Raw genomic sequence first — 144,179 nt, forward strand, 5'->3', positions numbered from 1 at the left:
AATCATACCAAAGCAATTACCCTCCCTGCTTGGTGCCAGTAGTGGCAGGTGGAGTTTGTACTGTATTGAATGATGCATGAAGAAGAGATGCATGGAAAGACCCCAAATCAATACAGGTTTTATTGACACACGCACACACACACACACACACACACACACACACACACACAAACACACACTCTATAATAAATTGCTTGGTCACCAGGTAGACATCCTGGCTTGGCTGAGGAATGCACAGTTTCATATATTTGAATATGTGTTCCCTATGCACAGTATTGATTTAATGCTTAATTTTGGGGGTAGGCTAACTGGAATGAGCGAAGCGATTCAGTTGCATTCTCAAGCCAGGCAGTTGAATGCAGGTGTGCTGATATGTTGGCTCATGGCAACCATAAATAAATATGACTGATGTGTTTCCAGTCAGGTGACTGCTGTCTTAAGGCTATGCAGAGAGAGATAGAACCCCACCATGATGTCAGTGTAATTCCTTTATTTCTATGTCTCTGGCGTTGAGAAGGATCCCACATATAGCGCTGAGATGACATTTAGTGTGACTGGAATATAAATAAATGGAGCGACTAGGATATGCAACGTGGATGCAATTTTTATGAAACGCATGTTTTGATGTTTATTCCTTGTCTGTTGCTGACTGTAAAACATAACAGAACCAGATTAGCTAGGGTGAACACAGGCTCATCTTACTGCTTGTGTACTAGTCCATGTCAATAAATCACTGAGAGAAATACACCCCCCAAATTGTCTATATATATTTGAATACCCTGAGATATATAGAATAGCCTTTAGAGCAGAGCAAGAAAAGGCTGTATATATTTGATTGAAGAATAACTACATTTCTGCTATATTGCAGGATTGCTGTCCTTTTCCTTTGAGGGAATCGTGGAACCGTGGAAGAGGCAAGAAGAAGCAAGACGTGACAAAAATCATTTGAAGGAATCTGCAGCTCGTGTGCCCTTACAATTGTATTTTACACACACACGGTTCTCAGCAGCCTGGTCAGTGAGAGTAGAGGAGGAGGATAGAGAGAGGCAGAGGAGGACATAACAAAGGGAGAGAGGGAGCTCTGCACCATGCTGAGCCCAGGACTGCGTGACTGGTCTGTGCTGGGTGAGGGAGGAGGCGGAGCGGGAGGGGAGGCAGATCAGTGCAACACAGTCTGACTGGATGAGTAGCAGCAGCAGCAACACTAGCAGCATCTCATTTGTGGCTGCTGGGGGCTCGGTCGCTAGAGCACCAAGCTCCGGCTCACACAGACACAGGCGCTCCCAGCGCCACCATCACACACACGCAGTGGCAGCCAAAGCCGTCGTTAGAGCCTGGGCTGGGGCAGGGACAGGTACCAATACTGTGACGACTGGAGCTACGGCGACAACAGCAGCGGCACCATGGCGCAAGCCGCCAAGCAGCTCCGCAAGAACAAGGACCTAGCGGAGCTCGCAGCTCAGGAGCTGAAGGATAAGGAGGAGGAGAAGAACAAGAAGAGGAATCGATCGAGGGACCGCAGACGCAAGGTATGGCTGTCTGAGGATGGTGTCGATTTCTCTCTGTCTTTGTTCTCCCTCTCTCTCGATCATTTACTCCTTTTCTCAACCTGTCTCCCTCCCTCCATTGTGCAGGACGGGTTAGGAACGCTTAACAATATAATTACACACACAGTCACCATGTGTTAACCAATCATTCACAGATGTTCATGCACAGGTTGTTTGTTAAGGGGGGGTCATGCTCTTTACTCTGGTCTTTTCCCCATATGTCATTTTTCTTGGAAGGTGGAGTCACAGAGGGTTGGAGGCTGTGTGGAGAGACAGGCAGGGATCCTCTCCTCTGTCTCCCTCCACTCTTCCCCTTCCTAATCTCCTGGCTGAGTGGTGTGCTGCTGGCTGGGTTTAATGTGCATGGGTCTATTGTTTTCCCCTCCTGTGGACCTGCTGCAGTACGTGCCACATATCTCTGAGAGGCTGGCTTTTACAGTCACTTTCCTAGATGAGTGTGTGAGAGAGAGTGTTTATCTGTCCTGGCTGAGAGGGAGAGAGTGATCTCTGCTCTCCCTCCCCTATTTGCTAAGCTTAATATTCTTCCTGTAAAGAACAGCCTGTTTTAATGTAAACCTCCCAGCTCTACCTGTGAGATTAAGGGTTAAAAGGATGTTCTCCAATAGGGTGCACTGCAGCTGCCTCTATCTCTTGAGTCAGTGTTCTGTGCTGTAGGCTACAGTGATATCTCCACCTGCTCCTTGCATTTTCATGGCTCATTTGCTCATTACCTGGGTGATGATGGTGACATGACACCTCACTGTTGATGTCTTGTGTGTGTATTATCATCACTATAAGACAACGTGAGGTCGGTGTGTAGAGTGGTGGGATCTTGGTGCAAGGAGAGAGAGAGAGAGAGAGAGAGAGAGAGAGAGAGAGAGAGAGAGAGAGAGAGAGAGAGAGAGAGAGAGAGAGAGAGGAGCCCGTAGCTCCACGTGACGTTGTTCATACCATGGAAACAGGCTCAGCAATGTCAGGGGTGTCTTACAGGGAGTATAACCTCTTCATATCAACACCATCCGAATGAGAGAGAGGGAGGAGATTAATAGCAACTGTTGGCTGCTATCAGTTCAATACAACACACACATTTCAAAACATCATGTTGCTTGCTGTATGTCAAGGTTGGCATTGGAATAAGGTTGAGACAGCAGCATATTGAATTAATGGTAACCCTTCCATAATGTGATGATCTACCCTGTCAGTAGTCAGTATGTGTAAAAGAAAAGGTGTCTATGCTACAAAATCTTCATATATACAGTGTGGAAAAAAAGTATTTAGTCAGCCACCAATTGTGCAAGTTCTCCCACTTAAAAAGATGAGAGAGGCCTGTAATTTTCATCATAGGTACACGTCAACTATGACAGACAAATTGAGAAAAAAAATCCAGAAAATCACATTGTATGATTTTTAATGAATTTATTTGTAAATTATGGTGGAAAATAAGTATTTGGTCACCTACAAACAAGCAAGATTTCTGGCTCTCACAGACCTGTAACTTCTTCTTTAAGAGGCTCCTCTGTCGTCCACTCGTTACCTGTATTAATGGCACCTGTTTGAACTTGTTATCAGTATAAAAGACACCTGTCCACAACCTCAAATCAAATCAAATCAAATCAAATCAATTTTTCAGACATTAGGAAATTTCCCAGTCATTTATAAAAAAACTTTCAGGGGGTACCCAAGCAGACGCTGGGTAGTTGATATTACATGTGGAGAGTTAAAGGACTATGCATAAATACTTCACCGGGGCCAGTCACACTCCAAACTCCACTATGGCCAAGACCAAAGAGCTGTCAAAGGACACCAGAAACAAAATTGTAGACCTGCACCAGGCTGGGAAGACTGAATCTGCAATAGGTAAGCAGCTTGGTTTGAAGAAATCAACTGTGGGAGCAATTATTAGGAAATGGAAGACATACAAGACCACTGATAATCTCCCTCGATCTGGGGCTCCACGCAAGATCTCACCCCGTGGGGTCAAAATGATCACAAAAATCCCAGAACCACACGGCGGGACCTAGTGAATGACCTGCAGAGAGCTGGGACCAAAGTAACAAAGCCTACCATCAGTAACACACTACGCCGCCAGGGACTCAAATCCTGCAGTGCCAGACGTGTCCCCCTGCTTAAGCCAGTACATGTCCAGGCCCGTCTGAAGTTTGCTAGAGTGCATTTGGATGATCCAGAAGAGGATTGGGAGAATGTCATATGGTCAGATGAAAACAAAATATAACTTTTTGGTAAAAACTCAACTCGTCGTGTTTGGAGGACAAATAATGCTGAGTTGCATCCAAAGAACACCATACCTACTGTGAAGCATGGGGGTGGAAACATCATGCTTTGGGGCTGTTTTTCTGCAAAGGGACCAGGACGACTGATCCGTGTAAAGGAAAGAATGAATGGGGCCATGTATCGTGAGATTTTGAGTGAAAACCTCCTTCCATCAGCAAGGGCATTGAAGATGAAACGTGGCTGGGTCTTTCAGCATGACAATGATCCCAAACACACCGCCCGGGCAACGAAGGAGTGGCTTCGTAAGAAGCATTTCAAGGTCCTGGAGTGGCCTAGCCAGTCTCCAGATCTCAACCCCATAGAAAATCTTTGGAGGGAGTTGAAAGTCCGTGTTGCCCAGCGACAGCCCCAAAACATCACTGCTCTAGAGGAGATCTGCATGGAGGAATGGGCCAAAATACCAGCAACAGTGTGTGAAAACCTTGTGAAGACTTACAGAAAACGTTTGACCTGTGTCATTGCCAACAAAGGGTATATAACAAAGTATTGAGAAACTTTTGATATTGACCAAATACTTATATTCCACCATAATTTGCAAATAAATTCATTAAAAATCCTACAATGTGATTTTCTGGATTTTATTTCCTCCATTTTTGTCTGTCATAGTTGACGTGTACCTATGATGAAAATTACAGGCCTCTCTCATCTTTTTAATTGGGAGAACTTGCACAATTGGTGGCTGACTAAATACTTTTTTCCCCCACTGTATCTTCTCAATCATCACAATCTAGTGGTTTTTAAAGATCAGTTAGGGTTTGAGGTTGACTGAGAAAAGTGGAGAAAATATGATCAAATATAGTGATGCTGTAGAATGTTTTGTGTGTTTTCATTGCACTGCATGGGGCTGTAGGACATTTTCCTATTTCCTCAGGGTGTGGACTTAATAAAATATCAGACCCAAGACCTGCTAATTCATTGAGTGTGTGTGTGTGTGTATGTGTGTGATGAGCGCGCGCCCATGTGTATGTGCACGCATGCGTGTGTATGTGTGTGTGAAATGATATGGCTTCAGGGTACCTCATTCCACTTTTATGTAACCTCCTGGATGCAGTCCTCTAATGATAAAACCATTACAGTGTGAGCTCAGAGGCATTCACTCTCTCTAGTATTGCTTTGGCTTTGAGGATGATATCTTCCTTCATAGGTGGAGGCATGACAAAATAACAAAAAAAGTGACCAGGTATGTGCACTGTCTTAGACCTTCTGTAAGTGGAATTCCAAGCTGTTAACATTTAGCTTTAACATTTTTGGTTTGGTTTAGCAGGGTTTAGCGAATGGCCAATTCACTTTTGGGCTATAGTGTGGATAGCTGATTAAAGAAGTCTATCACTCACACTACAGAGCTGGTAGTTGTAATCCACAAAGCTCACTCACTAATAACCATGCATTTGGGTATTCAATTAATTTATACTCGTGGGAATTGGCCTTTATGGATAGGGCTAAATTGAAATGTTTCTTACAGAAGAAATATGGAAAGCATATGCATAACTATGGTAGCAATTAAAAGGGAACAGTTAAGAGATTATCGGGAAATTATTAGACTAAAGGTGAGGACACCACAGTTCACCTGACAAGACTGAATCCAAACATTACACGGTTGATTTCATGTGCATGTTACATTTACTGTACTTTTCGCCGCATTTGTTGATAACGAAATCTGAAAATACTCTGGATACATTCAGTTCCATGATAAGAATATTCTTGGAATATTTGGGGTAGGTGCAACATAAGAAAAAAAATTACAAGGGTTTGAGTGAGAGGTTTAATTGTTTTTTCCAAGTGGCCACACACCTCCAAAGTGTGCACAGTTCCTAAGTAATTTCAATGCACTTTTGACTCAAAGAAGAGTATACAACTATAAGGTGCTTTTTTGATCTCTCCTAGCTATGCCGTTGAGGAAATAGAGCAAGCACACTTGTAGTTGTTTTCTTTGGAACACAGCCCTGCATCCCCGCCTTTACACAATTACTGTTGTTGTTTATGCAATCCAAAAACGTACCATTATAAATCGCAATCTGGGTCAAGTGGGCATAATTTGAAAGCTTGTTCTATTGCCAACATAACTAGCTAAATTATAAAATAGGATCTTACAGTGTTAGGCTTTCACTAGGCAATTCAGAGAAGCAGATCGTTATTTTGGTGCGCATATAATGGAGTCATGAGTGTATTCAGATGGGCTCATTCTGTTCAGGACAACCCAGGGTATAACGCCTTGTCTTCTTGTAACTGAACATCAAACATAGTGATCATACACTGAGTGTACAAAACTTTAGGAACACCTTCCTAATATTGAGTTGCACCCCTTTTTCCCTCAGAATGGCCTCAAGGTTTTGAAAGCGTTCCACAGAGATGCTGACCCATGTTGATTCCAATGCTTCCCACAGTTGTGTCAAGTTGGCTGGATACACAATCCATGTTTCAAGGCTTAAAAATCCTTCTTTAACCTGTCTCCTCCCCTTCATCTACACTGATTGAAGTGGAATTTAACAGGTGACATCAATAAGGGATCATAGCTTACACCTGGATTCACCTGGTCAGTCTATGTCATGGAAAGAGCAGCTATTCCTAATGTTTTGTACACTCAGTGTAAATGTTGACACTGTATATTACATGAGTTTTATGATATGGAAATGTGAAATGCACATTTGGACTCACGGGTCTTTGGTTTGCTTGTATGACATCAAAGCGGTATTCATTATAATCCTCAACGTCTCATCTTTCAAAATACACTGAACAAAAATATAAACGTAACATGCAACAATTTCAAAGAGTTACAGTTAATACAGTGAGGGAAAAAAGTATTTGATCCCCTGCTGATTTTGTACGTTTGCCCAAAGACATGATCAGTCTCTAATTTTAATGGTAGGTTTATTTCAACAGTGAGAGACAGAATAACAACAAAAAAATCCAGAAAAACGCATGTCAAAAATTTTATAAATTGATTTGCATTTTAATGAGGGAAATAAGTATTTGAACCCTCTGCAAAACATGACTTAGTACTTGGTGGCAAAACCCTTGTTGGCAATCACAGAGGTCAGACGTTTCTTGTAGTTTTCCACCAGGTTTGCACACATCTCAGGAGGGATTTTGTTCCACTCCTCTTTGCAGATCTTCTCCAAGTCATTAAGGTTTCGAGGCTGACGTTTAGCAACTCGAACCTTCAGCTCCCTCCACAGATTTTCTATGGGATTAAGGTCTGGAGACTGGCTAGGCCACTCCAGGACCTTAATGTGCTTCTTCTTGAGCGACTCCTTTGTTGCCTTGTCCGTGTGTTTTGGGTCATTGTCATGCTGGAATACCCATCCACGACCCATTTTCAATGCCCTGGCTGAGGGAAGGAGGTTCTCACCCAAGATTTGACGGTACATGGCCCCGTCCATCGTCCCTTTGATGCAGTGAAGTTGTCCTGTCCCCTTAGCAGAAAAACACCCCCAAAGCATAATGTTTCCACCTCCATGTTTGACGGTGGGGATGGTGTTCTTGGGGTCATAGGCAGCATTCCTCCTCCTCCAAACACAGCGAGTTGAGTTGATGCCAAAGAGCTCGATTTTGGTCTCATCTGACCACAACACTTTCACCCAGTTCTCCTCTGAATCATTCAGATGTTCATTTGCAAACTTCAGACGGCCCTGTATATGTGCTTTCTTGAGCAGGGAGACCTTGCTGGCGCTGCAGGATTTCAGTCCTTCACGGCGTACTGTGTTACCAATTGTTTTCTTGGTGACTATGGTCCCAGCTGCCTTGAGATCATTGACAAGATCCTCCCGTGTAGTTCTGGGCTGATTCCTCACCATTCTCATGATCATTGCAACTCCACAAGGTGTGATCTTGCATGGAGCCCCAGGCCGAGGGAGATTGACAGTTCTTTTGTGTTTCTTCCGTTTGCGAATAATCGCACCAACTGTTGCACCTTCTCATCAAGCTGCTTGGTGATGGTCTTGTAGCCCATTCCAGCCCTGTGTAGGTCTACAATCTTGTCCCTGACATCCTTGGAGAGCTCTTTGGTCTTGGCCATGGTGGAGAGTTTGGAATCTGATTGATTGATTGCTTCTGTGGACAAGTGTCTTTTATACAGGTAACAAGCTGAGATTAGGAGCACTCCCTTTAAGAGTGTGCTCCTAATCTCAGCTCGTTACCTGTATAAAATACACCTGGGAGCCAGGAATCTTTCTGATTGAGAGGGGGTCAAATACTTATTTCCCTCATTAAAATGCAAATCAATTTCTAACATTTTTGACATGCGTTTTTCTGGATTTTTTTGTTGTTATTCTGTCTCTCACTGTTCAAATAAACCTACCATTAAAATTATAGACTGATCATTTCTTTGTCAGTGGGCAAACATACAAAATCAGCAGGGGATCAAATACTTTTTTCCCTCACTGTATGTGTTTTACGATACGTCAAAAAGCATAGTTGACGTAAACAAAAATGCCAGATTGCACTGTTTTGTCAATGTGAATGGGGCTGTGTGTTGGTGTGTACTGTATGTCCGTACTGCGTGGCTGTGTGTTGGTGTGTACTGTAATTCCGTACTGCGTGGCTGTGTGTTGGTGTGTACTGTATTTCCGAACTGCGTGGCTGTGTGTTGGTGTGTACTGTATGTCCGTACTGCGTGGCTGTGTGTTGGTGTGTACTGTATGTCCGTACTGCGTGGCTGTGTGTTGGTGTGTACTGTATGTCCGTACTGCGTGGCTGTGTGTTGGTGTGTACTGCATGTCCGTACTGCGTGGCTGTGTGTTGGTGTGTACTGTATGTCCGTACTGCGTGGCTGTGTGTTGGTGTGTACTGTATTTCCGAACTGCGTGGCTGTGTGTTGGTGTGTACTGTATGTCCGTACTGCGTGGCTGTGTGTTGGTGTGTACTGTATGTCCGTACTGTGTGGCTGGGTGTTGGTGTGTACTGTATTTCCGTACTGCGTGGCTGTGTGTTGGTGTGTACTGTATGTCCGTACTGCGTGAGTGTGTGCACGCCTACACACATGCATGTTGTGTGTCCTTGCACACAAATAGTAGCTGGCCCAGCATCCCTTCTGTCAGACCTTGGATGTGGTTCCCCATGGCAACTGAAGGTGTGAGGGACAGATAGAAACAGGTTTGATCTACCAGGTTTTGCTGGGCAGGTTGTAGTGCCATTGCCATTTGAAACCCTCACGTGTGTGTAAATGGATAGAATGGAACATAAACTACTAGTCCGGTAGCAGATCAATTACCAATTTAGCCAAATCCCCTGTTGTGTTCGTTGTCATGCCAAACATTATGTATGGGTTGACAACGAGTGAAAAATAATTGGCTCAAGGCATGCACATACAGATCCGCGAACAGGCTAATAAACTACTCCATGTCAAATTAAACGATTAACTAGGTTGTTTAATTCAATGTTACAAAATGCCTTTGCATTTATTGGTTATGAAAAGGTGTTTTAGGCACTGTAAGGTCAAGTACCAGTATAAGCTATTTTCCCGGGACATCCAGTAGTTTTGGGTGGATTACATCTCCTACTTACCACAGCACATCAACTGGAGATCCATTATTATAAGCTCTTAGAGAGGCCTCTGTACCTTTAGGAAGGGCCATTACCACCATGTCAAGAGCTTAACCGACTGGATTAGTAATAATGTAATGGAGAGGGGGCCCTCTATGAAAGAGTACTTTTGAGACATTAGCTGGAAAACTGAAGCCGTAGCCTACCTCTGATTATGGCACCATGACTCAGTGTGAAAAGTAGGTTGACTTGACTGTGCTATATCTGTGCTGTAGTGTCTCTTCTGAAAGTCACACTCAACATACTGTATGTGGCGTGGTTAATAATTCATGTCATACCAAATCTACTGATTAATGCAAGTTGCTGTGGAGTGGGAGGTATAGAGAGAGAGAAAGGGGGGTGGGGGGAGTGGTGTGGACGGCAGATGAGAGGTGAGGAGGGTGGATGCCCAGCCTAGGGACCTCTACCACATGTTTTTATCTGCAGCTGGACACAGCTGTCTCAACCCCAGGGTTTCCACTGCATAGCGTGAGTGTCTCTTTCTGTGTGTGTGTGTGTCTTTCTGTGTGTGTGTGTGTGTGTGTGTCTATGTCTGTCTGTGTCTGTGTCTGTATGCACATCTTATCACATGTCTACATGATATGTGTCTACTTTGTTAGCTGATGGTGACATGACATGGTTTTTCTGCATGTATTGTGTGGAATGGTTCCTTGATGTGTCTTGGACCTATCCTGCTTTGGCTCGAGGTCATGTCTCTGTCTTGTCTCAGTGCTGGGTAATATGATGCAGTGAAGTCATGAAAGGAGATCCACTGACAGCTCCTAAAGACAAAAGCACTCTGTATTGGCTCATCAAAAATCAATAGCTTCATTAGAAGCGTGGAACCTCTGAAACTTTGTCTGAGCTAATTTTATACCTCAGCCTAAACTCTGGTCTGCTGCCAACATACACCCTGCCAACCTGAGGCACAGGTTGAGGGGGGTTAGGGTGGGGGGTGGGTATGGTGTCCTCCATAGCATCTGTTTGTCCCTGAGTTATCCTCTCCCCAATTACTTCCACCTCACTGTAGTATTTTAGGGACTATGGGCAAGCCTGTTTTTGGTGGAGAGTTGACCCCTCTCTTGCCATCTCTCTCCAGCCCACTGGTCTGAAAGGGACTGGATGGAGTGAGAGCACTGGGACAGAAAATATCCACCTGGAGGCTGAATGGAGAGGAGAACACCAGGGCCTATTTAAGACTGTTGGGACGTGAGACCTAGCTCTTGTGTGTTCCTGTGTGAAATGAGAGAGCCAGTCTGCCAATGCCATTCAGATAGAGATGTTCTTGTCTGAAAGCCCACCAATCAAACAGCTCATCTATAAGCCCGCCCGTTAATCAGAACATCGCCTCTCTAGAGGAACTAGCCAATCAGAGCCCCTCTAGTGCAGGGGAGGGGTAATGGCAGTAAATCGTATCTTTATAGTTTATTTTGACCTTGGGTCAAGAGGCAGGCATCTGAAGTGACTGATTTTTGCCATGGTGATTACAGTGTGACATATTGGCACTGCACACCAACCATACAGAGATTGGGTGCTGAGAGTATGCCCAAAAACAGCAGCTGCAACTGGATTCCATAGTCTTTTAATTGACCTTAATTTCAACTAACATGCTGCTACTACAAGAGAAATCGGCTCCCCACAGATTGGGGCTGTTTTAATCTGATCACATATGGAGCATTGGTCTCGATTACCATTCCCCCAGATCCGCTGCAGGGGCTGGCCATTAGACCTGTGCTACACAGCCTATCTCTCATTATGAGACTGAGACAGCAGGCTGGGTTATGTAATGGAATCAGAGCTCCTCAAGGTCTGTGTGGATCATGTGGCCCAGGGAGCCTGCTAATGTGCTGAAGCACTGCCCTTGGCAACACCCTACACCCATCAGTGACACTCCATGTACCACTCATACTGGACTCTATGTACAGTATGTGCTGCTGGGGACAAGTGGAGGCCTGGAGGCCATTGGAACAGTTGGGAAGAATTGTCCTTGGGATGTAAACAAAGTGGAATTCAATTGGTATCCCTAGAAAGGGCAGATACCTTGGGGAAGATCATTGAGAGGAGATGGATGATCTAGCAAGGGTAGAGGAAATATTGTTGAGGGGCAAAACATACTGTAGTAAAGGCATATGCAAGATATCTATAAAGTTAAAATGGAGATAATAGTTGAGGGATAGTTGGCAAGGCTGGGGCAGAGAGATGTATACAGGAATGTCCTTGCAGTGGTAGTAGAGGGTATGTGGGCAGTGCACTTTAAGTAATCATGTCTGTATCGCTGTGCTCCTCTGCAGTGTTGCTGCTGTGTTATTGATTGATGGGTTTGATCAGGGAAAGGTAGATCCATCAGCTGGCTCCCTGACAGAACAAGGAGTTTTACACACATGAACGCACACAAACAGCTCTGTCTGTCCTCGTCTCCCATCTGTCACTCGCTCCTTTCATTCCCTCTCCTCCTCATTTTTCCAACCCTCTATAATCCCTCTCTTCTCTTACCCTCCTCTGCCAACCAGCTCCCCATCCCCCTCTCCTTCATCCTCTGGTGTCATTCCCTCTTCAACCTCTCACTTTATTTCCCTCCTTGCTTCTCTCCCGCAACCTCTTCCCTTCTCCAGCCCCTTTGCCTCAATCCCCTCTTCCTCTCTCCTCCCCCTGACCCTAGCCCTGTTCTCCCTCTCTCCTCCCCCTGACCCTAGCCCTGCTCTCCCTCTCTCCTCCCCCTGACCCTAGCCCTGTTCTCCCTCTCTCCTCCCCCTGACCCTAGCCCTGCTCTCCTTCTCTCCTCCCCCTGACCCTAGCCCTGTTCTCCCTCTCTCCTCCCCCTGACCCTGACTCTAGCCCTGTTCTCCCTCTCTCCTCCCCCTGACCCTAGCCCTGTTCTCCCTCTCTCCTCCCCCTGACCCTAGCCCTGCTCTCCCTCTCTCCTCCCCCTGACCCTGACCCTAGCCCTGTTCTCCCTCTCTCCTCCCCCTGACCCTAGCCCTGTTCTCCCTCTCTCCTCCCCCTGACCCTAGCCCTGTTCTCCCTCTCTCCTCCCCCTGACCCTAGCCCTGCTCTCCCTCTCTTCTCCCCCCTGACCCTAGCCCTGTTCTCCCTCTCTCCTCCCCCTGACCCTAGCCCTGCTCTCCCTCTCTCCTCCCCCTGACCCTGACTCTAGCCCTGCTCTCCCTCTCTCCTCCCCCTGACCCTAGCCCTGTTTTCCCTCTCTCCTCCCCCTGACCCTAGCCCTGCTCTCCCTCTCTCCTCCCCCTGACCCTAGCCCTGCTCTCTGGCTATCCTCTAATGGAGTAGCATGGAGCACAGGCTCCCCTCACAGCCACTAAGGAAAACCTCTGGCGCACAGAATTACCTAACACACCACACACACACACACACACACACACACACACACACACACACACACACACACACACACACACACACACACACACACACACACACACACACACACACACACAAGGAACACACACCTCTGGTAAATACAGAAAAGCTACATCTGTGTGTTTTTTCCTTTGTAAACAGCCAGGTATGTTTCCACTCCTGTAGCTCAGTTGGTAGAGCATGGCGCTTGCAACGCAAGGGTTGTGGGTCGTTTCCCACGGGGGCCAGTATGAAAAATGTATGCACTCACTAACTGTAAGTCGCTCTGGATAAGAGTGTCTGCTAAATGACTAAAATGTCAATTGGATCACTAAAAAAAATTATGTATAGACACACCTATAGGTCAGTGTCAATAACATTCAAATGAGCTGCAATTACACAGGTATATAAACATACAATTACTGTTTGCCATTAATGGATGCCCTAATGGAGGAGTCAACAACAACACACTGTGCTTTTATTGCAAACAATAGTAGAGAGAGAGAGAGAGCGAGAAAGAGAGAGAGACACAGACTATTATATCTGGGATGTAGCACAGTTGGTTGCTCTCTTTTCATTCTTCTCTGCTTATTTGCTACAGGCGCAATAACACACGCACAAGCACACACAGACTGGAAACACTCACAGGCACAGAGAAAGAGAGAGAGGGAGAGATAGAGGGGAAGGGAGAGCAAAATGAGTGAGGCTATGGACAGACTGATAGGCGGTTTGTCTCCCCAGCTGTGTACCTCTGACAATCCTCCCTGTTTAGATACAGTTGAAGTCGGAAGTTTACATACACTTAGGTTGGAGTCATTAAAACTCAACCACAACTATAGTTTTGGCAAATCGGTTAAGACATCTACTTTGTGCATGACACAAGTAATCTTTCCAACAATTGTTTATAGACATATTATTTCACTTATAATTCACTGTATCACAATTCCAGTGGGTCAGAAGTTTACATACACTAAGTTGACTGTCCCCTTAAACAGCTAGGAAAATTCCAGAAAATGATGTCATGGCTTTAGAAACTTCTGATAGGCTAATTGACATCATTTGAGTCAATTGGAGGTGTACCTGTGGATGTATTTCAAGGTCTACCTTCAAACTCAGCCAAGACCTCAGAAAAAACATTGTAGACCTCCACAAGTCTGGTTCATCCTTGAGAGCAATTTCCAAACGCCTGAAGGTACCACGTTCATCTGTACAAACAATAGTACGCAAGTATAAACAACATGGGACCACGCAGCCGTCATACTGCTCAGGAAGGAGACGTGTTCTGTCTCCTAGAGATTAACGTACTTTGGTGCGAAAAGTGCAAATCAATCCCAGAACAACAGCAAAGGAAGATGCTGGAGGAAACAGGTACAAAGTATCTATATCCACAGTAAAACGAGTCCTATATCGACATAACCTGAAAGACCGCTCAGCAAGGAAGAAGCCACTGCTCCAAAACCGCCATAAAAAAGCCAGACTACGGTTTGCAACTGCACAAAGATCGTACTTTTTGGAGAGATGTCCTCTGGTCTGATGAAACAAAAATAGAACTGTTTGGCCATAATGACCATTGTTATGTTTGGAGGAAAAAGGGGAAGGCTTGCAAGCCGAAGAACACCATCCCAACCGTGAAGCACGGGGGTGGCAGCATCATGCTGTGGGGGTGCTTTGCTGCAGGAGGGACTGGTGCACTTCACAAAATAGATGCCATCATGAGGAAGGAAAATTATATGGATAGATTGAAGCAACATCTCAAGACATCAGTCAGGAAGTTAAAGCTTGGTCGCAAATGGGTCTTCCAAATGGACAATGACCCCAAGCATACTTCCAAAGTTGTGGCAAAATGGCTTAAGGACAACAAAGTCAAAGTATTGGAGTGGCCATCACAAAGCCCTGACCTCAATCCTATAGAAAATATGTGGGCAGAACTCAAAAAGCGTGTGCGAGCAAGGAGGCCTACAAACCTGACTCAGTTACACCAGCTCTGTCAGGAGGAATGGGCCAAAATTCACCCAACTTATAAAGGTAATGCTACCAAATACTAATTGACCCACTGGGAATGTGATGAAAGAAATAAAAGCTGAAATAAATCACTCTCTCTACTATTATTTCACATTCTTAAAATAAAGTGGTGATCCTAACTGAGCTAAGACAGGGAATTTCTACTAGGATTAAATGTCAGGAATTGTGAAAAACTGAGTTTAAATGTATTTGGCTAAGGTGTATGTAAACTTCCGACTTCAACTGTACCTGTGGTGAATGCTGATGAACACTCTCCCGTGTCAGCCAACGGGAAGTGAGATGATGAATATATAATAACTGCCACGCTTGGTGGAAACAATATGTAAGTTAAGTTGGGAATCCTCTGGCAGGAAGCTGGGTCTACTCCACCATTTGCTTGGCTTGGGATTCAACACATTTTCTGAATGATTCAAATCAAGTTTAGGAAGATAGTCTGACCATGGACGTTGATATTGATATCAATTTACATGTTATGTTAATTTGTTTGCCTGGGGTCGCTGTGTGTGTGTGTGTGTGTTTGTAGGCTACTGTAATTGTGTGTGAGTCTGATTGAGTCTGTGCCAATGTGTTGTTATCGACTGGTTAAGATGTGCGCGTTCTCTGCACCGTACCAAATGTTAATTTCCTGTGTGGTGTGCAATTTCTGCCTCATTAACTGACATGGGGATGTTTCTCAGTGGAAAGGCTAAGTACGCTGCCTCTTCCCTTCCCTGCCTCTGCTAATGGAGTTAATAATGATTATCAACCGTGGTCCATTGAACCGAGCTTAATGTTTACCCTATTTCCTGCTCATTCTGCATATTCAGGAACAGCTTCTTTTGAATTATGTACGTTTGATTTGAACCAAAGGGACTCAAAGCCAGTGAGTCAAGCGACCTTCCCATGCACCGTGAGTGTATCCCCATTGATCAGTCTCTCCTTGCACATGCCCATGCATATCTGTAATCTGAGAGAGAGACAGCGTCTGGAGAAGGAGAGAGAAAGTGGGCGAGGCAGAGCGAAGGAGACCGCTGGGTTTTTTGTCTGGTAAAGCTAATAAGGAATAAGATAGATCCTTTTATGACTCACATCTACAGAAGCGTCTGGATCTCTGAGGGGAGAGAAAATGAGGGAGAGAGGGCTAGAGGGGGTTAAATTGTGGGGTGGTGAAAATTCAAATCTAAACTTGATAGTGTGAGGTGTAGGGGAGGTTGGGTCAGGAAAGACAGTGTGAAGGAGTGAGGCAGGTACAAGGATATTTATTTTATTTAACCTTTAGTTTGACAGGGAGTCATGCTGAGACCAAGGTATCTTTTACAGATGAGCCCTATAATTTAAACAACCTTCTCAGTTCCTCACCATCTCCCTCCTCCTCTCTATTTCCCTCTCTCTCCTCCTTCCTCCCTTCCTCTTTATCTCTTTATCTCTTTATCTCTCTCTCTCTCTCTCTCTCTCTCTCTCTCTCTCTCTCTCTCTCTCTCTCTCTCTCTCTCTCTCTCTCTCTCTCTCTCTCTCTCTCTCTCCCTGTCTCTCTGTTCTGTGTGTATTAATCATTGTTTATGTGTGTGGCAGACTCTGTCATGGAGTGTGACTAACAGCGTGCCCACACTCCCTGTCCCACTCAATCCCCCTCTCTCAGCTCTCATCTCCCTCAACTGGCTGTTTACTGATGGGACCTGGGTTAGCCACCCTGCTCCAGGCCACAGAGGACCAACAGTCACCACACAGAGTCACCACAAAGCCCACACAGCCCATAGGGCAGCATCACAGGCCAGCTAAGTGCCTCCAGCTCCTCTATTTCTCTATGTAAACATCACGGTTGCTTAACCCCGAAGGACCTTAGGTCTCGTCTCGTTACAGTTATTTCATTATGACAAACAACTGACAGATCCTCTCTTTCTCACTCGATTTCCATGTTATTCACACATTTTCCATGTTATTCACACTTCCATGCTCAATTTCCATGTTATTCACACATTGGACACACATTTCTTTATTTTCGAAGATGGACACATACTGTAATAGTGTATCATGGAGTCTGACTCAGCTGGTTTGGGACAGTGACAGGGTGACAGGGTGACAGGGTGACAGGGTGACAGGGTGACAGGGTGACAGTGCAGTGCTGGCTCGACACCAGCAACCCGTGCTTCTACACCTGCATTACTAGCTGTTTGGGGTTTTAGGCTGGGTTTCTGTACAGCACTTGAATATTATTGTAAGAAGGCTATATAATAATATTTTTGAGTAGGGGGAGCAAGGTGAGAGGAACAAACACCACCATTGGTTGTCCCTGTCCCACCATACTACACCACACCTGACCACTGACTGACTGTCCTAAAGCCAGCAGTGTGTGAGAGTGAACGAACTGACTTGAAAAACATGATTTCTACACTTCTTAAGTAAAGCATCTGGAAATCCTTTAAATCAGTTTAATTATGTGCTGTATATCAGCATCAGTAGCTGGTTAGTGTGGATGTATTAAATTATTCATGGTGGACTCAATGAGAATGCTATATTTTGGGGGCATGTGTCACACTCTGGCTCCGGGACTTGTATTTTGAGTCAGGGTGTGTTCGTTTTGTTGGGTTTTTGGGTTGGCTTTGTTGTGTATTGGGTGTGTTTGGTTTGGTGTGCTTGTATTGTCATATGACTCCCAATCGGAGGTAACGAGTGTCAGCTGTCGGCTCGTTATCTCTGATTGGGAGCCATATTTAAACTGTGTGTTTTCACCTTGTGTTTGTGGGTTTTTGTTCCTGTTTAGTCTATGTACTGTTGGACTTCACGTTTCGTCGTTGTTTGTTGTTTTTTCGTGTTGCACTTTATTAAATAAAGTCATGTTCACTTCAAACGCTGCGCTTTGGTCTACTCCATTTGAAGACGACCGTGACAGAAAAACCCACCGTAAAAGGACCAAGCAGCGTGTCCAGGAGCAAGACAGCTGGACATGGGAGGAGGCGCCGGGTAAGGAGATCGAGAGGCTGGCGATGGCCCAGGTGGGCAAATCGTGGTCCTGGGAGGACATGCTCGGGGGCAAGGGACCTTGGGGGAGGATCAAGGCCCTGGCGAGAGAGGAGCAACGGCGTCAGCAGGGCCATCGTTGGAAGGACGAGAGGCAACCCCAAAAAAGTTTTGGGGGGGGGCACATGGCTTGGTCGGCTGGGCAGCAGGAGGCTGCCACAGGGAGATATGGAGAGAAGGCTATCGGAGTACGGGAGCCATTGGCGAGTAGAGGGAGGGAAGTTGTTGTGGCACGGCGTGAGAGACTGAGGTGTGTTACCAGTCCGGTCCGGCCCGTTCCTGATCCCCAGTTAAGGCCAGTGGTATGTGTTCCCGGTGCACGGACCGGCCTGTTCCTACTCCACGCACCAGGTCCACGATGTGCGTCGCCAGCCCAGCCCGGCCGGTTCCTGCTCTACGCACTACGCCTGTGGTGGGCGTCGCCAACCCAGCCCGGCCGGTTCCTGCTCCACGCACCAGGGATACGGTGCGCTCGCCAGCCTCGGCCCGGCCTGTTCCGGCCACTCGCACCAGGGATACGGTGCGCGTTGCCAGCCCAGCCCGGCCTGTTCCTGCTCCACGCACCAGGGATATGGTGTGCGTCGCCAGTCCAGACCGGCCTGTTCCTGCTCCACGCACTACGCCTGTGGGTGCGTCTCCAGCCCGGCCCGGCCTGTTCCTGCTCCACGCACCAGGGATACGGTGCGCTTCGCCAGCCCAGCCCGGCCTGTTCCTGCTCCACGCACCAGGGATATGGTGCGCTCGCCAGCCCGGCCCGGCCTGTTCCTGCTTCCCGCACTAGCCCTGAGATGCGTGTCCTCAGCCCGGTACCTCCAGTTCCGGCACCACGCATCAGGCCTACGGTGCGTCCCCAGGGCCCAGCATGCCCTGTTCCTTCTCCCCGCACTAGATCTGAGATGCGTGTCCTCAGCCCGGTACCTCCAGTTCCGGCACTACGCGCCAGGCCTAAGGTGCGCCTCAGACGGCCAGAGTCTGCCGTCTGCCCAACGGCGCCTGAACTGCCCGTCTGCCCAACGGCGCTTGAACTGCCCCGTCTGCCCAACGGCGCTTGAACTGCCCGTCTGCCCAACGGCGCCTGAACTGCCCGTCTGCCCAACGGCGCCTGAACTGCCCCGTCTGCCCAACGGCGCCTGAACTGCCCGTCTGCCCAACGGCGCCTGGACTGCCCGTCTGCCCAACGGCGCCTGAACTGCCCGTCTGCCCAACGGCGCTTGAACTGCCCGTCTGCCCAACGGGCGCTAAAGCCGCCCGTCTGTACTGAACCTGCAAAGCCGCCCCGTCTGCCGTGAGCCTTCAGAGCCGTCCGCCAGACCGGAGCCGCTAGAGCCTTCCGCCAGACAGGAGCCGCTAGAGCCTTCCGCTCAGACAGGATCAGCCAGAGCCTTCCACCAGACAGGATCAGCCAGAGCCTTCCGCCAGACAGGATCAGCCAGAGCCTTCCGCCAGACAGGATCAGCCAGAGCCTTCCGCCAGACAGGATCAGCCAGAGCCTTCCGCCAGACAGGATCAGCCAGATCCGTCAGCCAGCCATGAGCAGCCAGATCCGTCAGCCAGCCATGAGCAGCCAGGTCCGTCAGCCAGCCATGAGCAGCCAGATCCGTCAGCCAGCCATGAGCAGCCAGATCCGTCAGCCAGCCATGAGCCGTCCAGCCAGGATCCCGCCAGAGCCGTCCAGCCAGGATCCGCCAGAGCCGTCCAGCAAGGATCCGCCAGAGCCGTCCAGCCAGGATCCGCCAGAGCCGTCCAGCCAGGATCCGCCAGAGCCGTCCTAGCCAGGATCCGCCAGAGCCGTCCAGCCAGGATCCGCCAGAGCCGTCCAGCCAGGATCTGCCAGAGCCGTCCAGCCAGGATCCGCCAGCCAGCCAGGATCCGCCAGAGCCAGCCAGCCAGGATCCGCCAGAGCCGTCTAGCCAGGATCTGCCAGAGCCGTCCCAGCCAGGATCCGCCAGCCAGCCAGGATCCGCCAGAGCCAGCCAGCCAGGATCCGCCATTCAGTCCGGTGCTGCCCCTTAGCCTGGTGCTGCCTCTTATCCTGGTGCTGCCCCTTAGTCCGGTGCTACCCCTTAGTCCGGTGCTGCCCCCTTAATCCAGGTGGGTTAAATTGGAGGGTGGTCATTTGGAGGAGGCTACGAGAGTGGGTAGTGACTATAGTGGGGTGGTGGTCAAGCCCGAGCCGGAGCCGCCTCCGAGGAGCAACACCCACCCAGCCCTCCCCTATTGTGGGGTTGTGAGGCGCGGTCGCAGTCCGCGCCTTTAGGGGGTACTGTCACACTCTGGCTCGGGACTTGTATTTTGAGTCAGGGTGTGTTCGTTTTGTTGGGTTTTTGGGTTGGCTTTGTTGTGTATTGGGTGTGTTTGGTTTGGTGTGCTTGTATTGTCATATGACTCCCAATCGGAGGTAACGAGTGTCAGCTGTCGGCTCGTTATCTCTGATTGGGAGCCATATTTAAACTGTGTGTTTTCACCTTGTGTTTGTGGGTTTTTGTTCCTGTTTAGTCTATGTACTGTTGGACTTCACGTTTCGTCGTTGTTTGTTGTTTTTTCGTGTTGCACTTTATTAAATAAAGTCATGTTCACTTCAAACGCTGCGCTTTGGTCTACTCCATTTGAAGACGACCGTGACAGCATGATATGTCAACAAGTCTGTCTGGGCTATGTTCTTAGGACTCCCTTGTGTATCCAGTTTATTACAGCATGTGTCATGGAGGATGGGGGTGCTGAGTTCTCAACATGCCATCATCATAGGATATATGTCACAATAATGTTGCCACACCACTGCTCTTTTGTTAAATGGGCTGTATGATTTTGTCATGTACACATTTTACCAATGTCTTGGCTGTGATTCTGTGTTAGCTCTGCTACAGACAACAGCGAGAGAGAGTGGATTACTATAAAACATTTTGGCTGGATTATGGTAATCTCACGGTGTCTATGTGTGTGTCACTGTGATTGTCTCAGTGGCTGGTTAGGCCTGGGGGTGTTTGGCTGCTTTAAACACTAGTTTAATGAGTTTAGATCAGAACCTTATTTAGTATTCCACTCTGCCTCTCTGACTCACTGCTGCTAGATCACGTTTTAGAAAATAGCCCAAACCCCAGGGAAATGGAACTGGTGATTTCATACATCCGTTTAGAAAGCAACACAGAATGTGTTAACCCCTTGGAACTTAAGGCTTATCATTGACCCTGGCACCAACAATCTATCTGATGAATGGGACCCTAAACACCCCCCCCGGACCTGAGGATGATGCTGATTCAGAACGGCTATCGATGGTCACATGGAGTGGTCATAATCATATTGTCACCACTCCCTCCGAAGCTGCCTCATCTCCTTGTTCAGGCAGGTTTCGGTGTTCGTCGTCACCGGCCTTCTAGCCAATGCTGCTCCTCTTTTCATCATTCCATTTGTTTTGTCTTGTTTTTCACACACACCTGGTACATTTCCCCTCATCAGTCTCTGTATAATTATTCCCTCTACTCCCCCATGTCTTTATGTGTTATTGTTCCATGTGAAGGTGTCGCTAGCTCGTGTTGAGCATTATGTTACTTTTATCGCCAGGATATTCACCCGTGTGTTTTGTTTTCCCAGTACGCATTTAAGTCGCACTGTATTTGGTTTACACATTGCTGCAGACTGCTGTATTGGCCAAATAAACCCTATTCTATGATTCACACCTCCTGCGCCTGGCTCCGTCCTACTCCACTTGTTACACATTGTCACGAATTCAGCCGAGGCTGCCCCTCCTCCTTGCTAAGGCAGGCTTCGGCGTTCGTCGTCACCGGAGTACTAGCTGCCACCGATCTATGTTTCTGTGTTCCACTTGTTTTGTCTTGATTGCACACACCTGATTCCCATCACGTTATTTTGTTTCCCTATTTTACTCTCTGGTTTCCTCATGGTGTTGTGCGTGATTGTTCGTTGTTTTGCTGTCTTTCTTGTGAGCTGGTATTTTTCTTCCCTGCGTGGAAGATATGCTCTGTTACTTTTGTTTAGTAGAGTACGTTGTTTACTAAGTTCTGTGTCCTGCGCCTGACTCCGTCCTACCGCTACACACTGACGCATGACACACATATTAAAAGTCTGCTGGAGTCCCATAGAGCAAGATGGATTTGGGCTGTAGATATGACATAATTCTATGAGGAAAGTGAAGTGACGTATGATTTACTAACTGGTTTGTATGCTATTGTAGTCTCATTTGGGAGGGGTTGCAGACTATGCATGTGGGGGTGGCTTGATGTACTGATCTTGTCCTCTGCCCCACCATGCAGCCTCCTCGTGTCCCCCCTCCACTTCCCTCACCTCCCCTCTCTCTCCCCCCTCTCCCATCTCTCAGCATGGCCCTGAGTCGTAAGATAACACCCACTGGGTGATTAGTGATGACCTGCTGTCACAAACACAGACCGACGTGGTGGGATCAGCTACACATGCAAACAAACCACAGGCCTATTCCTTTTTTTTACAATAAACAAAAACATACATACAGTAGACATAAACAATAGACACTTAGCATTTACATACATAGATTTCCACAAACATTAATAACATCACACTTGCTCAGATCCACATGTTCCCACCATATCCACACCCAATGTTGTTTATTAATGCTTGTAAGACTCTACCTCAAATTACTTCAAATTGTGTTATGTTGTTTCTATGTAGCCAGATTTTTTCCAATCTTTAAATCAAAAGCGTTTGATTCTTCCATTCTCTTAATGTTGGGGTATCATTTGACTTCCAGTATTTAAGTAATAGCTTCTTCAATATAAGTGACGAAAATAATATTGTCCAACCCATTGGGTATCTCACCGCACCTCCATATGCCATGTCTTGAATTATGCAGATAGACAGATTAAAAATAAACTTACATTGTAAAACCTCTGACAGCCAGCTTTCTAACTCTGCCCATAACCTTTGGACTTCATAGCACTCCCAGAAGGCATGAATTATTGAGTCATTGTTAGATTTACACTTAAGACATGACTCTGCCGTTGTGCTGTAGAATTTGTGAATTTTGTGTTATGTATAATACATTTTATACATTAGTTTATACTGGATTAAGTGTACATTTTCGTTAACTGTCATTTTGTTTGTTATGTTCCAGCACTCGCTCCATCTTGAGCCAATATCAGTTTCTTTAAAGTCTTGGTTCCAATAGTTTATATTCTGTTTCTGACTCAGTATCTGTTTCTGACTCAAATAGGATTCCCTCAACATTGCTGTGATGTCCAAAAGATTTCAGGTCAAAATTTGGTGATATAAAACTTTTAAGTTGCATATATTTGAAAATGTCTACATTGATCAGTCCAAATTGCTTTTGAATTCTGTCATGGAAATAATTGTATTTCCTATTACCACATAATTTACGGTTTCTATGCCTTTAGTTTTCCATGTGGGCCAATTTATCGGTGAATTCTGAAAAGCTATCCAAGGATTGTTCCATAGGGGTGTGTTTTTAGGGAGTGATGATGGTTCTTGTAGAATCTGTTACATTTTCTTCCATGTTGCTATAGTGTTCTTAACTATGAAGTTGTTAATGTTCTTATCTCCATCCTTTGAAAACAGACACGTGAAAAGTTTCTGGGGATGAGCATGCACATCTTCAGTATGTACCTGTTGTTCCTCTTTAATGAATGTAACAAGGAAAAGCCTTGGGTGGCGAGTTGATACAATTCCAAATCTGGAAGGTGAAAACCACCCTCAGATTTAGGGACATGTAAAACATTCTTATTTATTCTATGAGTTTTATTTGCCCATATGAATGAAATATGTTATGGCCAATGATACTTTTTTAAAGAATGTCTTCAGTGAGTAATGGTATTCCCGAAAATAAATATAACAACTTTGGGAGCCATGCCATTCCAGGTGTATTCTACCTGTAAGATTTATGGGGAGAGTGTTCCATTGAATTAGATCAGCTTTCATGTTGTTGAGTAACGGGATAAAGTTATCTTTATATATTTGTTGTTTATTTTCACTTATTAAGCATCCAAAGTATTTTATATTTTTTGTAGTCCACTTAAAGGATTGCTGTACATCATGAGTTATTATTTTTCTTTGTCCTATTGCCATTATTTCCGTTTTTTCCACGTGAATTTTATATCCCGAGATTTAAGAGTATTCCGAAAATATTTTTAACAAGGGGGCATTGAGTTTTCAATATTAGTCAGGTATATCAGGAGCTCGTCAAATAAGTTTAGTTTATATTCATGTTTACCAATACTGATACCAAGCATGTTCCCAGGAGTGCTCCTGTCTCTAGCTGTCATATGCGATCAAAGATTTCAGAGCCTTGGCCTCAGTGAGTGAAGATTCACTTTGCAGGGTACTCATTACACGTCTCTGTTGCTCCCTCTCTCCCTTACTCCCTCTCTTCTCATTCCACCCCCTGGCTCTTACTCCCTCTTTAATATCACACTCTGTGTTTCTCTCTATACCCAGCAGGTTGGCCAACTCATTGCCCTGCACTCCTTTTCCTCTCCTCTGTCTCTTCCACACTCCCTTGCTCCTCACGCCCTGCCCCTGTTTGTGCTCCATCCATCACTTCTCCCTGTGATCCCTTCTTCCACCTTGTTTGTGAAGGCGCTAACAAGGCTATTCCTCATCCTGGGCCCTGCTGCAAGGGCGGATTGCAAGGGCTGCTGGGAGACGGGGGTGGGGGAGGGGGGCAGACAGACTGTGTGTGTGTGTGTGTGTGTGTGTTGTTAGAGGAAGGGAGGATGGGTAGTGTGTATTTTGTGTGTGATCTATGTGTAGCATGTTGTGTGTATTGTAGTTTATGTGTTATGTGGGGGGTGGGAGGACAGGTGTGCATGTGTGTGATTAGAAGTATTTTCTGCAGCGAAGAACACATGTCCTGGGACTGGCTGTTGGCAGCAGGGCTAGGTTGATGTAGTGTAGTGTGTGCTGACTGTATGATATTGTACGTGTGCCTGCTCGCACAGAAGGGTGTGTTGTGTCTGTCTTTGAATATATGTGTTAAGACTGCAGTGTGTGTGTGTGTGTGTGTGTGTGTGTGTGTGTTTTGTCTGCGTGTGCATGTGTGTGTGCTTGTGTGGGTATTTTGTGGGTATGTGTGTGTCTGTGTCAGCTTTAGAGCACTCTGCAGTGACAGGGATGTGACAGGGATGATTTGGTAGTCAGTCAGTCAATGTCAATACAGAACAGGACAGGAGAGCGTGCCCCACTGTTCTGCCTCTTTCTACAAGAAGCCACAGCGACATGGTACATCCCACAATGACCTTACATTTACATTTTAGTCATTTAGCAGACGCTCTTATTCAGAGTGACTAAGTGCATACATTTTTATTTTTGTATTTTTTTATACCTTACCAAACAAAGTCATCCAGTACTAGGGTTGGGCCGACATATGATTAAATAGAATATTGTGAATTTTTGACATTGACGATATATTGTGACGTGCAAGAAGATATATCGTGATATGCAAGACTATACTCTATTTGAACTTTACAAATCAAAACTGTGCAGTTTTATCAGTTAGGCTGTATCTATATGTCAAATGAATTAACAAAGCCTCATTTTTTCGCCACACAAAGATTCTTTAATGAGAATGTGACTATAATATTGTAAATAAGCAAAGAAAATGATTTAGTCATTAATGGCGCAAAACGATTATATCAGATATCGCGATATTTGGCGTAGAAAAGGTGTCCCCAAATATCGCCCAACCCTATCCAATACCTACGCTTTTTTCTGCCAAGTTGACTTTCTCTCCTGAGTTTTCATGACTCCCCAACTGCATGTCGTACAACAGACCTTCCCCTGTTACAGGCTAGCTGCTATACAGTAATAGAGATTGACTATGTTTTCTCCTCTGGCCTCTAACAGTATGGCAACTTACCGCTATGACCATGTTGTAGGTCACTACCATGTTGTAGCTTGATTACAACCATGTTGTAGTAGTTCATCGTCCAGTAAGCACTGCAGCTGCTAAAGGAGGCTGCTCTGGATGGGAGCATATGCTGCTACACTACTGAAAATGTAAATGAAGTACACATATTGACATTGTCACGATCGTCAGGGAGAGAAGTAGACCAATGCGCAGCGTGTTGAACGAACATGTTTAGACTTTATTTAATTAAAGCACGAACAAAACAATAAACGACTCGTAACGTCCAACGGTAACAAAGACCGACACGGAACAAAAACCCACAAACACAAAGGGAAAACAGACAGTTTAAATATGGCTCCCAATCAGAGACAACCAGCCAACAGCTGACACTCGTTGCCTCTGATTGGGAGTCACTCAGGCAAAACATAGAAATAGACGAACTAGAACCCCCAACATAGAAACACAACACATAGAACAAACACACCCTGGCTCAACAACTAGAGTCCCATAGCCAGGGTGTGACAGTACCCCCTAAAGGCGCGGACTGCGACCGCGCCTCAAAAAAGAGCAAAACAGGGGAGGGCTGGGTGGGCATACCTCCTCGGCGGCGGTTCTGGCTCCGGGCTTGCCCACCACCCTCCAACAAACCCCCCATAGCGCCCCTGGTCCGGTCTGGCCCCGCTGGCTAGAGCTGGACTGGACGTAGCAGGAGCGGTTAGCTTCAACTCCGTAGTGGAGCCGTTGACCGGTACCTGGTTAGGCACCGGTGACCCAGGCACGGGTTGTGCCGGACAGACGACGCGCACCCCTGGCTTGGTGCGTGAGGCAGGAAAGGACCGGACCTGGCTGACGATACGCACCCCTGGCTTGGTGCGTGGAGCAGCAACGGGCCTCACTGGACTGACGACTCGCACCCCTGGCTTGGTGGAGTGGGCCGAACGGGCTGGACCAGGCTGACGACTCGCACCCCTGGCTTGGTGCGAGTGGCAGGAACGGGCTGGACCAGGCTGACGACTCGCACCCCTGGCTTGGTGCGAGTAGCAGGAATGGGCTGGACCAGGCTGACGACTCGCACCATAGACTTGGTGCGAGTGGCAGGAACAGGCCGGGCCGGGCTGATGACGCGCACCGTAGACTTGGTGCGAGTGGCAGGAACAGGCCGGGCCGGGCTGGCGACGCGTACCGTAGGCTTGGTGCGTGGAGCAGCAACGGGCCTTACCGGGCTGGCGATGCGCACCGTAGGCTTGGTGCGAGGGGCAGGAACAGGCCGGGCCGGGCTGGCGACGCACACCGTAGGCTTGGTGCGGGGAGCAGGCACGGGCCGTGCCGGACTGACGAAGCGCACCACTGACTTGGTGCGGGGAGCAGGAACGGGCCGGACCGGGCTGACGAAGCGCACTACTGACTTGGTGCGGGGAGCAGGAACGGGCCGGACCGGGCTGACGAAGCGCACTACTGACTTGGTGCGGGGAGCAGGAACGGACCGGACCGGGCTGGCGAAGCGTACCACAGGCTCGATGCGGGGAGCAGGAACAGGCCGGACCGGGCTGGCGACGCGCACCACAGGCTCGATGCGAGGAACAGGAACAGACCGGACCGCACTGGGGACACACACCCCTGGCCCCTACGCGGGATCAGGAACGGGCCGGACCGGACTGGTAACACACCCCAGTACCTCTCGCCGTGCCTCCACACTTTCCTTCCCCTTAGTGACCAGTGGCCCCCTTAACATGGCGGCCTCCTCTGCCAACCCGCTGGACCGCTCTATCGCGGCCTCCTGCTGCCCCGACGTCGTGAGCCCCCCCCTAAAAATTTTCTGGGGGTCTCTCCTCCCCGTGGGCCAGGCCTCTATAGTTTTCGCCCAACTCTCGCTCTTCTGCCTCCAACTCCAGCCATTCTGCTCTTCATTAGGCTTGACCCAGTCGAGACTCTTCCTCCACTGTTCCCAAGTCCACCCTCTCTGCTCTTCACTCGGCTTAGCCCAGTCGAGACCCCTACTCCATCGATCCCAAGTCCTTCCTCTCTCCTCTTCACGCTGCTTGGTCCAGTTTTGGTGGGTTTTTCTGTCACGATCGTCAGGGAGAGAAGTAGACCAATGCGCAGCGTGTTGAACGAACATGTTTAGACTTTATTTAATTAAAGCACGAACAAAACAATAAACGACTCGTAACGTCCAACGGTAACAAAGACCGACACGGAACAAAAACCCACAAACACAAAGGGAAAACAGACAGTTTAAATATGGCTCCCAATCAGAGACAACCAGCCAACAGCTGACACTCGTTGACCCTCTGATTGGGAGTCACTCAGGCAAAACATAGAAATAGACGAACTAGAACCCCCAACATAGAAACACACCACATAGAACAAACACACCCTGGCTCAACAACTAGAGTCCCATAGCCAGGGTGTGACAGACATACAATTGTGATATTGAGTGTTCCTATTTATTTTGACGTCCTTTCCTTTTTTACATGTCAGCCCATTCCTGCTGTTAAAGTTTTTAAGTCGCTAAGTCAGAGCAAGGTTTTCTGTTAGGAAAATGTTGTGCCGGATTTAAATTTCCTGGCCATTTGAGAAATTTACCAGACCCATATGCATTAGGGCGTCAGAATGACAGAAATGTTAACAGAACATGCAACTCCTGTAACAGAACATGCAACTCCATGCAACTCCTGCCAATAAAATGTAATTTTTAAACATTTGTCAAAATGTAATTAGCGAGAAAACACCATTCTAAACGCACCTGATGAGAGCGGTTCCATATGTGACAGAGATGAAAATCTCTGTTAGAAACTTAGAAAGAGGGGGAATCTAAAGATGCAACAACTAAGATGGGTTGCTAATATGACTAGGATTGTGCCTTTGGCTTCTGGACAATGAAAGAAAGTTGATATAAAAACCAATAGAGCAGGAGAGAAATGGCGTATGAGGAAGTCTTTCATAGGCGGCGCGTCTAATAGGCTAGGGTAGTAAATTGAAATAAATTTGCCAAAATTATATAATTACTCCTGAGGATCATAGCTTCTTTAAAAATCACAAGCTTGTAGGCCTATGCCTATGGGAAGCCTGCAATTTGGGCAGAGCGCATGGCATAGGCTGAGCTGATTATTGAGTTGCTTCTGTCAGTGAAAACCATCTAAAATAAGTGTGAAGGTAATGTGTCTTGAGTATAATTTTAAATGTTGAGACAAGAAGAAGGGGAGGGGGTGTGTGGCGAAGAATGGTTAGCCCTTTGATTATAAAAAAAAAAAAATCCATTCCCCATTACATATGTCACCTGTAGTAAACATATGTAATGGGGAATTGAAATAAAGAGTAGCTCAAGTCAAGACATATAGAAAGGGAGGCAGACATTCTTAGTAGAGAGATTAATGCTATTTAAAGAACCTGAATTTATCATATTTTCTACTGTTTTTATTTCAGACTTGTCCCGAAGCCACTCCTGCGTTGTCTTGGCTGTGTGCTTACGGTCAGTCTCCTGTTGGAAGGTGCAAAGTGGTGGTGACGCGCTGATAGCCTGTTGTCTGCACTTGAAGGGGGAATGGGAGGTTCGCTTTAATTACCAGTTGAGAAATAAAGATAATGGCTATTTTTAATCGTGCACCAAACTGTTTTTAACACACACTTTCCATTTAGAATTGTTGCGCAACGAATGGGCTTATACAAGCACGTGTTTTACTCCAGCAGCAATCAGCTGAGGAGCTGCAGGAGAAATCCTGCTCAAAATAGGCTCTCTATGCTGTGCATGTGTGATAGTTGTGTTGGATAAATAAGATAGGATACATGATGACTAATGAAAATACACACAGGCCAATTTAATTCCACTTTATTATGCAAATTAACCTATAGACCGATAAGCATGATGGTCAAATTACATCGACTGGTATTTCTATCAATGAATAGAAAGCATAAGTTCCTTCTGTCATTTTGGCCGGCAACAGTTTTATTTATCGGCTTTTCATTTTTTTTATCGGCCAAAAGCCGGCTATTGCCGGCTAATGGAAACCCTTGTCAGAGCTGAATAATTCAGTGTAGTGACAGTGATCAGGTTGAGACAGTACCTGGCCTTGGCCCTGGACTGAGGTCCCCTGCACATGAACAGATGATGAATGTACAGTCACATAGAGGAGAGGATTATGGAGGGGTGATGACCTCACACCTCTCAAAAGAGGAGTGTGACAGAATCATCTGTGGGGAGACCGGCATAAAACAGCTGCAGAGGAGAGTGTGTGTCTGTGTGTATGAGTGTGTGTGTCAGTGTGTGTGAAGGGAACATACTCGATAGGACAGGAGAGAGAAAGGGGGGCTCAGATGTTACCATGACCTCTTCATTATTGATGGCATGTCAGGCAAAGTGCTGTTACCGCCCCCCTCACCAGCTCAAACTGTCAGAGATAAGTGAGTGGAGTTATTCCCACTCCCAACGATGGAAAATAAACCTTATTATAACTTGTTCCAATTTCATTGATGTAATGGATGTAAAAATTGGCCCTGGCTGTCCTCTTTAGTTTGTTTCAGAGAGATAAGCCATGATAGTAATGTATTTAAGGATTTACCTTGCCCTTGCCTTGTGTCCTCTGACACCAAAAGGTCCTCTCTTTGTCCCTCTCAATCTCTTTCCTTTCCTCCCTTTCCCTCTCTTATTTTCCTCTCCTTTAGTTTCCTTCTCTGTCATCAGCACTTTCACTTGACCTCTCTCTCCCTTTATCCCACATCGCCAACTGTTTATCTCCCCCCTCTCCATATCTTGTCTATTTACCTCCTCTCCCTCTCCCTCTTACTCCCTCTGTTTCTCCCCGCCCTCTCTCCCCTCCTCCTGCCACTACCTTTCTGTGCTCTTCCGTCCTCCTCCCCTCTATCTTATCCATCCCCCTTCTGTCCTTTCCTCCTGCCTCTCTTCTCCTCGCCCTCTCTCCCCCTTCCTCTCTCACTCCTTCTCTCCTCCTCCTCTCCCTGTCACAGTGATGATGTATTGGGCCTGTGGGAGATGGTGGAGTCATTGACCGTGTGGTGCTGAGTGCTCTGTGTAGAACCTGCTGCCACGTGACTCTCAGACACACAGACTTCCTCTCCTCCTAGCACCTGCTCGAGCACCGCTTAACCAGCCTCACTTTAGAGCCGACAGAGACACAGACTACATGCACATATAGTGTTTTTGTTATTCCAGAGTCTATATATAAGTGCTCCAGAGTCTATATATAAGCTGTACACAATACATAAATATTTGATGGCCTCGTTGTTAAACCCTCTGTTGATATGTTTTGTTATTTTACCTTTGCCTATAAACAGAGAAGGATTCTTAAGATATGTTTTTATTTGCCAGAATTGCACATGTAGCCAATAAAAAGGATAGAACCCAGTGAACATAAGTTGTGTACTGAAATGCTGGATCATGCCCTGCGCTAATCACCAGAGAGGTGAGGGAGCCGAGCGTCGGCATAGAGTGATGATGTCATAAAGAGACTCAGAGGAGCTCTACCCAGCATGCTCAGCGTCTGGAGCTCCTGTAGTACTCATGAATAATGAAAGGAAATGGAGAGAGAGGGATTGGGGAGATGGGGAGGGTCAGGGAGAGAAAGAGGGAGATGGGGAGGGTCATAGAGCGTCAGGGAAAGGGAGAAACAAAGAGGATTGGGGGGGAGAAAACTGGGGAGAAATAGAGACAGGGAGTGGTAGAGATTGAGGTAGAGGGAGAGAATGGGGGAGGAAAAATATGAATGTTGAAGGGGAACGCAGTGAGCTGCAATGTGATGAGAATGAGAAGAGCTAGTGAAGAGTAGAAGGGTAGAGAGAGGCAGAGAGATGGAGGGAAACATAGAGATAAAGAGAGAGAAGGAATGTGATCTGCAGGTTTCTTCCATGAAGCAAAAAGGGGAATATGGCATGTTTAATATAGAGGGAGAATCTGATACAGTCTGATTGGAGGTTATGGGAGCTGAGAGAATACAATGTTTCCCATGTATACAGTGCACAGTAGCTAGACATGGGTATGGAGTACCTTCTGTGTTTCATTGGTGTCCATTATGCATCTTATGAAAGATGGTTCAGACTGGAGCTGAGTCACGATCAGGTGTGTGTGTATTTGTGTGTGTGTCTATTGACTTATTCGTCTGTATGTGTGTTGTATATGCACAATGGATTATGTGCTGCAGATTCTGTATGTGTATGTATGTGACTGTGTTAAGACGGAGAGAGAAAGAGAGTGAAAGATAAAAGTAAGATAGGGTACAGTGGCTTGCGAAAGTATTCACCCCTTTTGGCATTTTTCCTATTTTTTGGCCTTTCAACCTGGAATTAAAATTGATTTTTGTATCATTTGCTTTACACAACATGCCTACCACTTTGAAGATGCAAAATATTTTTTCTTGTGAAACAAACAAGAAATAAGACAAAAAAACAGAAAACGTAACTCCCACATCCCTTTTGGCGAACACCAAACGTGTTTGCTTATTCTTTTCTTTAAGCAATGGCTTTTTTCTGGCCACTCTTCCGTAAAGCCCAGCTCTGTGAAGTGTGCGGCTTAAAGTGGTGCTATGGACAGAAACTCAAATCTCCATTGTGGAGCTTTGCAGCTCCTTCAGGGTTATCTTTGGTCTCTTTATTGCCTCTCTGATTAATGCCCTCCTTGCCTGGTCCGTGACTTTTGGTGGGCGGCCCTCTCTTGGCAGGTTTATTGTGGTGCCATATTCTTTCAATTTTTTAAATAATGGATTTAATGGTGCTCCGTGGGATGTTCAAAGTTTCTGATATTTTTTTATAACCCAACCCTGATCTGTACTTCTCCACAACTTTGTCCCTGACCTGTTTGGAGAGCTCCTTGGTCTTCATGGTACCGCTTGCTTGGTGGTGCCCCTTGCTTAGTGGTGTTGCAGACTCTGGGGCCTTTCAGAACAGGTGTATATATACATGTGACAGATCACGTGACACTTAGATTGCACACAGGTGGACTTTATTTAACTAATTATGTGACTTCTGAAGGTAATTGGTTGCACCAGATCTTATTTAGGGGCTTCATAGCAAAGGGAGTGAATACATATGCACGCACTACTTTTCCGTTATTTATTTTTTAGAATTTCTTGAAACAATTTTTTTTTTTTTTTCACTTCACCAATTTGGACTATTTTGTGTATGACCATTACATGAAATCGAAATAAAAATCCATTTAAATTACAGGTTGTAATGCAACAAAATAGGAAAAACTTTTGCAAGGCACTGTATGCTTTGATTGTAATGGAGTGCAGAGGCAGTGGCCTGACAGGGACTATAAATATTTCAGGGCCTCCATTTTAGCACAGGAGTGAGAGGAGACAACATGAAGCTCCTTATTTTGATGTGTCTCATTACTTATTCATGAGGAGGGAGGACTTTTGTGGCTATTTGGCATGCTCCTCTTTATCTTCAAATAGTTGGTTATAATGTATGTGTCTTAACTGTGCTTTTACTGCATGTTGCTCCTAGGTTAACATATGGGAGTCTGTGTGTGTGAGTGTGTCTGTCCTTGTAAGTGTGTATGACTGTGTATATATACCTGCATGCCTGTGTGTGTGTGTGTGTGTGTGTGTTTGAGTGCCACATTCCAAGACACGCACCCTCTGATACTCTTGCCGTCCATCAATATTTGATAAACTCCCACTCTTGAGCGCCTCCTGGGCCAGTTATTGATTTCTCATTCTCTAGGCCACGACTCCATCTTGCCAGTCGGGATGCAATGCTTTCTGGGAAATTAGCTCCTAAAACAAAAATGTAAGAAGTAACAAATCAGAGGTTAATCATCTCTACACAGCACACCATTTGCAGAAAATACCCATCTCCATGCCATTTACCGGCATAGGAATAGAGAACGATGCAGAGAGGACACTAGTAGGTGATGTTTTTCAATTAGACGTCTCATGATGAAAGGAAATAGAAATGTGCTGAATGGAATGAGTGAAGAATGACGGGAGGAACCAGACCAGAGTTGATAAGAACAGTGGTGATAATTATAGATAGAGTTTAGTATATTTATAGCTGAGCAGAATGACCTTCCAGATCCAACAATTTTTTTAGCAGGATGTGTATCTCTGTTTCCTTCTTCTACTGCCGAGTTCCCATAGGCTTCTGTGCTGTAGCTAAGCCTGACTGTCCAGGGACCGGTGAGACTGCCACCACTCAAAACCTCATCGCCCCGTCTACTACTAACAACTGAGCCTCATCATACTGTGTGTGTGTGTGTGTGTGTCGGTGTCTTGCTCACTGGAAGTGGGTCTTTGAGTAAACCCAGGAGGGTTATGCTAACACTGCATGAGGTCTGTGCGTCTATTTTTGGTGTATGTATGTGTGTGTGTGGGTATAGGTATGTGTTGTGTGTGTGTCTTCAGGGGGAATATTTGTGTGTGGATTTGTGTATGCATGTTACTACATGTCAGAACATTCACAGCTTTCACAGTTTATGAAAAATGTGCCAGACCTGGGTTGGAGCAGGGATAACTTACTACTACATCAATCATATAACAAATCCCAGTCAATAACCTACATTACCTCCAACCACAAGCACTTCATCCTGGAATCATTATGGGTTTGGTTGATTCCGTAATTGAATGGCCCTCTCCACTATGCTCTCGTCTGTGGAGATTAAGGTGGAGTGGCGTCTGCCTTAAGAGTTTTGTCTGTCTGCATGTCCCCCTCTCTCTGCTGCCTAAGTGGAACTGAGCTGAGAGAAGCTGGAGGATGTCCATCTATTTTAAAGCATCCAAATTCTTGACCTGAGAACCAGTTACCTCTGTGTTACTGTATTCCAAAGACATGTTCACTGCTGTCTGTGTTCTTCTTTAATCCATTTTATCCTAGCAGGCTGCTCTCAGTTTCCTGTCGAAGATTTGCTGCTGACAATAGGCTAGATGTGAGAGGAACACATATAAAAGATCTGTCTCAGATGTTGAAAGTCAATCTACTTATCTCAATTGTACCTTTTCTGAACTAACTCTACAGTACCTGAAGTTTAAATATAAAGTGTAACTCTAACTTGAATTTGGTGAGGAAGTCTTTCTAAGTGATGTGAGGACACGTTTCTGAATCTAAATCACCAGTGACAAGTGCTGTCGCTACAGTAACGACTTCTGACCACTCTTCTGTCAATGTGTTTTGACATCCCAGACCGAGACAGTGTTTAAAGATTTGTTTTGGCTATCAAATTGTTTAACTTTTCCTATAATTTTGAATGTTATGATTAATAGGCTAAACTTACTGAATGGACAGTTTTGACTCCCCCAGGGGAGATTGTATAGCAATGGGGGATGCTCCACACTGGTATGGCTCCAACGACTGGCCAAGGAAACACATGACTCTTACCTTTTGGAAAAATAAATAATGACTCTAACATTCTAGAAACAGCTACAATGACCAAATATATTTACAGTATACAAAAGTTTCTTTAACATATCAGTTTCCAACTCCTCTTCTTCAGTTACCCTGCTGTGATTGTATGTCATGGAGCTTGTTGCTAATAATGTCTATTTTCACATTTTGTGGAATATTTAGTCTTTGAATGCAATGTGTTTAAATAAGTGTGTAGTTGTAGTTATCTTTTTTTGCCATAGCGTGGTTTGCGGAAAGCATAATTTCTGTTGATTTATTGTAGCAGAGCTTTTATTTGGATATAGCAATTTGTTTTTGTATTTGTGTGTTTTGGCTAAAATGTGGCTGTGTTTGTGTAGTGAGGTCTTTAGTTGAAATGAGTGTTAGCGTGCCGTCACCATATGTGTTTGGCTCTGTAGTCACTCGGTTGGCTGTAGCTTAGTGGAGCAGAGCTCCAGTCCTCATGGGATGTGGTGTCTACTGCCTCTCTTTGTCACGTTAGACACGGCCTCCATGTTGGAGCTGCTGCTGTCATTTTCCTCATATTAGTAACCGTCCTGTTTTGATGGTGTGTATCATTCCTGTGTGCTGTTATAGTCTTGGTCCATTGGATTGGCAGCACCATGGGCCAGTGGAATCCTGGAGACTCCTGGGCCCATATCCACAAAGCATCTAAGTAGGAGTGCTGATCTAGTATCAGGTCTCCATCTGTCCATATAATCTTAATAATTATGATCTAAAAGGCAAAACTGATCCTAGATCAGCACTCCTACTCTGAGACGCTTTGTGGATACGGGCCCTGTTCCAGTGGTTATATTTATATATTATTTTTTTGCCAAGGTGCATGGATTACATTAGCATGCTTTGTGTCTCGTTGTAGGGAGTCTTCTTGAGCTCTCTATTGGTTTCTTTCTTTGTGTTTGTGTTTGTGTTATAAAATAGGTGGTCTTGTTGTAGGATTATGTGTGTGTGTACTGTACACAGTATTTGGAAGTGTCTGCCTTTTACATCAACATAATTTGAATGTAAAAATATATGCTTTTCTCCTTTAGATTTAGATGTGTTATGTACAAGGATGAATGTTGTGTTTTATTTATATTTCCATACGAGCTTCGTCTCTGTGTCCTCAGACTCATTATTGTGTCAGCTGGTATGGTGCATTTGTACTTTCTAGTTGTGTTTGAGTGTGTTAGTTCTTATGCATGTGTGTTTGTACATGTCAGTAAATCTCATTAGAGTAAAAGGCTTTGACTTCATCTAGTGTCTTCAAGACTAACATGCAGTCTGCATACTGTATCTGTTTGAATGTATGTGTGTACCTGTATGTGTGTCACATTAACGGCCCTTGTCTTTGTGTTGATGTGTCTTCTAGGCTCATGTGGTTCAACGCTGGCTTGTCCATCAGGACAGTAGTGTGAGCTCTGAGAGGTCGGCCAATCGAGCCTGGGGAATATGGTACTATGATGACAGAGTAAATATAATCTGATACACACGCTGTATACTTCAACACTTTCTCTCTATATATCTCTATGGCAGCTCTATGTAGTGGTGGTTTGTGTCATTGCTTCTTCTTTGGGATCTTCCTCTCGTGATCTCTTGTGGCTTCTTGAGCTCTCTGTACAACTTCTGTGTTGTTGTTGTTGTTGTTGTTGTGATGTGGCTGGGCAGTATAGTTAGGCTTGGTGGTTCTTTTCATTACCGTGTATCTATTTCCACCGCTTTCCTCTCTTTATCTCCTGTTATGTAGTACTTGTTTGTCTTTATGTGTGTTTGGTGGACAATTATTTTCACTGTGAGTGTGCGAGAGTATGTGGTGTTTATTTGGTGCACATTTGTGCGTTCTTCACCGTATGTGGAAACTCTTTATGTACACTACCGTTCAAAAGTTTGGGGTCACTTAGAAATGTCCTTGTTTTCGAAAGAAAAGCAATTTTTTGTTCCATTAAAATAACATCAAATTGATCAGAAATACAGTGTAGACATTGTTAATGTTGTAAATGGCTATTGTAGCTGGAAACAGCTGATTTTTAATGGAATATCTACATAGGCGTACAGAGGCCCATTATCAGCAACCATCAGTCCTGTGTTCCAATGGCACGTTGTGTTTGCTAATCCAAGTTTATCATTTTAAAAGGCTAATTGATCATTAGAAAACGCTTTTGCAATTATGTTAGCACAGCTGAAAACTGTTGTGCTGATTAAAGAAGCAATAAAACTGGCCTTCTTGAGACTAGTTGAGTATCTGGAGCATCAGCAATTGTGGGTTCAATTACAGGCTCAAAATGGTTTCTTCTGAAACTCGTCAGTCTATTCTTGCTCTGAGAAATGAAGGCTATTCCATGCGAGAAATTGCCAAGAAACTGAAGATCTCAGACAACGCTGTGTACTACTCCCTTCACAGAACAGCGCAAACTGGCTCTAACCAGAATTGAAAGAGTCTGGTTAAAATGATAAACTTGGATTAGAAAACACAACGTGCCATTGGAACACAGGACTGATAATGGGCCTCTGTACGCCTATGTAGATATTCCATTAAAAATCAGCCGTTTCCAGCTACAATAGCCATTTACAACATTAACAACGTCTATATTGTATTTCTGATCAATTTGATGTTATGTTAATAACAAAAAATTGCTTTTCTTTCGAAAACAAGGAAATGTCTAAGTGACCCCAAACTTTTGAACGGTACTGTATGTCTGTTTATTAACTATTTTTGAGTGTGCCAAGCAAACCGGGGACATTCCCAGAATATTAGCTAAGATTCCCATTAAGTTCTAGGTAGGGTTTTATCAGATAATGTTTTTGATAACTACATAATTTTTTCCCAATTAAAATAAAATAAAAAAATATCCTTGGATTGTTCTCCTAACATTCACTATAATGTTTTACACAACATCTGTAACAACCACCACAGAACATTCCCCCAAAGTTCACATCAGGTTTCCAGGTAATAACTGTTTTCCCAGCAAACCAAAATTGGTTCTGTGAAAGTTCTTAGAACAATCGTTAGGTTGTGGCAAATGTTTTCATAACTCAAAAATTGTCCAGTTGTGCTGATGATTATATAATGTTTGTATAAAACATTCACCTGATGTTGCAAGAACGTTTCTAGAAAACATTTAATCTGTTCTTTAAAGGTTCCCAGAATGTTTCATTAGGTTGTGGGAACAGTCTGGTGTGAACATTGTGGGGACATCACAAAAGATACAGTGCCCTCCACAATTATTGGCATCACTGTTTAAGATGTGGTCGAGGACTTCCAAAAATTATCCTTTTTTTTTTAACAACATAGATCCCAAATGCAAAAAAAGAGAACAATCCAACCTTTTATTTAAGTACATTACTTTGGTGTAAAAAAAAAAAATCACACATTTAGAAAAAAAAAAACTTCAAAATCATGTGTCCCACAATTATTGGCACCCCTGATGTTAATACTTTGTACAACCCCCTTTTGCCAACAAGACAGCACTTAATCTCCTCCTATAACATTTCACAAGATTGGAGAACACAGAGAGAGGGATCTTTGACCATTCTTCTTTGCACAATCTTTCTAGATCATCCAGTGTCCTGGGTCCTCTCTTATGCACTCTCCTCTTTAGCTCGCCCCACAGGTTTTCGATTGGGTTGAGGTCTGGGGACTGAGATGGCCATGGGAGGACCTTGAGTTTGTGACTGCTGAACCATTTTTGTGTAGATTTTGCCACATGTTTTGGATCATTATCCTGCTGAAAGACCCAATGACGACCCATCTTCAGCTTTCTGGCAAAGGCCATCAGGTTTTTATTTAAAATGTCCTGGTAGTTCAAAGCGTTCATAATGCCATGCACCCTAACAAGGTTCCCAGGGCCTTTGGAAGAGAAACAGGCCCACAGCATCACAGATCCTCCACCATACTTCACGGTGGGCATGAGGTGCTTTTCGGCATACTCATCTTTTGTTTTACGCCAGACCCACTTAGAGTGTTTGTTGCCAAAAAGCTCAATCTTAGTCTCATCTGACCAAAGTACACGATCCCAGTTGAAGTCCCAGTGCCGCTTAGCAAACTCCAGACGTTTACGTTTGTGAGTGTTAGTGAGAAAAGGCTTTTTCCTTGCATGCCTCCCAAACAGCTTGTTGGCATGTAGAGAGTGTCTGATGGTTGTTTTGGAGACTTTGTGACCCCAAGATGCCACTCTTTGATGCAATTCTGTGACAGTGAGCGTAGGACTTTTTTTTACTTCTCTTACCATCCTCCTCACTGTGCGTTGTGGCAAGATAAACTTGGGACCTCTTCCAGCCTTGTTTGTCACTGTTCCAGTTGTTTTAAACTTCTTAATGATTCCTCTGACTGTAGATACGGGCAAGTTAAGGCGAGTGGCTATTTTCTTGTAGCCATTGCCTGACTTATGAAGGTCGACACAAATCTGCCTTACTTGAATGGTGTGTTCTCTTGTCTTTGCCATGTTGACAAATGGGTAAGAGAATTAGGCCTCTGTGTCACGTCATATTTATACCCCAGGGAAACAGGAAGTCATGAATTACTAATTAAAAGTTCCTAGATACCCTGACCAACTTTAGCAACTACAGAAAAATATATTTAAAAAAAAATCAATTAAAAATTTCTGCGGAATTGTTAGGGGTGCCAATAATTGTGGGACACATGATTTCAAGTTTTTTTTTTTCTAAATGTGTGATTTTTTTTTTTACCACCAAAGTAATGTACTTAAATAAAAGGTTGGATTTTTCTCTTTTTTTGCATTTGGGACACCTTCTGTCTGTTCTTTAAAGGTTCCAAGAATGTTTCATTAGGTTGTGGGAACATTGTGGGGATATGAGAACAGATGGTTTCCCAAAACACTACATTCAGATAATGTTTGTATCATGGTGCAAAAAACATTCATTTGATGTTACAAGAATGTTGACAGAACAGCTTTCTGAGTTCTATAAAGGTTCCCAGAACATTTAATTAGGTCGTGGGAACAGTGTGGATACATTACAAGAGAAACTGTAGGTTCCCAAAACACAAAATATGACATTCATTTAAGTTAGGTTGCACAGGACATTCCCTTAATGTTGCAAGAATATTATTGTGATATTCACGAAAGTTGCACAGAACATTCCAACAATGTTGTATAATGTTCCACAATTTCCAAATAAGTCAGTTTTTATGACGTTCATAGCATATTTGTTTTAGTTTAACATAATATTCCATTGATGCTCACACAATATACAATTTACCTTGTTGGTGGTCCTCAGAACATTTCAAGAACATTTAGAAAATGTTATATTACATTTTGACCCAATATTACCACAACATTCTCAGCATACAAATTTGTAGCTCCTTAAAGCAGATTGGAATACATCCCCATTATTTGTCTTTCCAGATTTAATGGCAATTCACATTTGAGGACTGTATTGTAAGCCCTACAAGGTGATATACTGTAGACACACAGCATTTTAATTGAATTCATTGGACATTTGAACAAACACAACCATATTATTTACATTTCATATGTTGACAAACTGCACATTATTTCATTCATAGGACATTTGAACACGGTGTTATAAGTATGCAGCATATGAAGAGGATGGGAACATTTTAATAACTCAGAAATTGTGTTCTGTGTCCAGATTGACCATATTAGACTGAACCCCCCCCGCAATGCCACAGTTTAATCCCACATATTCTTTAACCATGTTTATTTTGGAGACAAAAAACTATGAAATTGAGGCTCAGATATAATCTACTAAAAGAGAGGATGTCTTTATTTCGTCCAGATTGATAAATCCAGTCAGAAAGGCAGCCAATATAATTCCTACTTTGAGACGCTTGATATGGTCCTCCCTGTCTTATTTTTCATGATCTGAAAAGCAAAAGATCCTAGATCAGCACTCATAGTCTTGGATACCTTGTAAATATGGGCCCAGAAGTACGCAGCATATAAAGAGGATGGGTGAAGTGTTGGTGAATAACCCAGTTACCAGTATTTCCCTGGGTTAGCTATGTCTAAGAAGGCAAAAAAAAAGGAAGCATGGAATTCCTGATTGACCATACTGCCATGGCTATATACTGAACAAATAATATGTAAGAGAGCTTCCATGGTGGCGCAGAGGTTATAAGACCTGGCTTGGGAACCAAACATTGCAGGTTCAAACCCAACATATCAAGTGTAAATAAAGTGCCTTCAGAAAGTATTCAGACCCCTTGACTTTTTCCACATTTTGTTAAGTTACAGCCTTATTCTAAAATTGATTAAATCGTTTTTTCCCCTCATGAATCTACACACAATACCCCATAATGACAAAGATTTTACATATATATATATTTTTAAACATGTTGGTAGAAATTGTAGCTAATTTATTTAAAAAATATAAAGAAAACATTTACATAAGTATTCAGACACTTTACTCAGTACCTTTGGCAGCGATTACATCATGTAGTCTTCCTGGGTATGATGCTACAAGCTTGGCACACCTGTAGTTGGGGAATTTCTCCCATTCTTCTTTGCAGATCCTCTCAAGTTCTGTCAGGTTGGATGGGGAGCGTTGCTGCACAGCTTTTTTCAGGTCTCTCCAGAGATGTTCGATCGGGTTCAAATCCGGGCTCTGGCTGAGCCACTCAAGGACATTCAGAGACTCGTCCCGAAGCCACTCCTGCGTTGTCTTGGCTGTGTGCTTAGGGTCATTGTACTGTTGGAAGGTGAACTTTTGCCCCAGTCTGAGGTCCTGAGCGCTCTAGAGCAGGTTTTCATCAAGGATCTCTCTGTACTTTGCTCCGTTCATCTTTTCCTCGATCCTGACTAGTCTCCCAGTCCCTGCAACTGAAAAACATCCCCACAGCATGATGCTGCCACCACCGTGCTTCACCGTAGGGATGGTGCCAGGTTTCCTCCAGACGTGACGCTTTGCATTCAGGCCAAAGAGTTCAATCTTGGTTTCGTCAGACCAGAGAATCTTGCTTCTCATGGTCTGAGAGTCTTTAGGTGCCTTTTGGCACTCCAAGCAGGCTGTCATGTGCCTTTTACTGAAGGGTGGCTTCCGTATGGCCACTCTACCATAAAGGCCTGATTGGTGGAGTGCTGCAGAGATGGTTGTCCTTCTGGAAGGTTCTCCCATCTCCACAGAGGAACGCTGGAGCTCTGTCAGAGTGACCATCGGGTTCTTGGTCACCTCCCTGACGAAGGCCCTTCTCTCCCGATTGCCCAGTTTGGACGGGCGGCCAGCTCTAGGAAAAGTCTTGGCGGTTTCAAACTTGTTCCATTTAAGAATGATGGATGCCACTGTGTTATTGGGGACTTTCAATGCTGCAGAAATGTTTTTGTACCCTTCCCCAGATCTGTGCCTCGACACAATCCTTTGACCTCATGGCTTGTTTCTGCTCTGACATGCACTGTCAACTGTGGGACCTAAATCATGTCCAATCAATTGAATTTACCACAGGTGGACTCCAATCAAGTTGTAGAAAAATCTCAAGGATGACCAATGGAAACAGGATGCACCTGAGCTCCGTTTTTGTGTCTCGTAGCAAAGGGTCTGAATACCTATGTAAATAAGGTATTTCTGTTTAAAATTTTTAATACATTTGCAAAGTTTTCTAAAAACCTATTTTCGCTTTGTCATTATGGGGTATTATGTGTAGATTGCTGAGATTCTTTTTTTTTTTTTTATCCATTTTAGAATAAGGCTGTAACGTAACAAAATGTGGAAAAAGTCAATGGGTCTGAGTACTTTCTGAATGCATTGTATATCAAATGAACATATATTTTATGATGTCCTGACAGTGTTCTCACCAGACTGTTCCCACAACCTAATGAAACATTCTGGGAACCTTTAAAGAACAGATTAAATGTGTTCTAGGGACGTTCTTGCAACATCACGTAAATGTTTTTTTTACAAACATTCTATAATTATTAGCACGACTGGAGAGTTTTTGTCTTATTAGAACATTTGCCGCGACCTAACGAATGTTCTGGGAACTTTCACAGAACCAATTTTGGTTTGCTGGGTGTGCTGTCCTGTGGACCACTGCTATGTATGAGTGTGTTTGAGTAAAAGTGAAGAATTTCTCAACATCTGACATTGACTTGACCTTTTATGATATTTGTATTTATTTTAAGAGCCCACTCACTGCAGTATACACGTCTTTACATTCACTCACCTTGAATCACATTTTTTTCTTCCAAATGGATGTTATCCATTAAAATCCAGGAGAGCCCTGTACAAGTGCCTTGCAAAAGTATTCATCCCCCTTGGCGTTTTTCCTATTTTGTTTCATTACAACCTGTAATTTAAATGGATTTTTATTTGGATTTCATGTAATGGACATACACAAAATAGTCCAAATTGGTGAAGTGAAATGAAAAGAATAACGTGTTTAAACATAAAAAAAAAAAAAGTGGTGCGTGCATACAGTGGGGAGAACAAGTATTTGATACACTGCCGATTTTGCAGGTTTTCCTACTTACAAAGCATGTAGAGATCTGTAATTTTTATCATATGTACACTTCAACTGTGAGAGACGGAATCTAAAACAAAAATCCAGAAAATCACATTGTATGATTTTAAAGTAATTAATTAGCATTTTATTGCATGACATAAGTATTTGATACATCAGAAAAGCAGAACTTAATATTTGGTACAGAAACCTTTGTTTGCAATTACAGAGATCATACGTTTCCTGTAGGTCTTGATCAGGTTTGCACACACTGCAGCAGGGATTTTGGCCCACCCCTCCATACAGACCTTCTCCAGATCCTTCAGGTTTCGGGGCTGTCGCTGGGCAATACGGACTATCAGCTCCCTCCATAGATTTTCTATTGGGTTCAGGTCTGGAGACTCTAAATGTCTCTAGTTCCTAGCTTTGTTTCGGTCGTGTCATTAAACACCACTTACGAAAGGAGGTTGTTGGCCAAGATCTCGCGATACATGGCCCCATCCATCCTCCCCCTCAATACGGTGCAGTCGTCCTGTCCCCTTTGCAGAAAAGCATCCCCAAAGAATGATGTTTCCACCTCCATGCTTCACGGTTGGGATGGTGTTCTTGGGGTTGTACTCATCCTTCTTCTTCCTCTAAACACGGCGAGTGGAGTTTAGACCAAAAAGCTCTATGTTTGTCTCATCAGACCACATGACCTTCTCCCATTCCTCCTCTGGATCATCCAGATGGTCATTGGCAAACTTCAGACGGGCCTGGACATGCGCTGGCTTGAGCAGGGGGACCTTGCGTGCGCTGCAGGATTTTAATCCATGACGGCGTAGTGTGTTACTAATGGTTTTCTTTGAGACTATGGTCCCAGCTCTCTTCAGATCATTGACCAGGTCCTGCCGTGTAGTTCTGGGCTGATCCTTCACCTTCCTCATGATCATTGATGCCCCTCGAGGTGAGATCTTGCATGGAGCCCCAGACCGAGGGTGATTGACCATCATCTTGAACTTCTTCTATTTTCTAATAATTGCGCCAACAGTTGTTGCCTTCTCACCAAGCTGCTTGACTATTGTCCTGTAGCCCATCCCAGCCTTGTGCAGGTCTACAATTTTATCCCTGATGTCCTTACACAGCTCTCTGGTCTTGGCCATTGTGGAGAGGTTGGAGTCTGTTTGATTGAGTGTGTGGACAGGTGTCTTTTATACAGGTAACGAGTTCAAACAGGTGCAGTTAATACAGGTAATGAGTGGAGAACAGGAGGGCTTCTTAAAGAAAAACTAACAGGTCTGTGAGAGCCGGAATTCTTACTGGTTGGTAGGTGATCAAATACTTATGTCATGCAATAAAATGCAAATGAATTACTTAAAAATCATACAATGTGATTTTTTGGATTTTTGTTTTAGATTCCGTCTATCACAGTTGAAGTGTACGTATGATAAATATTACAGACCTCTACATGCTTTGTAAGTAGGAAAACCTGCAAAATCGGCAGTGTATCAAATACTTGTTCTCCCCACTGTATGTATTCACCCCCTTTGCTATGAAGCCCCTAAATAAGATCTGGTGCAACCAATTACCTTCAGAAGTCACATAATTAGTTAGATTGCACACAGGTGGACTTTATTTAAGTGTTGCATGATCTGTCACATGATCTCAGTATATATACACCTGTTCTGAAAGGCCCCAGAGTCTGCAACACCACTAAGCAAGTGGGACCACCAAGCAAGTGGCACCACGAAGACCAAGGAGCTCTCCAAACAGTTCAGGGACGAAGTTGTGGAGAAGTACAGATCAGGGTTGGGTTATAAACAAATATCCGAAACTTTGAACATCCCACGGAGCACCATTAAATCCATTATTAACAAATGGAAAGAATATGGCACCACAACAAACCTGCCAAGAGAGGGCCACCCACCAAAATTCATGGACCAGGCAAGGAGGGCATTAATCAGAGAGGCAATAAAGAGACCAAAGATAACCCTGAAGGAGCTGCAAAGCTCCACAGCTGAGATTGGAGCATCTGTCCACAGGACCACTTTAAGCTGTACACTCCACAGAGCTGGGCTTTAATGAAGAGTGGCCAGAAAAAAGTCATTGCTTAAAAAAAAGTAAGCAAACACTTTTGGTGTTCGCCAAAAGGCATGTGGGAGACTCCCCAAACATATGGAAGAAGGTACTCTGGTCAGATGAGACTAAAATTGAGCTTTTTGGCCATCAAGGAAAATGCTATGTCTGGCGCAAACCCAACACCTCTCATCACCCTGAGAACACCATCCCCACAGTGAAGCATGGTGGTGGCATCATCATGCTGTGTGGATGTTTTTCATCGGCAGGGTCTGGGAAACTGGTCAGAAATGAAGGAATGGATGGCGCTGCTAAATACAGGGAAATTCTTGAGGGAAACCTGTTTCAGTCTTCCAGAGCAGACTGAAACAGTGACGGGACGGAGGTTCACCTTCCAGCAGGACAATGACCCTAAGCATACTGTTAAAGCAACACTTGAGTGGTTTAAGGGGAATCATTTAAATGTCTTGGACTGGCCTAGTCAAAGCCCAGACCTCAATCCAATTGAGAATCTGTGGTATAACTTAAAGATTGCTATACACCAGCGGAACCCATCCAACTTGGAGCTGGAGCAGTTTTGCCTTGAAGAATGGGCAAAAATCACAGTGGCTAGATGTACCAAGCTTATAGAGACATACCCCAAGAAACCTGCAACTGTAATTGCAGCAGTCTCTACAAAGTATTGACTTTGGGGAGGTGAATAGTTATGCATGCTCAAGTTTTCTGTTTTTCATGTTATTTCTTGTTTGTTTCACAAGAAAAAATATTTTGCATCTTCAAAGTGGTAGGCATGTTGTGTAAATCAAATGATACAAACCCCACAAAAATCCATTTTAATTCCAGGTTGTAAGGCAACAAAATAGGAAAAATGCCAAGGGGGGTGAATACTTTCGCAAGCCACTGTACATGCACACACCCTCTGGAAACAGATTTTGCTTTTAGAAGGAAAATAAATGGCCTTGGAAGGGCAGACAGATTTGTGTACTGCACAAGTAAAGCCTACACATGCACACACAGCCTCACCCATACACAACAGAGCAGTGTGATAGCACTGTGTGCTCCTGTGCGCTAGGAGCTTGGTAATCTGGAGAAAAGCAAGCAGATAAACACAGCGCTATAATACAGTATTAGATTTCTCCACAGATATGAGAATAAAGGCTTTAACTGAATCTGCGTTAACACGGACATGTCCTCTCTCTGATCTCTCAACCCTCCTCTCTTCCACTGGCCGTCAATGGAGGAATGGTTGTGATATGTCACGCCATACTGCAGCATACCATGATTACACAGCATCACATCAATATGACACAAGAGGGACACAGTGATCTGAGGAAAAGCAGGGAAGGGAGGGGGAGAAGGAGGGTGGGAAGAGAGATGGAGGGTGTGAGAGAATGAGGCGGGGAGCCTGCCATGCCAGGGAAGAAGAAGGGAGCTGGAGAATGAGGAAGAGAGAGAGTGCAAGAGGGAAAATGAGATAATGAGATAAAGAGAGAGAGGGCCGGGGACACGTGAACGATGGGAAGGCAGCATGCTGAGTGTAAATCACCATGTTTGGCTTGAGGATCTAATTACGGAGTAAAATTGACGCACTGACTGCAGATGACAATTACAAATAAACAGACAGGGCTGGGATGCATTGATTTAAACTGACCACATATGACAGACAGAGGGAGAGGGGGATGGAGAAAGGGATGGAGAAAGGGTTAGAGAGGGAGGTGGAGAGAGGGATGGAGAGGGGGGTGGAGAGAGGGATGGAGTGGAAGGTGGAGAGAGGGATGGAGGGGAAGGTGGAGAGAGGGATGGAGAGGGGGATGGAGAGAGAGGGGGACATAAGAAGGAAAATAGATTTGTGCCTCACAGCGTAAACACAAGCACAAGCTGACATAGAATGTGATTGCAAAGAGGTTCTGCAGTCATTTCCATTTCTAGGAATATATGAAAACATAGGATAGGACATATACACGCACGCACACACACACACACAAGCACAATCATGCGCAAACACGAGCTTTGATTGACCCATTCTACCCCCCTCCCCCTCAGACAATCACGTTAAGAAGCACACATTGAAGATCATAGATGCACTTACTAATCCATTTCAGAGACTGATGGAGACTGGGGGAGGCGGGCAGCTGGAGACGTTATCCTCAGTATTCTGCTCACATATGGCCCACATAAAAGTAGCAGAAACATCCAACGTATCAATCAACAGCTGTGAAATCCCATAACAAAATGGCCGAAAGACCTAGAATGAAAATCGGAGCATAAACATGCTGAACATTTGCCAGCAAGTTGGCACGGGCACTCAGAGCTGCAACATAAGTCTTCGCATGTGAAAACATCCTACATGTAGTATAATATTGGTTTGTTACAGGGGAATCTTGACTCAGCGACATAAGTCTTCCTCCATCAACTCACAGAACAGAGGGTGGGGTCTAAGATGACAAGGTGTTAAATACATAGATCATAATACCTCTCAGGCTACCCCTTAGTTACTGTAGGTCAGAATGAGATAATAGAAAAATCCCTAAAATGTTGGAACTGATCATGCGTATCAGATGTGAATCCAATATACACTCATTGGCCGGTTTATTAGGTACACCCATTTAGTACCGGGTCGGACCCACCCGTTGTCTCCAGAACAGCCTGAATTCTTCGGGGCATTCTACAAGGTGTCGTAAATGTTCCACAGGGATGTTGGTCCATGCTAACGCGATGGCATCATGCAGATTGGACGGCGGTACATTCATGCTGCGAACAGCCCGTTCCATCTCATCCCAAAGATGCTCTTTTGGGTTGAGGTCTGGGGACTGCGCAGGCCATTTAAGAAAACTGCACTTGTTGTCATGTTCCAGGCAATGTTTTTCCACTCCTCAATTGTCCAGTGTCGGTGATCGTGTGCCCACTGGAGCGGCTTCTTTTTGTTTTTAGCTGATAGGAGTGGAACCAGGTGTGGTCGTCTGCTGCAATAGCCCATCCGTGACCATGGTCAACGAGTTGTGCGTTCCGACATGCCGTTCTGCACACCACTGTTGTACTGCGCCATTATTTGTCTGTTTGTGTCCCGCCTGTTAGCTTGCACAATTCTTGCCATTCTCCTTCGACCTCTCTCTCTTTTCGCCCACAGGATTGCCGCTGACTGGATGTTTTTTTGTTTGTCGCACCATTCTCGGTAAACCCTAGACACTGTCGTGCGTGAAAAGCTCAGCAGGGAGGCCGTTTCTGAGATACTGGATTAGGTGCGCCTGGCACCAATGACCATACCACGCTCAAAGTCACTTAGGTCACTCGTTTTGCCCATTCGAACGTTAAATCGAACAGTAACTGAATGCTTTGATGGCTGTCTGCCTGCTTTATATAGCAAGTCATGGCCACGTGACTCACTGTCTGTAGGAGCGATCAATTTTCATGAGCTGGGGATGTACCTAATAAACTGGCCAGTGAGTGTATATTTCTACTTCCTGTTTGACATGAATCAGAAATATGTTTCAGTACTCATGTGTGCGCAATAAATATTTATAGATTTTCAATTGTACAAATGAATTGGACAAATTATATCTTCGTAATAGCAGCTTATCAAACACATTACCTGAGACTGAATGAAAATACACACACTGCATAGTGTTAGTTTTATGCTGGCGAGACCTCAGCCTGGACACATCATCCATACATTACTGAGGAAGAGATAGAGCGAGGAGAGGGAGAGTGGGAGAAAGGAGCAGCTTACACTCCCTCCCACTGGGATTGCACACAGTAGATCAAAGGAGAGAGGGAGAGACCCTGGAGGGAGAGAAGGAGAGAGGGAGAGAGAGAGAGATGGGTCACAGGGAGAAACAGGAAGGAGATAGTGTCACACCCTGACTTATGGGACTCTATGTTGAGTCAGGGTGTGGAGATCTATGTTGTTATTTCTATGTTCTCATTCTAGGTTGTGTGTTTCTATGTTTGGCCGGGTGTGATTCCCAATCAGAGGCACCTGTCGCTCGTTGTCTCTGATTGGGGATCATACTTAAGTAGCCTGTTGGCAATCAGTTGTTGTGGGATCTTGTTCCGTGTAGAGGCTTGTATTTGTGTTTAGCCTGAGGACTTCACGTTACGTTGTTTTTGTTCGTGTGTTTATCTTTAAAATAAACATGTATGCATTTCAAGCTGCGCCTTGGTCTGACCCGTCCTTCAACGAGCGTGACAGATAGAGGGGAGTGGTATAGAGGTAGAGAGAGATGGGTAGGGAAGAGAACCAAAGAGCAGAGGAAAATGTCTTCTACACTCTTATAAAAAAGGGTTCCCATAGGAGAACCCTTTTTGGTTCCATGTAGATCCCTCTGTAGAAAGAGTTCTACATGTAACCAAAAAGGGTTCTTCAAAGGGTTTTCCTATGAGGACAGCCGAAGAACCCTTTTAGGTTCTAAATAGCACCTTTTTTTAAAAGAGTGTACTGTGGGAAGTAAATATTGCATATGATTAGTGTGTGGGTGGAGGTGAGTAGGCACACTGTATAGAATCAATATAATACCTCTCCTCAAGGCGGAGACTGCATGCTGGACTACAGTACTAGGCAGCCATGTTAGAATCTCCCTGTCTGGCTGATCATGGTGGCAGAGGTGAACACCGCTTTCACAGAGGCTTTAGAAGTCAGACAGCGTGCAGGGATAAAGCCAGCATGTTCTCTGCTATGGATAGCTGCCAAACTCCTAGTGAGGGGGAGGCTCACCAGTTTGGACTGTCAGCCATTTTTAGACTCTCAGACAGCAGAATACTGAGTAGTTTCGAAGAGTAGACTGATATTGAAGAATGTCTCTGACCTACTATTATGGATCATGGATGACCAAGGAGCTGTTACACTGTTATGTGTATGTTAAAAAAAAAATCTGTAAATTAATTTGGTTAATGTGAACAGTTTTGTCTCGTATTAACACTGGAATGTTCAACCAGACTGTAATTTTCTGTCTCTCTCTCTTCTTCTCCTCTCTCTCTCTCTCTCTCTCTCTCTCTCTCTCTCTCTCTCTCTCTTTGTCTTTGTCACTGTCTATCTCTGTTTGTGTTCTCTTCCCCTCCAGGCGGATGCTACCACCAGTTTCCTCCGTGCGGCCCGTTCAGGGAACCTGGACAAGGCTCTGGACCACATCAAGAATGGAATAGACATCAACACATCCAATCAGGTACATCAGAGATCCCTCACACTGCCCAAGGTCACTGTCTGGTACACAGGGACTCCGGACAAGAGAGTTTATGTGTTGTCCTATAAAACATTTATTTCATCAGACTTTATTAAGATGAAATTATAGATGTGGTTTTTATAGATGACATTTGTTTTAGGCCAAACACAGTCATTAACAGTCAAGTCTAGCCTAGATAAACGTGTAGTTTCAAGGTTCATTGTCTCAGTTTGTGTGTGTGTGTGTGTGCATGCGTGTGTGTGTGTGTGTGTGTGCGCATGCATAACCATGTCACCACATTGCCGCCTGTGTTCCTGTCTCATGCCACTCCAGCCGTGTTTACTGTGGCACTAATGCCAGTCATTCACAACCTTAATGAAAAAATGTTTATAATGAGCCGTATAGCCAGACCCTCTCTCTTCTCCTCCCTGCTCCTCTCCTCTCCTCAATCTGTCCCATAGCACCCTGTTGCATCATGAGTAGCACAATGTTTAAATAACATCATCATGTAAAGAATAGCTGAACATGTATTTTTTGTTTCTGACTCATCTCGTATGGCAAGTTTTGTAACACATACAGAACATTTGTGTTACAGCCTATTTGTGGGTGAACGCTAGCTCAAGTGGAATTTAATTTGTTATGTACACTGCTCAAAAAAATAAAGGGAACACTTAAACAACACAATGTAACTCCAAGTAAATCACACTTCTGTGAAATCAAACTGTCCACTTAGGAAGCAACACTGATTGACAATACATTTCACATGCTGTTGTGCAAATGGAATAGACAACAGGTGGAAATTATAGGCAATTAGCAAGACACCCCCAATAAAGGACTGGTTTTGCAGGTGGTGACCACAGACCACTTCTCAGTTACTATGCTTCCTGGCTGATGTTTTGGTCACTTTTGAATGCTGGTGGTGCTTTCACTCTTGTGGTAGCATGAGATGGAGTCTACAACCCACACAAGTGGCTCAGGTAGTGCAGCTCATCCAGGATGGCACATCAATGCGAGCTGTGGCAAGAAGGTTTGCTGTGTCTGTCAGCGTAGTGGCCAGAGCATGGAGGCGCTACCAGGAGACAGGCCAGTACATCAGGAGACGTGGAGGAGGCCGTAGGAGGGCAACAACCCAGCAGCAGGACTGTTACCTCCGCCTTTGTGCAAGGAGGAGCACTGCCAGAGCCCTGCAAAATGACCTCCAGCAGGCCACAAATGTGCATGTGTCTGCTCAAACGGTCAGAAACAGACTCCATGAGCGTGGTATGAGGGCCCGACGTCCACAGGTGGGGGTTGTGCTTACAGCCCAACACCGTGCAGGACGTTTGGCATTTGCCAGAGAACACCAAGATTGGCAAATTCGCCACTGGCGCCCTGTGCTCTTCACAGATGAAAGCAGGTTCACACTGAGCACATGTGACAGCCGTGACTGTCTAGAGAAGCCGTGGAGAACGTTCTGCTGCCTGCAACATCCTCCAGCATGTCCAGTTTGGCGGTGGGTCAGTCATGGTGTGGGGTGGCATTTCTTTGGGGGGCCGCACAGCCCTCCATGTGCTCGCCAGAGGTAGCCTGACTGCCATTAGGTACCGAGATGAGATCCTCAGACCCCTTGTGAGACCATATGCTGGTGCGGTTGGCCCTGGGTTCCTCCTAATGCAAGACAATGCTAGACCTCATGTGGCTGGAGTGTGTCAGCAGTTCCCGCAAGAGGAAGGCATTGATGCTATGGACTGGCCCGCCCGTTCCCCAGACCTGAATCCAATTGAGCACATATGGGACATCATGTCTCGCTCCATCCACCAACGCCACGTTGCACCACAGACTGTCCAGGAGTTGGCGGATGCTTTAGTCCAGGTCTGGGAGGAGATCCCTCAGGAGACCATTCGCCACCTCATCAGGAGCATGCCCAGGCATTGTAGGGAGGTCATACAGGCACGTGGAGGCCACACACACTACTGAGCCTCATTTTGACTTGTTTTAAGGACATTACATCAAAGTTGGATCAGCCTGTAGTGTGGTTTTCCACTTTAATTTTGAGGGTGACTCCAAATCCAGACCTCCATGGGTTGATAGATTTGATTTCCATTGATAATTTTTGTGTGATGTTGTTGTCAGCACATTCAACTATGTAAAGAAATAAGTATTTAATAAGATTATTTCATTCATTCAGATCTAGGATGTGTTATTTTAGTGTTCCCTTTATTTTTTTGAGCAGTGTATTTTTCATCAGTACTTTGGTGAATGGAAGGGAGTTCAGTTTGTACACGTAACCACTGGCAGGGAGCCCATGCTTAGGGCAGCTTGGGGAATGCACACCCACTCTGGAAGCCTACAGCCTGCAGTCTGCTACTGCAACCCCTCAGCACCATTCACAGAAACAACCATGGCACCAAGCTGTCAATATTATAAAACTAATAGCACTATCTCTACACCAGATAATACTGCCACTATAATCATGCCACTACTGGCTAAGGCTAGGATCAGAGGTAGAGCTATCATACAAATGAGGATGTATGCTTTAGTGTGCCTTCATTGCACATGCTGCATGTGTGTATACAGTGCATTCGAAAAGTATTCAGACCCCTTCCCTTCTTCCATATTCTGTTATGTTACAGTCTTATTCTAAAATGGATTAAATATTTTTTCCCCTCATCAATCTACACACAATACTCCATAATGACAAAGCAAAAACAGTTTAAGAATTTTTTGCAAATGTATTAAAAATAAAAAAACAGATACCTGATAAGTATTCAGACCCTTTGCCATGAGACTCGAAATTGAGCTCAGGTGCATTGATCATCCTTGAGATGTTTCTACAACTTCATTGGAGTCCACCTGTGGTAAATTCAATTGATTGGACATGATTTGGAAAGGCACACACCTGTCTATATAAGGTCTCACAGTTGACAGTGCATGTCAGAGCAAAAGCCAAGCCATGAGGTCGAAATAATTGTCCGTAGAGCTCCAAGACAGGATTGTCTCGAGGCACAGATCTGGGGAAGGGTACCAAAAAATGTCTGCAAGCATTGAAGGTCCCCAAGAACACAGTGGCCTCCATCATTCTTAAATGGAATAAGTTTGGAACCACCAAGACTCTTCCTAGAGCTGGCCACCCAGCCAAACTGAGCAATCGGGGGAGAAGGGCCTTGGTCAGGGAGGTGACCAAGAACCCAATGGTCACTCTGATGGAACTCCAGAGTTCCTCTGTGTAGATGGGAGAACCTGCCAGAAGGACAACCATCTCTGCAGCACTCCACCAATCAGGCCTTTATGGTAGAGTGGCCAGACGGAAGCCACTCCTCAGTAAAAGGCACGTGACAGCCCGTTTGGAGTTTGCCAAAAGGCACCTAAAGGACTCTCAAACCATGAGAAACAAGATTCTCTGGTCTGATGAAACCAAGATTGAACTCTTTGGCCTGAATGCCAAGCGTCACGTCTGGAGGGAACCTGGCACCATCCCTACGGTGAAGCATGGTGGTGGCAGCATCATGCTGTGGGGATGTTTTTCAGCGGCAGGGACTGGGAGACTAGTCAGGATCGAGGGAAAGCTGAACGGAGCAAAGTACAGAGAGATCTTTGATGAAAACCTGCTTCAGAGCGCTCAGGACCTCAGACTGGGGCAAAGGTTCACCTTCCAACAGGACAACGACCCTAAGCACACAGCCAAGACAACGTAGGAGTGGCTTCGGGACAAGTCTCTGAATGTCCTTGAGTGGCTCAGCCAGAGCACGGACTTGAACCCGATCGAACAACTCTGGAGAGACCTGAAATAGCTGTGCAGTGACGCTCCCCATCCAACCTGACAGAGCTTGAGAGGATCTGCAGAGAGGAATGGGAGAAACTCCCCAACTACAGGTGTGCCAAGCTTGTAGAGTCATTCCCAAGAAGACTTGAAGCTGTAATCACTGCCAAGGTACTTCAACAAAGTACTGAGCAAAGGGTCTGAATACTTATGTAAATGTGATATTTATGTTTTACATTTTTTATAAATTTTCAACAATTTGCTTTGTCATTATAGGGTATTGTGTGTAGATTGACGAGGGATAAAAACAATCCATTTTAGAATAAGGCTGTAACATAACAAAATGTGGAAAAAGTCAAGGGGTCTGAATACTTTCCGAATGCACTGTATGTGGGTATGTGACGTGTGTATGTAAACATAGAAAGGAAAATGCCACACACTGCTGCTCATGCTCCCAGCATGAGCAGCAGTGTGCGGCGTTTTCCTTTCTGTTTTTCATGAATTTGTCTATAACTCCAGCGCCTACGAGAGGTACCTGGATGTGCGTATGTTCTTCAGCTTTTGTGTATGTAAACATACACATTTTCTATGTTTTCTAATGTGTTAAAATTAGGGTTGAAGTAGAGCATATAGCTATGATAAATGTTGGAGCTACTGCTACTGTTCTAGAAAGTTCTATGATTCAGGGTTTTATATGTCAGTCTGCCAACCTGCCCCTGCCCTATCTACAAACCAGCAGACTCCAGCCAGCGCACAAAAAACGCAATGGTGATTCACACACTTGTGTGTTTGTCTCCCCCGTGTGTGTATTATCCACGTGAATTGAGTGACACTGCAGTATGAGGGCAGTGGAGGGACTTGTGTGGTTTTCAGAGTCTCCCTGTGGCCAGTCACGGTACTGCAGTCAGGCAGAGCAGAGACAGGCACAGACTGTACTGTTAGTCTGTCTGATTCTTCAGCTGTACATCAGTGATGGTCGGTGCCATTTAAGATGAGGGAGGACGATTTTTTTTTCATGACCATGGCCTTATAATTTTTACATTTACATTTTAGTCATTTAGCAGACGCTCTTATCCAGAGCGACTTACAGTTAGTGAATACATATTTTTTTATACTGGCCCCCCGTGGGAATCGAACCCACAACCCTGGCGTTGCAAACGCCATGCTCTATCAACTGAGCTACATCCCTGCCGGCCATTCCCTCCCCTACCCTGGACGACGCTGGGCCAATTGTGCGCCTTATCACTCATTCATATTCCATTCACACTGTTCAATGTAACAGCGATAGGTTTAGGCTACTACATGATACTCTAATTTTTCTTATACCCATCATGAGGTTGCTACAACCTAGCCTAGTGTCAAAGTCGCGTCAATTCAAATCTGGTATTAGGAACAAAAGAGGTCAACACGACTAATCTAAGATATACTAGTTATTTTAATTAATGCAAAAACCTTCAATGGTAAATATGATGTTTCGTATATACGGGCTCTCTGAGATACCTGCAGGGCACTTCAGAGAACTAAAGACATTGTTCCAGATTCAATACTCAAATACTCCGACAGAGGGAATTTCCCACTTCTCTGCTGGCCAATTAGAGTAGAGACTTGAGCGTGGTTTAAACTTTACTCAGCCAATCCGTTGATGCACCCCTGTTGCCAGCCTCTTCTGTTACCAGGCATACGTTCCTCATAACAACCTGTCATAGTGAGAAGAGCCAGCTCCCTTAGACACCATTCCTATGTCCAAGGAAGGCTCACAGATCACAAAGAACCAGTATAGTCTAGCATTTGAAGACACAATCCTTATCTCATTTTACCCCCTAATACAGCTCTTCACATCAATCACAGCCTTGCCAGGTGTCACAACCTACATTAGCCCAGTCAAGAATGCATTCTTTCTAAGTTAGTCATCCCATCAATTTAGGAGAATAAAAAATCCCCAATAATCCCCCTTTTCACACCTAATAAGGTGTGATTCAAAAAATAAGAAAACACAGATTGTCATTCATTATAATACAATACAAACAAAAAATCACACTTTTATTAATAGGCCATAATGATACAAAAAAATTAAAACCCTCAGTCCATCTACACCCAACCTGCAAATTGTTACCAGTCATCAAAAAACTTCAAACCATCACGTAAGGAAAGACAAACATTCACATGGTTAACTTGATTAATAAAGCATAAAACACAGGATTAATAGAACACAAAACATAAGACTATTAAAACACAAAACACAAACAGAGAAGTATATTTTGGCCCCCTTTAGACACCCTCTAGTGTCACTCCACCAAGCCTGGTATGTCATATCCTCCATTCCTAGGTTGGAGTCCAGGATTGGGCCGTATCTCACCATCTGTTGGGAAATCACCTTCTCCATCTCCTTTCTCACCAAACCTCAGACACAGGAAATAAGACAACATCCACAAAGAACAAGTATACCCATAGAAGCTATAACTTCACCCAGAATAGTTACAACAATAGTTTTCCATTTACCAAATATGTTATCAAACCAACCGTTCATGGAGTTATCAATACCAGATCTCTCAGCCAGTTCGTTCGTCAGTGTAGTTACTCCCTGAAGCTCTTTTGTCACTGACCCGTCCGGTGCTATATTGTTTGAGGATGAAAATACAGCACATAGATCCAAACAGAACACAAACTCCGCCCCGCTCAGCCAAAAGCATATCTAAAGCTATTCTATTCTGCCATGTCATTAAGCTAGTTGCCGCTGTCTGCTCATCTAATCCCTTTATTGCATCACGAGTGTGGTTTATAAATCTTTGCTGGTTATAGTACATATAATTTATCCAATCTACGTTTTTATTAATTGTTGACCACCAAAAGATACTTGATTCAAACTCAACTGCGATCTGACTCCTAGCTTTGAATTTTTCTGGAACCCCTCGAGGTGCTCCTATCCCATCACAGGATCCTTTCATCAAAGGATCCCGGGAGGAGGTCCTACTTTCTAAAAATGTAACTCACCAGTCTCTGACACGTTTGATTGTTTGCGTATGTAGGTGAGTTCACAATCAGTTATCACCACACAACCATCAGATGTCAGCACGGGCCTGGTTTTAGTTCCTAAAATCCTCTGGCTGCAACAAAGAGGAGAGATTAGTCATGGTCTCTTTCAGTTGTGATATTCTCTGTGTAGGAGCAGAGCTAAGATGCCCTACTCTGTATCCTATCTTACTAGTCCTAGAAAAACAATTAGAATCACCTAAGACTTCAAACGTAGGCAACCTAGGTCGGAATGACTTTGTTATCTGGGGATACAGATAGTTCAAGTTACTACAAGACTCTTTCACCACATTCCCAGGTGGCTTGCATGGAGGATAAACCTGTTTTTGCGTACTTCAGACTTTCAGACAGTACGTACCCTTCTATGGGTCGCACTGCCATTTCTGGTAATTCCCTACTTTCACAATACTACACCTGTCCCTAAACTGTGTATGGAGATTTACATATCCCCCGCGCTCTCGATATGAGCAACTACATAGTCCCAGGATGTACATGGTGACATACATATAGTGATGTCCTCCCCTAAAGTCCCTAATCTTCCCCTTTCCCTACGTCTAGCTGTCTCCTATGCCTTCATAGACTGTGCTCAGGTATTATTTTATCAACTTGTTTTAGGTTAACTACTACTTTTGGCTGATCAGAAGGGTTTGAGTGTGTTAGGAATATGGCCCCCACAATCAGACAGCTACCTACCGTCAGGAGACCTGTGAATCCCCACCCTCACCCTGAGAACATGTCAGACGCCAACCCATTGCTTCACCTTCTACCAAACTCACACAGGGATGATCAGACAGGGTAAGGGAATCTTCGTTAAGGAGCCAACCCCCGAGCCCTAATGGTGATCGGTTCTTTCTCCTAACTCTGTGTTTGTTCATCAGGTGTAACTGGGTTTACCTTTTTGCAGTGTGTGACATGCACCCAGGTGGATCTAATATGACTTGATAGGGCCCTTCCCAACAGGCCTGCTTCCAGTTTTTCTTCTTTTAGGGACTGGATCCACACCCAGTCTCCTGGTGAGATAGAGTGGGTCACCTTCTCCTTTAGTTCACCTGTGGGGCACAAAACCTCTGACATACGGGTGTGGTTAATAAACTATCTTCACACATACATGTTGAGCTCTCAATTTCTATTGTTGTTTTTTTATTTTTATTTAATCCTATCATTATTATTTAATCCTATCACTCCCCCTTTTTGACACATGATTTGCCCATGTGTCAATATTACCACCTTTCTAAACCATCCTTATGTAATTTATCATCCAATTGCCATGCCTTTCATTTTTGAGATTGTCTTTTGCTTCTTTATTGCTCCTCCCACTTCCTTTGTCTTTTATGGCAGCTAAATTCAACTTTCATCCAGTTCAGAATCAATTAGTAATCCAATCAATCAATCTCTTATCTTGTAAAAACACTTATGTTTAGTTCAAACTCTGTTCTACCCAGGCTCTCCCGGGCTTGACCTGAAGACTAATTGTTGGACATGACAAGTCTATTTTTTAGGTCACCTAAGTCTTCTGTCTAGCAACAAAGAATAAAAATCTCTATGTTCATGATTAACCCAGTTATATCTAATAGCCCACCAAAACACCTCATCATCTGTAAATCACTACCAATGTCATATCCCTCGTTACTCTCTACCATTTGGATAACATCCCTGATATATGTATGAAAAGCTAAGACTGTTTGGGAAGAGAGCAACAACATAAACTGTTCGTCCTCCTCAGAGTTCCAAATGATTTTACCATGGGCTGCCATTGCCTTCCCATAGATAAGATCACTTAATTTACCCGTATGCAGTACATAATGGAGTACCCAAGCTTTACAGCAGTTTATCATTACCAAAAAGCTCATCATTTGTTTTCTGTTTTAACGGTTTTGGCGCTTCAAGTATAGCAGTTTTCCTGGATGAATTTAACATTCGCCCCTCCTGTGTTATAGTGTGTCCTAGGTAAATGACCTCGCTCTGCCAAAGTTGAAGTTTCTTTTTGCTCACTTTGTGTCCCTGTTCTGCCAGGAAGGTTAACAATTGGATTGTACCCTCCTGAGTGGGATTAGCCAATAGAATATCATCTACATAAACTAACATTTGGCTTCCTTCCCTAGGTTCAAACTTTCCCAAATTCCTAGTTATAGCCTGGCCTAAGATTGTAAGACTTTCCGAGTAGCCTTGAGGCATCCTAGCCTAAGTCCATTTCCTTTCATTTGGTTCAGCAATGTATGTGGATCTGGTACACATGGAACTCTGGGAATTATATTTCTATTATAAGTCCATGACCATCCTCCAGTCGGCGCTAGGTGCCTCCTTTCTAACAGGAAATACTGGAGAGTTTCATTGTACCTCATCTCCAGGAATTATCACCCCTCCCTTAAGTAAATGCTCAAATGTAGGTGTTATCCCTTTTATTGCTTCTGGTTTCATAGTATATTGCTTTTGGTATGGTCTATTATCGGATCGAGGAATCACTTGTACTGGAGCTACCCCCTTAATTAGTCCTACATCTGCTGTCCTTGTGACCATAATTTGAACGGAATTGCTGCTAACTCAGCCTCCTGTTCCTGAGTTAAGAAAATCTCTTCCTGTCATCCGTTAAAACTTATCTCCAGGTGGACCCTGGGCTGGGTTTTTTGCTCTCCAATTTAACTTTCTTCTATATCTCCCAGTGGAGTGGCCATACTGATCCCCATTTGGTGTATTCTGCCAGTCAGTAATGTTTTTCCCCTGTTTTATCCATTTACCTAGTGATAACCATTCCTCTGAATGTTCTTTCACTAGGGCAACATGGGGGCTCCACCTTTCTCTGTACAGCCTCTGGCTCTGTGAACCCATTTTAACCCAATTTGAAAAAACAACAATCACAAATAGCCAGGCCTCACTCAATTTGATAGCTCACTTTTATGACCTAAATACTGCCTAACTGAGATGAGCTAATCTCTTTCTCCTAGTTATAATCTAAAGATGGTAGTACACACAAAACATGATAGATATTCCCAGTCTTAACCCATCAATAATTGTTTGTATCATTCTAATTCCTCATATCTAATTCATTAAACCACTCAAAATTCCTCGAGTATACAATGATTATTTAATTGATTACCCTAACTCTGCTACATGTGATCTCATCTCAAATGATCCATTATCAATTATTTGTTCAACCCCCTAGGAAAATCTGTCTCCCCTTCTATTGTTCCTGTCCCCCCTGTAAATGTCATATTTGAGTTTTTAGCCAATACAATCACGGTTACATCAAATGTTCCCTCATTTAATGGTATTTTCTTCCTAATATAACTTCCCTAATGAGATTAAATCCCCTGCCTTCCTCTACTATCCTTATATCATTACTGGATCAATGATAATAACTGTAATAACTATCAATAATAATTGTAATAACTATTTCACATTAAATTGTGTCTTTTTTCTGATAATGTTATAATTGTAGCCTATTCCATCACTTTAGTTTAAAATATAAGTTTGTGTAACAAATCCATAACCCACCACAGGCTGGCGCTATTTCCCCAGCACAACAGCCAATGCATACTTGCATCCTAAGCAAAATATATTATCGTTCTAAAATGGTCCATCTATCTTGTATTTTCCCGCTAACCCATTTCAGTTCGCTATTCAATTTATTTAACTGTTCTCTCTGATTAGGCCCTAATTAATAAAACAAATACTTGCTATCGTTGGTCAGCATACGCTTAATGACATTCCTACCATCTGAACTATACTGTCTCTCACCCTCCCCTTGCTCCTTCGGGGAGAGCGCATGGTAACCTTATAACATATTTTCATAGACTTTTCTAGAATACTTCTATTTAAGCTATCTAATTCAACCTTTCACATTTCTCAATCCACATAGTAATCTAGGTATATAGCCCCACTGCGAAAGCTTTGTCTACTGTCCCTACCTGTGTTCGAACCAGGGACATCGCCAGTCACTCCACACCATCTGCGATGCTCTCAAAGTAACTACTCCCAGTTCATAGAGCAAGTGACGTCACCAAATGAAAATCGCAGTAGGTTTCACCTCAGCAAAAACTCTCTCTCTCTTACCCATTCCCTATTGAATACGTGAGTTTTTCTATTTAACCCCTAAACACGCTACAAATAGTCCATTCAACATTACCAAACCAAATACTCCATCGTACCCATTCAATCAACACATCAGCCGTGGAATTTACACTCATAAATGCAGATTGTTACTCCATGCCTTGAAATGATAAATAGATTTCCACCAATAGTACCATTAATGATCTCATCTTACCCTCTGACACAAAATGAAGTTCCCTCACTGTACTACGTTAGCTCTACCATGATAATTAGTTCAATTTAACCCTCTATTTGCTTTGTACTATATTATACATTACGTCTAAAACAACATTACTTATGGTCAGTTTATTCCAATCACATTATCCAACAACGCCACAATCTTAAACTCATATGGGGCGGCAGGCAGCTTAGTGACCAATAGCGCCGCGCCAACAACCGAGAGGTCACCGGTTACAATCCCCGAGCCGACCAGGCGAAAAATCTGCCGATGTGCCCTCGAGCAAGGCACTCAACCCCAATTGCTCCCATAAATCGCTCTGGACAAAAGCGTCTGCCAAATTACCAAAAATGCAAATGTTAATATTCTCTACTTTCTCACCCATGATGCACGTCTGCGTTCGGTGAGCAAGTTTAGAACACTCTCTCGTCAGATACCCACATGCATTCCCAGCCAACTGCCAGTCTTTTCTGGCTCCAAAAGCCACACTTTCGCTCTCTCCAGCCCCTCCCCTCGCAACTCTACTTTTTGAGGAGCTGTGAGGAGCTGCTTCTCGTCCCAGCGCGCCTCCAATATTCCGCCGTTACTCAAAGCACTCTAGTCTACCCACTTAAATCAAATACTTCCCACCTAACTAGTTAAAGTTGGTGCACGCCTATATCTCAACGATAAACCGAATTATTTCGGTCTAATTGTTTAACCAGTATTTTGCACGGTCAAACATCAAACGTTAAATCAAATAATAAACCAAATAGCCCAAACCAAGCACCTAAAACCAGTATTATGCTATGTCAAACATCAAACATCAAATCAAATACTAAACCGAATTGCTTCGACACAACTATTCAAAAGCAGTATTATGCTATTTCAAACACCAAATGTTATATTTCAAATATATCAGTTCAAACGTTTTAGTTCAGTCACACAATTCATCACTTTAGCTTTATGTTCCCAATTGTTTTTAACGGGTTATATGGTTTAAGCAACCACAAATCCAACTGTTATTCCCAAATTATACAGTTTGGACAGCCACAGACGTCTTAATATACAGGTTTATTATTTTTAATAACTCCTATTCACTATTTTATTTAGTCTGTGATCATTCGCGCACTCATGCATACAACAACACCCAGTGTCCCCCTGACTCTATCCGTATCTAGCCTTCTGATACGTTTCAGTAGCGTAACACTATCTAAAATTTAAGTGGCCATTATGATCCTAGCCATATCTCAGTGGATATGTGCCACAACGTTACACTTTAATCAATTAATCCCTGTATCTCACGGTTCCACCATTTGTGGTCCAGAGATTTCAGTATCTTCCTTGATCCTAGCCATATCTCTCTGAATATGTGTCAAAGGAACAATACTCAATTAAAATGTTGGCGCTCCTCTGATCCTAGCCATATCTCGATGGATATGTGTCAGTAGCCAACGCCCTTAGCCAATAATTCCCTGTGTCTCCAGTTCTCACCCCTGGTGATCCTAGCCTGGAGACTTCAGTATTTTCTCAGAACCTAGCCATATCTCTTCTGGATATGTGTCAGAGAAACAATACTCAACAAAAATGTTGGCGCTCCTCTGATCCTAGCCATATCTCGATGGATATGTGTCAGTAGCCAACGCCCTTAGCCAATAATTCCCTTTATCTCCGAACCTTAGCCGTACCCTCGCAGTTACGGACCTTGCCGGTAGATGTCAGCATTGTCTCCTGAACCTAGCCGTATCCATAGTTACGGACCTTGCCGGTAGATCAATACTCTCTGGTACCATGGTTTAAACATCACATTTATCACAGGTTTGCATGTCACAATATTGTGCTTATCTACTCATAATAGTTTCATAATTTAGTTCACTTACATCAGACAGTTGTTTCACAAAATTAATTTGAATAAAGCCAATTTGCAGATCTTTAGTTATTTAACAATAGGTAACTGCTTACCTTTAAGTTTGTCCGGACTTTTTGTGAAACACAGTCCAATGAAAGAGATGACCAATGGGCCGGAAAGTATCCAGCGAAGTCCCTTCTACCAGATCACGTCGGGGTCACCAATTGTCAAAGTCGCGTCAATTCAAATCTGGTATTAGGAACAAAAGAGGTCAACACGACTTCTAAGATATACTAGTTATTTTAATTAATGCAAAAACCTTCAATGGTAAATATGATGTTTCGTATATACGGGCTCTCTGAGATACCTCGCAGGGCACTTCAGAGAACTAAAGACATTGTTCCAGATTCAATACTCAAATACTCTGACAGAGGGAATTTCCCACTTCTCTGCTGGCCAATTAGAGTAGAGACTTGAGCGTGGTTTAAACTTTACTCAGCCAATCCGTTGATGCACCCCTGTTGCCAGCCTCTTCTGTTACCAGGCATACGTTCCTCATAACAACCTGTCATAGTGAGAAGAGCCAGCTCCCTTAGACACCATTCCTATGTCCAAGGAAGGCTCACAGATCACAAAGAACCAGTATAGTCTAGCATTTGAAGACACAATCCTTATCTCATTTTACCCCCTAAAACAGCTCTTCACATCAATCACAGCCTTGCCAGGTGTCACAACCTACATTAGCCCAGTCAAGAATGCATTCTTTCTAAGTTAGTCATCCCATCAATTTAGGAGAATAATAAATCCCCAATACTAGGAATGAAAGTTTACAACATAGGTGCACACAGGTCGAGAGACAAATTTGAGGTGACAGACAATGACATTCAATACTGCCTTGCACACTCTTGCCTGCATCTAAGCTGATATAGGGTGTAATCATTCGTCCAACAGTTGCAAACGAGAGTTTCTGGGTCATTCTACAGATTCGGTGCCTTTTGTGATTGAGGAGGATGAAACAATGAACATTAAAATCTTAAGCTTTTTTTTATTTGATGTGACAAAGTAATGTGTGTACTTGATAGAAAATACCTTTTCCCATCTCAATGTAGAGTATTAAGTTATTATTCTGTATTATTTTCTCAAACAAGTCCCAATTTAATTCAACCCCGTCACAGTCATTTTGTTATTCAACTATTCATTTTTCCAATAAGCTTGAGATCAGCTTCTGGCATAATCTCACAGTTTAGATGTCCCTTGTAAATAATGGCATATTGTAATTAAAGAGAAAATCAAGAAAAACTGACCAGCACCATCCTTTCCAGTTTACGATGAAGAAATTTCTAATCTAACTCCACATTTTCGCAAGAAATGTGCAAGAATGCTGCGTAATTCCTGACAAAATTGAAATAGCCTTATTTACCCTGATTTAATACACACAATAAAAACACTATTGATGTTATATTTTGTGTATTTAATACAAAAATGTAAAAATATAATCTCGTAACAGGGATGAATGCACCGCAACAGGGTTGAAAATCATGTAACAGGGTTGAGTGAAAAGCATCACGTGTCATATGTTTTATCTTTTGAGATCACTAACATGTTGCCATTTTTTAAACATTTTAAACATTTTTAAACCTACTGTCAACATAGCTTTTAAAATCTAAAGAATCTAGATGAAAGCTAGACAGAGTAAAACACATTAATGAACTAATAACAGTAACAACATTTCATTGATTTCATAAAAATATCCATCTGATAATGGCAGGAGTCTGTTTGAACATTGAGCAAACATCTTAACATTGATAACCTATATAGGTCACATGTTGCCATTTTTTAACATTTTAAACTACTGTCAACATAGCTTTTAAAGTTTAAACAATCAAGATGAAATCTAGACAGATTAAAACACATTAATAAACTAACAACAGTTACAACATTTCATTGATTTCATAGAAATATCCAGAGTAATGGCAGGAATGTCTGTGTTGTTTGAATGTTTGAACATTAAGCAAACATCTTAACATTAATAACCTATAGGTAAGCCTACAGTTTGTTCACCATTTTTACTGAGAGAGCCTAGCCCACACTTCCTTCTGTATTTCCATGTGCCTAGAAGTCACCGGTTTAGGGGGATCAATGTGTTCCAAGATGTCCTCAAATGGATACCACAGGATATCATCAAGAAGTGGCCAGAAGTACCTATTTGGTCCAGCACAGCACATGCATTTGACCTGCACATGGGATCCCTCACGCACCAGTTGCCAAGGCAGTATACTGTATGTCTTTTTAGACTAGTCTTCATTTACATTCTCTAGTCTTTTTATGCATTACCAAATTATGCTTTAAAGCAACAAAACTTTATTTTCTGTTGATTGTGTGTCCATGACCACCACCACCTCGTGTCTTAAAGATCTTACATTTCCAGGAGAATTACCTGACCACCGGCGCGCGGATGTCCCTCACCTTCCTCTCTATGTGTGTTTCCTTTCTGCTGCTGTTTTTTCCATTGTTGAATCTGAAATTGTAGGTCAAGGTCAAGTCAATGACCTGCTTACTCTTCAAGACTAAATATTGTATCCTTTTAATCACTATGTAGTAAAATGAACATGAACTTGCAGATAATACTCCTAAATATGTCAATGTATATAGGAGAGAGAACAAATTAATTGTCACTTTTTTAAAGTGATTATTTTCAAAAATTCCTCGTACTTTTAGTTGATACTGTAAAACCGTAAACAACAAACATTCAACAAGAAAATATGATTGGTATTAAGCAATATACATTAAATATTGCTAAGATTTAACAGCTATTCAACCCTGTAACAGCCATTCAACCCCCATAACATTGAAAAATGTGATGGGGTTGAATGTGACAGGGTTGAAGATTTTGTGCTAATCTGTTGCTAATTCGGGATGCTAGCAGCTAGCAGTGTGCCACATGGCCTTATTCAACAAAAGACATTGTTATACTTCATAGCTATAAAAACAATTCTTGGTAAAATCTTAACTATGAATTCCCCCCCAACAGAGTTGAATACCTGAGATTGACAAAGCCCATATGTGCTTAAAAACATGAAATATTTATAAAAAGTGAGAGAGCAGCTTACCACTTGTCACACCAGGCTTCTCTGAAGACTTGTATGATGTCACTTCCTCATAAATGATGTCCACAGGATCAAACCATTATTTAATTGTGAGTGGGGGGTATTGTTGCGTTACGGGGTTGAAAGAAATACAAGGACAGGGGTAAAAGCCTGAATTTCTCAGAAAATAAAATGTCTTATGCTGAGAAAATGGATTATGCATAATAAGGGGGCATATACAATTAATTTAACAAAAAAAAAAGCATTATTATTTAACACTGTGTACTCAAAATGAGTCACGCCATTTGCATGATGGTCAATAGGGACAGGCGAAATTCTTAATACTCCTAAGAAAAGCAAACATATAAGTATTGAAATTCATCTCTGTTTAAAATCATATTCTCTACTCCATATTAAAAACATGTAAAACTTTGAAATGTTGTAATTGAAGTGTAGTTTGATAAATGTTCTGACAAGTTATAACACTAGTACATCTTGGGACACTGACAATACTGAAATGTCACCGAATCTGTAGAATGACCCTTCTATTGGACAAATTCAGGTATGTTTATCCCCGTTTTGTTCTGTTTGCTTCCATTTAAGAAAGTTTTTCAACAGAATTGGCGGAATGAATACACCCCTGATCACGCGTAAACAGAGTTCACTCTCATAACAGCCACATTGTATTCCTTCTCTTCCCTTCGCTTGTGGACTTCAATGCACCAGGCGAAAAAACGTTTCCAAGCCAAACCGCTACACACAGCCTACATCGTTGTCACCATATTAGCTAAAGTAACGTCATAGTCAGTATAGCTAATAGAACTAATGCGTTAGTAAACCCGCTACAATCATGCAGTAATGTTAGTGTACCCGGTGGCAATAAATTAGTAATACCAAAAGCTTACATTGACTTGGAAGAGTTCCAGTGTTGTGTTGGAAAGTCATAGCCACCTAGCTAACATAGCATCCCTCTGTTTGAGCAGGGTGTTTCAGTGGGCTAAACTAGCTAGCTGTATTTGCTAGCTAATTAATTGAAATTGAATGTAAAAAAAGACAATCTCTCTCTCTCTATTTCTCTCTTGCTTCTCCTTCATTCTTCGTTCAACTAGTGTCTTTCTCTCTCTTTGGGTCAACTACTCACCACATTTTATACACTGCAGTGCTAGCTAGCTGTAGTTTATGCTTTCAGTACTAGATTAATTCTCTGATCCTTTGATTGGGTGGACAACATGTCAGTTCATGCTGCAAGATCTCTGATAGGCTGGATGATGTCATAATTACTGTGTAAATCTATGGAAGGGGGTGAGAACCATGAGCCTCCTAGGTTTTGTATTGAAGTCAATGTACCCAGAGGAGGACGGAAGCTAGCTGTCCTCTGGCTACACCATGCTGCTACCCTACAGAGTGTTGTTGAGGCAACTGTAGACCTTCTTTGCAAAATAGTGTGTTTTAATCAGTTATTTGGTGACGTGATTATATTTAGTATAGTTTTATCTAAAAATGATAACCTTGTAAATGTTTAAAAAAATATATTTTTAGGAAATTCACTGAGGAGGATGGTCCTCCCCTTCCTCCTCTGAGGAGCCTCCACTGCTGTACACCCAGACAGCCCTGAAATAAATCCATGATGTCTGCTTCCTTTTGAGACCCGACTGAAACAGTCTTAAGGTTGTTTATGTTTGGAAATATTTTTGTGCTGCTTCTGTAACCACTGTGGGTTTTGAGTTTCTCTGCTTGTTATTCTTAGTATATCTACTGCTCGGAAATCCATGTTATAGATGGAATAAAAGGCAAACAGATTCTATTGGAGATCGCTCTGTAGGCTGACGATTTGGTCTGATGGTTCTGTGTGGTCACTGCTGATTTCCACTGCTGTCTCTGCAGAATGGGCTCAACGGTTTGCATCTGGCCTCTAAAGAAGGCCACGTCAAGATGGTGCTGGGGCTACTACACGCAGGCATTGTCCTGGAGACCACCACTAAGGTACTACTCACACACTGCTCACTGCTTACCATGACTCTACTCACATACCACAGATGCATAGAACCTACCTCTGACTTCTGATTGAGATATTCACCAGCTAGCTATATAACAGACTGTTTACAGACATGATCCACTACATGTATAATAAGCTTATACGCATGCTTATGACTTATTCACCTCATTTGATTGGCCTGTAAACATATATCTAATTTAGTCTAGCACATATCTATCTAATAAGTCATAACTCATTATTTCTGAGCACTGTATCATTAATGAAGCTTTTTAAATAGAGATTTGGGTCATTAGGCTGCTCTCTGCTCCCTCTGTCTGTGTGGTGTGTGTGTGTGTGTGTGTGTGTGTGTGTGTGTGTGTGTGTGTGTACATAACCATGTCACCACATTGTTCCCTGTGTTCCTGTGTCATGCTACTCCAGCCGTGTTTACTGTGGCACTAACCTTAATGAAAACATGTGTGTGTTTATGTATGTGTGTCTGTCACCTCCAGAAAGGGAACACTGCCCTCCATATCGCTGCGTTGGCAGGCCAGGAGAGAGTGGTGGCTGAGCTCGTCAACTATGGAGCCAACGTCAATTCCCAGTCACAGGTGAGTCATCAGGGACATTATACTGCACATTACCGTTACCGGGGGGGTTGTGTATATGTACGTCTGTTCATGTGTGTTGCTGGTAACCATGCGCCATATGTGCCTCTTCCTTACAGAAAGGCTTCAGTCCCCTCTACATGGCTGCACAAGAGAACCACTTAGATGTAGTCAAGTTCCTGCTAGAGAACGGAGCCAATCAGAGCCTTCCAACAGAGGTGAGCGAAAGCCCTCAGAGCAAACAGACATCTAGTTGTTTCTCAGATGTGTATTGGATTCATTCCAATAGACAATGCTACATTCACGTTCTCTCATCTTTCTATTACAGTAATCTCAATTTACATTGTCTCAAATTTGCCCCTATCTTCATTTTCTTTCTCTCTCTCTTCCTCTACTTACCCTTCTCTCACCCCCTCCATTATCATTTGGCTTGTATCTCCTTTCATCCCCTCCCTCTTTTCCTCCACTCCCTTGCCCTCTCTCGTTGACCTTCCATACCTTCTTCTCCCTCTCCTCCTCCACTTTCCCCATTCTTACCTTATTGCCACCTCTCCCTCTGTCCTCCCCTCTCCCCCTTTCCTCCTTTTTACCCGGGCCACCCCTCCCTCTATCCCTTCTTCTCCCTCCCCCTCTCTCCCCCTGTCTGTCAGGATGGGTTCACGCCGCTGGCGGTGGCTCTTCAGCAGGGTCATGAGAACGTGGTGGCCCTGCTCATCAACTACGGCACAAAGGGCAAGGTCCGTCTGCCCGCCCTGCACATCGCTGCACGCAACGACGACACACGCACTGCTGCAGTGCTGCTGCAGAACGACCCTAACCCCGACGTCCTCAGCAAGGTACTACTCACTGTGTGTGTGTGACTGTGATGACTCATTAAGCCTTAAAATGCTGATGTCGTTAGCTGAAGTCATCAGTCATAACACTGTTGTGTTGACTTGCAGAAAAACAATAGCAACAAAAGTGATTACATGAATAAACAAAAAAACTGCCAACAAAAGCTGCCTGCAAACATGGATTATGATAATAAGATTTGTTTTTATCTCTCTCGCTCTCTCTCTGTCTCTTTCTGTCTATTTATCTCTCTCTTTCTTTCTATCTCTCTGTTTCTCACTCTGCCTCTCTGATTCTCTCCCTCTATCTTTGTCTGTCTGTAGACTGGCTTCACTCCTCTCCACATTGCGGCTCACTATGAAAACCTGAGTGTGGCCCAACTGCTAATAAACAGAGGAGCCAATGTCAACTTTACACCCAAGGTCAGTCCATTAACCCTCACCGCTACTGTACCTATCTGCCTTAACCATGACATCGGTAACATAGTCCCTCAAAGACCCCATTTTCTAACAGGAGAGTCTTTGATTAAATTGATTTAGAAATTGTTCTTCCCCCTCTCTCAGAATGGTATCACCCCTCTGCACATAGCCTCCAGGAGGGGTAATGCGATCATGGTTCGACTTTTGCTGGACAGAGGGGCCCAGATAGATGCCATGACCAAGGTACTGTAACCCTACACTTTCTCCTCCTCCTCTTTCTGCCATTTGACTTGAAAGCTTTTTGACCCTACCTGGCTCCTTCCATCTATTTAGGATGAGCTGACCCCTCTGCACTGTGCGGCCAGGAACGGTCATGTGAGGATCATCGATCTCCTGCTGGACCAGGGGGCTCCCATCCAGGCCAAGACCAAGGTCAGCCAGAGGCCTCTCGTGGCCCACTCTGTGGAAGATAAAGGGCCATACTTTATGGCCACTTTGGCACAATATCACAACCTTAAGGCCACTTTGGCACGTAATCACACTCACTTGCAATTTCAGAAGTAACCAATGCCAAATGATCCTCTGCCAACTAAGCTGATGAGTCACTTATTTCAGTATTATGAATTTATAGATGCTTTCTCCTCTCAAAGGTCTTACACTGCTCTTCTCTCTGTTTCTCTTTCATTCCCTTTATATCTTTCTTTTCTATCTCCCTATCCTCCCTCTCTCCCCTCCAGAATGGCCTGTCCCCCATCCACATGGCGGCCCAGGGAGATCATATGGACTGTGTGAGGCAGCTTCTCCAGTACAACGCTGAGATTGATGACATCACGCTGGACCACCTGACCCCTCTACACGTGGCGGCCCACTGTGGTCACCACCGCATGGCCAAAGTGCTGCTGGACAAGGGGGCCAAGGCCAATGCACGTGCCTTGGTCAGCAGCTCTTCTAAGTGTATACTTCTATTTCTGTATACTGGTGCTTAGTGTGTGAGGTGTACTGTAGCTGTCCATTGGTCAGGTTTACTGAGCTTTTAGAACTGGGTTGCGTACAGTAGGCACAAAGAGTAGAAAAGATTATGAAATATGAATGAGCGTTGTTATCGGACAAGTTCAGGCAGTACCATATCTGAATGCTTTCTCCCATTTTGTGCATACTAAACCCAACTCAATTTTCAGACTATGTTCCTATTGTGTTCAGAATGGGTTCACTCCCCTCCACATTGCCTGTAAGAAGAACCACATGCGCTCCATGGACCTGCTGCTGAAACACTCTGCCTCCCTGGAGGCCGTCACAGAGGTGAGATAACATTCTTTTGAAGAGCAATGGGACTTGTTGGGGTTCTCAGGACAAGCTGTACTTTTTGTTATTGTTGCAATTGTTGGGTGTCCATTGTGTCATTACAAAAGATTTGAAAGTGTAAATGTAAGCCTAATTGAGATGGAATATTATAAAACATTAACCCTTAACCCTTCTCTCTCTTCACATGCCCCCTGTGTCTCTCTCCCATTAGTCTGGTCTGACCCCCCTTCATGTAGCAGCCTTCATGGGGCACCTTAACATTGTGAAGAACCTGCTCCATAGAGGAGCTTCTCCCAATGCCTCCAATGTGGTGAGAGACCCCCCTTTATAACCTTTATTCTTGACGGGTGAAATTTCTATCACACTCTGATTGACTAGTAGTAACTAGGGCTGTCAAAGTTAACGCGTTAATAACGCATTAATGCTTAAATTTGTTATGGCGTACATTTTTTTAACACCATTAACGGATTTACTTAGTTTGACCCCCTGAACTATCCATATTTCAAATTCAAGCCCTGGCAGAGGATGCCCTAGTTTTTCAACCACTTTACTAGCTAGCTACGTGTATGAATGAATGATGGAGAATGCTAGTAAGGGGCTTTTAAATGGCAAATTCAATTTCAAATCACTCCCAGATGGCTCTCTGGATAAAACCAAAGTAATTTGCATCTACTGCAAGGCTGAATTTGTTTATCACCGAAGTACATCGAGTCTTCGCTATCACTTACAAGTGAAACATACTGTTGACGTGTCACGATCGTTGAGAGACGGGTCAGACCAAGGTGCAGCGTGGTATGCGTACATATTTATTAATGAAGATAAACACTTGACAAAACAACAAAAGCAACGTAACGTGAAGTCCTATTGGCTATACTCACAACAAGCCAAACCAGGACACAAACAAGATCCCACAACTAAGGTAGGCAACATGGCTACCTAAGTATGATCCCCAATCAGAGACAACGATCGACAGCTGCCTCTGATTGGGAACCACACCCGGCCAACATAGAAATACACTCACATAGAATGTCCACATAGAAATTCCCACACATAGATATTCACACCCTGACTCACCAACTAGCCAACTCTATGTCAGGGCGTGACATGAAGCTGGCAATACAAGTAACGTTACTAGTAGCAATGGAGGACATCTTCGGCAGGCTAAGCTAGAAGAGTGTGCGCGCAGGAGGCCTATGGACATGTCGACGAGCAGCAAGCTAACACAAGCAATCGCCAAGTGGATAGCTACAGCTTGCAGGCCAGTCCACATTGTGGAGGACGAAGGCTTGAGGGATATCATTCGGATAGCATCGAACGTCTTAACGTATGAGTTACCCTCGAGAGCCACAGTCGTTACAAGAATACACAAGCTGTATGAAAGCGAGGGCTACGAAAGCGGAGGAGTTGAAACATGAAACCGGTGTTGCTTGAAACTACTGGACTTCGGTCAGTAACCACAACTACCTTGGGGTTACTGCGCACCACATCGATGAAAACTGGAAACTGCATTCACAGGCTCTGGCCGTAATGAAGACAGAAGAGAGACACTATGCTGAAATGTGCGCTGGGCATTTCATGGATCTAGCAAAGCAGTGGAACATTGATAACAAAGTTACCACAGTTTACACAGACAGTGCACGGAACATGATTGCAGCTGCGAGACATCTGCCTTTTGAACACCTGCCCTGCACAGCGCACAGTCTCCAAAGGTCCATCACAGTGTCCCTACAGAACAGCGGTTCGACAATGCCCAAGCCAAATGGCAAATTTTTGGGGTGCATTTTAAACAAAGCCCACCAAACGCTGCAGAGCTAGGACAACAGCAAGTTGCAAATGGGCAAAAGAAGGAGTCACTCGCACAAGATGTCACAACAAGATGGAATTCTACTCTGGAAATGGTAAAGCGTGTCCACAGAAACCAACAACCACTGAGAGATGCTCTGGCCCAAAAGAAAACTAACATCACCATGCCAACCACAGCTGAACTGGAGGCACTACTGGTGCCCTGCAGGTAATATTCTTTATCTCATTATTAGTGTTATAATACGATTATGTGTGTGTGTGTGTGCGTGCGGGTGTATGTGTGAGAGAGCTAGTGTGTAAAGTGTCTGTGTGAGAGAGAGTGTGTGTGTGTGAGAGAGAGAGAGAGAGAGAGTGTGTGTGTGTGGGAGCGAGAGCGTGTGTAGAGAGAGAGACACAGGCTCTCTCTCTCTCTCTAACAACTCTCTCACAATTGACTGAAGTGATTTTAAATATTATTTCACTGCAGGTACTTGACTGAACTTCTGGGAGGAGAGAAGTACATTTCCTGCTCAGTGGTGTTGCCTGCTTTGTGTCATCTCCTTTGGGTGATGGAGAGCTCCGATGATGATCCTGCCTAAATGGTAAGATTCAAGCTGACATTCACAACAGACCTGGAGAAACGCAAGGAAAACACCAACCTCACATGGCTGAAGATCACCACAGCACTCAACCCAAGGTTTAAGGACCTGAAGTGCCTTGCCAGACATGAGAGGGGTGAGGTGTGGGCTTTGGTCAGCAACTTGCTGAAGGAAGAGAGGCCTGCACAGCGACCTGATAAAGCAACAGTCAGAGCCACCAAAGAAGAAAGCTGCCCTTTTGTTGAGTTCTTCTGAGTCTGACTCTGATGAAGAGGAGGAGTCCATTGAGAAATGTGTGGAGCGTTACAAAGCAGAGCCCAGCATCAACATGGAGGACTGTCCACTACAGTGGTGGTCACAGCATGCAGGGGCACACACCAGGCTGGCCTGCATTGCACAAAGGTACATGGCAACGCCTGCCACATCAGTACCTTGTGAGAGGTTGTTTTCACTCTCTGGGCATATCGTACAGAAGAGAGAGCAGCTTTATCATCTGAAAATGTCAACAGGCTTGTTTGACTTTGCAACTGGCTCAGTGAAAAGAAATAGGAGGACGACTGAAGTGTATGGTCACAGGTGTATGTTCTGTTGAATTCCTGACATTATTGGACAGGTTTATGCTATTTGTATCCATAGAGGCAGTGTTTTTTTCTTATAGCCAACCCTCCAATCAGTAATTGGGAGAACAATCATTTGGAATGGCTGAAGCTTTAACTGTGTGTGTGTGTGTGTGTGTGTGTGTGTGTGTGTGTGTGTGTGTGTGTGTGTGTGTGTGTGTGTGTGTGTGTGTGTGTGTGTGTGTGTGTGTGTGTGTGTGTGTGAGAGAGAGAGAATGTATGAGGGAGCATTAGTAGGCCTACTGGGAGCATTAGTAAGTTACAGGACTTTTGTATTGCTTAACTTGTTTATGGTGAATTTGCCATTAAAAACATTCTGATACAGAATATGTGTTGTGTTTTAGTCCCTACATGCTGTCACGGTTTCGGCCGAGGCTGCTCCTCCTCCTGGTTTGGGCAGGCTTCGGCGGTCGTCGTCCCCGGAGTACTAGCTGCCACCGATCGATGTTTCATGTTCGTTTGGTTTTGTCTTTATGTTGTACACCTGTGTCTTGTTAGTCCTCGTTAGTGTCCTATTTAGTTCTCGTTGGTTGTGTTTGTCTTTGTGTGTGATTGCTCATCTGTTTTCGTGTTGGAGCTACGTACTTCCCTCCAGTGTTTTGGAGAGGGTTTTCGCACATGTTAGTGCGCCGTTTGTTTGACGCCTGTGTGCGCCGTGATTTCGCCTTCGGGCTTATTGTGCTTATTTTCTACGTGATTATTGCACTAAAGTCTTTTGGACTGAGCTTCTGCGTCCTGCACTTGATTCATGCACCACACCCACCTTCAGCACCCCTTGACACATGCCTAAAACTCAATACACTGCTTTATTTGAAATGAAACAAATGTTTATTTAGCACCAAATCTGAGCAAATAAAAATGTTGCGATTAATCGCGATTAACTACAGAATTGAATGCGATTAATCGTAATTCATTTTTTTAAATCGTTTGACAGCCCTAGTAGTAACTTATCTTATTCTTATGTTGAAATGTTGAAATGAACACCGGCAAAGGTTATGGTAGATGGATTGGTATCTGGTCCATGCATTAATAGTAATTTTGACTAAGGCCTGTTCTCTGTGTGTATAAAGTGATATTTTAGTCAATGTGTATTATCGATATTACATAGCATAGTCATGTATTTAATGGCAGGGTGGTTGTGACAGGCTATGTGACCTCTGACCTGTGTGTAACAGAAAGTGGAGACGCCCCTCCACATGGCGTCCAGGGCAGGCCACTGTGAGGTGGCACTGTTCCTGTTGCAGAACACAGCACAGGTGGATGCCAAGGCTAAGGTACTGTACACACTGTCATACAACCATACATACTGTACACATCTACTGTATATACATCATAATGTTTTAAAACAAACTCTGTCCTGGGAGGAATACACATTCAAAACCACCACCACATCTTGTTTCTCTTCAGCTACCATCTACAACAGCATATACTGCACAAATACCTCACTGTTACTGCTCGCTAAATACAATTGTCTACCCGTATATCATTCCAACCTCTGTTTCTCCTTACTCTCACTCTTTCTCTCCATCCCTGTCTCTCTAGGATGACCAGACCCCTCTGCACTGTGCAGCTCGAATGGGACATAAGGAGCTGGTCAAGCTGCTCTTGGAGCACAAGGCCAATCCCGACTCGGCTACCACAGCTGGCCACACCCCTTTACACATCGCCGCCCGCGAGGGACACGCCCATACCACCCGCATCCTCCTGGACGGGGCGGCCCAACAAACCAAGATGACAAAGGTTCTCCTTTAATTTATTGACTTTTTCTTTCACTCTCTCTCTCTGTCTCTCTCTCTGTCACTATCTCTCTCTCTCTCTCTCTCTCTGTGTGTCTGTCACTCACTCTCTCGCGCTCTGTCTCTCAATCTCTGTCTCTGTCACTCTCTCTCTCTTTCTCTCTCTCTCTCTCTCTCTCTCTCTCTCTCTCTCTCTCTCTCTCTCTCTCTCTCTCTCTCTCTCTCTCTCTATCTCTCTCTCTCTCTCTCTCTCTCTCTGTGTGTTTCTCAATCTCTCTCTCTCGTCTCTCTCTCTCTCTCTCTCTCTCTCTCTCTCTCTCTCCTCCTCTCTCTCTCTCTCTCTCTCTCTGTGTTTCTCAATCTCTCTGTCTCTCTCTCTCTCTCTCTCTCTGTGTTTCTCAATCTCTCTCTCTCTCTCTCTCTCTCTCTCTCTCTCTCTCTCTCTCTGTTTCTCAATCTCTCTCTCTCTCTCTCTCTCTGTCTCTCTCACTCTCTCGCTTTCTCATTCTCTCTAACCCCTTTTTCTCTCTCAAGCTCATTCAATCTCACTCCTAATCCTTTCACACCTGACCTCTTTTAGTTATTCTGCTCATGCTGAATCTGTGTTTGTGTGTCCAAGCAGAAAGGCTTCACTCCTCTCCATGTGGCCTGTAAGTATGGCAAGGTGGACGTGGTCGAGCTGCTGCTGGAGAGAGGAGCCAACCCCAATGCGGCTGGAAAGGTATGAAGAACACACTGCAACACAGCATGGACTGTCCTGTGCTTTTTATCAGTGTTAGGCATACTTCTCAGTGCTGTGACCCACCTAAAGCTTATAGAACTTTCCTGTGACCCAAGTAACAAATAAACCTAATATTCTTAACACTGACCGTCTTTAATCACAGCCCAAAAGGAATCAGTGTGTCCCACCGTTTTAGAAACTTTATGCGCCCACAAAGGCAGGCTGATATTCTGTTGTTTCGATAGCTAGTGACAGTAGGTGTGTGTGTGTGTGTCCAAGCAGAACGGCCTGACTCCTCTACACGTGGCCGTCCATCACAACAACCTGGACGTGGTCAAGCTGCTGGTCAGCAAGGGAGGCAATGCACACAGCACTGCCTGGGTAAGCAGAACGATGTAACACACACCACACGTAGTACTATACTGTATATCCCCCCCATTTCAGGATCATTGTACAGTATGATAAATATGACCCACCCATTGATGATCAAGTGTATTGCCCCTGCTGACTCCCTGTGTCTGTCTATAGAATGGCTACACTCCCCTGCACATTGCAGCCAAGCAGAACCAGGTGGAGGTGGCCGGCTGCCTGCTGCAGTACGGAGCCTATGCCAACGCTGAGTCCCTCCAGGGGGTCACGCCCCTCCACCTGGCCTCCCAGGAGGGCCAGCCGGACATGGTGGCCCTGCTCATCTCCAAACAGGCCAACGTCAACCTGGGGAACAAGGTACTGGACCAGAGAGAGGAACAATTAATCTCTGACCTCAGCAGGGTTTGAGGCAAGCTTTCAGGGATAGCTAGCTAGTTACATAGGGTTTGATTGACCGATGGTAAGATAAAGTGCTGAGGGCCACAGGGCATGATGTTTTTATCACTGTGTCAAACCGGTTACTGTAATTACCTACTATTATAAACTGGGTGGTTTGAGCCCTGAATGCTGATTGGCTGAAAGCCGTGGTATATCAGACCGTATACCATGGGTATGAGAAAACATGTATTTTTACTGCTCTAATTACGTTGGTAACCAGCTTATAATAACAATAAGGCACCTCAGGGGTTTGTGATATATGGCCAATATACCACGGCTAAGGGCTGTGTGCTAGCACTCCATGTTGCTCGTGCATAAGAACAGCCCTTAGCCGTGATATATGGGCCATATACCATACCCCCTTGGGCCTTATTGCTTAAGTATAGCATGCATGCTGGGGTACATATTTGACGGTCCACTGTGACTCAGACTGACTCAGAGCTGGTTAGTGAACAGACTGACCAGCAGCCTACTGTATTCCTCCTGTTCCCCCTGTGTCTCTCAGAATGGACTGACCCCTCTGCATCTAGTGGCCCAGGAAGGTCACGTTGGGATAGCAGATACCCTGGTCAAACAGGGGGCATCAGTGTACGCAGGCTCACGGGTAAAGCATGCATATGATATCAACCACACACCTCATAATAGAGTATAAAAACAGAATAGACTTGTCTTACATTCAGTAGAGTGGGGTTCAGTATAAGCAGCATAATGCACCACACACTATGATGGCATGCCATATCCAATACTTTCATACATCATGCACACTCTCAAATTCAAATATATTTTACTGCCAGGACTGTTCAAGGTACAACAGAGCCACCAAGCTGTTTATAAAGAGGTAATAATGAGGCCATTGAAACACTGCCAACTCTCACTATTTTCTCTCTGTCTCTCTCCCTCCCTCTCTCTCTCTTTCAGATGGGCTACACAGCGCTTCATGTGGCCTGTCACTATGGCAACATCAAGATGGTGAAGTTCCTCCTTCAGCAGCAGGCTCATGTGAACAGCAAGACCAGAGTGAGACGCTGCTGCTACACTCCTCCTTACACATGGCCTCTGTTAGTGTGGCTCTGCCCTGCCTCACGTCACTTACGATTTCAGGCTCCTCTCACATCACTCCAATTACATTAGATTGGTCATGGAATTTATATTGAATAACGCCTTGTCTATGTCAGCAATCTTGCATTTACTGTGACACACTCTCTCTCTCTCTCTCTCTCTCTCTCTCTCTCTCTCTCTCTCTCTCTCTCTCTCTCTCTCTCTCTCTCTCTCTCTCTCTCTCTCTCTGTCTCTCTCTCTATGCTCCCCCTCTCCACCCCCTTCTCTAGGTGGGCTACACTCCCCTGCACCAGGCCGCCCAGCAGGGTCATACTGACATTGTTACCCTGCTGCTCAAACACGGAGCCCAGCCCAACGAGATCACCACTGTAAACACATCCTTCTTCCTTTTCCTCATCCCTCCATTACACCCTTCTCCTCTAGATCTGTTTTTCCTTTTCTCTTCTCTTCTTTTCTTCACATTTTCCCCTTATTTGCTTTCCTCTACTCTCCTTCATCATGCTTACATCTACAGGCTTCTTCTGGTGTCTGATCTGTGTATCTCCTGTCTGTCTCTGTTCTCTGTGATAGAATGGGACTTCTCCTCTGGGCATCGCCAAGCGTCTGGGTTACATCTCTGTCATTGATGTGCTGAAGTTGGTCACAGAGGAGGCCGTTTCCGTGGTGAGCAGCGCTTCACATGGTTACTAGTGTGTTTGTGTATTCTGTGAAACTCTGACCTACAGTCCAATAACATGTCAGATAATAGCACTCATTTCTCTCTCCTTCTCTTGACTTTTCCCAGATCACCACAGAGAAACATCGGATGAGTTTCCCTGAGACAGTGGATGAGATATTGGACGTTTCAGAGGATGAGGGTAGGTTGGTGCACTCCAGAGACACATTTATTCTTAGCTCGTAAGGCTTTCTGTCAGAAATAGTACTTCTGTGTCTTGTGATTTGGTTGTGATTGTCAGCCCAGGTTGGCAGAGGACCGAAGACTAGAGAAAAAGGTCAAGCACTGCCATGAGACTGAACCTAAATGACTAGCCTAAACAATGCCTTTTTCCATTTGTTTTGTAGGCATTGCGGCGCTAACATTAGGTAGGACTGTGTCCGTCTCTCTGTTTTGTTCGGTCGTCCGGTGGCTCGTGAAATTGTGCCTTCATTGCAAGCACTTTCTCATTCTCTATCAATCTCTCTTTATAACCCTCTCACTTTCTCATTAATGTTTCCTGCTATCCTTTTCTCTCTCTTCCTCTCTCTCTCTTTCCCCTCTCTTTTCTCTCTTTTCTCTCTCTCTCTTCTTCTATGCTCAATGTAGCAACAATGTCAGTGTTTTATTGGCATGTGATGTGGTCATGACATTTTCCTTTACCATTCTGCCACTGAGGGATCCAGTCCCGCAGTGCTTAACTCCAGCTGAGAAGCACTCAAGGAACAGCAAAAACACAATGACTTTGTGTATACCCCTCTGTAACGGCTTGTAGTAATAATAACCTTTTCCAGTAACCAAGGCATTCCCTCCATACAGAAATCCAATCTCTAACGGGCATGCTCACTAAAGCTGTAACCGGGTGCCATGCTGTGTCCCATGCAGTTGTTTTTTCCATTGGTCTCCATTGGCTCTGGTTGTTGTCGGTTTGACTTCATTGCTTGGATCAATCTGAAACTGCTTGGCGATGTTACTATATGTGGTAGTGGATGGATGGTGGGAAGCAGTGGGTAGTGGTATTGTGGCTAATATGACAGTGTAGACTTTCTATTGAGTTGTTTCTCTCTCTCTCTCCCTCTTTCTTTTCTTTCTCTCTCTCTTTCTCTCTCTCTCTCTCTCTCTCTCTCTCTCTCTCTCTCTCTCTCTCTCTTTCTCTGTACTTTCTTCTCCCTTGGTTTTTGTTCCCTCTCTATCTACATTTCTCGGACGTCCTTCTGTGCTCTGCAGGTGATGAGTTGCTGGGGATGGATGGTGCCCGCTACCTGAAGCTTGACGACCTCAAGGACCAGGATGATGATTTCCTGTCCCCTAAGAAGACCCTGAGAGACTTTGAGGGTGGACTGGGCACCACGTAAGTGACAGCCCCAGGGTCGGACTGAACACGTTGTGCGTCAGAGTCCAGTCATCTGAGGAAATGTCCTGAAATGTGAGGGACATTATTTTCCACCATATTACTCTTTGGCCCACTCACTTGTTTTATCTCTTTCTTTCTTTTTTGGTGTAGGCCATACTCTCCTGCTATTCCCAGAATCCCATGCGTGTCACCTGAGACCGTCCTGCTGGAGGGGGTAATGTTTAAAGGATTTATTAATTTGATTGGAAACAGGTGGTAGATTTATCTCATCAAACGCAATTGGTAATGCTGATGATTAGAAAGTTGCTCTCTCTCTCTCGCTCTCTCCCTCCCTCTGTCTCCACAGCACACCCCTGTCCCCCTGCCTAAGGAGTATGATGAGGACTCTCTGATCCCCAGCAGTCCTGCTACAGAGACCTCCGACAACGTCAGCCCAGTGGCCAGCCCCATACACACCGGGTCAGTTTACTCCCTCTACAAGACCTGTACACACTATTACACAAAATACTAACACATTACAAGCATAATGAATCTGCAGCTTACTTCATATTTCTTCCATTCAATGTGATTACATCCCTTTTACAAGGTCATTATGACTGTTTTGTGATTTCGTTTGATCAGGATGATGTTGAATGAAGCACGGTTGGATAGTTATTCTCTCAATAATGGTGGTTCTCATTGGTTGCTGTTCAGGTTCCTGGTCAGTTTCATGGTGGATGCCCGGGGGGGCTCCATGCGTGGCAGCAGACACCATGGGCTGCGTGTCATCATCCCCCCTCGGACCTGTGCAGCCCCCACCCGTATCACCTGTCGTCTGGTCAAACCCCAGAAACTCACCACCCCACCCCCGCTGGTGGAGGGAGAGGGCCTGGCCAGCCGTATCATCTCCCTGGGGCCCTCCAGTATGCAGTTCTTAGGGTAAGTGTATGTGAGTGTGTGCGTTGTGTGTGTGCGAATGTGTGCATATGTACGTGTATGTGTGCGTATGTGTATATGTTTGTATGTCTGTCAATCGCCCTGTATTTGATGGGACAGTCGGGTTCTGCATTTCACTGCCAAGTGGAGAGCGATAGTGACTTCTTAGGAGCAATAATCACAATATATTCTAATAGTAATAGCAGGGTTCTACATTAATGCTTGTCCTCTTGTCCGGGAAAAAAATCACACAAAAATTACTCCGATCATAATTGGATCAGAGAGGCAAACATTGGAATAATTTTCAAATAAATGTTTCATATACATAAATAAAAAAGCCTACATGTCAAAGTGTAGGTGATATGCATATTGGCTACAGCCTCATGTCCAAACCGATGCTGACATGAGGGAGGCGCCAGAAAATGTAGCCAAACTTTAATGAGACTTTTAATTACATAAATATAGGCTAATGTCATGTTTTAAAAATATAATGAAGGATAATTAACGTCTAAAGGCTTGATTATCGAGGCACGGTTAATTTAGATCAAATGGTCACAAGACCGGAGAGTGAAGGACAGTGCCTGTTATGTACCACACATCACCCACCTTGAATCTGAGTGGAGGCGGTCAGCATTTTGAAACAATTTAACCATAAACGTAATTGTTTTATGAGGCATATCTTACCTTGTTTCAAAGTAGCCTAGCCTAGCCAAAATACGACAATAGAAATGTTGAGGGAATTATTTTATAAACACTAAATATGCCTTTGAAACCAGAATTCGTTTAATGTTTTATTGGTTTTCAAATCAACTTTCTTTTACTTTCATAATCCTAGTAACCCATGCTAGTTGATGCATCTTTAGGTCTCCCCTCTTTCTTAATTTCAAATGGATATTTTCATCTGTCACATGAAACCGCTCGCGTGTGCGGTAATTGCATTTTGGAACATTTACGCCTACAGCCATGTGTGCATTGTTGAGCTTATAATTTGAAGAAATAAAAATGTTAAACTAAATGGTCTGATGTGTTGCATCAGCCTCATTGCTTTAAAAAAATATATATATGTGCATTGGTTGTATGAATTTTGGATCTGTCATCCCAGAACTGTCCCAGAGACTGCTTTGAAATGTATACATATTTTTTTTATTGTCCCAGGGATGACGGGATGCCCTTAATTTCGAGCCCTGGGGGGAATTATTTTATAAAGACATAACAAGTATTTGTGACCGTCCTCTTCGATTCGGTCTTATGTTGCAAAATTTGAAATTGTGTTTTTTACATTGGATTCAAGTACAGACTCAGAGCTACAAAATGGTATATCATATACTGCAGTTGAGGAACAATGGGAAAGTAATTCTGCTTTCAAAGTTGATGAACTTTTAACTCCACTTTTGAGAAAACGCCCTTGAATGTTTTGGTACACCTACTGGAGAGCTCTTCTTTGTCTACACATATTCAGCGTTGTTCACACCCTCTTAAGCCTTAGCCCCACCCATCTCTTTAAGTATTCACATGTGAGGCCATGTGCTAAACAGAGTGAGTAATGTAGTGCAGTAAACAACCAAAGATTTCAAGACTAAAAGTGGTGAAAGTAGTAGCCTGCAATATGGAAAAACTCCAGGTAAAAATACACTTGATCTAGTCCTTGGCCTATATCCTAATCTGACTTTGGTGCAGATCATGTTGTTCTTGACATTACCGTCTCTGGTAAACACACATTATATCAAATACGTTTATTTGTCATATGCACAGGATACAGAAGGTGTAGACGGTACAGTGAAATGGTTAATTGCATAGTAGCAATATAGAAAATTGAAAATGTCCAGATACGAATATTGTATAAATATTTTATAATTATTAGATGATGCTTACCTAGACACACTTGTCTAAATTGATAGGTCATGTGAAAGAAATGCTATAACCACCACCCAGCCACATCTAGCTAAGTGGATGGGTCACTATCGTCTAGACATAAACTCTGAAAAAAAGAAAGAAACGTCCTCTCGCTGTCAACTGCGTTTATTTTCAGCAAACTTAACATGTGTAAATATTTGTATGAACATAACAAGATTCAACAACTGAGACAAAAAAGTTCCACAGACATGTGACTAACAGAAATTGAATAATGTGTCCCTGAACAAAGGGGGGGGGTCAAAATCAAAAGTAACAGTCAGTATCTGGTGTGGCCACCAGCTGCATTAAGTACTGCAGTGCATCTCCTCTTCATGCACTGCACCACATTTGCTAGTTCTTGCTGTGAGATCCAACAGGTCCCAGACGTGCTCAATGGGATTGAGATCTGGGCTCTTCGCTGGCCATGGCATAACACTGACATTCCTGTCTTGCAGGAAATCACACACAGAACGAGCAGTATGGCTGGTGGCATTGTCATGCTGGAGGGTCATGTCAGGATGAGCCTGCAGGAAGGGTACCACATTAGGGAGGAGGATGTCTTCCCTGTAACGCACAGCGTTGAGATTGCCTGCAATGACAACAAGCTCAGTCCGATGATGCTGTGACACACCGCCCCAGACCATGATGGACCCTCCACCTCCAAATCGATCCCGCTCCAGAGTACAGGCCTCGGTGTAACGCTCATTCCTTCGACGATAAACGCGAATCCGACCATCACCCCTGGTGAGACAAAACCGCGACTCGTCAGTGAAGAGCACTTTTTGCCAGTCCTGTCTGGTCCAGCGACGGTGGGTTTGTGCCCATAGGCGACGTTGTTGCCGGTGATGTCTGGTGAGGACCTGCCTTACAACAGGCCTACAAGCCCTCAGTCCAGCCTCTCTCAGCCTATTGCGGACAGTCTGAGTGCTGATGGAGGGATTGTGCATTCCTGGTGTAACTCGGGCAGTTGTTGCCATCCTGTACCTGTCCCGCAGGTGTGATGTTCGGATGTACCGATCCTGTGCAGGTGTTGTTACACGTGGTCTGCCACTGCGACGGCGATCAGCTGTCCGTCCTGTCGCCCTGTAGCGCTGTCTTAGGCGTCTCACAGTACGGACATTGCAATTTATTGCCCTGGCCACATCTGTAGTCCTCATGCCTCCTTGCAGCATGCCTAAGGCACGTTCACGCAGATGAGCAGGGATCCTGGGCATCTTTTTTTTGGTGTTTTTCAGAGGCAGTAGAAAGGCCTCTTTAGTGTCCTAAGTTTTCATAACTGTGACCTTAATTGCCTACCGTCTGTAAGCTGTTAGTGTCTTAACGACCGTTCCACAGGTGCATGTTCATTAATTGTTTAAGGTTCATTGAACAGTGTTTAAACCCTTTACAATGAAGATTTGTGAAGTTATTTTGATTTTTATGAATTATCTTTGAAAGACAGGGTCCTGAAAAAGTGACGTTTCTTTTTTTGCTGAGTTTATGTTCATGAAATAAAATAGATGGCCGTAATCACACCCAAACACACCTGGCTAACTTGATGGTTCATATAATCATCTGGTGAATTGGAGTCTTTTGTTTAGACATGTAGCTAGCTAGCTAGCTAGCTAAACAATTAACCATAATCCCAACCCATACTACTAGCAATACAAAGTGATTGTCATAGCTAGCCACCATGCATGAAATGCTGTAGTATGAATCTGTAGGTAGCTAAAGCTAACCAACTAGGTTCAATGTTAGCTAGCTACCTAACATTAGACTATAATTAGCAATACAAATGGTTTTCTGAGATACAAATAATATTACTACACAGATCATACACGTAACGTTAGCTAGCGAGCCAGCAAGCTAATGTTCTCTAGCTAGCTAACAGTACACTTTAACTTGCAATGAAAACAACTTTCTGACAAAATTAGAAACATATAATATCTGAAAATATAGCTAGACTCTTACCCGTATACATGGATGAACGCTCCACGGCAGACTGGAACCCCTTTAACTCCGTTTTGTTTGTACAGCTTGTTTGGCCCGTGTTGTGTCAAATCACTCCGATTCAAAGTGACTGTTATGATGAGCTTCTAGGGTATCAAGTAATTAAGAATGTTAGGACATTTAACACTTAGCTGGGGAGTTCATATAAGATATTTAATATGGTACCATGGTTCGTTATAACAGAAGAAGGACATAGCCCTGCCTCTGCCATCTTCCGAACTCCAGAACAAAGAGCCACTCTCTCTATATATACACTCTGTTACACGTTTCTTCACGAACATCTGGTACCCATCAGTGGGCACTCCCTTCTCTGATGTTATTACTCTTTACCCCCAAGTCAGTATATCCTGTCCATTACTCATTCTAAGATCAACATCAGTAATCTCCTTTGACATAAGGAATGCAGACTCTGTGGCACCAAGCCACTTATCCACTAACTCTAACCTACTTTCCCATAATACTATAAAAACCTCATATCAGTGACCGTGTGCAGAAAGTAGTCACAACTTTTTCCCACTGATCTTTGTCAATAGCGTCTGCTAAATTCAGGGCCGCAATGTTGTTGAGAGCAGTAGCAACACTTTTATAGTTTTATCTTTCAAAAAAGCCGCGGTAGCAAGGATTATCTACACATATTGAGCAGCTCATGTTATAGACAGAAGCATGCTACATGGCAGACCAATCCAATCTCATCTCTCGGCATGTCCAGCCCATCCATTATCTCAGCCAATCATGGCTAGCGGGAAGGTTCCTATCTTTTTCCGTGGCTAAACCAACTAGGCTCGTAATTTAACAATTGTATTCGTATTTACAGGTGGCATACAAGTTTGTTATTAAGGCACATGAACGTTAACATGTTCCAGAGGGCATTTCTGACAAAAAAAAAAAACGTTAAAATGCCTCTCCTGTGAAGTAGTGACGTGCGGCATACGCCTAGCTTCCTGTAACGGGTCACATTTGGTTGTAACTGTAATTTTATAGGCTATCAAGGGTGGCCAACCATCCTCCAGGATAGCCTTAAAGGGGCAGTGTTGTATTTTGAGACAGGCTTGAATATGCAAAGAAGCCAATAGGCAGAGTGTAGCCTACATTTTTGTCTGATTCTCTATGGTAAAAAAGATAGTAATGCATTTTATTTAGTATAGTGGTTCCTTGCATCATACAATGATGTAAAAATGGTGTTACAGACCAAATCAGTCCTACTTTTCCAAAGGACAAGTGGCAAAAAAAGTTAATGTCAAGCCCTGAATAGTATAATAATAGTATGTTAATGTAGAGGTAATGTCTCTATAGGCCAGTGATAGTGGAGATTCCCCACTTTGCTGCTCTGGGTCGAGGGGACCGGGAGCTGGTGGTTCTGCGCAGTGAGAACGGCTCTGTATGGAAGGAGCATCGTAATCGCTATGACGACGAGGTGCTGGAGACCATTTTGAATGGCATGGATGAAGGTCAGTGTAACAATGATAAATGTAATCCCCCTACAGCAAAGCCAGCTGCATCTTCATGCACTATCCTGTCTATCTAAGGACAGGCCATGCACATGTACCACACATTTAAGTAGTCTACAGTATATAATTTGAACAACAACGTTATACACACAAAAACATACTTAATGCACAAACCTAATCCATACGCCCCTCTCTCTGCCGCCCCTCCCTCAGACCTAGAGAGTCACGAGGAGTTGGAGAAGAAGAGAATCCGCCGTATCATCTCCACTGACTTCCCCCTCTACTTCGCTGTGGTGTCCCGCGTCCAGCAGGAGAGCGACCTAATTGGCCCAGAGGGAGGTCAGCTGACCAGTAACCTGGTCCCTCATGTCCAGGCCATCTTCCCTGAGACAGCGGTCACCAAGAGAGTTCGGCTGGGGCTGCAGGTGAGGAAGAGGATGAGGAAGATAAAGAGGAGGGGAGAGACCAGCAGAGATATGTTCAGCCGTTTCAGACACCTGACCCTCCTCTGGGTTCTGTCCTGCCTTTTTAAAGAGGACTTTATGGAAATGCAGGTTTTCAAGCAGGAGTGAATATTACTTTCTGCACTGCTCTTACAAAGAGCTGTCCCAGGACTGTATTCAATCAAGTTTGATTGAATGGGACATCTTGGCAGGTAGCTGCTCTCTTTAGCTTACTCAATCAGTGCTGTCTGCCCTGCCAAACAAGCAATGTTGGCACCACAGCAACAATGGCTAATGCATAAAACTGACTATGGCATATACACATAGAAACTGGCACTCAGGAATGCTGACTAACTCCATATACTGAAGCTGGATTAGTTTTCTTTTTCCATGATTGTGTTGTTTTATTTCTTGCTGAATCCATGGGTCCTATATCTCTTAATTGTTTGTATACTGTATTTGTCATATAGAATTTTAGCATGTATGAAAGTGTTTGCTTTGGTTCATTGTTGTTTTAATTTTTTTCTTTATCCAGCCTTTCTTCACACTTCAGTTCCCTGAGCTAAATCCTGCTACATTGACAAAGATGATGAACTGATATTCAAATTTGCATGTTACTTGGTTTTACGTGTGAGTATGATTGTGTGCACTGTTTATCCATCGGTTAGATATACAGTATGTTCAGGTAGGACTATGTATTATGTTGTCAGAATATGTGTGAGTTTGTCTTAATAATAGTTTGTTAACTATGCTCCGGAGGGCAAGTAATGTGATAAACGTATTCTGTGATATTTTTTCCTTACATTATTGTTCTTATTTTTGTCTCCCATTTTAATACATAACTTGTCCTTTCTCCTTTATCCCTTTCTCTTTTCTCTCACTCTTTCCCATCTCCCCTCTTTCCTCTCCCTCTTCAGGCTCAGCCAATCCCAGACGAGCTGCTGACTCGACAGCTTGGTAACCAAGCGACCTTCAGCCCAGTGGTCACGGTAGAGCCACGACGACGCAAGTTCCACCGGCCAATCGGATTACGTATCCCACTCCCCCCCTCTTGGAGGGAGAGTCCACGTGACGCTGGGCAGGGGGACACCACCAGCCTGCGCCTCCTCTGCAGTGTCATTGGTACAGTCCGGCGTAGAGTTGACTTTATACCCTTAACAACTGTTTCATGGCCAATAGCGTTCATTGCCAACATAAGTGAGTGTTAGGACAGGGGTTAAGGTGACAGAACTAGTGCTGACCAACAGAAAGCATCACGAGCCAAGCCAGTCAGTTTTATTACATTTACATTTAGGGGGACAAAGCAGGTCTCTGAGGGGAAAGAGAGAGAATGAGTAAGTGGAAGTGCATAAAAAGAGAGAGCTTAAACAGTTCTTTGTTTCCCAGGTGGAACAGCGCCTGCCCAATGGGAGGACATCACTGGCACCACCAAGCTGATGTACACCAACAACTGCGCCAACTTCACCACCAACGTCTCTGCAAGGTGTGTCCTAATTCACACTCACAACAGTCAGCCATGCACTCTCCTGTAGAGGTTATACAAAATGTATGAAGCAGAACACCCGTATACTATTTACCCAATGCATATAGCCATTTGTAACCTCATCCTGTGCCAAACCATATTGAGTTCCATCCACTGACGCTATGTAACACCCGACAATCCATTAACTGTACTCTTTAACACAACACAGATGCACACAAGCCACTCTCTCTATCGACTATCCCTCGCCCTTCTCTGTGCGTCATCTCTCCTCTCATCCTCTGCCCAGGTTCTGGCTGACAGACTGCCCTCGCACGGCCGAGGCGGTGACCTTCGCCAACCTGCTGTACCGGGAGCTGATGGCCGTGCCCTATATGGCCAAGTTTGTGATATTCGCCAAAATGAACGAGGCGCGCGAGGGTCGCCTACGCTGCTACTGCATGACCGACGACAAGATGGACAAAACTCTGGAGCTGCACGAGAACTTCAGCGAGGTGGCACGGAGCAGGGATATAGAGGTCAGCAGGGGGCAAGGGTCAGGGGTCAGGGGAGAGGGGTTTAGTGTGTGTATCAGTAGGTTCTACTGTCTTTTAAATATGTTCACATAACTCAGACATTTGTTTAAATAATCCATTGAAGTCAATGGAAGATTTTTCTCCCCTGACTCTCCTTCGACCCCTAAGGTGATGGAGGGCATGCCGTTGCACCTGGAGTGCTCTGGGAACCTGGTGCCTGTGAGGAAGGCCACTCAGCAGCCACGTAGCTTCAGCTTCCAAGCCTTCAGAGATAACAGACTGCCTGTCTCGGTCAAGGTCCGTCTCCCACTCATTCTCGATATTTTCCCATAGGAATTGTGATTGTCGATTTAATGGAAATGTCCATCTGTCAGTCAGTCTGTTTTATTGCTTCCAGGACATGTCAGTCTGTCAAACTGTCTGTTTATGTATTTAACATGTTAGTCAGACAGGTTTTGTGAATCAACAGTCGGTCGGTCGACAGTCAGTCGGTCTTTCGATCCAGTCTACATGTCTGTGTGTCCATCTGTCCCGTCCATCTATCTCTTTACCTTTTTATATGTTCATTACAATCATTGTGTACCTTCGCCCATCTCTATCACTCCATCTCTCCAGCTGTTTCAAATCTTGCGATTTTGAAATATATTTTCAGTCTATCTTTCTCTTCTTGTTTAACTGTGTTGAGTTCCAACCAACACTTCTCTATCACATACACCATGTCTCTCTATCTGTGTGGCTGTCTGTGTTTCTCTCCATTTGTGTGTCTGTAGTTTGTTTCTGTGTGTTTGTCTACCAATAAATCTGTCTGTGTCATCTGTATGTCTGTCTGTGTGGCTTTGAGTGTGTGTGACGTGCGCTTCTGTCTCAGTCAGTCTCAGACGAGTGTTTTGTGAAGTATTCTCCACAGTGGTGTACCTACCTACTCTCCCTAGATGTAACTGTGTGCACGTCCTTTAACTCTTTCACCTTCTTGCCTGCCTGCCAATCTTGCGGCCTGCCTGTCTGTATGTCTGTCTCACTGTCTCTCTTTCTTTCTCTCACGGTCTCTGTTACTGTCTGATCTGACAGACGCCCAGGTAAATGTGCAGGTAAATCTCTCTCTCTCGCCTGCCTATGGACTGCTTCCATCCCTTCCCCCCTGTGTTTCTGCTCGACAGACCCACCACACTGCAGGTTGTCTAATTCCCCCTTTGCTCTGTTCTTCTTCCCCCTCGCTTTTTTCCCCCCATTCTTTTTCACCCCTCCTCTTTATCCTTCATATCTGTTCCTCTTACCTCTTCTTACCTCTGTCATTCTCTCGTGTCTCTCCTCCTCGAATCCACCTCTTCTGGTTTTCTCTATCTATCTTTCTATCTTTCTATCTTTCTATCTTTCTATCTTTCTATCTTTCTATCTTTCAGGTCAGAGACAGCAATAAGGAGGCCTCTGGGTTCCTTTCTTTCCTACGGAAGTCTACCAAGTATGAGGACTCTCAGCATGTGCTGTGTAACCTCAACATTACCATGCCACCCTGTGTCAAGGTAAACACTCATGAATATACACACACACACATACATACATACTGTACATACACACGCACGCCAAACCACTCGCTCACATTCAGAATTCCCACGTAGTGACTCTCAAACATACTTAGAACCACTCATATACATGTATCTCTCTCTCACAAACAGTCTCTCATACAGTGAGGGAAAAAAGTATTTGATCCCCTGCTGATTTTGTATGTTTGCCCACTGACAAAGATTTGATCAGCCTATAATTTTAATGGTAGGTTTATTTGAACAGTGAGAGACTGAATAACAACAAAAAAATCCAGAAAAACGCATGTCAGAAATGTTATAAGTTGAGTTGCATTTTAATGAGGGAAATAAGTATTTGACCCCTCTGCAAAACATGACTTAGTACTTGGTGGCAAAACCCTTGTTGACAATCACAGAGGTTAGACGTTTCTTGTAGTTGACCACCAGGTTTGCACACATCTCAGGAGGGATTTTGTCCCACTCCTCTTTGCAGATCTTCTCCAAGTCATTAAGGTTTTGAGGCTGACGTTTGGCAACTCGAACCTTCAGCTCCCTCCACAGATGTTCTATGGGATTAAGGTCTGGAGACTGGCTAGGCCACTCCAGGACCTTAATGTGCTTCTTCTTTAGCCACTCCTTTGTTGCCTTGGCTGTGTGTTTGGGGTCATTTTCATGCTGGAATACACATCCACGACCCAGGTTCTCACCCAAGATTTGACGGTACATGGCCCCGTCCATCATCCCTTTGATGCGGTGAAGTTGTCCTGTCCCCTTAGCAGAGAAACACCCCCAAAGCATAATGTTTCCACCTCCATGTTTGACGGTGGGGATGGTGTTCTTGGGGTCATAGGCAGCATTTCTCCTTCTCCAAACACGGCGAGTTGAGTTGATGCCAAAGAGCTCGATTTTGGTCTCATCTGACCACAACACTTTCACCCAGTTCTCCTCTGAATCATTCAGATGTTCATTGGCAAACTTCAGAGGGCCCTGTATATGTGCTTTCTTGAGCAGGGGGACCTTGCGGGCGCTGCAGGATTTCAGTCCTTCACGGCATAGTGTGTTGCCAATTGTTTTCTTGGTGACTATGGTCCCAGCTGCCTTGAGATCATTGACAAGATCCTCCCTTGTAGTTCTGGGCTGATTCCTCACCATTCTCATGATCATTGCAACTCCACGAGGTGAGATCTTGCATGGAGCCCCAGGCCGAGGGAGATTGATAGTTATTTTGTGTTTCTTCCATTTGCAAATAATCGTACCAACTGTTGTCACCTTCTCACCAAGCTGCTTGGCGATGGTCTTGTAGCCCATTCCAGCCTTGTGTAGGTCTACAATCTTGTCCCTGACATCCTTGGAGAGCTCTTTGGTCTTGGCCATGGTGGAGAGTTTGGAATCTGATTGATTGATTGCTTCTGTGGACAGGTGTCTTTTATACAGGTAACAAGCTGAGATTAGGAGCACTCCCTTTAAGAGTGTGCTCCTAATTTCAGATCGTTACATTTTTACATTTACATTTTAGTCATTTAGCAGACGCTCTTATCCAGAGCGACTTACAGTTAGTGAGTGCATACATTTTTTCATACTGGCCCCCGGTGAGAATCGAACCCACAACCCTGGCGTTGCAAATGCCATGCTCTACCAACTGAGCTACACGGGGCCCTGTATAAAAGACACCTGGGAGCCAGAAATCTTTCTGATTGAGAGGGGGTCAAATACTTATTTCCCTCATTAAAATGCAAATCAATTTATAACATTTTTGACATGTGTTTTTCAAGATTTTTTGTTGTTATTCTGTCTCTCACAGTTCAAATAATCCTACCATTAAAATTATAGACTGATCATTTCTTTGTCAGTGGGCAAACGTACAAAATCAGCAGGGGATCAAATAGTTTTTTCCCTCACTGTACACCCACTAAACTACTCACATGCAACCTCTTTCAACCCTTCTAAACCACTCTCCACTACCAACATTACACACTCACAACCCCTCTTAACCTTGCCAATACAGAAATATATTACTTCCGTTCTACATTAGCAGATATGATTACAGTCATTAATTTAATGGAAATTATGAATGGGGTGTTTTTCTGCTTTAATGTTGCTGCCGGTTGATTGGTTCTGTCTGCACCTTCCTCAGCTGATGAATGATCAGTTGAACTTTGAAGGCTTAAAAAAGACCAACATGAAATACAGACTGTAAGAGATACCGTATCTAAAGAGAGTTTTAAAAGCAAAGATTAACCGAATATTTAGATGCTCTGCTACAAGTTCCACCATCCCAGTGCTATTTTAAGCAATTTTTTAACATCTCAAATTCAGTTTTATTTCCACTAAGATAGTACAGTACAAAGTAATAGTCACAAAAGCAGCATAGATACAAGAAACCTAATTCAAACATATCCTTAGACAACCTTGGAAGAAGTTGCTTGTATTTCAGAGAAAGTAGCCATATTTAGTCAGTTATATGTGTGTGCTTTTGAGTCTGTGTCCCTTGTGTGTGGTCCAGGTTGTGGGGAGTGAGGAGCGCAGGCGAACTCTGACCCCGTTGGCCCTGAGGGAGCGCTACAGCGCGCTGAACGAGCCCGGTCTGGGTAAGTCATACCATGCCTGTTCAGAAGCCCTCTCCCCGCTATACAGGAGGAGACAGAGCCTGAATGTTGCACCCCTTCTCCCCTGCTTCCCAGTCTACTACTCTCTCTATCTCGTGCACGCATGAGCCTTGGATGCACTGCTCTACTACGCCCCATAATACACAGCAGTGTGATGATGGCGCCATATTGATTATGTGCCAAAGATTAGCTAATACGTACACATCCAAACAGCTCCATGGAAAACTATAACCCTTCCAGAGTTCTGGTAACATTAGTACTGAATGACCTGTTATGGTTTGCATGGCGCTGGTGCTGGTCGCTCCACTGCGAGTCCTGTTAGCATGGCGGATATTTAGCATTTAGCTTAGTGCTGGGAATGGGCGGGTCCTCGCAGTGGAGCCAGACAGAGGAGCCCTCTGTTTGGCCCATGGTAGATGAGCGAAGAAAGGAAGGAGTGCTCATTGGTTACATGGTGAAAATGAGGGCAGGGCCTTTTCTGTCTATCTAAGCACAGCGCTGCTGCCTTGCACCCCAGTTCCCCATGATTATGTTGCCCTAACAGAATGGACTGGTGTCTGAATGAATGCCTCCAATACTCTACCTACCTCTAAACTACCCTGCCTATAGTCTGCTAACACACATGGATCGTATTGGCAAAAACACTATACTCTGTGGGTAATGTGTCAAGGTAAGTTTGCTATTATCTCTTTTAATAGCAACTGATTTTAGTGGGTTTGATATGTTGGGTATTTTGGTGGTTAGTTTGGTCTCCTTTATTGAGTAACATGGAAAATTGTGTAAAAATGTTAGTTGTTGTGCTATACTGTTTATCCAGTTTACGGTGTTCAGTTCTGTAGTCGGGTTTGAGTAATTCATTTGCAGTAGATGTTCTGAGTCAGACACAGTTGTACTTTGACTGTGTAAAGTATATTTAGTTCTGAGACTGTTCTGTTTCTGAATTTGTCTTTTTTTTTTACAGTGAATGCCATGGAGAGGACCGAGCTCAAGATCTCCCTCATATCTGAACAGCTGGGCTTGAGCTGGGCAGGTCAGTGCTCCTGTACATGAGTGACTACTGGATACAGTCTACTATATGTGGTAAAATAAACGTACATATGGATATGATTTACTTAATTATTTATTCTCTCTCTCAGAGTTGGCACGGGAGCTACATTTTGGTGTGGATGACGTTAACAGGATCAGGGTGGAGAATCCTAACTCGCTCCTGGACCAGAGTTCAGCCCTGCTCAATCTGTGGGCCGGCCGAGAGGGCAAGAGGGCCAAGAGTGAGTCTGTCTGTCTGTCTCTGTCTGGCTGGCTGGCTGTCTCTCTGTCTGTTTGTCTGTCTGTCTCTCTGAGTCTGTGTCTTACTACAGTCCCCCAGCACAATTCTCTGCATTCCTTTCCTTATTTTCTGCCCCCTCTCTCTCCTTTCCTCTTTCCCTCTGTCAGTGGAGAGTCTGTATGGGGCTCTGAAAAACATTGACCGTTCAGACATTGTGAGTTCAGTGGAGGGCCAGCCACAGGCAGAGGCCGGGGCCTCAGAGGAGGGGGCCTGCAGACTGGCCGACCGCGACTCCACCCTGCTCTCCCCCAGTGTTATCAATGGTAAGAGACACATACACAGAGATGTGCACGCACGTGCACACACACACACACACACACACACACACACACATACAGGTGCACTCACACACACACTCACACACACACACACATTCCACCAATGTAATCAGTAGTATGAAAATACCATACCTGCCCCTAGTAATGTCAATGGTGAAAACAAGATCAATGAGAAGACCAATACTCTTCCCAAGTGTATGGGTAACACAGATTGAACCTTATCTCTGTTGCTCCACAAGAGATCACGGACACAGGTCATCCACCTGTAGTCTACAAGCCACGAGTTATTAGGCACCCATTTTTCAGAAGGGGTAAGTGGGCTGCATGGTTGATTTCTTCTGATGATTCTCAAAGGATTTTGAGTCACGTCTGAGGGATGGTGCGATTTCCACCATAACCCAGTGATATGTGAGCATGTAATGTGAGCATTTCCTTACTGCATTTTGGTGACAACCATCATTTCAGTTTCACTGTTCTGACACCTCATGCTTTAGGCCTGAACATGATGGTTCTCACATGACATCATAGGAGATATGAGGATAAAACCTCAAATAAACACAACTTGAAGACAGATGTCATTTGAAATGACAGTTCTACACATTGAGTTAATTAGGACAGACTAAAATATACATTTTACCTCTGTGTTTAAGTTTTAGTCTAGTATATGGATGAGTCGGATGTATGTGTGTGTGTGCGCACGTGGGGGGGGTGGATGAACACTAAGTGGCACTAGTACACAGTTTGTGTGCTCTGGGCCTCCATACCTTGCTCCTTTGTTATTCCCCTCTGTCTCTCCTAGATCTGTCCCTCTTTCTCTCTGTGTCTGTGACATGTCATATCTGCTACCCAGCCGCCCTTCTCTTCCTCCTCCTCACAGCTCTTCCTCTCCGACCTCTGACCTCATATTGACCTCATGTTGACCTCTGGGCCTCTCCTCTCTCCTGTCATCTTATTTTCCCGTGCTCCCGTGTTCAGTCGAGCGGGGACCCTCTCCTCCTCTCTCGATGTAGATCTGTGTCTATGCATGTGCATGCTGCCTGCCTCGCTGTTCCTCTCTCTGTGGCTCGCATCAGCGAAAAGTGTCTTTCTCTAGGTCTGGGAGGGTCAGTGTTGAGGTGGGGTGGAGGGGTATCAAAATAAAGGTCTTGCTATCAAAATAAAAGTTTGCTGTTTTGGAATAAGAACTATGTATTTGCATGGCATGCTTTCTTTATGACTATTTCCTTATGCGTATTTTACTTTTTCTTGTTTCTCTGCTTTTTGTCGAACTTAAATGCTGTATTAACTCCTTAAATCTCAATGGGTTTTCTGTGAATTCTATGGTGTTGGTTTTATGCTAGGCTGTAACCCATGGTTGATCGAACAGCACATAATTTTCTCAAAATAATGTAGCTGTGACATGACAGCTTTGTCATTAAGACAATCTTGTCGTAATGTTACAGATACATTGTTAGAATGTTATGTACCAGCTAGTGTGTTCGATGGTGTGGTGTGGTGGAGTGTGTGTGCCTGGGTGTGTGTGTTCGTACAGTGACCTGTGAACTGTCGGTGTGTTTTTATGTGTCTCTGTATGTTTGCGTGTGTGTTGTTCATAGGTGGATAGTGCTGTGCATTGTATTGTGAGTTTGTGTGTTTGTAGATTGACAATCTATGTGGAGTTGTTGTGCTTCACTATGTGTTGTAATGTTAGTTTTACACTTTTGTCTTTAAATTGGGAGGTACAGTAAGGACTAACCCAGATAAACCATCATCATTCCAACTCATTTGTTCAACATCCGTTTAATTCAAAACACATCTATACTCCTCATCATCCTCACCTCTACTGTCTCTGTACTGTACCATCACTATACCATCCCAGAGACACACATTCACACTCACATACACTAACACGCACACTAACAGACTTTTACAGTTACACTATTCTCCATAGGCATCACCACTCTGAAAGAAATAAAGCCAAACTTCATTCATTAGTCCAGTGTCCATGAACACTTCAGTTCCTTCTCCAACTTATTACCACATTACAACATACTCATTACCACCTACAACACAGACTCTCAAGAGATAAATATACAAAGAAGTCACACCGAATGATTAATTAACAGTAATTTCGATCCGAATGTGCATATTGTCCAAACAGATACGCAAGGTACAGTGGGGGAAAAAAGTATTTAGTCAGCCACCAATTGTGCAAGTTCTCCCACTTAAAAAGATGAGAGAGGCCTGTAATTTTCATCATAGGTACACGTCAACTATGACAGACAAAATGAGATTTTTTCCCCCAGATAATCTCATTGTAGGATTTTTTATGATTTTATTTGCAAATGATGGTGGAAAATAAGTATTTGGTCAATAACAAATGTTTCTCAATACTTTGTTATTTACCCTTTGTTGGCAATGACACAGGTCAAACGTTTTCTGTAAGTCTTCACAAGGTTTTCACACACTGTTGCTGGTATTTTGGCCCATTCCTCCATGCAGATCTCCTCTAGAGCAGTGATGTTTTGGGGCTGTCGCTGGGCAAAACGGACTTTCAACTCCCTCCAAAGATTTTCTATGGGGCTGAGATCTGGAGACTGGCTAGGCCACTCCAGGACCTTGAAATGCTTCTTATGAAGCCACTCCTTCATTGCCCGGGCGGTGTGTTTGGGATCATTGTCATGCTGAAAGACCCAGCCACGTTTCATCTTCAATGCCCTTGCTGATGGAAGGAGGTTTTCACTCAAAATCTCACGATACATGGCCCCATTCATTCTTTCCTTTACACCAGGGTTCTTCAATTCCGGTCCTGGAGGGCCGAGACACCTCTGTTTTTCATCCTCTCCTTCTAATCAGGGGCTAATTCAGACCTGGGACACCAGGTGAGTGCAATTAACTACCAGGTAGAAATAAAAAACAGAAGTGTTTCGGCCCTCCAGGACCGGAATTGAAGAACCCTGCTTTACACGGATCAGTCGTCCTGGTCCCTTTGCAGAAAAACTGCCCCAAAGCATGATGTTTCCACCCCCATGCTTCACAGTAGGTATGGTGTTCTTTGGATGCAACTCAGCATTCTTTGTCCTCCAAACACGACGAGTTGAGTTTTTACCAAAAAGTTATATTTTGGTTTCATCTGACCATATGACATTCTCCCAATCCTCTTCTGGATCATTCAAATGCACTCTAGCAAACTTCAGACGGGCCTGGACATGTACTGGCTTAAGCAGGGGGACACGTCTGGCACTGCAGGATTTGAGTCCCTGGCGGCGTAGTGTGTTACTGATGGTAGGCTTTGTTACTTTGGTCCCAGCTCTCTGCAGGTCATTCATTAGATCCCCCGTGTGGTTCTGGGATTTTTGCTCACCGTTCTTGTGATCATTTTGACCCCACGGGGTGAGATCTTGCGTGGAGCCCCAGATCGAGGGAGATTATCAGTGGTCTTGTATGTCTTCCATTTCCTAATAATTGCTCCCACAGTTGATTTCTTCAAACCAAGCTGCTTACCTATTGCAGATTCAGTCTTCCCAGCCTGGTGCAGGTCTACAATTTTGTTTCTGGTGTCCTTTGACAGCTCTTTGGTCTTGGCCATAGTGGAGTTTGGAGTGTGACTGTTTGAGGTTGTGGACAGGTGTCTTTTATACTGATAACAAGTTCAAACAGGTGCCATTAATACAGGTAACGAGTGGAGGACAGAGGAGCCTCTTAAAGAAGAAGTTACAGGTCTGTGAGAGCCAGAAATCTTGCTTGTTTGTAGGTGACCAAATAATTATTTTCCACCATCATTTGCAAATAAATTCATTAAAAATCCTACAATGTGATGTTCTGGAATTTTTTTCCTCAATTTGTCTGTCATAGTTGACGTGTACCTATGATGAAAATTACAGGCCTCTCATCTTTTTAAGTGGGAGAACTTGCACAATTGGTGGCTGACTAAATACTTTTTTTCCCCACTGTGTGTATATATATATATATATATATATATATATATATATATAATTTGCGAGAAAAAAACACATATGGGGGATTGGAAGTGATGCAGACAATTACATTGATGGAAGTTACAATCTATCTGAAATATTAAAGCTGATCTACCCCCTAAAAAAAATTAACAAATAAAAAAGTCACACCGAAAGGCTTTTAAGATGGACAGAACAGAGAAAGACAACCATGATGATAGGAGACGGACAGACACACAGACAGGAACTTACGAGCTGAAATATGGGCTCTATTTACATCTTTGCCTAGAATTAGAAACTCAAATAAAAGCATATTTATACAGACATATAGATCAGTAAATCTAACTAATTTCACAACATAAACCTATTTTTGGAAGATGTTCTGGTAAAATTGTGTTTGTATATGTTCAGTATGTGTGTGTATGAGTTCTCTGAGTGTGTGTTGAATGTGTGTGTCCTGTTTGAGTATGTATTATGTGTGTGTGTGCCTGTGTGTGTGCACTTGTGCGTGAGTGCAAGTGCAAGTAACTTGTAATTTTCTCAGCAGAATCTGCAGCTTCCTGACCCTCTCACTTGTGATTTGGTTTGGAACAATAATGGAATTTTGTATCTCATTGATAATAGTATCAAAATTTAAATGTATTTATCAAGATAATAGATATTGAAGAGGCACTATATCAGGAAGGTGGACATGTTTAAATGTAAATGTTGTTGCCAATAGCTAATTGAAAACAATGAAAATGATATTGCAATTAACACTGGACACACTTTAATTCAATATTACAGGTATCATTGAACATGCGTATCATGATAATTTGGTAGTATTGATTATCGTGCCAACCCAACTGACCCCAAACACCCCACTCACCTGCTCTCTATTCCTATCTTGGATTACAGTTTCAACTGCAACTGCGCTTTCTTACTTATTAAGAAACCCTTCTAACACTTCACCCCTTTCCCACAGACAATGGACAAGACTCCATTTCTAACCCCGTATTCCCTATATAAGACCTGCTACTCTCAGGGTGAAAATCAAGCTGTGTCCCAATACTGTAAAACTGCTTCCTTCCATGCATCCTCTCCATCAGAACCACTGACAGATCACTAGATCAGTGGTCAGCAAAAATCAGTGTTTTTCATGGAAAGTGAGACAATGCAAGACTAAACACTGGGAAAGAGATTTTTTCAGTACTACCAATTCCAAGAATGTGCCAGTGAGTGTGTGTGCCTCCTTGGAACTGGAAGTAGTGAAAACAAATCTAGTCACTTTCTCTTTCCCAGCATATTGTGACACAGGACTGAGCCCCACTGTTTCCTATAGGGCTGAGAAACAGTCCCACTACTCCCACATCCCTCCCCTCCCCTAACTCCCCCATACCTGTGCCTGCGTGGTGTTAGTCTCCCTCTCTCTTTATCTCACCTCCCTCCCAGGTTACGGGCTGGTGCAGGAGGAGCTGCTCTCCCCGGCCTCCATGCTGTACAGCCTGCCCTCTCCGCTGGGCGCTGAGCCCTACTGGCAGGAGGTCTCCAGCCTGGAGTGTGCCCCAATCGCCACCACCGAAGAAGACATCCTGATGGAGATGTCTGACGTGCAGGTGTGGCCCTCGGGTGTCAGCCCCTCCCTGGTCACAGTGGAGGACTCATCCCTGGATGGCAGCAGCCGGGCTGACGACTCAGAGGGGGCCACCCTGTCCCTGCCCTTCAGCCTGGGGCGCCCCAGCAGTGGGGCCAGCGGGGCCAGTGGCTCCATCATGGAGCTGGAGGAAGAGGAAGGGGAGGTAGAGGAGATGCGACAGGAGCCGGCAGACAGGGACAGGGTGAGGGCCAGCGGCGCCGTGCCAAAGGTCAACCTGAATGGCCAGCTGGGAGGTCAGAGGTCGGAGGGCAGGAGGGTGGAGGTAGCAGCGTCAGTGGCGGGCAGCAGTGTGACTGGAGGAGGAGGAGTAGGGCAGAGTTCAGAGGAAGGGCTTTCTGTTGTTTCAGGACAGCAGGTCTACGCCCAGCTGTGTGAGATGTCAGGACTGAGCCGAACCATGGAGCACAACGGAGACAACAGGTGAGACTAAGTCAGGGGTTCAGACTGGTCAGGTCAGACAGTCCTGCTCTCAACCTTATTCTCTGTATGTGTGTACTAAATCCATACTCAATACTCAATCCATTAATCCATTAGGACATTCTCTTTTCGTGTATTTTGTCTGTCTGTCTTGTTCTCTTTCCTACTCGCACCTCTGTCTCTGTCGCTCTGTCTGTCTGCTCCTCTGTCCACTCCGTCTCTCTGTCCCTGTCTCCTCTCCCCGTCTCTCTCAGGGTGGTGGGAGGCGGTGCATTCCAGCCGTACCTACCCGACAAGGACTCCCTGCATGGCTGGGCGGGGTCGCAGACACCCAGGCTTCCCCGGCAGAGTGTGGAGACGCTGATGATGTTACCGGGGTCACGCGTAGCCCAGGAGGCTCTCTTGACGCCGGTGTGTGACATGGGGCATGCTGTGCAGGCAACTGTTTGGCACGCAGCCCTTTGACAAGGGGCTGGGCTTCTTTCATCAGGAGGCGGGGCCCCGGGCCTGGGAGCAGGAGCGGAGGCGGGGCCAGGTCAGGTTTTCACGCCGACTGACCACCTGCTGCTTCCTGTGCCTGGAGGAGGGACTTCCTGTCCATGCCTGCGATAGATAGGACAATCTTTTAATTTGGTTTTAATCATGAAAATTCCAACCATCAAAATATTTTTGATGTTATGTTTTTGATGTATCATCACCTGAAATTAGGTTAATGGGGCAAAGTTGTGTTGTGTGGTTTGTAAACCTGTGTCCTAATGTCATTTTGTTAATTTCATGTGTTATATCCTGATGTTTTGACACAGATTAATGTTGATAAAGAGGACTATGCTGTTGAGTTTCTGGCTGAGGAGCAGTTTGTGGACGAACATGGAAAAGTCGTCACTAGAAATGTTAGTTTGTCTTCTTCTGCATAACTATTTCTCCCACAAATAGACTCACACACTCACAAATAGACACATACAAACACACATACACACACAAATGCTTACAAATACACATCACTTAGATAAGTGTTAACTCCTTTGAGTCTTTTCTCCTACCCTGCTCCCTCCCTCCTTGCTGGACTGTAGGTGGGGGTGGATGTGAGGAAGGGGGCTCAGTCAGTGAAGCGCACCAGTCTGCGGAGAGTAAAACACTGAAACACACATACCCAGTCCTCAAGGTACAGGACACACTTGTGTATATTCCAGGGCTTGGATAGATGCTTTAATAAGTATATATCAGACCCTGGTCAACCAGAGAGGGTTGAAGTTAAACTGGCTAATGTTAATTACAACCCCAGCACACTACTCCCTTGCAATAATGTTATAAAGTGAAAGATTAAAGAATCTTTGTCTGACAGCTCTCATCAGAGCATGTATGTGTACATAACATTCCACCACTTCTGAATGAGAATACATCACCTGTTATTTTTAGGTGCTGTTCATTTTTTATTTAATCAGTTGATTCATTGGTTTAATAGATTGTGACTTCATCATATTGTCTGGCTACCTATGTCCCTCTCTTTAAATGTGATGAGATTGTAGTAGTTAAAAACAATTCCCTTTTTACTGAAATCATTTTCTTCTCTGTCCCCTAGGACCGGACATCCACTGCCAAACCATCCTCCACAAACACAAAGCCAGGTGACAGAGGAAAACAAGGAAAAGATTGAGAGGAGAAGAGGGAACAAAGACTGAAAGAAAGACTAAGATCTGCAAACAACAAAATACAAACACAAAATAATCTGCAGAATGACCCTGGAGTTCCACAACAAGAGGAAAAGAGACTGAGATCTACTTGTAGTTTTGTAAAAAGAAAAGAAAAAGAAAAGGATACTAAACTAGAGTAGGGCATGATTTTTTTTCTATGAAAAACATGAGAAAATCCAACCCCCCAAAAATGCAACAAAAGAGTGCTTCCTGTCAACTGTAATCGCATGATTGACTGATGGTGCATGACCTTTGAACTGTCATTATCTACAAACTGAAGGGGTACAAGGTACAGGGCCAACCCAGGACTGGGTCAGGGGTGAGTTTAAGGACACTTTTCCCCTACAAAGGAGCAGTTTGTGTTAGCAAGTTGAGTCTTGTAACACTACAGCCAAAAAAGCAACAGTATTTTTTTCCCACAACTGATTGGTACGATACAGCGAAGCCAATGCTGAGCCTACCAATGCTTCATTTACTTGGACCCTATTTCCCTGTTATTCTATGTGATAGATGCTCTATGCTTTGTGGATGTTTGTCTGTGTGTCTGTATGTGTACCTCTACTGCATGTGTTCTCTTGCTTCAGGCTTGGCACTGAGCCGTGTCCTGGTTGGTCGGTACTCCTGTGATGTCACAGCATGCTCAGTGTGGGAATGAGAAAGCCACTGTTCTCCCCTGCTCGTGAGTGTGTCTGCGTGTGCCGTCTTTCCTTTGTGAATGCGCTTCTCGTGTTTCTTTAGCACTGTCCACCCCAGTTCCGCTTTGTCTGACTTTGATAGGGAATCACTTTCTCCCCGTTTTATTCAGACAAAGGGATTGTTTTTCCAGATAGGGTTGGTTGATTGATAGCATTGCGTGGCAGCCAGTGGACTCAACACATCCCCGATTTACAGTAGCATGATGTCCCCTTCCCCTCCGCAATGTTGACACCACACTCCTCTCCATCAACTCCTGTAGCTCCAACTTATGTCTCTAGCTAATCAGCTTCCTCCTTTGATCTCTCTCTCTCTCGCTCTCTCTCTCTCTCTGTCTTTCTCTCTCATTCTCTCTGTTTGCTTTGGCTGTAGCACCTCATGGCTTCGTTCTGTTATGATTCACATTAGATTGTGGTTTCGGTTTTAGGGGGTGAAGCAGATAGGGGCATAATGATCAGTGTGGAGAATCATATTCATGGGAAAGAGATGGAGGTATATGTGGAAGTTTAGATTAGATGCTAGAGACTAGCATAGCTAATCAAGTAAGGACAGACTGACAGATAGCACTGTGATCGCCCAACTTAACACTGACCCCTGAGCCCATGTACCCTGTACTGTGAACTTACACACACCCACCCACCCACACACACACACCTCATACATGCATGTGTGTGTGTGTGTGTATATGTATGTATGTATATACAGTATGTGTACAGTGGGTGGGTGGGTGTTCTGTATCAGCACATTATGGTAGCATTAAAAACATTTCTCTCTCTTGCATGTATACAAAAGGTACAATCCAAGACAGTATGCAAACGGTTTTCCCCTCATAAATGTAATCCTTTCAATGCATTCACCATTACCATTCAACAACGGTATCTCCTGAGTTCCATTGACCTTGATGTTGTTGTATTAGTGTGGTGGCACTCCCACCTGGTGTCATAAAGAGGTATCACAGACTAGATAACGGTTGTAGCAGCAGCAGCTGGGGGGCAGGAAATGTTTAGGAAAATGGTTTGGTCCATCACTTAACGTAGCAGATATTATCAAGGATATGCTAACTTCATCCATTGCATCTTGGGAATGAATCTCTCATGGTAGCACTCATTTACTGAGAAAAATATAATATGTATCATAACCACTGTAACTGGAGTAAAAAAAAGACACAGAATTTTGTATTTGTATTTATTATGGATCCCCATTAGCTGCTGCCAAGGCAGCAGCTACTCTTCCTGGGGTCCAGCAAAATGAAGGCAGTTATATACCATTTAAAATATTACAATACATTTCACAACAGATTTCTCAACACATTAAGTGTGTGCCCTCAGGCCACTACTGTACTACCACATATCTACAACACAAAATCCATGTGTACATGTGTGTATAGTGCATATGTTATCATGTGTGTGCCTGTTTGTGTGTGTGTGTCCACAGTCCCCGCTGTTTTCTTTTATCTGATTTTACTGCATGCATGAGTTCCATGTAGTACTGTGCGCCTCCCATAGTCTGTTCTGGACTTTGGGACTGTGAAGAGACCTCTGGTGGCATGTCTTGTGAGGTATGCATGGGTGTCAGACTGTGTGCTAGTAGTTTAAACAGACAGCTCGGTGCATTCAACATGTCAATACTTTTCAAAAATACAAGTAGTGATGAAGTCAATCTCTCCTCTACTTTGAGCCAAGAGAGATTGACATGCATATTATTAATGTTAGCTCTCCGTGTATATTTAAGGGCCAGCCGTGCTGCCCTGTTCTGGGCCAGTTGTAATTTTCCTGTCCCTCTTTGTAGCACCTAACCACACGACTAGACAGTAGTCCAGGAGCAACAAAACTAGGCCCTGTAGGACCTGCCTTGTTGATAGCAATGTTAAGAAAGCAGAGCAGAGCTCTATTATGGACAGACCTCTCCCCATCTTAGCTATTGCTGCGTCAATATGTTTTGACCATGACAGTTTACAATCCTGGGTTACTCCAAGCAATTTAGTCTTCACAACTTTCTCAATTTCCACATTATCCATTACAAGATTGAATTGAGGTTTAGGGTTTAGTGAATGATTTGTCCCAAATACAATGCTTTTAGTTTTTAGTTTTTTTTTTACTTTGTTCTTGCCACCCATTCTGAAACTGTCTGCAGCTCTTTGTTAAGTGTTGCAGTGATTTCACTTGCTGTGGTAGCTGATGTGTATAGTGTTGAGTCATCAGCATACATAGACCACAGGCTTTACCCTTGAATTTGCGGCAGGTCATTAGTAAAGATTGAAAAAGATAAGGGGCCTAGACAGCTGCCTTGGGGAATGCTTGATGATTCTACCTGGATTATGTTGGAGAGGCTTCCATTAAAGAACACCCTCTATGTTCTGTTAGACAGGCAACTCTCGACCAACAATATAATGGGATGTAAAGCCATACATAACACATAATTTTTTTCAGCAGCAGATTATGATCGATATTGTCAAAAGCTGCACTGAAGTCTAACAAAACAGCTCCCACAATCTTTTTATTATCAATTTCTCTCAGCCAATCATCAGTCATTTGTGTAAGTGTCATATATGTTGAATGCCCTTCCATAAATGCGTGCTTAAAATCTGTTGTTACTGTGAAATCACATTGTATCTGGTCAAACACAATTTTCTAAAGTTTACTAAGGGTAACTGTTTGAGACAGTAAAGGGTGCTTTGCTATTCTTGGGTAGCGGAATGACTTTTGCTTTCCTCCAGGCCTGAGGGCACACACTTTCCTTTTGACGTAGATTGAAGAGATGGCAAATAGGAGTGGCAATATCGTCCCCTATCATCCTCAGTAATTTTCCATCCAAGTTGTCAGACCCAGGTGGCTTGTCATTGTTGATAGACAGCAATAATGTTTTCACCTCTTCCACATTCACTTTACGGAATTCAAAATTACAATGCTTGTCTTTCATAATTTGGTCAGTTATGCATGTGTAGGTTCAGAATTTGTTGTTGGCATGTCATGCTTAAGTTTGCTAATCTTGCCAATGAAAAAAATAATTAAAGTAGTTGGCGATATCAGTGGGTTTTGTGATGCATGAGCCATCTGATTTAATAAATGATGTAGCAGAGTTCGCAATTTTGCGCAAAATTTCATTTAAGGTGCTCCAAAGCTTTTTACTATCGTTCTTTATATAATTTAGCTTTGTTTCATAGTACAGTTTATTCTTCTTTTTGTTCAATTTAGTCACATGAATGACTGAGTGAATAGATTAGTAACACATCACAGACACATATTACCTGCCAATCAGTGCACATTAAAACCTAATCTGTTATGCCACATTTATCACATATAACTTATTGTTCACTCTTATTCCACTCAGGTTTCAGTTCTAGCAGGATCCCAGCTTTGCCCTGTTTTTGAGTTCAGAGCCCTCTTTAGAAAGACAACCATGGGTGTCAACATGAGTGCTGCGGAATCGGTAGGTTGGGGTGTAGGGTAGGAGACTGTATGGAGCTGTGTGTGTGTGTGTGTGTGTGGTGGAGGGGTCATGGGTTACAGGTGAGCTGCGTGATGTGGTTCTTTAGCCTCTACTCTCCAGGTCATGTAATATTTCTGTTTAAACAGCAGTGGAGCTGATTGACTTATGTTGCTGCTTTGGGTCTGAATAGGCTGATGATGAAGAAAAGTGAAACTCTCAATCAGCAATTGATAAGTCAATCAATGTATCAATCAGATTCTCCACAACAACAAGACACTGAGACCTGATATGGATGGAATATAGAGACCACAGTCCTGAAATGTATTTAAAATGGATGTTCAGCATGTTTGATGAGTCTCAGATTAAGGGGATATGTGTCTGTGGGTTTAGCGGTTTTAGATTCTTTAAGTTTCCAAGATCAAACTGAGCCGGTCCACAAGCCTTTGCACTGTGAGAACTGTAGACTCCACCTGTGTGTGTGTGTGTTTGTGTGTGTGTGTGTGTGTGTGTTCAAGAGGTTGATGGGAGGGGGGCACACAACATGAGAGGACATGTAAATTATAATGTATTTTAAAAGAGTATTGAACCATTTTAACTGTTGCAAAGAATAGAGATCACGTATACTCTTTTAGAATGGATACATGACAATATTAACGCAATATCATATTACTCTATACTAAGGAATGCAACTGCGCACATGCACAAAAAATGTTTTTATGAAAATATATGTATAAATATATTACAAAATCTATTGAATTAGAATGCTATGCACCCTTATAGAGTTGTTATGGATGTTCTTTAAGCATATTAACTGGACTATAGGAAAATGCCCACATCATGGGGAATGTAGAGGCTTTGTAGGTATTTCAACTTGTTTTCATTTCTTTTTTATTGTCATGGAGAGAGGAAAAACAAACATGAATATGTATACAAACCTTTGTTTCAATCAGATTCATTCTGACATGTATAGATCAGGGTTCCCCAACTGGCGGCCTGCGGGTGATTTGTATTTGCCCCCCAGTTTTCTGAGCCCAAAAAAAAGTGTATTTTTATTGTTGGTCATAAAAGACTGTAAAAACACCAGCAAATCAGCTCCAAATGATTTTAATTTAGGAAATCTGTTCCAAAGTATTCCCACACATAATACAGACAAAAGTTTGGACACACCTACTAATTCAAGGGTTTTTCTTTATTTTTACTATTTTCTAGAATAATTCTGTAGAATAATAGTGAAGACATCAAAACTATTAAATAACACACATGGAATCATGTACTAACCAAAAAAGTGTTAAACAAATATATTTTATATTTGAGATTCTTCAAATAGTCACCCTTTGCCTTCATGACAGCTTTGCACACTATTGGCGTTCTCTCAACCAGCTTCACCTGGAATGCTTTTCCAACAGGCTTGAAGGAATTCCCACATATGCTGAGCACTTGTTGGCTGCTTTTCCTTCACTCTGCCGTCCGACTCATCCCAAACCATCTCAATTTGGTTGAGGTCGGGGGATTGTGGAGGCCAGGTCATCTGATGCAGCACTCCTTCACTCTCCTTCTTGGTAAAATAGCCCTTACACAGCCTGGAGGTGTGTTGGGTCATCTTCCTGTTGAAAGACCAATGACAGTCCCACTTAGCCCAAACCAGATGGGATGGCGTATCGCTGCAGAATGCTTTGGTAGCCATGCTGGTTAAGTGTGCCTTGAATTCTAAATAAATCACAGACAGTGTCACCAGCAAAGCACCCCCACACCATAACACCTCCTCCTCCATGCTTTACGGTGGGAACTACACACGCGGAGATCAGCCGTTCACCCACACAGCGTCTCACAAAGACATGGCGGTTGGAACCAAAAATCTCAAATTTGGACTCCAGACCAAAGGACAAATTTCCACCAGTCTTATGTCCATTGCTCGTGTTTCTTGGCCCAAGCAGGTCTCTTCTTCTTATTGGTGTCCTTTAGTAGTGGTTTCCTTGCAGCAATTCGTCCATGAAGGCCTGATTCACACAGTCCCCTCTGAACAGTTGATGTTGAGATGTGTCTGTTACTTGAACTCTGTGAAGCATTTATTTGGCCTGGTAACTCTAATGAACTTATCCTCTGCAGCAGAGGTAACTCTGGGTCTTCCATTCCTGTGGCGGTCCTCTTGAGAGCCAGTTTCCTCATAGCGCTTGATGGTTTTTGCGACTGCACTTGAAGAAACTTTAAACGTTTTCTGTGTTGACTGACCTTCATGGCTTAAAGTAATGATGGACTGTCGTTTCTCTTTGCTTATTTGAGCTGTTCTTGCCCTAATATGGACTTGGTCTTTTACCAAATAGGGCTACCCCCCCACCCCACACACACACACACACCTTGTCACATCACAACTGATTGGCTCAAATGCATTAAGAAGGAAAAGAATTCCACAAATTAACTTTTAGGAAGCCACACCTGTTAATTGAAATGCATTCCAGGTCACTACCTCATGAAGCTGGTTGAGAGAATGCCAAGAGTGTGCAAAGCTGTCATTTAGGCAAAGGGTGGCTATTTGAAGAATCTCAAATATAATATATATTTTGATTTGTTTAACACTTTTTTCATTACTACATGATTCCCTATGTGTTATTTCATAGTTTTGATGTCTTCACTATTATTCTACAATGTAAAAATAAAGAAAAACCCTTGAATGAGTAGGTGTGTCCGAACTTTTGACTGGTAGTGTATGTGATCATATACAAATGTAAGCAAGGTTTGAAATTATTATGTTTTGGTCAAATATTATATTTGTTTGGGCTTCTTGTGGTCAATTTGCAGTCTACAAATTATTTTGTATTATGTTCCGGCCCCCTGACCATCCTCTCAAGAAACAATCGGCCCGCGGCTGAATCCTAGTTGATGATCCCTGGTATAGATCATCTACCGTGTACACCAGCTCCAACCATTTACAGAAATTAATAAAGAAAGATGTGAACATACCTGATGTGTTGTCTTATCCACTTTTTAATGTGTTTGAGAATCAAATGTAAATTGATGTACGTTTGTAAATGTAAATCTATGTGTATGTGTATAAAGCAGTGGCAGTCAGTGTCGTTTAAGATGAGGGAGGACAAATGTATTTTTTTTCATGAGCATGGCCTTATTTTTATTACAGCATATTGGATGACTGTCATTCATATTCCATTCACCCAGTTCAATATAACAGCGATAGGTTTAGGCTACTAAATGATACTCAAATTTTCTCTATACCCATCATGAGGTTGCTACAACCTAGCCTATGAATGAAAGTTTACAACTTAGGTGCACACAGGTCGAGAGAAAGATTTGAGGTGACAGACAGTGACACATTCAATGCCGCCTTGCACGCTCTTGCCTGCATCTAGCTAATATAGGGTGTAATCATTAGTCCAACAGTTGCAAACAAGAGTTTCTATTGGACAATTTCAGGTATGTTTATCCCTGTTTTGTTCCGTTTGCTTCCATTTAAGAAACATTTTTCAACAGAATTGGCGGAATGAATACACACCTGATCACGCGTAAACACAGTTCACTTTCATAGCAGCCACGTTGTATTCCTTCTCGCATCTATGCACTCTCCTCCTCTCACCTTTTCCCTTCACTTGTAGACTTCAATGCACAACACATCAGCTGTACGTGACCAGGAGAAAAAACATTTCCAAACCAAACCATATCATAACACAGCCTACATCGTTGTCACCATATTAGCTAAAGTAACGTCATAGTCAATAGAACTAACGCGTTAGTAAACCCGCTACAATCAACTAACTGGCTGAATAAGTTGACAACGGACTCCCTCAAGCTGTCGGGACTAACCCACAACGTTAGACACGGACACGAATGATCTGCTTGGCGTGTTGACACACTGATGGTTTGTTGTGGCCGAGTATTGGTGCTAAACCGTGTTATTGGATCCTGGCATGCTAGTTGGCTTTGGCATCATAGGACTAGGTGCCCTGGACGGTTTTCACGGAAGAATACTGTACCAAGTTAGCTAGCTGAATAAACAAAGTTAGTCTATTCCTAGAAAACATTGAACCGCTGTAGTCTACAACAATTATAATTTCTGAGGTGGAAGTTGGGAGAGTTATATTTGGGTGTTTCAGTGAAACGTAAGTGAGGGAGGCCCCGCTCTCTCGCTTTCCCAGATGTTTAGTTCATTTCATTCCGATCTCCTTTGCATTATTGTAGCCATTTTCTGTAGCCTGTCAACTATGCGTCTGTCTATCCCTGTTCTCTCCTCTCTGCACAGGCTATACAAACGCCTCACACCGCGTGGCTGCTTGTCACGCTCTTTTATGTTTCATGTTCGTTTTTTTCTTTTTACCTGTGTCTAGTTAGTCCCTTTTTTTCTCTCTTTTGTTAGTTCGGCTTTTGTCTTTTCAGTCCCCTGCCCCCCAGCACCCCGGCTTCTAACTGGTGGTCCCTGCACGCACGACCCACGTGGAGTTCCAGGTCTCCGGCAGCCTCTGGAACTGCCGTTCTGTGGCCAACAAGGCAGAGTTCATCTCAGCCTATGCTACCCTCCAGTCCCTCGACTTCTTGGCGCTGACGGAAACATGGATTACCACTGAAAACACTGCTACTCCTACTGCTCTCTCCTCGTCTGACCATGTGTTCTCGCATACCCCGAGAGCATCTGGTCAGCGGGGTGGTGGCACAGGAATCCTCATCTCTCCCAAGTTGACATTCTCTCTTGTTCCCCTGACCCATCTGTCTATCTCCTCATTTGAATTCCATGCTGTCACAGTCACTAGCCCATTCAAGCTTAACATCCTTATCATTTATCACCCTCCAGGTTCCCTTGGAGAGTTCATCAATGAGCTTCATGCCTTGATAAGTTCCTTTCCTGAGGATGGCTCACCCCTCACAGTTCTGGGTGACTTTAACCTCCCTACGTCTACCTTTGACTCATTTCTCTCTGCCTCCTTCTTTCCACTCCTCTCCTCTTTTGACCTCACCCTCTCACCGTCCCACCCTCCTCAAAAAGCAGGCAATACGCTTGACCTCATCTTTACTAGATGCTGTTCTTCTACTAATCTCACTGCAACTCCCCTCCATGTCTCCGACCACTACTTTGTATCCTTTTCTCTCTCGCTCTCCTCCAACACTACTCACTCTGCCTCTACTCAGAAGGTAATGCGCCGTCGCAACCTTCGCTCTCTCTCTCCCGCTACTCTCTCCTCTTCCATCCTATCATCTCTTCCCTCTGCTCATTCCTTCTCCCTCCAATCTCCTGATTCTGCCTCCTCAAACCTCCTCTCCTCCCTTTCTGCATCTTTTGACTCTCTATGTCCCCTATCCTCCCGGCCGGCTCGGTCCTCCCCTCCTGCTCCGTGGCTCGATGACTCATTGCGAGCTCACAGAACAGGGCTCCGGGCAGCCGAGCTGAAGACTCCCTGCGGCCTCCACTCCCCCCTAATTCCGCCTCTCCCAGACTTGCACCTTCTCCCCCTCTGAATCCCCCCTCTGTGGATGACTTCGTCAACCATTTTGAAAAGAAGGTTGACGACATCCGATCCTCGTTTGTTAAGTCAAATGACACTGCTGGTCCTGCTCACACTGCCCTACCCTATGCTTTGACTTCTTTCTCCCATCTCTCTCCAGATTAAATCTTGCGACTTGTGACGGCCGGCCGCCCAACAACCTGCCCGCTTGACCCTATCCCCTCCTCTCTTCTCCAGACCATTTCCGGAGACCTTCTCCCTTACCTCACCTCGCTCATCAACTCATCCTTGACCGCTGGCTATGTCCCTTCCGTCTTCAAGAGAGCGAGAGTTGCACCCCTTCTCTAAAAACCTACACTCGATCCCTCCGATGTCAACAACTACAGACCAGTATCCCTTCTTTCTTTTCTCTCCAAAACTCTTGAGCGTGCCGTCTTTAGCCAACTCTCTTGCTATCTCTCTCAGAATGACCTTCTTGATCCAAACCAGTCAGGTTTCAAGACTGGTCATTCAACTGAGACTGCTCTTCTCTGTGTCATGGAGGCTCTCCGCACTGCTAAAGCTAACTCTCTCTCCTCTGCTCTTGTCCTTCTAGACCTGTTTGCTGCCTTTGATACTGTGAACCATCAGATCCTCCTCTCCACCCTCTCCGAGCTGGGCATCTCCGGCGCGGCTCACTCCTGGATTGCGTCCTACCTGACAGGTCGCTCCTATCAAGTGGCGTGGCGAGAATCTGTCTCCGCACCACGTGCTCTCACCACTGGTGTCCCCCAGGGCTCAGTTCTAGGCCCTCTCCTATTCTCGCTATACACCAAGTCACTTGGCTCTGTCATATCCTCACATGGCCTCTCTTATCATTGCTACGCAGACGACACACAACTAATCTTCTCCTTTCCCCCTTCTGATAACCAGGTGGCGAATCGCATCTCTGCATGTCTGGCAGACATATCAGTGTGGATGACGGATCACCACCTCAAGCTGAACCTCGGCAAGACGGAGCTGCTCTTCCTCCCGGGGAAGGACTGCCCGTTCAATGATCTCGCCATCACTGTTGACAACTCCGTTGTGTCCTCCTCCCAGAGTGCAAAGAGCCTTGGCGTGACCCTGGACAACACCCTGTCGTTCTCCGCTAACATCAAGGCGGTGACCCGTTCCTGTAGGTTCATGCTCTACAACATTCGGAGAGTACGACCCTGCCTTACACAGGAAGCGGCACAAGTCCTAATCCAGGCACTTGTCATCTCCCGTCTGGATTACTGCAACTCGCTGTTGGCTGGGCTCCCTGCCTGTGCCATTAAACCCCTACAACTCATCCAGAATGCCGCAGCCCGTCTGGTGTTCAACCTTCCCAAGTTCTCTCACGTCACCCCGCTCCTCCGCACACTCCACTGGCTTCCAGTTGAAGCTTGCATCTGCTACAAGACATGGTGCTTGCCTACGGAGCTGTGAGGGGAACGGCACCTCCGTACCTTCAGGCTCTGATCAGTCCCTACACCCAAACGAGGGCATTGCGTTCATCCACCTCTGGCCTGCTGGCCCCCCTACCTCTACGGAAGCACAGTTCCCGCTCAGCCCAGTCAAAACTGTTCGCTGCTCTGGCACCCCATTGGTGGAACAAGCTCCCACATGACGCCAGGACAGCGGAGTCACTCACCACCTTCCGGAGACACTTGAAACCCCACCTCTTTAAGGAATACCTGGGATAGGATAAAGTAATCCTTCTATCCCCCCCTTACCCCACCCCCCCCAAAAAAAAAACATATTGTAAAGTGGGTATCCCACTGGCTATAAGGTGAATGCACCAATTTGTAAGTCGCTCTGGATAAGAGCGTCTGCTAAATGACGTAAATATAAAATGTAAATGTAGTGTTACAGTGTACATTCAATAAGCAGTTTAGCACTTAAACCAAAAGCTTACCTTGACTTAGAAGAGTTCCAGTGTTGTGTTGGATAGTCATAGCCAGCTAGCTAACATAGCATCCCTCTGAGCAGGGTGTTTGAGTAGGCTAAACTAGCTAGCCGCATTTGCTAGCTAAGTAAGTGAAACTGAAAGTGAAAAAGAAATGATAATCTCTCTCTCTCATCTCTCTCTTGCTTCTCCTTTATTTTGAAATACAGTACATTTCCAAAACTGCTTAGCTATTGCCTTTCTCTCTCTGAGTCAAATACTCACCACATTTTATGCACTGCAGTGCTAGCTAGGTGTAGTTTATGCTTTCAGTACTAGATTAATTTGCTGATCCTTTGATTGGGTGAACAACATGTCAGTTCATGCTGCAAGAGCTTTGATAGGTTGGAGGACATCCTCCGGAAGTTGTCATAATTACTGTGTAAGTCTACGGAGGGGGGTGAGAAACATCAGCCTCCTAGGTTTTGTATTGAAGTCAATGTATCCAGAGGAGGACGGAAGCTATCTGTCCTCCGGCTATACCTTAGTGCTACCCTACAGAGTGCTGTTGAGGCTACTGTAGACATTCATTGCAAAATAGTGTGTTTTAATACATTATTTGGTGACGTGATTATATTTAGCATAGTTTTATCTAAAAAGGATAACTTTTTTAATGTTTTACCATTTTTATTTTTATTAAATTCACTGAGAAGGATGGTCTTCCCATTCCTTCTCGGAGGAGCCTCCACTGGTATAAAGGTAAATATGTTGGTGCAAAACATTTATCAGGCAGAGTGGATCATATTCTTGTTTCAAAGACAACTCTTGCAGGGATATTGATATCTTCATTTTTTATACAATCAACATTTTGTTATCCAGTTTACATAGTTATTTTGGCTATTTTATATTCCTCTACGGGGTGTTAGAGGATCCAATAAAACTACAAACTGCTGTAACCTCTCCCTTCTTTGGTTTACGCATTAATGACGTCTCCAGTTTTTCAGCCAATCAAAGCTGGCGCTCCTGGCAGTGTTGTTTTGAGGAGCGCCACTTGCTGTTTGTGTATTGGGAGGCACATGGAGGGCAAGGTGTTATAACAGATCATAAACGATTGAATGTCAAGAAAAACGGTGACATTTAGATGCAAAATGTTCTCGCCGTCTGTCACCAGCTATAGGCCTACGTTTGATCTTGTTTTCGAAGTGCATGGTTAATAGCTGTTTTGTAGTTTGTATTCATAGTTTGAAGAATGTCTTCAGGGACTGGGAGTCAGACTACTAGTGGCTATTCCGACCACCCGCAGTGTCACCATCAAGGATGCAGCCCTCATGCCTCAAGAGTATTCTACAACACCAGGAGGGCCACTCTTTAGTACGACCCCTGGAGGTATGTGAAACTCAATCAGCCTAATAGTAAATACACTAATGTTATTTTAATAAGAATAATCATTATCATAGTAATAGGCCTAATTTTAACATTATGTTAGGATATTCCTCATCACCATCCTCATGAGTAGGCGTATGATAATGGTGGCCTATAATCTGTGTCAACATGTATCCTTTCAATTTCTTTAAAGAATGTAATGCACTGTTATGTATGCTTCATTAGCATCTTGTTTATTGCTCTAGACGTCTGACCTATTTATATATTTCCCTCCACTGCCATTGACGCACTATGGAAATATGTTGGCTTGCTGTCAAGCACTTGGCTACCAAACAAACACTCAAAGTGCTAAAACCTTTCTCTGTGAACCATTACAAGTTTATGTATCCTGTTTAAGGCACCATTTTCAAGGAGAAAGACAACAAATAGACAACAAATATAAAGAATATAACTCAGAGCGTGGTCTCTAACCAATCATCTTTCGTTAGCAGGTTGTGGGAAGGTTGGCACTAAACTCATCTGGCCACAAGCTGAACAAATAAATGGTGACTGGTGGTTGTAGCCTGACAGATATCCAATGTGGGTCAATAACGCATTCACAGGTACAGTGCTGCAAGGATGAGACACACAGAACCCTGTTTGTGATCTCTCTCACTGTCAATCGATCTCCACCAAACCCACCCAGGCACACGAATCATCTACAACCGGAAGTTCCTCCTGGAGTGTCGAACCTCCCCTCTGGTGCGCACCCCTCCCTGTCTCCCTGATATTCCAGGGGTAACCAACCCCCTCTCAGACAACACTACGACTGACACAGCCCACCCCAAACAGACCCCCAACAACCACAATCCCCCAGCAGACACGAGTGCAGGTAAGAGTCTAAGGGGAGGTGTGCGTGTGTGTGTGTGTGTGTGTGCGCACAGGTGTATGAGTTATTGTGTCATTTGTGATGAGTATTTTCATCATGTTTTTGCTTTCATCTTGTTTTTGCAGGGGAGGATGCTCAATTTGAAATGGACATTTAGCCATTTCATGGATCAGCAGGAATATTGCAGCCTTGAGTATGACAATGAAAAAGTGACTCATGTTTCTACTGTCTTTTTGGAAACAGCACAGCATACTGAAATGAATGAAAACTACATTATGGAAGAGCTGCATTATGTTTAGTCATAATTCTAATCATTCAGGAATAGAAAACACTTACATGCAATCTCTCCTCTATTGATTTGATATTATTTACTAATTGTTAGACATTATCCTGTCTTAAAGGTGAAGCATTTGAATTATATGTTTGAGTCTTATCCAGCAGCATTTTGTAAGCACATGCCATTCTCAGTATTGTCTGTTTTTCTTGTTACATTTACATTACATTTACGTCATTTAGCAGACGCTCTTATCTGTTAAGTTGTATTGGTGTAATAGTTGTTGATTGTAAAACTAGGGCTACATTCTGCTTAATTTCTTTCTCCAGAGGAACTAATTAAAGACAAACATACTTTTTATTATCCTTTTGTGTTACTATTAAATATTATATAAGAGTATACAACTTTCAGAAATATCTCATGTTGTTAAAAAATATAAATCCTGTGAAAACCATAGACACAGACTGAAATAAATGGAGGATTTATTAAACAAAAGGTTCAAGTGACATTTTACAGATATTTCGTCCATTAAGAAAAAAATATTATTGCATGAATATGTAAAAAAAACTATTAAATACTATATGAATACCGGGTCATACAGTGAAATTAAAGCGCTTTAGGGGTCAGCATTGACAATGGCAACTTACATTTGTCCTTGTATCTGCTATTGTCCCAATCATGAGTCTTTATGCATAATACATGTCTGCAGGACAGGAGATCTCAGTTTATAATCCTTTTGAGTGATTATCTTTCTCCTTTTCAGTGCTTGTGTTCAGAGTCTGCTTCAGTGTCCAGTACATCCATATCGTTTAGCATGGCTGAAGGCAGCAGCTGCCCTACTAGATTACTGAACTTTGAGGCTACACTCACAAAGTGAGCCCACACATTTGCACCTCAACTCTCTTCATGAGGCCTGCAGGTCGAGCAGAAGCTGGTACAGAGTGATGTTCTCTGGGAAGGAAAGTGCCTATGGGGTGTTCATGTTGGCAGACAGGTTGATCAGTGGCAGCCACACTCCTCCACCACCATGCCCTCAAAGTGCTGCATCAGCACCTCGCCGTTTTCGTAATACAACATGGACAGAGGGGCCAGGCGGGTGGGCACACAGGACGGGCACGGGACACGATCTGGGTGGTGAAGCTTCAGTAGACTCTGGAAAGAGAAGAGAAAGAGATGTTAGTACAGGTGAACTCACAAACAAACAGGAAATCATACAATATTGTAATAGGAAACAAATCAATGGCTCTATTTTAAATCTTGGCAGTCTTACCTGCATGTAAGCATGGTTGGTGGGGCTGAAGGTCTCGTCCACTGGGGTAGGGCAGCTGCCCTCACAGCGGTACGCGTTATAGCGCTTGGGGTAAACAATCCACTCGCTCCAGCCGATCTGGTCAAAGTGCACCCACATGTCTACCTTCCTGCACAGCGGGCCCTTCCTCTCCTCCGTGGGGGCCACACCAGGGGCCACCCCAGCCACTCCTGCTCTCTGGTACTGCCCGCGCCTCTTCCTGCGGCGGGCCCCCTTTCCACCCTCTACGCTGACAGCAGGGCCTGCTCCAGCTCGCTCCCGGTCCAGAGAGACGTACTTGGAATGCTCAGCAGTGCGGATGAGGGTGGGGGCCCGCTTCTCTGTCTGGTGCTTGGAGAAGACCACCATCATGACCCGGTCGGCTGTGGGGTGCAGGAGCCTCTCCAGACCCTCCTCTCTCTCCTCTGCCCTTCCCTCTTCATGGCAAGGTGCGGAGCCTCCCTGGTGCAGCCAGTAGTAGCGGAGCAGTGCGGTGACATTGAACACCCTCCAGTTGGACATGGCGGTCAGGGAGCTGGGCTCTGCCCTCAGGCAGCCCAGGAAGAGGCTCTCTGGGCATGGCGGGCTGGAGCAGCGGCCACTCTGGGAGTGGTACATGTCCACAGTGACACGCTCAGAGGCAGAGAAGGTAGGCAGGCGGATCCGCAGCTCAAAGCGCTGGACATTGTCACTTGCAGAGATGGAGGACATGTCAAAGGTGACAGACCACCTCCCACCGCTCTGGTGACAACCTGGAGAGATAACATAGAAAATATTTTAGCAAAGCAGGCAGCAGACACGGCTTATGAAAGTGTGCAAGCATGTCTCTTTCACCTCTGTGACTATCAGACTGTCCCATTCATTACAATCAATCAAAGATAGTGTCATGTCTTTTATTGTTGCCCACAGACTGCTTTCACACGCTGTCTTTTGACATGCAATGAGCAGTTAATATAGTAGAATGTTGTTACTGTCGCATTGTGTATTCCTCCGTTCCTGACACACTTGTAACAGACAACCTGGGGCTAGTACGCGCTAAAAAGCCATGGCCTAGGGGCTCTTCACAATAAGCATTGTATAAGGTTCCCATATGCTAAAATTATTGCGAAGCACATAGTCACAAAGTAATCAAAACGCGCACTAGTAGCCTTAATTCAAATAATTGTTTATGGAATAAATGTAACTGAGAGTGAATTCGATTATGCTATTATAATTTAAATAATAGTTAAAACATTACCTTACGTTTAATTAGTGTGTCCAATTGAATTGTGGTGCGAAAAATTGCTTAAAAACATATAAAAATAAATAAATAAAATTAATTAAGAAAATGCACGATATAAACAGAGAACTAAGTGTTTGTAAAATAAAGATACTCACTTTTGGCTACCAGACTGAGTACCGAGTCGGAGTCGTGAAGGCGGGGGTTGTTCTCACTCTTGGTCCGGGCGGCGCTGACAGATGGCGGCGCCCTGGCGGTGTCCCCCTCCAGCAGAGTCCGGTAGAGCTGCATCATGTAGAGTGGGAACCTGTTGGAGTGATGAACATGGTCCCTGTGACCTCCACTAATTCTGTGGAAGAAAGCCTCACGGTTCCCAGGGATATTCTCCGCTCCAACCACACAAACCAAGTTCACCAGAAGCGCAGAGAAGAAAGCCAAGATGAGTCCTTCCATAATTCGAAGTTAGTTATTCCAAGGTAGTATTTTACTGTAAATGCAAATCAGTAAAGATCTTGTACTGAGAGACAGACAGGTAGGATATAGCTCCTTCTCCCAGCTTGTCCAGTTGAGAATACCTCCGGTGAGATGCTGTCTGCTGGAGTAAGAACATTTATAACAACCCTGTGTCTTTCTTTGCGAGTTCTGTCATGCCACGGGCTTTTGAAGTGACTGTGTGATCAGTGGGAGAACAGAAAGAGCTCAAAGGGTTAAATCTGTCAAGGTGGTTGTGTGTCGAAACCAACTGCTCTTTGGAGTGGGCAAAGTGTAAAAACTTTAATACCTCTGCGTTGAGTATTGTTAATTAGAGATCTCTTTGATAAGGAACCGCGACAATAATATTAGTTAAGCAGATTAATAGCTGAACATTGCGCATTGATTAATGGGGACTAAACAACACGCGAGTTAATCCCTCCATGCCCCTTTATTAGATGAGGCGTCATAAAAAAAAAAAAGTAATCTCTTTTTCCCCTAGTTAGGAAATCGAGAAAGCTGACAACAATTTACCAAACTTCTCTTTACGAAATTAAAATGTCATGGCGCAGAGTTATGGCCTACAATACGACAGGCTAATTATAACCACAGTATTTATAACCTATTTTATCCCATCACAGATAAAATTGGATGGTCCTCGCATGACAATGAGACTGATCAGTGTTATCAACATTATAATCTCACACATTTACTATAGCTTTCAGTTTTTTATTTCTTTCACATTGCAATGAAATGCTAGTGACAAAATAGAATTGGCCTATTTATTTTAGTAGGCCTATTCAGTCTCCTTGTGTTAGGCATCTCTTGGCGCTTGTCTTTATAGGCTTAGATGTGATTTGGCTATATGATGGATTTTCTCTGAAGAGGTACTACTAGCCTTACTACGCGTTTGGCGATGCGTTTGGCCGGAGCAAGGAGTCTGGGTAGCTAGGCAACTAGGCTATAGGGATCTACATTAACTGTACATAAATCTTGATAGACCCTATCTAGCCTACTTATTTCTTAGAATAATCTGAAGAACGACACAACAAAGTATGCAAACTATTTGATGACAAAAAGGTGTGAAATAAATGTCATCAGAAGGCTTATGATGACGTTGCACGATATTTGACCGGGCTTGCACTTTTATGTGCTTTGAAAATACCTCTTCAAAAGATGTTTGAACTCTAGACTACCATCAAAAAATATTCATTATGCCCATAGAAAATCTTTAATTGGAACGAAATTGCAACAACTCTATGTAATATGCTAATTGTGTAGCACTGATTGGGATTTATTTATTTATTCAATAGCTGGTTAGGCGACATTTTATTTGTACTTAATTTATTCGATATGTAGGCATTTCATGGAATAATGTCGCCTTTGAAAATGATGTTTGGCATATAGACCAGATAAAACATTCATTAAAATTACAAATATAATTGTATAGCTTGTCTTATGTTGGACTATATCAAATCAATTATCAAATCAACAATCTGCAATATGTGATAGGCTACTGTTCAGTGGATATTTCGATTAGAAGTACACTGCATCGCAGTGCTAACTGTGCCACTAGAGATCCTGGTTCGAATCCAGGCTCTGTCGCAGCCGGCCGCGACCGGGAGACTCACGGGCGGCGCACAATTGGCCCAGCGTCGTCCAGGGTAGGGGAGGGAATGGCCGGCAGGGATGTAGTTCAGTTGATAGAGCATGGCGTTTGCAACGCCAGGGTTGTGGGTTCGATTCCCACGGGGGGCCAGTATAAAATATATATATAAAATACGTATTCACTAACTGTAAGTCGCTCTGGATAAGAGCGTCTGCTAAATGACTAAAATGTAAAAGTAAAACCAATTATTCATGGTCAATAAAAACAGATTGTAGGCCTAATTGTGATTCAGGTATAGACCGAGCCAAGGATACTTAATATGAGCTCAATAAATCATGTTTAATCAGTTTTGTTAGTTGTATTGTGAGAGGCTATTGTTTCACTCATAGGCCCACCTCACACACAGGCATACATGTAGGCTACACCCTGATCTGAAAGGATTTGGCATCGGAGCCACTATTATCGGATCTATCCAGCAGGGGGCAATGTGTGGCTATGAGTGTGGCACAGTCAAAGCCTGTGTGTGTATTATTGCAGCCTGTGTGTGATGTTCTGTAATTTTGCACCCTATTCTCCATAAACTGAAATCACAGTTCAGTTCATATTGTAATCTTTATGAATTTTCATTAAGCATTACGCTTTTTCTTCCTCCTCGGCCCTATTATAATGCTCTTTATGATTATGAAAGTTGCTACAGTGCTATAATGAGCTCTGGTTAACTGACCAACACTTATTTAAAGTGGTTTAGATTCCCATCGACAGAACCAGTTATGTGCAGCATTAGTACTGTAGTTGGTGTGTGTGTTTCTATAGACCTACTGTGGACGGCTGGAAGAGCTTGAGGTTGTTGCCCGGCTGTAGGTTATCTCATCGGAATGGGGCCTTTAGGAGCCCATTACCATCAGCTCCATGAAGGTCTAATATTGGACATTTAAAGGCAACCTGAGGCAGAGAGGGACGCTTCATTCTGTGACGGTGACCCGCCCTGACTAACTCCCCGGGCTCCAGGCTGATTGCCTAATTAATTGGCACGGATGTTGATCGCTGTGAATTAGTTTGTAAAATAGATGAGCCCTGAGCAGCACCGGGGGGAGGGGGGGGGAGGCTGTAAAATATTAAAGGGCTTTCCTGTGGCCCCTGCGTCAATAGAATAATAGGGATAATTATCCATCGAGCGGAGGAGAGCCGCCAATTGAAATTGGGCCCTTTGATAGGAGCTTAAATTCAGTTAGACTGCTGTTTGATTAAGATTCAGTTGGGAGGGAGTGGTGTTTGTGTGTGGGTTTGTTGTGTGTGTGTCTGTAGATTTTTTAAAGCACAGTATGTAAACTGAGTATACCAAACATTAGGAATACCTTCCTAATATTAAGTTGCACCCCCCTCTTTTGCCCTCAGAACAGCCTCAAGTCATCGGGGCATGGACTCTACAAGGTGTCAAGCGTTCCACAGTGATGCTGGCCCATGTTGACTCTAATGCTTCCCACAGTTGTGTCAAGTTGGCTGGATGTCTTTTGGGAGGTTGACCATTCTTGATACACACAGGAAATTGTTGAGCGTGGAAAAACCCAGCAGCGTTGCAGTTCTTGACACAAACTGGTACACCTGGCACCTACTACCTTTTACCCATTCACCCTCTAAATGGCACACATGCACAATCCATGTCTCAGTTGTCTCAAGGCTTAAAAATCCTTCTTTAAAACCTCTTAAGGATCTGACTATTTTTTTCAAATTTTCACCTAAAATGACATACCCAAATCTAACTGCCTGTAGCTCAGGACCTGAAGCAAGGATATGCATATTCTTGATATAATTTGAAAGGAAACACTTTGAAGTTTGTGGAAATGTGAAATTAATGTAGGAGAATATAACACATTAGATCTGGTAAAAGATAATAAAAAACAAACAAAACATGCGTTTTCAATTTTTTTGTTGTTGCCTCAGCTTTGAAATGCAAGAGAAAGGCCAGACAGTGATGTAGGAATCTTGGTGTAATTTAGATTTTGTCCAAAAGATGGCAGCGTAGTCTGTGCAAAGTTTCAGACTGATCCAATGAAGGATTACATCACTACACAATATTTAGTATCAAGTCTGCCAGGAGTTTTCCCAAATGTTCCGAATTGGTCAATTTATACATTTTCAAGTACATAAAATGCATTGGTAATAAAACCTTTAAGTTTACACACTCCCAGGAATGTAATACGTGATGTATCATTAGATTTCCTACAGAAGTGTGTGGAGCCAGAGACATCAGTGGGTCAAACTGTAGAACCCAGTTCCTACATTTGAATATAAAAATTGATTTTATCAAACAAAACTATGCTACATTTTATCTCTGGGACCCTCAGGATGACAAATCAGAGCAAGATTTCTGAATATAAGTACATTATTTACCTTCAGAGGTGAATGTATCAAACCAGTTGCCGTGACAAAAGTGTTTTGTTGTTGTGCACTATCCAGCATGGTATTTTTTAGCTGTAATAGCTACTGTAAATTGGACACTGCAGTTAGATTAACAAGAATTTAAGCTTTCTGCCCATACAAGACATGTATATGTCCCGGAAAGTTGGCTGTTGTTTACAATGCCATTCTAGTCACATATCGCATATTGAGCAGGATCTGTCCCGGTATAGGGATACCGATCCTGTAGAGGTTGTCTCCTCCCCTTTATTTACACTGATTGAAGTGGATTTAACAAGTGACGTCAATAAGTGATCATAGCTTTCACCTGGATTCACCTGGTCAGTCTATGTAATGGAGAGAGCTGGTGTTCCTAATGTTTTGTACACTCAGTGTATAATATTAATTACTATCATTTAATGGTTCCTCTAGTGAGTAACTGAGCTATTATCACTAGGTGTCCCACTGCCACAATTCTGTAGAGAGCTGAGATTACAGAGCTGAGACATGTTTACTAAATGTATGTCCTCAACCCCAGAGAACAAACCCACTGGGCACACCACGTCATTTCAACATGGAAAATTGGATAATATTTGGTTGGTACGTTGATCAATGAGATTACAACCTATTTTCACACACTCAAAAAGACAGTCAAAAGTTTGTTGAATTCCAAATGTGTTATCACTATGCTTTCAACCATCTAAAAGCAAAAGCAAAACCAAATTCCAATGGAAAATCTATGTCTGATTTTTGGTTTAGTTGTCACCTAAATGTGATATCACTGCGCTTTCAACAATTTAAAAAACACAACAAAGTTAAAATGGGAATACAATGTTAGATATTTTGTTTATTTATACAACTTAATGTGTTATCACTGTGCTTCATCTAATAGCGCATCCAAATTACCTGGATTGCAATTGAGATTATTTAGGTGCAAGTGGTCAATGCTGTTTGAGATTCTGCAAAGATTATTATAGCAATTGTGAAGATCTCCACAGACCTGCGACATTTGCATGCTATGTTGAACATGCACGCTTTCTATGATTACATAAGACATTTATTAGTTACAGTAACCTCAATGTGGCCAGGCAAGTGTTACTCATTTGAAAGTTCAGTAAATACAGTTACATTAGTTTGTAAGATAGCCTTAACTTTAGGCATTTACTGTATTAGAAAAGTAATATTGAATTGTGTTTGGTTGACAATGCAACTAAATATCAACATTTAAATGTGATGTATCTACTGCTTGTATAGTTTCGTCTGAGCCACTGGCTTAATCCTATTCTTTCACTTTTATTTTTGGTTGAGATGGGGACCTGAATCCAACATATATAATTTTTTTAATTGTCGACAAGTTAATGGCTATTTATTGTATTGCAAAAGTAATATTGAGTTTGGTTGTCAACGCAACCAAATATCAACATTTGAAGAAGATGTATCCTTGCACAATTCCATCTGTGTGACTGAGTCTGGCTTTAATTCCAGTTTGTCTACAAATTAATAATTGATATGTTGGATTCACGTCAAGTTAATTAATAGGACTAAATCAAATCAAACTTTAAATGCACTTTAAATACAGTTTGATTTGATTGAGTCATATTCTTTCACTTAGATTTTTGGTTGGATGGAGACGTGAATCCAACATATTTATTTACCAACTTGTAGATTGTATTTGAAATCAACCAAAGCTTGACACCCTAGGCCTATATTTTTTGTTGAAACATGGGTTGAATTTAAACAATAGCTGTTGATGCCTTTGGAAAGTATTCAGACCCCTTGACTTTTTCCACATTTTATTACGTTATAGTCTTATTCTAAAATTGATTAAATAGTTTTTTCCCCTCATCAATCTACACACTATACCCCATAATGACGAAGCAAAAACAGTTTTTTATACATTTTTGCTCATTTATAAAATGTAAAAAACGGAAATATCACATTTACATAAGCATTCAGACCCTTTACTCAGTACTATGTTGAAGCACCTTTGGCAGCGATTACAGCATTTAGTATTCTTGGGTATGACGCTACAAGCTTGGCATACCTGTATTTGGGGAGTTTCTCCCATTCTTCTCTGCAGATCCTCTCAAGCTCTGTCAGGATGGATGGGGAGCGTGGCTGCACAGCTATTTTCAGGTCTCTCCAGAGATGTTCGATCGGATTCAAGTCCGGGCTCTGGCTGAGCCACTCAAGGACATTCAGAGACTTGTCCCGAAGCCACTCCTGGGTTGTCTTCGCTGTGTGCTTAGGGTCGTTGTCCTGTTGGAAGGTAAACCTTTGCCCCAGTCTGAGGTCCTGAGTGCTCTGGAGCAGGTTTTCATCAATTCATTTTTCATCTCTCTGTACTTTGCTCCGTTCATCTTTCTCTCGATCCTGACTAGTCTCCCAGTCCCTGCCACTGAAAAACATCCCCACAGAATGATGCTGCCACCACTGTGCTTCACCGTAGGCATGGTGCCAGGTTTCCTCCAGACGTGACGCTTGGCATTCCCGTTTGGTTTCATCAGACCAGAGAATCTTGTTTCTCATGGTCTGAGAGTCTTTAGGTGCCTTTTGGCAAACTCCAAGTGACCTGTCATGTGCCTTTTACTGAGGAGTGGCTTTCATCTGGCCACTCTATCATAAAGGCCTGATTGGTGGAGTGCTGCAGAGATGGTTGTCCTTCTGGAAGGTTCTCCCATCTCCACAGAGGAACTCTAGAGCTCTGTCAGAGTGACCATTGGGTTCTTGGTCACCTCCCTGACCAAGGCCCTTCTCCCCTGATTGCTCAGTTTGGCCAGGTGGCCAGCTAGCTCTAGGAAGAATCTTGGTGATTCCAAACATCTTCCATTTAAGAATGATGGAGGTCACTGTATTCTCGGGGACCTTTAATGCTGCAGAAATTTTTTACTACCTTTCCCCAGATCTGTGCCTCAACACAATCCTGTCTCGGAGCTCTACGGACAATTTCTTTGACCTCATGACTTGGTTTTTGCTCTGACATGCACTGTCAACTGTGGGACCTTATATAGACAGGTGTGTGCCTTTCCAAAACAAATAACTTTCTTCTGAAACTCATCAGTCTATTCTTGTTCTGAGAAAAATTGCCAAGAAACTAAAGATCTCGTACAACGCTGTGTACTACTCCCTTCACAGAACAGCGCAAACTGTCTCCAACCAGAATAGAAAGAGGAGTGGGAGGCCCCGGTGCACAACTGAGCAAGAGGACAAATACATTAGTGTCTAGTTTGAGAAACAGGCACCTCACAGGTCCTCAACTGGCAGCTTCATTAAATAGTACCCGCAAAACACCAGTCTCAACGTCAACAGTGAAGAGGCGACTCTGGGATACTGACCTTCTAGGCAGAGTTGCAAAGAAAAAGCCATATCTCAGACTGCCCATCTTAATCTTTTATTTTTATTGGCCAGTCTGAGCTATGGCTTTTTCTTTGCAACTCTGCCTAGAAGGTCAGCATCCTGGAGTCTCCTCTTCACTGTTGACGTTGAGACTGGTGTTTTGCGGGTACTATTTAATGAAGCTGCCAGTTGAGGACCTGTGAGGCGTCTGCGTTTAAAATGGTTTGAACTTTAAATCTCAACACGAGGTGAAGACGATAAACTCACCTCCCGGACAATCACTGGTACGGCTGATTAGCTGTCCTGAGTAAAGTATCTTCAAAAGCGAATTTAAGTAGGACCATCCTGTTACTTTGCTCAAACCATCGTATTACCCTACTCTCATCACCCCACTGGGGAACCATCGATACGGCTGGCTAGCTATCTTCAAATAAGCATCTTCAAGAGAGAATGGAAGGAAAATCAATTCTGTAGTTCTATTCAGGACTACACGACAAGTCACCGGATACCGGACAACTACGAAGAAGGACAACAGGAGAAGAGTTGTTGGAACCATTTCGGACAATCAGAGCCTTACAAGCATGCTGCAAAAGGGCCCAACCCCCTTTCCAAGGCTGCCCCGTTCACCGAGAGATCCCTGGCGAACCCAGGCATTTCACGTAAATACATTCATGATTTCTTGCTCAAAGCGGGTGGCGGTTCGTGTGCAAAGTATATGGTTCCTGTAGGTGAGAGTAGTTTCTCAATGTGGCAATGTTAAGTGTCTCTGTCCCTCTCTCTCTCCCTCTCCATCTCTTTTTTTAACTAGCACCCATGTTGTTGTCATTCCGCTAGGGCCCTGTTTTCAACGTATTAAGTCTCCAGTCAATAACCGGTGCAGAGTTTGTGTGTTTATCCAGTGTTTCCTTTTAAATTGCTAGTAAATAATTAATTAAACCAATTGGTGTAGTACTAAATCATAAGTAAGGCTCTGGTTTTTGCAGATGCAAAGAGGTTACGACTGTTCATAATGATGATATGATACGAGGTTATGATTGATAAGTTGACTGTTTATAGATGTGATAGGTAAAGACCTTTTAGAGTTTAATTCAGGAGATGGTAACTCTTTAAAGAACTGCTCTCGTGGTGCCCCAGATCCTAATGAGTTCATTGTTACATGATTAATTGAATCGGGTAACAATTAAACATAGTTAGTTAATTAGAGAAATAACAGTCTTCAGATTAATGTTAAAGTCAAGTCACGACACAAGGATGATCAATGGAAACAGGTTGCACCTGAGGCCAATTTCGAGTCTCATAGCAAAAGGTCTGAATAGTTATGTAAATAAGGTATTTCTGTTTTTTATTTTTAATACAAAAACCAGTTTTCACTTTGTCATTACGGGGTATTGTGTGTAGATTGCTGAGGATTTTTGTTTATTTAATCCATTTGAATAAGGCTGTAACGTAACACAATGTGGAAAAAGTCAAGCGGTCTGAATACTTTCCGAAGGCACTTGTAGGCCTAAATAGCATCATTGATGATATATGATTGATGAAATATGGTTACGTTTAATTTGCTCTGTTAATCCTACTCTTTGGAATGACTTTGATAGCAACAGTGAATCTATTAAGTGGAGTTTTCTTAATACTCATTCTCACAATAGCACATTGGTAACAGCGGTTAACAAATATCAAAGCTAAGCAGGGCTGGGCTTGGTTAAAAACCTGGATGGGAGACCAAAGGGTAGCTGTAGAAAGATCAACTCTCCCGTTGAAGGTGCTGCACAGCTTATTGTTTTGTTCTTATAGTGGATATTACGTTGAAGATAAGATGTTGTTTCAAAGCTACAAATTCAACATATTTTATACAAGGTTTGTCAATGTTGAAAATTGGTTACCATGATGACATAATCCTGTGGTTGAAATTTCACCCTCAAAACAACAGTTGATGACTTTTTTCAAATCCAATATATTTTCCATGTAGATTTCACATCACAATACATTGACAAATTACGTTTAAAACAACATTGAGTTTACCAGTTTGTGCCCAGTGGGAAGTGTCTTTCTTTGCCTCAGAAAAGTTATAAGGTTTCTCTGTATGTAGTTTGCAAGCAGAGTGCTGTAAGCTTTGCGAGACTCCCAGCAATGTTTCTGAACGTTTTCTGAACTACTCCCAGTCTTGTCAGTCCTGCCAATTGCCTTCACGTGTAATGAGTCAACAACCTTTTACAGCACCACACAGTCTATAACCCATAATCCACAGCCTCCAGGCCGCACAATTTACATTTATATTGATGGGAGGAATATGATGATTGTAGCAGTAGCATAGCTGATAGTGTCTGCAGTCTGGCCAAAGTCTGATAAGTGGTATTTGGAGTGTCTTGGAGCTTCTTGGAGACACTGGTCAGAATCAAAACATGTTTTTCTCACTTGTCGATCTATTTGGAGTGCTTTTGATTAAAATCTCATGGCCGTTAGAGCAACCACGCTCAGCGGTGTGCTTAGTGTAGCTCTTTCTAGACAGGCTGACAATGTTCTGAACAAACTAGTCTGACATGAGTCATGTTATGCCAATCTCGTTTATGCTTAATTTAGTCATATCCAGGCCCCCAGATATTAAATGATATGATGGTATGTCTGTTTATCTGTGACATCACAGACTCTTTGTTTTTCACCAGACAGAGTTGTTGTCAATACCATCTCTTCTCATTAATTGAATTTGTAATTTTTTCTAAGTTAATAAGTTCAAATAAATTATCCCAACCAACCCTGCTTGGTGATCATTTATATTGGCTGTGTATTTATAGGAAATATTCCCAATAATAGGCTAAGAGATATATTGTAATTGTCCAGGTGGGTTGGACCTAGAGAACAGAGACAGTTCAAAGAAAACACAGCAGGACTGTGTAAATCTCAAGGAGGAAATTGCAGGGAAATTATAGGTGTGAGAAAAACTGTTTCACAGGAAATAGGTGTTTTTCTCTTTCAGTACATCCTGAATCCTAGGGACCATCAGTATTGGTAATAACAAGTATTTGACAGATGGTATTGTAAGGGAACTATATAATTTCTTTGTATTCTTTTAAAATATATTTCAAATAGAAAACAGATGAAAATGAGTCATGTCTATGTATGTCATGCTGCTCTCCAAACTACTGCTGGTTAGAAGTTGATCCATAGTGGATCTATGCATTTTAAGTAAAGCAGTCTCATCTGTGCAGAGAAGTACTAGTCTCCCTGGCACTGTCTGTATCAGCTCAGTCAAGGTCATCACATGGATCATTAATACCTGCATTAAACAATGTTCTGATCTGGAGCCACAGGTTCCAGTGATATAGCCAAGCGGAGCAGGGGCACCTCAAGCCCTGTCAACTCCTGATGAATTTGCTGCTGGGAGGGACTGGCCTGGGAGATAGCTGCCTCTGATATTGCCTGTCACTGCGACCATGAGAGGGTACTCTCTCACACCCTGGGGCTCTCAGGCTGCCGTCTGAGGGGACAGGTGATTGAAACTGTTGGAATGGTTGTTTATTAGAGGGAATTTGAGGACTGTATGATTTGATGAAATTTGATAAGGTGTGTGTGTGTGTGTGTGTGTGTGTGTTTGTGCATGCGTGCATCTTTTGGGAGGGACTTGTATGTGCAAGCATGTGGTCAGGTGCACAGGAGTTTGTATGTGTGCGTCTCAGCTGCAGGTCTCACTCCAGTAGGTTTTAATCTCTCACACTGAACTCTGATCTGACCACAGCTGCCCACCCCTCCAGCACCACTACATAACCCCTGGGCCCTCCTCTCCTCTCTCCGCTTGTCACAGTGATGTATGTCCCTAAACACACACACTTTCAGCAAAACAGCTAACATGACAACTGCATCAGGCCAGCTGGACAACCACACAGCCATTTTGGTTAAGCTCAACATCCTCTAGAGCCCTTCAGGTTTCCACTTGATAATGTTCTCTCTCTCTCTCTCTCTCTCTCTCTCTCTCTCTCTCTCTCTCTCTCTCTCTCTCTCTCTCTCTCTCTCTCTCTCTCTCTCTCTCTCTCTCTCTCTCTCTCTCTCTCTCTCTCTCTCTCTCTCTCTCTCTCTCTCTCTCTCTCTCTCTCTCTCTCTCTCTCTCTCTCTCTCTGTCTGTAGTATGGGGCTGATTGACAGAATGGGAGCGTTCTCACGTGTCTGTGTTTTCAGACACTTTTTAACTGCAGTTTGCCATATAGACAGTACAGTATAGTCACCCTGCTAAACAAGCACCCCCACTCCCTGGGATTCCCTCTTTGAATCTCTCTGATCTGACTTTCTAGCTCTCATAATATGAGTCCTGTCTGATTCCTGATTCTCAGCAGCAGCTTTTGTAAATGACTCTCCTTGACCCCTGAATCACTAGAGCTGTTCACCAATGGGCTGCGTTGCGCTGCGCTGTGTCGTATAGACCAGAAAGTATTAGTGATTTGATTAGGAGGATCTTCGTTTACTTTATTTCCCATTTATCCACACCTTTGAGAATTTAGCTGATCTCCTACTACTTGTTTTGGGAGATGTATTGTCTATTAAGGTGTCTTTCCTGTTGAATCTGTGATGAAGAGCTCGGTGAGACTGTCTTAGGTTCATGTAACAGATAGAACTGGTGACTGACAGTGATACAGGCATTTTCAAGACATCACCAAGGGAGACAGATGAACATGAATAAAAATGTCAGCGCTATGACATTTACGATGATGAGGATAGAGGCTCTCACCACTTCTGCTCATCTATTTTTCAGTCTCTCAAAAAGGGAAAAAGATATGTGACCTCCGAGAGAGGAAATTCACAAGCCAAGGTTGAAGAAGATTGTTTGCTGTCCGTTGAAAAGGGGTCCATGGTGCGTATGCCTGGAAGTGTTGTTGAAAGTTTTTCTGTGTCAATCTCGGTTATGTCTCAAGATAGATCAGTTGCACAATATTTTTACATTTACATTTTAGTCATTTAGCAGGCGCTCTTAACCAGAGCGACTTACAATATTTGGAGGTTAGACAAGGTACCCAACTTCAGTGCATTTATAGTGTAGACAAATGCATGGTGTACCTTTCGAAACACAAAATATACACTATATATACAAAAGTATATGGACACCCCTTCAAATGAGTGGATTTGGCTATTTCAGTCACACCCATTGCTGACAGGTGTATAAAATTGAGCACACAGCCATGAAATCTCCATAGACAAACATTAGCATTAGAATGGCCATACTGACAACTCAGAGTGTGATGGGTGATTTGAAGGAGTCAGGTGCAGGAGGGTAAATCACAGAATACAGAATTTATTCCGGAATACAGAGTTACGCAGAAATGCGTCAAACAGTCCAGTGTGCAAAACAGGCGCACTAGAACCAAACAGGCACACGGGGAAAAATATCCTGGCAATACAAAATACGCAGAGCTCAACCGAGCCACACTCTCCTCACAATAAACAATCATACACAAGGACAAGGGGGCAGAGGGAACACTTCTACAAGTACTAATGAGGGGATATGAACCAGGTGTGTGTAATAAACAAGACAAAACAAATGGATGATAAGATGAGGAGCGGCAGTGGCTAGAAGGCCGGTGACGACGAACGCCGAAGCCTGCCCGAACCTGGAGAGGAGGCAGCTTCGGAGGAAGTCATGACGGTACCCCCCCCCCTTGATGCGCAGCTCCAGCAGCGCGCCGACACCGGCCTCAGGGACGGCCAGGAGGACGCGGAGCAGGGCGAGCCGGATGGCGACGGTGGAAATCCCGCAAAAGGGAGTGATCGAGGATATCCCTCACCGGAACCCAGCACCGCTCCTCCGGACCGTACTCTTCCCACTCCACAAGGTACTGAAGGCCCCCCATCCGACGCCTCAAATCCAGGATGGAACAGACAGAGTATGCCGGGGCCCCCTCGATGTCCAGAGGAGGTGGAGGAACCTCCCGCACCTCAGACTCCTGGAGCGGACCAGCCACCACCGGCCTGAGGAGAGACACATGGAACGAAGGGTTAATACGATAATCTGGTGGGAGTAATAACCTATAGGTAACCTTGTTTATCCTCCTCAGGACTTTGAACGGACCCACAAACCGCAGGCTCAGCTTCCGGCAGGGCAGGCGGAGGGGCAGATTCCGGGTCGAGAGCCAGACCCAATCACCCGGTACGAAGACCGGGGCCTCACTGCGGTGGCGGTCAGCATTGGCCTTCTGACGACGCACGGCGCGTTGAAGGTGGACGTGTGCAGCGTTCCACGTCTCCTCCGCTCGCCAAAACCAGTCATCCACCGCAGGAGCCTCGGTCTGGCTCTGGTGCCATGGTGCCAGAACCGGTTGATAACCTAGAACACATTGAAATGGCGTTAGGTTAGTGGACGGAGAGAGTTCTGGGCATATTCGGCCCATGGCAAGAACCTTGACCACTCCCCCGGCCAGTCCTGGCAGTAGGACCGCAGGAAGCTACCCACATCCTGATTCACCCGTTCCACCTGTCCATTAGACTCGGGGTGGAAACCAGAGGTCAGGCTGACCGAGACCTCCAGACGTTCCATTAACGCCTTCCAGACATTGGATGTGAACTGGGGACCCCGGTCAGACACTATGTCCTCTGGTACCCCGTAGTGCCGGAAGACGTGTGTAAACAGGGCCGCCGCAGTCTGCAGGGCCGTGGGGAGACCGGGCAGAGGAAGGAGGCGGCAGGCTTTGGAAAAGTGGTCCAAAACGACCAGGATTGTGTTGTTACCTTGAGAGAGGGGAAGATCAATACTCAGGTGAGACCATGGCCGTTGTGGAACTGGTAAAGGTTGTAACTTACCCGCTGGGAGGTGTCTAGGTGCCTTACTCTGGGCGCACACCTGAGTAGGAGGAGACATACAACCTCACGTCCTTAGCCAAGGTAGGCCACCAGTACTTTCCGGTCAGGCAGCGCACTACACGACCGATACCTTGGTGACCAGAGGAGGAGGACGTGGATGCCCAGTAGATCAGACGGTCACGGACAAGAGCAGGCACGTACCACAGCCCAGCTGGACACTGAGGTGGAGATGGCTCTGTGCGTAACGCCTGCTCTATATCCCCGTCCATCGCCCATACTACCGGTGCCACAATGCAGGAGGCTGGGAGTATGGGGGTATTGTCTCTGGGCCTCTCCTCTGTGTCGTACAGCAGTGACAGTGCGTCTGCCTTCACGTTCTTCGTACCCAGGATGTATGATAGTGTAAAATCAAACCGGGTGAAGAATAGGGCCCACCTGGCCTGGCGAGGGATCAGCCTCCTTGCTGCCCAGATGTACTCCAGGTTACAGGGGTCCGTCCAGACGAGGAAAGGGTGTTTCGCCCCTTCGAGCCAGTGCCTCCACACGGTCAGGGCTCGGACAACAGCTCCCGATCACCAACGTCGTAGTTCTGCTCCGCCGGTCTGAGCTTCTTGGAGAAGAAGGCACAGGGGCGGAGCTTGGGTGGCGTGCCCGAGTGTTGAGGTAGGACCGTGCCTATCCCTACCTCGGACGCATCCACCTCCACTACGAACGGTAGTGATGGATCCCGTGGTCGGGATATATGGATCCCTCTCAGTGCTGGGGTGTGGGTGGCTGGATCCGGTCGCTCAGCTGGTCCCAACAGATCGGGTCCTCTCCTCTCCAGGTGTTGGACGACCTGGAGAACCCGATCCATTGCTTCTCCCAAGCTGGCTAGCATCGTCCAATGCTCCTGGACCTGTGCCACGACTCCAGGCCTGCGCTCCTCTCCTGCTGACTCCATGGCGGGTGTGTGATTCTGTGATCAGTGATTTGAAGGAGTCAGGGGCAGGAGGGTAAATCACAGAATACAGAATTTATTCTGGAATACAGAGTTACGCAGAAATGCGTCAAACAGTCCAGTGCGCAAAACAGGTGCACTGGAACCAAACAGGCACACAGGGAAAAATACCCCGGCAATACAAAATACACGGAGCTCAACCGAGCTACACTCTCCTCACAATAAACAATCACACACAAGGACAAGGGGGCAGAGGGAACACTTATACAAGTACTAATGAGGGGATATGAACCAGGTGTGTGTAATAAACAAGACAAAACAAATGGAATGATGAGATGAGGAGCGGCAGTGGCTAGAAGGCCGGTGACGACCAACGCCGAAGCCTGCCCGAACCAGGAGAGGAGGCAGCTTCGGAAGAAGTCGTATCACAGTGACTTTCACCGTGGCACCATCATAGTCAGTTAGTCAAATTTCTACTCCTGAGTGGCGCAGGGGTCTAAGGCACTGCATCGCAGTGCTAACTGTGCCACTAGAGATCCTGGTTCGAATCCAGGCTCTGTCGCAGCCGGCCGCGACCGGGAGACTCATGGGCGGCGCACAATTGGCCCAGCGTCATCCAGGGTAGGGGAGGGAATGGCCGGCAGGGATGTAGCTCAGTTGATAGAGCATGGCGTTTGCAACGCCAGGGTTGTGGGTTCGATTCCCACGGGGGGCCAGTATATATAAAAAGATATGTATTCACTAACTGTAAGTCGCTCTGGATAAGAGCATCTGCTAAATGACTAAAAATGTAAAATGTAAATGCTCTGCTAGAGCTGCCCCTGTCAACTGTAAGTGCTGTTATTGTGAAGTGGAAACGTCTAGAAGTGTTAGGCCACAGAAGCTCACAGAACGGGACCACCGAGTGCTGAAGTGTGTAGTGCTTAAAAAATAGTCTGTCCTCAGTTGCAACACTCACTACCGAGTTCCCAACTGCCTCTAGAAGCAACGTCAGTACAAGAGCTGTGAGTCGGGAGCTTCATGAAATGGGTTTCCACGGCCGAGCAGCCACACACAAGCCTAAGATCACCATGCGCAATGCCAAGTGTCGGCTGGAGTGGTGTGAAGCTCGCCGCCATTGGACTCTGGAGCAGTGGAAACGCACTCTCTGGAGTGATGAATCACGCTTCACCATCTGGCAGTCCAACGGACTAATCTGGGTTTGGCGGGTCCCAGAAGAACGCTACCTGCCCGAATGCATAGTGTCAACTGTAAAGTTTGGTGGAGGAGGAATAATGGTCTGGGGCTGATTTTCCTGGTTTGGGCTAGGCCCCTTAGTTTCACTGACGGGAAAACTTAACGCTACAGCATACAATGACATTCTAGACGATTCTGTGCTTTCAACTTTGTGGCACCAGTTTGGGGAAGGCCCTTTCTGTTTCAGCATGCCCCCGTGCACAAAGTGAGGTCCATACAGAAATAGTTTGTCGAGATCGGTGTTGAAGAACGTGACTGGCCTGCACAGAGCTCTGACCTCAACCCCAACGAACACTTGGGTTGAATTGGAACGCGAGCCAGGCCTAATTGCCTAACATCAGTGCCTGATGCTCTTGTGGTTGAAAGGAAGTCCCCACAGCAATGTTCCAACATGTAGTGGAAGGCCTTCCCAGAAGAGTGGAGGCTGTTATAGCAGCAAAGGGGGTAACAACTCCTTACTGATGCCCATGATTTTGGAATGAGATGTTTGACGAGTAGGTATCCACATACTTTTGGTCATGTAGTATATCATAGATAAGACTAGCTTTACCTTAAGTGCAGTGCACTACTAATTTAATGGACTCTGTAGTGAGAGGGATAGGTGGAACATCTAGAGGAACATCTAGTGGAACATCTAGAGGAACCTCTAGTGGAACATCTAGTGGAACATCTACATCTAGTGGAACATCTACATCTAGAGGAACATCTAGTTGAACATCTAGAGGAACATCTAGTGGAACCTCTAGAGAAACATCTCTGTATCTGTAACTTGTGACTCTTTGTCTTTTGTGTGTATTTTGTATTTTTTTTGGTAATATTTTATGTACACCCTGTTTTGCCTTCTTGCCAGGTCACCCTCGCAAAATAGGTTTTTAACCTCAATGGGTCTTACCTGGTTAAATAAAGGTTAAATAAAAAAATTCAAGAATCTAGTGCCAGGTGTATTGTTTGTTGTTTGTCCTTTGTTCAGATGAATCATCACTTCCCACCTGTTTGTAAAAGCTTCGTATCTGAAGAGTGCCATTTGAAGTGTTGATGGAGAAAATCTAGAGTTCTACCCTCCTCTGATCTTCCAAAGATGAAAGGACCCAGCCTATTTTCAAAACAAAGAGATTTGCCTTACATTCAAACACTCTATCCAACCCAAATAGAGGAACATTCTTCTGAAAAAAATATCCCCTTCAGCAAACTTTATTTATCTGTTATTTGTTTAGGTACCTACAGCCTACCCTTTGTAGTGATCATCAAATACTATATATCCTCATGAATTTTCAGTTTGTGTGTGTGTCTGTGTGTGTCTGTGTTTGCACTGTATGTGTGTGCATGCGTGCAAGTGTGTGCGACAGAGAGATCGCCACAGAGCTTTGTCCCTCAATAAAATGACCAGCCACTGGGGCAGCACATCGTAAGACATTTCCAGTAGAGCAAAGTAAGGATATAATATTATTTTCATTGCATTTTTGTGCCATCTCATGGGCTTTTGATATCATCCACAGCATGCCTGATAATAATGACTTAAAATATGCAGTTAGAAAGAGACAAATACTGTAGAGATGTAGGCCTAGACCTCAAACCTGTTTGAAATGCATTATCATTTCCACAGACCTGTAAAAGTCTATAAAATATTCAAACACCCCCTCATTTCCATATCCCGAGCAGAGGAGAACTTTCAATTGACTTCGGCAACTTTGAGAGTAAAGTGAAGAGAAAATGTACCTGGAGGACCAAATAAATCTGTATTTGAAATGCTCAATGTAAAAAGTACTCCTCTCAAAGAAAGTGTCCCATTGTCCCTCATCCTACTGTCGTCTGCCTACCACTGATCTTGGGTTGATTGAGCCTCAGCTGTACAGTTCATAATTGACCCATTCACTCTGCCTTGAACCTGTTATAGTATCTCTCTGTGTGTTTCTGAGTTATGTAATTGTCTGTACTGTATGTCTATCCTCATGGTCCTTATCGATCACAGACATGTTGAATGTGACTCAAATCCATTTCCAACAGTTGACCACTCTACCACTGGGAAAGGAATTCCCTATGAATAGTTTATGCACTGTTTATGCATGTGTATATGTACTGATAACTGCCTTTGATGATAATCAGGCTAAAATCAAGAAATTATCTCCCCTAGCGTGTTGTTCTTGGATGCTGCTCAGGCAAGCCAAAAACAATTGCTTTTAGTCTTCATCACTCCGCTAATGATTGGAATAAAATGCCAAACAAACCTCTGCTTCTGTCTAATTGATATTTAACAGCATCTCAGCTTTCCCTTAAGTAAGACTGCTAGCAGTGTGCTCAAGTTCTTCTGATCTTCTCCATTGACAGCTCCTGACGCAAGAGAGGTTTCTCATAATCTGCTCTACTGCCAAACACAAGTCACAACTTGTGTACATCATGATCCACATTCAGTCAGCAGTCAAAGAGAATATTTCCCCAGCGCCATTCTAAAATAGAACAACGAGTGCAAGCTTCCCTGTCTCTCAATCTCTCACTGTCACAGAGATGAGAGTGTCTTAGGTGAGAATGGAGCATGATGTTTCACACATTGATTTAATTGAGGGAATAGATTGTAGATGTGTTACTGTTGTGTATTGATGTTATGTGCATTTGCTCAATGAAGAAACTGTGAGAAATTGTGTTAACAGTCTGTGAGTTTGTCAAACACACTCCCCTCTCTCTATTTACATTTTAGTCATTTAGCAGACACTCTTGTTCCAGAGCGAATTATAGTTAGTGAGTGCATACATTTTTCAACGAACCCACAACCCTGGCGTTGCAAGCGCCATGCTCTACCAACTGAGCTACAGGGGACTCTATCACACACACACACATTATCACAGAAGACTATCATTACAGTACCTTCCAAGTGGCCAGACTCAGTTAGTGTTGGCGAGCAGTAAAAGGCCATGTCAGACACAATGATCAGCCTCTTCAGTGTTCTTTTCCTCCTTCTCCTGATTGCAGCTATCATGCTGGTGTGTGGGTGAGCTGCCCGACTCTCGTCTCTCAAATTAGCATTTACCTGGGTTTATATTCAAACTGAAACCGCTTTGCTCCTGCATTCTGTTATAGCATATCTTTAGATAAAACTAATGAGAACGAGAACTGGAATGAACTTTCTTCAGATGTCTAAACGTTTCTTATGGTAGGAACATTTGGGATTTTGATGATGATGGTGGCTGGCATGTGTCAGGTCAGCGAGATGGACAACCAGGGGGTAAGAGTTTAGTCTAGGTTTAATCTAAGGACAGAGGTGTTTTACACAGCATCTCTTTGGTGGAGGAAGAGGAGAAAGAGGATAATGTGGAAGTGTGTGCGTTTGTGTGTGTGTGTGTCAGACCTGGTACCTGAGGGGAGAAGGGTCATGGGAAAGGAAAATCAATCCCCATTCATGTGATAGTGGATGTGACTTCCCTTCACGTCAGTCATCTGCACCATAACAAACAGACAGTCGGCCAGGGAGTGTGTGTGTGTGTGTTACAGGTGAACACCTGCAGCTGCCAGCTGAGTTTTTGCAAAGTCATTGTGACTGTATACTATCTGGATCTGTAGTGTTCATCATTTTAGAGACAGTATGAAAGGCACAGCCTGATTTATGCAAATGTATTGTTTGTGCTTTTGTTACTAATTTGGTAGGGTCTGGGAAGTAATGTGTCTGAGAAGTTTACTTATTCAGTGTGAGTATGCATTTATAGCTGTGTGTGTTTGTGTGTGAGCAGTGTGTGTGTGCTTGAATGTATGTCTGTGTGTGTCTGTCTGTGTGTACGTGTGTGTGTGTGTGCATGTGTGTGTGCGTGTGCGTGTGCGTGCAGATACAGGTGTTATGGCTGTCAGTCTCAGATCAGTGACAGGAGCTGTGAGTTGTGATGACAGCCTAATTATCAGGCAGTGTAATGGTAAGAGCAGGTGAGTGCTTGTTGGTGTTACGCAAGGAAAGCACTGCAATCAGACCCAGAGGAATTATCAGTGATAACTATCCATGGTAGCCATTGCAGTCAAATGGCAGCCATTGCAGTCGGGCATCTCTGGCAGCTCTTCAAACTCATCAGAGATCACTGAAGCTTCAACAATTTGAATTACACCACAGGGAAAGAGATATGTCATCATTCTCTTGTTGCTTACTCATCTCAGGGAAAATGAGTTTCCCGTTCCTGATCAGGACACAGACAGCCTTTCACACTGACATCACTTTGTCTTTTTCAGCCACTCACACACTGTCAATCACTCAAAGTCATTCATGGTGTATTTGTCTGGGACATTTTCAGGTACAGTGCCTTGCAAAAGTATTCATCCCCCTTGGTGTTTTTCCTATTTTGTTGCATTACAACCTGTAATTTAAATTGATTTTTATTTGAATTTCAAGTAATGGACATACACAAAATAGTCCAAATTGTTGAAGTGAAATGAAAAACATTACTTGTTTCAAAAAATTCAAAAATAAATAAATAACGGAAAAGTGGTGCGTGCATATGTATTCACCCCCTTTGCTATGAAGCCCCTAAATAAGATCTGGAGCAACCAATAACCTTCAGAAGTCACATAATTAGTTAAATAAAGTCCACCTGTGTGCAATCTAAGTGTCATATGATCTGTCACATGATCTCAGTGTATATATACACCTGTTCTGAAAGGCCCAAGAGTCTGCAACACCACTAAGCAAGGGGCACCACCAAGCATGCGGCACCAAGAAGACCAAGGAGCTCTCCAAACAGGTCAGGGACAAAGTTGTGGAGAAGTACAGATCAGGGTTGAGTTATAAATAAATATCAGAAACTTTGAACATCCCACGGAGCACCATTAAATCCATTATTAAAAAATGGAAAGAATATGACACCACATCAAACCTGCCAAGAGAGGGCCGCCCACCAAAACTCACGGACCAGGCAAGGAGGGTATTAATCAGAGAGGCAACAAAGAGACTAAAGATAACCCTGAAGGAGCTGCAAAGCTCCTGTAGTGCCTAAAAGAAACACTTTTGCTGGTCCATGCTTGTGATGATAAGAAGATCCGCCGACACTGTACTCTGTTCACAAAGGTTTATTATAACAAAGAGTTTACAGCATCGAATTTTGACAAACACCTGCAGATGTCTGGAAAACAGCCCGAGCCAATCTGATTAGCTATTCTTCTTATTCTATTGTTCAAGACATGGTTTTATATCCTCCAATGACGTATTATGGTGTGATTCTAAAAAAACCAATCCCTAGTCTTTTCTTCCTCACTCCCCATCTCCTCTTTCCATGAACATCAGTAATGCTTTCCAGATGTTACAACCAAGTAGAGCAAAGTTCAGCTGTTACACAATTTTGTAAACGTCAGCACAATCCTAGACTCTTAAGATACTACATATTTCCCCCCTTCGAGACTAATTAAGTCTCGAAAACAAAAAGAATAGGATTATGACAAATAACAATTCTTGCTCTTGAGTATCTTTAACAATAAACCAAAATTTATGGAGATTAAACACATGTTTATATAGACACATTTTTGTATGTAGTGTAAATACATTATTATGGAGTGTAAATAAATTGTCATGGAGTGTAAATAAATTGTCATGGAGTGTAAGTAAATTGTCATGGAGTGTAAATAAATTGTCATGGAGTGTAAGTAAATTGTCATGGAGTGTAAATGAATTGTCATGGAGTGTAAGAGCGAAAAACCTGTCTGGCAGCTTTCATTCCAAATATCCATCAGTCAGTCAAGACAGGAAAATTCTCTCACGGCCCCTCTGCCCTAGGCGACCACCTAAGTACTCCAGATCAATTCACACATCTTCATGAATACATTTTAAGCTATGATGCAATTGAATACATATGAAAACCCCAGCAAACAAAATACAATCAAAATGTCCACTTTCAGGCTGGTCGACCCATCGGACCCTCCTGTGGATTCTCTCTGTCCTTGCCTAGACCCCATATCCCTAAACTTCAACGAAATAAACAAAAACATCTGAGGTCCCCACATGTACCCAACACAGAAAACATAATTGTTCAGAAATTAATACAGAAAGAATATAACACTGGAATGTAGTAAGAATATAACACTGGAATGTAGTCCACTACACTTCATCTCCTCCACAGTGTCGTCTTTCAATGCGACGTTGATGATGGAATCTGAACATTTCCACTCCTTCCTTGTTCCACTTCCTCCAGTCCATTCATATTGTCCATGTTTGAGTATTTGAGTCCCTCTACATATTCCCCCATATGCTTCTGGAAGAAAAGAAAATACCAAACAGTATCTTTTGCAAAACAACACATGCAAATTAAAACATCAATATCAGCAATAATATAAGAATTCCAAAAAATGATATGAATTCCATTTCCCCCCTTTGATTCATCACAATAATATAATCATCCCACAATCAGATATTCCAAATTTCCTAGAGTTATTTCAACCCTAGTTTTCATAACATTTTAGTCTGACTTTTTCCAATTTTTTCTTTCTCTAATTTTTCAAAAACCATTTCACTGATTTATTCACAAAACTCTTTCCCATTTTCTTTTGAGTATATTAAATCGGGAAATTCCCACCTGCTGATGACTTCTTTACACAATAACTTTGCAACCGACTGAGCATCTTTTAGCTTAGTTGAACATCTTATGCACCACTTGGTATATGAATGTAACCAAGAATAACAGTCACACATTATTTTTCAGACAGATTATGCACCTACCTATGACATAGTCAATCTATTCAAGAAAATATGGTTCCCAAAAACTCTACTCCTTTGTGATCTTTATCCTAATCTCCCCTTTTACAACATTAGCTAACCCATAGCTTACTAAATCATCTTGGTTTCTCCAAAACAATAATTGATTGCTACTCTAACGATTTTTCTATTGTCTTCAAAACACTTGCTTTCGAAAGTCCTTCAATTTCTGGTTCAATTCCTTGGATTGCTTCATCTTTCAATGGATACTGATTCTTCCAAGGAGGTCTGGCTCCTCAACTTTCACCTCAATTGGGCTGATTTCACAAATCCAATATCAGTACTACTTTGATATCTCAAACATTCTTGAACTTTTTTCAACATCTCTTCTTCCATAGATTCTCAATCCATCTTCACACTTCAAACACATTCATTTATCTTCCGTATAGCTTATGACTCTCCTTGTCCTTGAGCCAAAATCATCATTTTCAGAAATCGCTGATTTTCACTCCTCCAAATCCTTCTCATAATTAGTTGATTTGACTTAGTGAGATGTGTAACCTCTTCAGGCTGAACACAGATAAAAGCCTTTCTGCTATCCATCATCACTTCCCATAGTCCATTGTTTATTTTCACTTCAATTGTTGGATCTTTTTCTCTTCTTCTCTAATCGGTGCTATCAGTTGAAACTCCTCCTTTTCGGATCTTCTGGGCACCTCTAGAATTCTTGCTCCTTTCCTCTAAAGGGTTCACCTGTCCTCCAGATGATCTTCACTTGCTCCTGTATCTTCCTCTGAAATTATTTCTTTCCAGAAACTATCTATGGATATGAAACAACTTGTACCACTAGTTGTGGCTGGTACAATTGTATTTGACCTTGTTCAGTTGAAACTGTAGCAGTGATTGTTGATTTGGTTCACACTGATTCTGCATAACCAAAGCTTCTCTTCTCCTTCTTCTTCTCCACCAATTGTATTTGATTGAGTTTTCTGAGAGTTTCTTGGTCCTGTTCTTTCTGGTTGTGTTCCTTTTTCCGGTACAGATCCACTTGATGGGCTATATGATCTGTATAGACACCTTTTGTCATGCTCCCAAGTCCAACCACTTCTGCCAGTTTGCTCCTTACCGGTAAGGGCAGTCCCATCTGTAGTTTAGCTCTCAAGATTGACTGCTCAATTTGACTCACA

General features: G+C 43.9%; 3 protein-coding genes across 5 annotated transcripts; 2 read left to right on the forward strand and 1 right to left on the reverse strand.

Moving 5' to 3' along the window:
• Nucleotides 1-1,199: 1,199 nt before the first annotated feature.
• On the forward strand, nucleotides 1,200-103,176 carry LOC121582560 (ankyrin-1-like). 3 transcript variants are annotated; one of them, XM_041898439.2, is made up of 44 exons: nucleotides 1,200-1,529; nucleotides 50,446-50,547; nucleotides 68,376-68,474; nucleotides 68,979-69,077; nucleotides 69,194-69,292; nucleotides 69,725-69,910; nucleotides 70,229-70,327; nucleotides 70,469-70,567; nucleotides 70,658-70,756; nucleotides 71,062-71,259; nucleotides 71,525-71,623; nucleotides 71,838-71,936; nucleotides 75,800-75,898; nucleotides 76,167-76,364; nucleotides 76,980-77,081; nucleotides 77,361-77,462; nucleotides 77,610-77,807; nucleotides 78,394-78,492; nucleotides 78,807-78,905; nucleotides 79,217-79,315; nucleotides 79,518-79,610; nucleotides 79,732-79,804; nucleotides 80,010-80,030; nucleotides 80,869-80,992; nucleotides 81,146-81,209; nucleotides 81,342-81,454; nucleotides 81,689-81,913; nucleotides 87,086-87,240; nucleotides 87,454-87,665; nucleotides 88,601-88,805; nucleotides 89,070-89,166; nucleotides 89,453-89,681; nucleotides 89,847-89,975; nucleotides 91,079-91,198; nucleotides 93,702-93,786; nucleotides 94,766-94,834; nucleotides 94,941-95,072; nucleotides 95,239-95,394; nucleotides 95,649-95,720; nucleotides 100,776-101,400; nucleotides 101,652-101,808; nucleotides 102,201-102,287; nucleotides 102,468-102,559; nucleotides 102,977-103,176. In XM_041898439.2, exons 1-43 carry the CDS (start codon nucleotides 1,404-1,406, stop codon nucleotides 102,534-102,536), a joined length of 5,712 nt encoding a protein of 1,903 aa, XP_041754373.2. In that variant the 5' UTR covers nucleotides 1,200-1,403; the 3' UTR covers nucleotides 102,537-102,559; nucleotides 102,977-103,176. The 3 variants fall into 3 exon arrangements, with proteins under 3 accessions (XP_041754373.2, XP_045081172.1, XP_045081173.1); XM_045225237.1 differs by lacking the exons at nucleotides 102,468-102,559; nucleotides 102,977-103,176 and having other exon boundaries at nucleotides 101,888-102,283; XM_045225238.1 differs by lacking the exons at nucleotides 101,652-101,808; nucleotides 102,201-102,287; nucleotides 102,468-102,559; nucleotides 102,977-103,176 and having other exon boundaries at nucleotides 95,651-95,720; nucleotides 100,776-100,862.
• A 4,004-nt stretch (nucleotides 103,177-107,180) lies between these two features.
• On the forward strand, nucleotides 107,181-117,297 carry LOC121583488 (eukaryotic translation initiation factor 4E-binding protein 1-like). Its single transcript, XM_041899635.1, has 4 exons — nucleotides 107,181-107,210; nucleotides 115,784-115,928; nucleotides 116,611-116,796; nucleotides 116,919-117,297. Exons 1-4 carry the CDS (start codon nucleotides 107,181-107,183, stop codon nucleotides 116,948-116,950), a joined length of 393 nt encoding a protein of 130 aa, XP_041755569.1. The 3' UTR covers nucleotides 116,951-117,297.
• Nucleotides 117,298-118,066: 769 nt separating this feature from the next.
• On the reverse strand, nucleotides 118,067-120,027 carry ndr1 (nodal-related 1). The gene is made up of 3 exons (XM_045225460.1): nucleotides 119,733-120,027; nucleotides 118,338-119,107; nucleotides 118,067-118,219 (listed from the first exon to the last, which is right to left on the reverse strand). Exons 1-3 carry the CDS (start codon nucleotides 120,025-120,027, stop codon nucleotides 118,067-118,069), a joined length of 1,218 nt encoding a protein of 405 aa, XP_045081395.1.
• Between the last annotated feature and the right edge of the window lie 24,152 nt (nucleotides 120,028-144,179).

The sequence above is a fragment of the Coregonus clupeaformis genome, chromosome 15 (genome assembly GCF_020615455.1).
Source record: "Coregonus clupeaformis isolate EN_2021a chromosome 15, ASM2061545v1, whole genome shotgun sequence".
Lineage (NCBI taxonomy): Eukaryota > Metazoa > Chordata > Actinopteri > Salmoniformes > Salmonidae > Coregonus > Coregonus clupeaformis.

Excerpts from the sequence above, each read along its gene's own strand:
- LOC121582560 (XM_041898439.2), top strand. The coding sequence starts at position 1,404 with ATGGCGCAAGCCGCCAAGCAGCTCCGCAAGAACAAGGACCTAGCGGAG. Across the intron at positions 68,475-68,978 it reads TCCTGGAGACCACCACTAAG|AAAGGGAACACTGCCCTCCA; the intron begins GTACTACTCACA and ends TGTCACCTCCAG. Across the intron at positions 95,395-95,648 it reads CTCCCCCAGTGTTATCAATG|AGATCACGGACACAGGTCAT; the intron begins GTAAGAGACACA and ends TTGCTCCACAAG.
- LOC121583488 (XM_041899635.1), top strand. The coding sequence starts at position 107,181 with ATGGGTGTCAACATGAGTGCTGCGGAATCG. Across the intron at positions 115,929-116,610 it reads CTTTAGTACGACCCCTGGAG|GCACACGAATCATCTACAAC; the intron begins GTATGTGAAACT and ends AAACCCACCCAG. Across the intron at positions 116,797-116,918 it reads CCCAGCAGACACGAGTGCAG|GGGAGGATGCTCAATTTGAA; the intron begins GTAAGAGTCTAA and ends TTGTTTTTGCAG.
- ndr1 (XM_045225460.1), bottom strand. The coding sequence starts at position 120,027 with ATGGAAGGACTCATCTTGGCTTTCTTCTCTGCGCTTCTGGTGAACTTG. Across the intron at positions 119,108-119,732 it reads ACTCAGTCTGGTAGCCAAAA|GTTGTCACCAGAGCGGTGGG; the intron begins GTGAGTATCTTT and ends TTATCTCTCCAG. Across the intron at positions 118,220-118,337 it reads CCAACCATGCTTACATGCAG|AGTCTACTGAAGCTTCACCA; the intron begins GTAAGACTGCCA and ends TTCTCTTTCCAG.